The 144179-nt window shown below is 44.1% G+C and overlaps 1 protein-coding gene across 1 annotated transcript; it reads right to left on the bottom strand.

The window, feature by feature from the left end:
• Positions 1-56520: 56520 nt before the first annotated feature.
• On the bottom strand, positions 56521-100121 carry LOC124721705 (nascent polypeptide-associated complex subunit alpha, muscle-specific form-like). The gene is made up of 8 exons (XM_047246791.1): positions 100000-100121; positions 86091-86289; positions 69635-70228; positions 67893-68102; positions 65580-65719; positions 63436-63592; positions 61047-61218; positions 56521-57248 (listed from the first exon to the last, which is right to left on the bottom strand). The coding sequence occupies exons 2-8, from the start codon at positions 86191-86193 to the stop codon at positions 57245-57247; spliced, it is 1380 nt and encodes a 459-aa protein (XP_047102747.1). The 5' UTR covers positions 86194-86289; positions 100000-100121; the 3' UTR covers positions 56521-57244.
• Between the last annotated feature and the right edge of the window lie 44058 nt (positions 100122-144179).

The following is a 144179-nucleotide window of genomic DNA, read 5'->3' as shown; positions in this document are numbered from 1 at the left end:
TTACATGTATCAAGCAGAATCAAGGCGAGCTTCTAGCATGATAAAATACTGGCGGCCACAGCCAGGAATATCACACAGACGCAATGATTCCAATTTTAAGCAAATACTCGAAGACGGAAAGCAGCAGCAAACCAAAACAAAAGGATTTTATGAACTAGTTTGAGCCTTCTGGAGCACTTCAGAAGAATGGAGAATATACAGAGCTGCATTCGATATAACGGGCATTTTTTCTCTGAGTTCTGAAGACGTTCCCGATGAAGCACTCACAACAGTTCCAAATGTCTCAACTCCTTTGCGGAAGAAACATGTAGGTATATGGGTGATCATAAGAGGCCGTCCATTTCAGCAACAAGCCTCATATCATTTGGCGGGTGCTAGGGTTAGTTTGACCTGAGAGGATAACACCTCATCTGATAGTAAACAGAAAAGAAAAAAGCCGAAGTCGAAGAATAAGAAAATCAATTATACCTACACCACCTCTAATGATAGCTACGGCTGTGGAAAGAAAACTACTGGGACTCAGTGTTATTTCCGTCTGAATGGTTCCATGAAAGTTGTCAGTCGATCGTTTCACCTGATTCTACTGTATTTATGTGCAACATTTATGCATATATTAGTACCAAGGACGTCGATGCTGTAAATGAGTGACATATATGTTAAGTGAACTGCAACAATGCAAAGGAAAGTTGTATCGGACGTCAGCAAGTAATCACGAAGTTAATACAACGAAATTAGGTAGCATGCATTCATTCACTGAACTGTATAACTTCAACACTTCTGCGTTTATTGAATGTTCTTCGTCATGGATTAGTAGGATAATGTATTGGTATCTTATACAGAGAATGTAAAATTTCTGTATTGGGTAACTGCTTTGGTTTTTCATTTACAGCTGCTTTATGCCATGAAGTTAGGTAGGCTTACTCTGTATTGTGGTCATAATTTTTTTATAGCGTAGATATAGTAGATATGCTACTTGTATCTTATATAACGATATTATCAACTGTATCCATGATGCAAACTAGCATTTCAGATATCAACTAAGCTTAATGAGAGGGTCACGTCCAACAATTCAAAAGTTAGCTACGTTTGGTGGTTGACTGTCGTTTTCTATTCATTTTAGATGTACGTCAGTAGTTTACATACATTGAAGCTGCGCTAATTCGCATTTGTTTACGAGTTATACAGGTTTCCTTTCATCAATCACACAGTATAGGTTAAGTTCAAGGAGTGTTCTATAAACGTATATTTAAAAGTCTTTTCACATTTCCTGTTTTTATCATGAATGACTTTCAAATATTCCTCAAGCACGCTGTACACTCATCTGCATCTACATTCCTCTACAAAACGTGTGTTATTCATGACGCGTTGGGCAGGTGACGGCTAGTTCTGACATTCCGTGTAATACTGGTAATCGACGCTTATGTAGTAATCTCTCACAAGACGGACGTTATCTCTTTCCCGTGTTTCATGTTAGGGCTTCCTGTACTTTTGTGACTAAACAGGTCGGTTGAAAAATGAGCAGCCTGTTGCGAAATGAGGTTGATATTCATTACTAGTTGGTGTTTATAGGGATACACACTCCAGAGCAGTGTTCAGGGTATGGTTACACATTGTGATCACTTTCCTTATAAGACAACGTCTGCTTTCACAGACTTCATTTCGGACTCGGGCATAAACAGTGACACAATTTAAAAATGCAGTAATTGAGAATAATAGACTTACAGAATTCTATAAAACGTATACTGAAATAATATAAGTTTTCTTTAAATTTCCACTAAGTGTTTTTGGCAGAAAATTCCATTATATTCTATACAACAGTAATAAGGACATGCAGTTTTGTTCTCGTCGAATGTGAGGTGTTATTAGGCAATTATTAATTAGTTCTTTGATTTGTGTCACTTTTCGTGCTTTTCCAAAAACTTTTGTTTTTGTTATGACCCGTCATGTGATAATTTTGCCACTTTTTCACCCCAAATAACATAGTTTTTTGACTTGCTGTAACATAATACGATATTCGAATATTCATCAAGCAAAATTAGTACTTGGGTTGGAATAAAAAATGAAAAACAATTTGGAACTCTTATATTAAAAAAATACAAAATGCAAAATTATAATGAACGAAAATCAATACAACTTAACATGGAACATCTGTTGGGTACAGTATAAGAACCACAATTTACGAAAATGGGCTTATACAATTAGGATACTTTTCGCTGAGAAAAGGGAGTCGATATGAACTTTCTTCATAGCAGAAATTTCCATAGCTTTGTTGTACGCTGCAACGCAAGTAATTTCGCAATATTTTCAGCAGATATAATTGTCAAAACAGTTTCTGTTCCTTCAGACATGCATGGACGTCTGAAGGAGACTGTAATGCAAGATACAGCCACTATATAAGAACGGAACTTGTAATAATTAACGATATTAAAAATTACATTCAACTTACCTTATACATGAAGGGTCACAACTCGAAACGTGCCGTTCTTCTTTAATGGCCCATGCACACTCGTCAGCAGCAACGATGAAGCGAGACTGTTCTTGCCGTGGCGAGTCATGACGTAGCCTACAACAAAACTGACACAACTGCCCTGAAGTTGACAAATTACGAAATAGAGATGTCTCGCACTTTGGGGAACTTCACACGTATTTTTCAGAGAAGTAACCTTTAAAACTGCCGGTTTTGACATGTGTCACTTTTCTTGCAGGTTTGCGATTTGTCGCTGACTTCCTCACAGTAACAAGGTTATTTTTGTCTTGACCTCATTTCATGTTACATAGCTTATCTGTTTTGTCAGTTATTTGGCTGCAGTGCCCCTTACGAATAGCGTATCACTGACACAACAGTGTACCTTCATTTCTGTTTACCGTTGTCTCTGTACTTCTTACTAGCTTAAAGGTATGCAGCTGCTCCTCAGATCTGACTCAAGTCATTTTCCTAATTCATTCTGTATATTGTTCATTTTTTTCGATAATTATACTTATGTAACGAAGAAGAGCTTGTGAAATACATGCGTTGGTGACCTATTGTTTGCCTTGTTTCGAAATATACGGACAGAGGTTTTAGTTATTCTCAAATGGAGAGAAGGAGAGAGCATGACAAAGACTCAGTTCAACTGCTGGTAATGAGAATTATAAAGTGACGCTCTTCTTGGGAGTTTTGACAGACGGTAGTTTGGTCAACCAAAATTCCAGATACAATTGCCAACAGGCAACACGTCAAGCAGTGCTCTCGAAAGCCTCTACAATTTTGGAAGTTACATAAATATCATAGGCATAATTCTGTTATAGTGAGGCATAAACCATTTTTGTTTGCAGAGGGTGTAAACTACAACCTGAGACATCTTTGTCCACACAGCAGTAACAATGTATGTATTACAACTTATTTAGCAGAAAAAATTAAAATGAAAGGAAATATGCCATACACTGCAGGAAGCGCGGAATGTATCAAAGTGACTATACTCTGCTCATCATAAGAATAAATCTGATGTAAACATTACTCCAGGTACTCTCTCGTGTTTGTTTCAATCTCATTGGACTTCGTTCCACGTGGAGTGGAAGACAAGCTGTGTCCAGTACAGTCGAGTACGGTCGTAAGAATACGTTTTATGCTGTGTTACAGGCACGTAGACCGGCGCTTTAAACTTGGGCAGCACTGGCCGACCAAATGGTCCAACTAACCTGCAATGATGTGAGCAGTTGCAGTTCAGACGTAAAAATCGACGAGCAAAAAGCAGTATAGATCGAATGTCATTTAATTTTTAGAGAGAATGAAATAATATTCGGCGAAACTCCAGCACCACACCACGGTTGTTAGGTGACCATGCGGAAAGCGTAAAATGCTCTCGTTCTTACCTAACATACTATTCTAATTACAAACAAGGGTGATGAAAATTTCTAACTTGAACACAGGGTAATTTTTCTGAGCGAGCTACGTATGGCGCAACAGCTTACTGCTGGAATTTCACTGTACCGTTGAATACTGAAGCCACAGTAGATTAATTACAGTCAGTTGTCTGGCAATCTCTTAGCTGCTTCATTATCCGAATCCGAGAAATATGTTTCAGTTCTGGAACTGTCATCTGCTACGTTGATAACGAGTCGATCAACAACAGAATCCACGAAGCCACCCAGGCGGCGCATTTTCTTCTCTTCTTGTATGACGTGCCGTTCTATATTCCGTCAGCGTGCGGCTGTGACATGTGAAAAAGCTGCGTGCGTTAGTCCCAGTACGTTTGGCAGCTTGATAGTACAATTATTTCTCCGGCCAAATCCCTCAACTTGGCTCCAGATCAGTTCTGTTGGGTTCGTACTATAATGGTACAGTGGTAAATGTGAAAATGCAGCTTTTGTATGGTGTTGTGCAAATGATTGTTTTTCATGTTTCTGCGACACTTATCACTCTCGTTCGCGCGAGACTACATCTGTGGGAAAAAACAATGGACATAGCACAAATAAAGAGTGTTTGGTTTTTCATTTTTGCTCTAAAAATTAAATTTTTATGTTTTCTTAATTTGAGCAACCGTTATTAATGATCTTTCACAAAATATCGATAATTAAGAATTTATAATTGAAATGAAAATAGGAATTTAGCGTGCATCACGTAATTAGAAACAAGAAGACATGAATTGTTCATAAAAAAATGATGATGAATTTTACAATTACGAGATATAGGTATTTCAAATTGAAAGAAAAAAAATTAAGGTGAGACTTAAACCAGCAATCCATGAAGTGCACCAAATTATCAATCTATTACGTGACCGACTCCGCTTCACATCCAAGATTAGTTTGTATCTCAACTGTATTAAACACAGTCCTTCAGAAAACTTCAAAGCCGATATTTTTCTGTAAATTTATGAAAAACATTAAGAGCAATCTATTTTTCGACACTTTTTAACCGTGTTACATACACTTGTTTTTACTACGGAACAGGAAGCAGCCTCAGGCATTTTCACACTACGTATTAACAGCACGACAATCAGAGCACAACAGTACGGTCACTGTGGCTGCACTCGATTTTTGAAATAAAAACTACATAGCTTAAGCTTGATTAAGAAAAACGTTGATGACTGTCTATACGTTAGAATATCTTAAAGTTTCATTTAATGTAACTTACAAGGGAACCTCCCCATCGCACCCCCCTCAGATTTAGTTATAAGTTGGCACAGTGGATAGGCCTTGAAAAACTGAACACAGATCAATTGAGAAAACAGGAAGAAGTTGTGTGGAACTGTGAAAAAATAAGCAAAAATATACAAACTGAGTAGTTCATGCGAAGATATACAACATCAAGGAGACTAGGAACGCAGGAGCGCCGTGGTCTCGTGGTGACGTGAGCAGCTGCGGAAGGAAAGGTCCTAGGTTCGAATCTTCCATCGAGTGAAAAGTTTAATTTTTTATTTTCAGTTTATGTGACAAACTCTTATGTTTTAATCACTTTTTTGGGAGTGATTATCACATCCACAAGAAAACCTAAATCGGGCAAGGTAGAAGAATCTTTTTACCCATTCGCCAAGTGTACAAGTTAGGTGGGTCGACATCATATTCCTGTCATGTGACGCACATGCCGTCACCAGTGTCGTATAGAATACATCAGATGTGTTTTCCTGTGCAGGAATCGGTTGACCTATGACCTTGCGATCAAATGTTTTTGGTTCCCATTGGAGAGGCACGTCCTTTCGTCTACTAATCGCACGGTTTTGCGATGCGGGGCTACCACGGGACCACGGAGCGCCTGAGCTCACGTTCTTCTTGATGTTGACTATGTAGCCCATGCACTACTCAGTTTGTATATTTTGCTTATTTTTTCACAGTTCCACACAACTTCTTCCTGTTTTCTCAATTGATCTGTGTTCAGTTTATCAAGGCCAATCCACTGTGCCAACTTATAACTAAATCTGAGGGGGGTGCGATGGGGAGGTTCCCTTGTTAGTAATGATATTAACACATACAGTAAGTAAGACCTATTTCAAGAGCGTAACAACACTAGTGTACCCGTTCTACGACTTCTGACCAATCATGGCATTTGTGTTTGTTTGCGTCAGGTTTATTCTTATGATGAACAGAGTATATATTTTATACTTTTCTCTCTGAGCACTACTTTTTCACTGGCCAGTGTTATGAACCTACACTCTCTCAGTGTTAATATGAGTTTTGCTTCACACGTCTATTCACATATACATCCCGTTTACGCAGTTCTAAATGCTGTTCAAAACATAATAAAGAACCAGTTTTAACTTGACTGAATCTTGCTCTTTTCGAGATGGCCACAAGTCTATTTGTTTATAATAATTATTTTGTGAGTGCTCGACTGTTCAAACCTCATCTCTCTATAGTTTGTTAATACAACTCCTATGGAGCAGATGATGTGGGCTCACTTGCAGTTTTTAGTGGTCTGACAATGAGTAGAAATGCGCCATATTTAACGTAGCCACGCAAATAAAAGTGTTACTGATACATACCTTTTACGCAGATAATACGTCCCACGCAGTGCCCCATAAAACTATAAATAAGACAGGATTCGCCAACAAAAAAGTGAAATCTTGCATCACTTACCTTACCATAGAAAAAAGAAAACAATGAAATGATGATACGGTATTATTGGCCGGAAGACACAATCTAGGCTTGTTCGGCCGCCTAGTACAAGTCTTTTTATTTGACACTACTTCGGCGGCTTGTGAGTCGATGATGATGAAGACAACACAATACCCAATCCCAGAGCAGATAAAATCTCCAACCCGGTCGGGAATCGAAACATTCTTCCCTTTTTTTTTTTTTTTATAACGTATACAAACTTTAAGTAACAAATTTTAACAGCTACCGTGAGTAATTCTTTGATATTCCAAAAGGAAAGAAACAAAATTATCGTTTTGTGTGATCCATGTAGATCTCAGTTGACAAAGTAATTTATTTGTCGGTTGCCTTCACTTGTTTTCTTTTCTTTAAATTCATTAGTCATTTTTGCTTGTGGGGTTCGTTACTTCAACTGAAATATTACTGAAAAAGAAACATTAAGACTTTAGATTATTCCATAAAAACACGGGAGAACTGCCGTAAGTCAGTAACATCTTGCCACGATATTTCGGCACAAAGTCTTTTGGCCATCTTCAGGTGAGTACAGCTGTAGAAGTACTGGCGAATACTGATGCTGCTGCTGCTGCCTGACAGGGACAGATGAGCCCCTGTGGGTCGGTGGAGTCTAAGCCGGAAGGCTATTCCTCCAAACTGACGGAGCGTGTGATGTGGCCTGACTTCGTGTTTGATGTCCTGTCAGTCTGCTGGGACGGTGTTCTGGACGTGCTGGCAACTCAGTGGTCGCGAAGCAGGTGGGACCATCTGGTTGCGTTAAGACGCTGCACCCGGTGGCCCAGTGCTCAGAGGAGCGGATTTTCGGACCGCGCGTTCTTATCGTAAAAGAGCCGTTCAGCCTGACGAAACCTGTCTCGAATAGTAGGGATGTTGGAGACTCGGTTAAGGTCGTCCGACGGGAAGTCCCGAGGGAGGTGCAATGGCAGACGTAGAATCCGGTTCTGAAGTCGCTGGAGTCGGTCGACGAGGGTCGCTACAGTATTGCCCCAAACCACAGCAGCGTAGTCGATAAGCGGGCGTATGAGCGTAAGATAGAGCGCAACACCCAATTCTGGCGGGAGTGCAGGTGTCGGATTTAGAAAGGGGTAGAGTTGAGTCATTCCACCCCTGACCTTTTTGACGATGTCGTCGATATGGTGTCTCCATGTGAGCCCTCTATCCAGCGTCACACCCAGGTACTTAGCGGTATTGCCCCAAGGTACGGCGGTTCCCCTGATGGTGATCCGCGGTAGGTCGGCTGGGATATGCTTCTTGGTGATGAGGAGGGCTTGCGTCTTAGCCCCATTGAAACTGAGGCGCCACCTCCTGGCCCACTGACTAAGTGTGTCAGCTGCTGCCTGCATGCGTCGTCCGAGCAGAGCTGCATTCATGCTGCGCGTGTACATCGACGTATCATCCGCGTAGAGGGCGAGGTGGACCCTGTCCACTCGCGGCATGTCTGCGGTATACAGGATATACTTTTTTTTTTTTTCATTTATTGAATTTCAATTCCCCCCGAAGGGGGGCGGGCTGGCAGCAGCTTAGTACGCCGCTCTTCAGCCGACAGATTTTGTGACGAAGAGCAAGAGAACAAATAAGAAAAACAACAGGCGATAAAATCGGAGACTTAGAGAGTAACAAGGCGAAAAGAAATCGTGGAACTTAAAACAACAACACAGGGATGATGACGCTAATAAAAATACATACGAAGTAGACAGGGAAAACAATAGACAATTAAAAAACACGGCGACAGTCTGGATTCTGTTCGCAAAGGAAATAAAATTCACACCGAGCGACAGCATGGTTTCTGTTCGCAACACGAGAAAGACAAACAACACTGAATAGTCACTGGAACACTGCACTAAAAAGTTGGCAAATGTGACACCACAGTCGAGAGCAGGTGGGGGGAAACTGGACAGAAGATGGGAAAACGAAAAAAGGGGGGAAAGGAGAGTAAAAGCGAAGGGGGGAGCCGGGAAAGGAGCTGAAGGAGGATGAGGACCCAGAAGAGGGGTGGGGGCAGACGCGACAGGGAGTGGGGTAGGCAGAGGAGGGGAATACAAAAGGACTGGGGGGGGAGAAGGGAGGTAGGGAGAGGTTTAGTGGGGGAAAGAACAGGACAGAAGTGGGGGGGGAGAGGGAGCCCAGGGAAAGGACAGAGGAAAGGAGGGGGATGGAGGATCAGAGTTGATAGGAAGGATAAATGGAGGGAGAGAGGGCATCATCCGGGAGGGGGAGTTGACGGAAGCCACCTCGGGAAAGGAGATGGAGGGTGTAGAGATGGAGGGTAGGGGGGACACAAAGGTGAAGACGTGGCAGGGGGAGGGGATGGGAGAGGAGAGGAGCAACCAGGGGGTGAGGGGGTTCAAGACGGCGGGAGGTGTAGAGGATACGGATATGTTCGAGGAATAGGAGCAGATGGGGGAAAGGAATGAGATCATAGAGGATCCGCGTGGGGGACGGGAGGCGTATACGGAAGGCGAGGCGGAGTGCATGACGCTCAAGGATCTGGAGGGACTGATAGAATTTGGGGGGGCAGATATCCAGGCAGGACTGGCATAACAGAGGATGGGACGGATTAAGGATTTGTAGGTGTGGAGGATGGTATACAGGATATACGCGCTGAGCTCTGCTACTTAAAGCCAAAGGGGGCTGCATTGCGCATGCGCTGCGCATGTACTGTTTAGCGTGCGCGTTCACAACTCTGTGCGCTGCGCCTGGCGCCCTCCGCGGTGGAAACTTGGAATTTCGATATCAGATCGATCTTCATCTTTATACCGATAACTACGTTGACTACGAAGTTTCTCTACAACAGGATTCCAAGCGGAATTTAACTGGTAACCGCTATCTCGATTGATAAGAGTCTCGCTGTCTGACAATTTTATTTCTATAGGTTCATTTATAATTGAACTCCAGAAAATTGGTGTTTGAGCCACAATTTTTGTATCATTGTAATTCATAGAGTGGCCAGTAGAAATACAATGTTCAGCGATTGCGGACATGGTGGGTTGGAGAAGGCGAGTACGCCGCTGGTGTTCCACAATACGTTCCTGCACCGTTCTTGTTGTCTGCCCTATATATGACTTGCCGCAATCACACGGAATCTTGTAGACACTTGATTTATGTAGGCCCAGGTCATGCTTAGCGGATCCCACCAGTGACGATATTTTAGGAGGAGGGCGAAAGATTATTCTAACTTGATGCTTCCTCAATATTCTACCTATCTGTGACGAGATGCTTCCAATAAAAGGTAGATAAACCGTTGACCTGAGGACCTCTTCTTCTTCCTTGTTGCGTCGTTTGTAGGACTGCATAGCTCTGTTCACTTGCTTAGTTGAAAATCCATTCATCAGGAATACTTTTTGCAGGTGTTTCAGTTCCGCTTGAAGACTGTCGACGTCAGAAATAGTATGGGCACGGTGGATTAAAGTTTTAAGGACACCCATTGTTTGTGTTGGATGGTGGCAACTGGTAGCTTGCAGATACAAATCAGTATGGGTCGGTTTCCTATTCACCGAATCACCAAGTGTGCCATCATTTTTGCGCCGTACCAGAACATCTAAAAATGGCAAACAACCATCTTTTTCAGTTTCCATAGTGAACTTAATATTTTCATGTATGGAATTCGTATGTTGCAAAAATTCCTGGAGACGGTCCACGCCATGAGGCCATACTATAAAGGTGTCATCCACGTAACGCCAAAACACTGTCGGTTTAAAAGTGGCAGAGTTGAGAGCTCTCTCTTCAAAATCTTCCATAAAAAGATTTGCCACCAGGCGAGACAAAGGACTCCCCATGGCGACATCGTCAGATTGTTCATAAAATTTATTGTTGAATGTAAAATATGTAGAAGAGAGAGTATGCTCAAACAACGTTGTAATATCTGCATCAAACATATTACCGGTCAGGTGTAATGAATCTACAAGAGGCACCTTGGTAAAGAGAGAAACCACGTCAAGGCTTTTCCTGCTACGCCGCCAGCAGTTCGGTTGGTTAAGCACCCCTGTTGCCATGTCATGGATAAACAGTACCACGTGGAGTCCCGCATTAGAGGCACCTAACTTCATCAGCTCTCGCAGTAAAGTGATATTTTCTGGCGTTGAATTGTTCTACAGTCGCCAGGTATTGTGAACGAGTGTTTCGTGTTGGCGTTTCACTAACAACAGCACTGCAGCACGTATGAACACGATATTCGCAATTAAAGGGGTCGTCCAAGAACACGTGCACCGGCTGTAAATATAATGTTTTGTTGCAAAATATTCCTCCGAATTCGATAATGAATGAATGAATGGCGTGTGACGAGGGCCTCCCGTCAGGTAGACCGCCCGCCTGGTGCAAGTCTTTCGATTTGACGGCACTTCGGCGACTTGCGTATCGATGGGGATGAAATGATGATGATTAGGACAACACAACACCCAGTCCCTGAGCGAACCCGGGCCCTTAGGATTGACAGTCTGTCGCGCTGACCACTCAGCTACCGGGGCCGGACAATTCGACAATAGTAACGGATAACGCGCAATACCACTCGGTTGTGATATATAAAGCTCCGACGATGCAGCGGAGGAATACGGCTGTTTTTCTCTGGGTACAAAGAAATGATTGTCTGGATAAAGTCGAACCTAGGGTGTGTAAGGCGAAGTTAATGGAACTTGTAGTACTGTACAAGCTAAAACCTCCACGCTACCAGATCGTCGAAATGGCTAACGCTAAAGAGCGTAGGTAAATCAGACTTCCTCCGTATCATGCTCCTTCAAATCCGACAGAGAATATATAGGCCTAGGCGAAAAGTAATGTGGCAAAAAACAACAAGAAATTTACACTCAGTGAGGTTGAAATGCTGAGAAAAGAAGTCATTGCAAATGTTATATCATAGGACTGGTCTCAAGTTGTCAGCCATACCAAGAATGTAGCTGAGGAGACATGGATTCATAAAGGACTGTGTCGCGTTTTGAGTAATGCGCTACATCTCTTGTCGCTGTGTTAACATCGTTTCTTTTGCCTAAACACAGCAGAGTTTACAAGTATTTTTCTCACTAACATTCTAATGCAATTGAAATTGTGACAGAATCCTAAAACAACGCATGTTTAAACTAGAGACTGAGAGCGGGACATATGAATAGTTATGAGGAAATGAGGAAATTCATTTTCAGTATAAACATAAATATGCAGGTTCTTCACTTATATTCTTGCAAAAGCCACAGCAATTCTCGTTTCACAGGCTGTTGACGCTCCTTCAAAACTACATTACTTCATTAAAAAAAATCTGCAGTGGCTTGAATATTGAGGTAGATATGGAAGTTTCACATATACCGTACATCAAAAGACAAAATACTCTTCTCTTTGCGAACTATCATTTTCCAAAATCTTGTTTCGATATCTCAGACCGTTTGTGAGATACGAGGAATTTACACTCCTGGAAATGGAAAAAAGAACACATTGACACCGGTGTGTCACACCCACCATACTTGCTCCGGACACTGCGAGAGGGCTGTACAAGCAATGATCACACGCACGGCACAGCGGACACACCAGGAACCGCGGTGTTGGCCGTCGAATGGCGCTAGCTGCGCAGCATTTGTGCACCGCCGCCGTCAGTGTCAGCCAGTTTGCCGTGGCATACGGAGCTCCATCGCAGTCTTTAACACCAGTTGCAAAGTATCGCCTATAGGCATGGCGTCTGGTGTCCACGAATATGCCGTCATGTCACCGAGCCAGAAGATCGCTGCAATTGACGAGCTATTAAATGACATTGGGGCGGAATTAAAGGCCAAACACGTATCGAGTAGCGTACTGAATACGATAAGGAATAAAATATTCCCTTTGGCTTTCCAACTCACGTCAGCAGAAGCAAAGGTCGAGCTGCTGCAAGAGCAGAACAAAGATCTACTGCGCGAGCTTCAGCACTCAGCTGACCCAGTTAAGGACCTTAGAATTGAGTCTCTCACAGAACAGGTCAACAAACTCGAGGAAGACAATACAAAACTCGCTGAAATAAACCAAGAGCTCAGGGACCAAATTAGGGATCTGACAGGAAAGGTTACTGAACAGGCACAGCAACAGGCCAAGACACTAACATACGCTGCGGCACTCTCCACCGCACCCAAAGAACATAAACGCATTGAGGTGGCAAAAGCCAAGCAGGCAACCACTCTCTTCATAAAGTCTACCAACAACCAAGACACGAAAACAATAAAACAAACGTTGACAAAAAACATCAACCCAAGACGAGACAACCTACACATTAAGTCAATAAGAAACACGAAGACAGCTGTGATTGTCGAAGCAGCAACACAGGAGGACTGTAGGAAAATAATAGAAAAGACGAAAGATATTGAGAATATCGCGTGTGAGGGGCCCAGAAAGCGGCAACCTTTGGTGATAGTCTATCGAGTGACAGACACTATCTCGGATAGAGAATTTCTTGAGTGTTTATACGACCAAAATCTCAGTGACGACTTCACAAAAGAGGAATTCGACAATGACGTGAAAATCAGATTCCGCACAGGGCCCAAAGGAAAGGGATACAACCACCAAGTGTTGGAAGTCACACCAAGAATTTATTGTTACCTCACCAAAAAAGGAAGGGTGTACATAGACTTCCAATCCATATCTGTCAAAGACTATACGTCAGTGAGCCAGTGTTACAACTGTTGTGACCTTGGCCATACAACCAAAGCCTGCGCAGACACAGGTACGACCTGTTCAAGGTGTGGCAAAAAGGGCCACAAACGCGCGGACTGTCGAGCATCAGCGCCCATCGATTGCATCCCTTGCAGGAACAGAAACCGAATTTGCAATAAGAGCAGGGGTGGCGTCTGCCAGACCTACAAACAGCTGCTTGATATACTAATTGACAGTACTGACTATGGCAACTGAACACCCCCCTGAGTCAAACAACATGCTCCATAAATCAACCCCTGAAAAAATAAGATCATACAAGTCACCATCCACCAGGCACAGAAACCATCTACGTGCAATACTCTGGCGTAAGAGGCAAAAACTATTACCTGACGACTACCCCAACAATGGTCACATTCCAGGCTTGATACACAATACAAACCTGGAGGACAGCCATCATGCAATCACTGAATACATAGACGACCTAACACTCACAGGACAAATGTCACCAGAAGCCGCCAAACTAATCAAAAGACAAATAATGTACTGGATGACATTCCAGACGACCCTTATGAACAGGATAGACGAACTCGAAGACGAACTACTGAGAATAGACATGATAACCCCAAATCCTGATACCGACAGACCAGAAAACCATACCACACATGACCAACCAAAGCAACTGCACAAAACAGCGTTGCTAACGACTCAAGATCACCCATCCACTCCAGCACAACGACGCACATACGACACTACAAAATGCGAAGGACGTATCAAACCAATCAAATTCATACAAGGCGAGACCTTGAACCCAACGGTGCTAAACACAACCGTAACGCAAGCAAGCACAACTGGAGTCCAAACGGAAAACATGAACAAATCAGACACCTCAGACTGTAATCAAATCAAACGCAAAATAACTCTCTCTGACTCACTGACAGAGGAAGAAGACGACGTCTATTATTGCCCTTACGCCAGAGATTGTAGTGTTCATAATAATGATATTCGAAACAGTAATACCGACCTTGAACAGGCCACAGCGCCGGCAGACATCACGAATGCCACACAAAAAGCCGCAGCAACAACCGCAACAAAAGTCTGCGGAGGGTCTGGCAACAGAGGCGACAGTGCGCATATCATACCAAAAGCTGTTATGTCTGTCACAGGTAGCGCAGACGAGCAGTCAAGTGGGAACCCAATCACGTCAAATCAATGCAGAATGGAGGCACAAACAACCAACACATCTGATACACATCAAGACTGCACAAACGAAGCACACACAAAAAACAAACGAATCATCGCAACCTTTAGGAAACTAAAACCGCATAGGAAACCCAAACAGCCTAAGAGAGTCCCGAAAGTGAAAGTGTGTGACGACCAATCGCGGCAATCGCAGGCTGCCTCAAAACCTAGTGATACGAAAGTGCATACCCCTGATGATACCAACACCTTCGCAGCCTCCCAACCAACAACCTCAATGCCGACGCCCAAGGAAACCCCCACAACAACCAACGAGGAAGTCAATCCAGCGCCCCCCGCAGAGGTGCACAACAACGGCACTACACCATCACGACACGTCACGGCTGCAGAGACGCCAACACACGCCATCGACACCGATAGTTTTAGTTACGACAAGCTAGATATAAATGTAAAATTAAGTCGGCTAGAAAAAAGAGACATCTTAGAGACGGCACAGCGGATGCTCATCCGCACCCTACACCCGTACGGCCAATCTGTTTGTTTCCGTACATCAGAGCAAACCGATAGACTGATTCTCAAAACGGAGAATATTCCAACAGATCCAGACAGCCTACTAGACCTGCTCATGCAGGTGTGCGCCCGCAGGGAGGAACCATTCGATATGGACAAGCTTTACAAGGATCACGTAAGGGCTCATGGGAGAACATACTTCGATTACAGTCAAACTGGCAGCAAGTGCTACGCCACAGTTAAACACCCAAACTGCTAATAGCACAGCTTAATGCTATGCGGAGTATACTTGTAAATTCGGAGCTCCCACGGGTCCTACGTGAACTAAAAAGTGACATTCTGTGCATACAGGAGCCCTACACTAGACAAGGGCATATCCCCAACTTTCCTCCAAGTGCGGTGACAGTTGCGGAGGGGACAGGCTGCATGGCATCTGTCATAATCCTAAACAAAGAAATACATCCAGTCAAAATTACAGAACTCTGTTCCGAGCACCTAGTTACAGTTGAAGTCACACACAAGGGGGATACTTGGATCATCGCGTCGCTGTACGCCCAATTCTGTCATTGCATCAAACCATACGCAGACCTCATCAGAGATGTTGCGCAATACGCTGGCAACAAAAAACTTCTCATCTGTGCAGACATAAATGCCAGATCAACCCTGTGGCATTCAGACAGAACTGACGACAGAGGTAGAATAATAAATGACATCATCCAAGAAAACAGACTACACGTACTCAACAAGGAAGGACATCACCCGACTCACATCGGACACAACGGTCATTCATCAAACATAGACATCACCCTCGTTAATAATGCCGCCATCAACCACGTACGAGACTGGACCGTACATGACCAGATCACTGCTAGCGACCACAACATCATCACACTAACCTTAAGTGGCACACCAAACGTCAACACAGAAACACTACCAAAAAGACTATTATTTGACAAAACAGACTGGGACAGGGTCAGACAAAAAATACATGAGCACATACCGCAAGACATCACCGGCAGTGTTGATTACAGAGCACACATGCTGACAGATATCATTACACACACACAGAACACCTGCATACCACACAAAGAATGACAAAACACCAAAATATTCCCTGGACTACACAATTAACACGACTCAAACAAGACTCAAAACGTAAACGTAAACTTTACCAACGAGCAATTTCAGATAGAGAAAGACAATTACGACTACACGACTACCGGCTTGCCAAGGATAAATATAAACTTGAGCTGAATAAGACCAGGAAAGACCATTGGAACAGCCATGTAGCAGCACAAACACAACTAAACATTTGGGGGGAACCATACAAAATCGTGACAGAGAAAATTAAGAGCCCACTGGTTCTGGGAACGCTGCGACAGGAGGATGGTGAGATGACTAAGGGCTGGAGACGCACAGCGGAGTTCCTGCTGAGCAAACTCCTGCCCGACGACATCGCAGACACAGACACACCACAACATGCAGCACTGAGACGCGAAGTAGACACAGTATACACCACACCAAACGTCACCTGTCCATTTGCGCAGGAAGAAGTGGCGACAGCGATCTCAGAACTCAAAAACCAAAAGCCGCCTGGACCGGATGGTATCCACTCTGAGGTACTGAAACAAATTGCACCGCAGATCACCCCGTTTCTCACAACGTTGTTAAACAATGCATTAAGGCTGGGCCGTGTGCCTGCAGTGTGGAAGACCTCGAAGGCGGTTATCATCAAAAAGGCTCCAGACAAAGACCCATCAGACCCCAAGTCATACAGACCAATTTGCCTTATCAATACACTCGGTAAAGTACAAGAAAAACTACTCTGCAAAAGACTACAAGCACACCGAACACTACAGGGACTGACACCACACCAATACGGCTTCAGGGAAGGGAAATCTATAGACGACGCAATTAACAGAGCACTCCAAATAGTACACGACACACCCTCCAAATACACACTTGCAATTATGATAGACATTTCAGGTGCCTTCGACAACCTCTGGTGGCCGGCCTTGTTCAAGAGGCTCAGACACCTGCAGGTACCGGAGTCTCTGTATAATAGTTTCATGGACTACTGCAGAGACAGAACGGTCGTTTGGCAAATGGACAACCAGAAAGTGATTAAACGAATTACAAAAGGCTGTCCACAAGGGTCGATCTGCGGCCCCATCTTCTGGGACATAGTTATAGAACCGCTCCTACAGTTACTAGAGGAGCACATCTTGACAGATGGAGCTGTCGCTTATGCTGATGATCTACTCGTCGTAGTTTCAGCAAATAACCGTGCCCAGTTAGAAGAAAGAGCCAATGGAACACTTAGGACAATAACCCAATGGTGCACAGATAATAAATTAAAGATAGCAGGAAACAAAACAACTTATACATTGCTAAAGGGTATCCTGCGCAGGAACCCAATAGTCAAAATTGGGGACACAAACATAAAAAGACTAGCAGTCACACGTTATCTAGGAGTATACATTGATGAACGATTGAACTTCCACGAACACATGCGAATATGCACAAACAAAGCAGAAAAGATACTACACACACTGGCTAGGCTACATTCGGAACAATTCAGACTACCCCTGTCAGTGACACGAACATACCATTGCGCTCTCTTCGAGTCAGTACTATGCTTTGCTGCCAGTACGTGGGCCCACAGGTTAAATCTCTCAACCAACAGAACCATTGTACGTCGAGGCCAAAGAAGTGTTCTACTTCGACTAACAGGGGCATTCAACACAACATCAAATGACGCACTATGTGTCGTCATGGGAATTTTCCCCATAGATATCACCATCAGGTACCGCGCAGCAATGTACTGGCTTAGGATGGGGAGAATAGACCAGGTTCGGCAGATCACTGGTGTACCGATTGAGACAACACGCCAACTCAGAGCATGGCGAGTGGATACCTGGCAGAGCGAGTGGGCCAACAGCGATAAGGGCCGCCGTGTCTACAACTTCTTCCCTGACATCCGGGAAAGACTAAAACTAAAACATATTGATCCCAGCCGCGGTATGGTACATTTCATCACAGGACATGGCCCTTATCCCACGCACCTGTACCGCGTGAGTCTGCAGCAGACTAATAGATGCACATGCGGGGAAGAAGGTTCCCCTGAACATACTGTCTTCTTCTGCGGACAACGCACGAACATAAGACACACAGTACACATAAATCGCCTGAACACACAGAACGAACTACATGCCATAATACGCGACCCGGAAAGGTGGACTGAACTCAACAAACTAACGGACGAAATCTCGAAGATCCAACAAATAGAATACTTGCGCAACAGACCCTACTGAAGGCAAGTCGGTCAAAACAGACGTCACGATGCCCAGGGGGATACAGATATGATTAGCACCACGAGTGATGAAGAAGAAACAGATACAGACCAGGGCACCAACACAGATATTGAAGCGTCCAGCGCGGATGATCCATAGTGTCAACCAAGTCAAATTCAAAGAACAGAGTGGAACAACCGACAAGAGGTGCACAAGTCACACACAATCCTAAAAACAGATTGCACCGTATATATAAATAGTTTACAGCATCTCCATGTCCAATAAGAGCTTAAAGCTAGGTACCTCTTCAAGGGACCTACACCTTCCGTTAAGAGGCAGCGCACAGTCTGTATGGAAGGATCTTAATTGTGGTCCCTCTCTTTTGAGCCCAACCCGACGGATACCTATGGTAGATCGGGGAAAACCACCGCTCAGGCTGTGTTGCTGGCGGGGCCGGAAGGTGCTAACTGCCACACCACGTATCATTGTAAGTCTCATTGGCTCAGTGTGAACTGTTTGTACAACCAACCTACACAGCCTATACCTCAACCTCCACTATACTAAGAACCTCTCATCTGAAACTTAAAGTTGGGCACCTCTTCAAGGGACCTACGCCCCCCTGGTAAGAGGCGGCGCACGTCCTGGATGGAAGGATCTTAATTGTGGTTCCTCTCTTTTGAGCCCAACCCGACGGATACCTATGGTAGATCGGGGAAAACCACCGTTCAGGTCGTGTTGTCGGCGGGGCCGGGAGGTGCTTGCGCCTGATGTACTCTACTAGGAGCCTTGCAGGCTCAACACAAACCGTTAGCGTCATTACCTTATTACTTTTACCACGAGTACCCTTTCATTAGCAACTTTGAGCCAAGCACAAAATCAGTTACCTCTCTATTGTATATCGTAAATAGTTAAGCAGGCTGGACATGGAGGTCTTAGTCTTAGTTTCCAGCTTTAACGTACCCTAATCTCTTCTAGTTAAGGTAGTTTTTAGGATGGTAGATGTTAAAGGCATGGTGAGCAACGGCCAGCGTCTTGAGGGTCATTCCAAGACCCGGGCCGCCGCCCACAACCAGGTGACGGGCCATATTATACCTATAACTTCTCTATTCAGTTCTCTTCCTTCCTTCTTTCTAAATATTTAATTTCGTTTTGTTTATTAATATCTTACTTGATTTTGTATTAGTTATAAGTTTTTCTAATGCTGCACAAAAAAAAAGATAACAAATGGATCTAAACAGAGCCCGCCTCCACGTGGCGGGACACGGGCAACGGTGTGAGTGGGGACGGGAGCCGGTGTGGTGTTACTTTCAGTCACTGCGGACCCCGGACCCAGTCACAGCGGCTAAGTGGCAATATACGACCCACCATAAGAAATTAGACGGTGGGTCATAAAATATAAGCAGCTAGTGAAAAAAAAAAAAAAAGTCTTTAACAATGGTAGCATGCCGCGACAGCGTGGACGTGAACCGTATGTGCAGTTGACGGACTTTGAGCGAGGGCGTATAGTGGGCATGCGGGAGGCCGGGTGGACGTACCGCCGAATTGCTCAACACGTGGGGCGTGAGGTCTCCACAGTACATCGATGTTGTCGCCAGTGGTCGGCGGAAGGTGCACGTGCCCGTCGACCTGGGACCGGACCGCAGCGACGCACGGATGCACGCCAAGACCGTAGGATCCTACGCAGTGCCGTAGGGGACCGTACCGCCACTTCCCAGCAAATTAGGGACACTGTTGCTCCTGGGGTATCGGCGAGGACCATTCGCAACCGTCTCCATGAAGCTGGGCTACGGTCCCGCACACCGTTAGGCCGTCTTCCGCTCACGCCCCAACATCGTGCAGCCCGCCTCCAGTGGTGTCGCGACAGGCGTGAATGGAGGGACGAATGGAGACGTGTCGTCTTCAGCGATGAGAGTCGCTTCTGCCTTGGTGCCAATGATGGTCGTATGCGTGTTTGGCGCCGTGCAGGTGAGCGCCACAATTAGGACTGCATACGACCGAGGCACACAGGGCCAACATCCGGCATCATGGTGTGGGGAGCGATCTCCTACACTGGCCGTACACCACTGGTGATCGTCGAGGGGACACTGAATAGTGCACGGTACATCCAAACCGTCATCGAACCCATCGTTCTACCATTCCTAGACCGGCAAGGGAATTTGCTGTTCCAACAGGACAATGCACGTCCGCATGTATCCCGTGCCACCCAACGTGCTCTAGAAGGTGTAAGTCAACTACCCTGGCCAGCAAGATCTCCGGATCTGTCCCCCATTGAGCATGTTTGGGACTGGATGAAGCGTCGTCTCACGCGGTCTGCACGTCCAGCACGAACGCTGGTCCAAGTGAGGCGCCAGGTGGAAATGGCATGGCAAGCCGTTCCACAGGACTACATCCAGCATCTCTACGATCGTCTCCATGGGAGAATAGCAGCCTGCATTGCTGCGAAAGGTGGATATACACTGTACTAGTGCCGACATTGTGCATGCTCTGTTGCCTGTGTCTATGTGCCTGTGGTTCTGTCAGTGTGATCATGTGATGTATCTGACCCCAGGAATGTGTCAATAAAGTTTCCCCTTCCTGGGACAATGAATTCACGGTGTTCTTATTTCAATTTCCAGGAGTGTATGAATGTCTCATTTTGGCTTTTTCACTGGCAAGTGCGTTCGTGACGGAGCCCTTAACATACATTCCATTTTCTCAACATTGGAGGCAGGTAGCTATATCCTTAGAGTTTTAAACAAAAATTTGATTGTTCAAATGGCTCTGAGCACCATGGGACTTAACATCTGCGGTCATCAGTCCCCTAGAACTTAGAACTATTTAAACCTAACTAATCTAAGGACATCACACACATCCATGCCCGAGGCAGGATTCGAACTTGCGACCGTAGCGGTCACGTGGTTCCAGACTGAAGCGCCTAGAACCACACGGCCACACAGGCAGGCTACAAAAATTTAGTATGTTATCTAAATTTCATATGGAGCAACATACGACTTAACACGCATTAAACGCAGATTCATGGCGACCACTATTTTACACTGCGAACTTTAAGAATTTCCTGCAGTAGTTTAGCAAAAACCGAAATATCACAAAAATGACCATTAATGAAATAACGGGTAATTCACCATGAAACTGACGAATAAAGGTATAAGATGTGTGAGACTCAGAGTTTATTACCGTATAGTTTCTTTAAAATCGATTGAGAAAGATTGCAGATCGCCCAGCTTGCGCAACTGACAGGTTGCGCCCCGAGCAGGCCTGGCGTTACAGTCGGGTGCTGACGCGTTCACCACACTCTGGCAACTATACTACCCTCGACTCGTTCCGCACTGAACTGTCAAAAGTTGCAACTAATTTTAAGCGCACTATAATGAGCATAGCAAGCAGAGCCGGCACGGTAGCTCAGTGTGTACGCCGGCAAGGTAGCTCAGCGTGCTCGGCTAGAGTGTTAGTTGCATTCTGTAATAAAAAAGCTGAGTTAATGGATCAACGCTGAACTTTAACAAGTGTCATAGGACGTCCGCCCCGAACAAGAACAACGATCAGTTACGAGCAAAATGCCGGCACAGTGACTCAGCGTGTTCGGTCAGAGGGTTAGCTACCCTCTGTAATAAAAAACCTGAGTGAACGGATCAACGAAGAGCCTGAACGAGTGTCATCGGACGTCCGCCCCGAACGAATTCAACAAACAATGTAGAACAAAAGAGATAAAAAAGTATGTTCGGTCAGAGGATTAGCTGTCCTCTGTAATAAATGAGCTGAGTGAATGGATCAATGTTGAAATTTAATGTGTGTCAGAGGACTTCCACCCTGAGTCAATGTAACGAACAAAATGAGATAAAAAGAGTAAGCAGGAAATCTTGGCTTCAAATCCCGATCCGGTACACATTTTCACTCATCGCTGCTGATTCCAAGTAATGTCCCGATGCAACTGACATCAGTAATGCCTTTCCTACCCCCCTCCCTCCCTCTACCGTAAATTTACAAATAATGATTACACATTTATACAAAGAAAAATTTAAATACAGCTAATACTTTGCAATCATGATAAGTGATCTTTGTTTCTTCGTACGTTTTGTTTTCACATGGAAAGAGATACAAAACACTTCAGAACACGAGTTACACTTTGAACTGAAGAGAGATCTGACACTTTCACTGTTCACTAATATGGATCGCTTTGTTCGGTGTTGGAGCGATGGGAGGAGTCGGTACAGCGACGATGGGGCGTAGGTGTTCTGAGTAGGCGGCGGCGGTCACGGGTTGCGGACTACGTCTCTGAAGGCGGCGGTCAGTGGGATCCCCAGGGTGTTCTAGAAGGTCTCGTCCAAGCTGTTGCGTTGTTTTGCCCTCTTGTGCTCTTCCTATAAGTCCGTAAGGAACTGTACTTTGTCAGTTTGTCTTTCTGCGATGACTGCATGACGCGTCCTAGGTAGTGCTCACCTCGTGGCAATGAGCTTTCGTCCTGGAATGAATTTCGTATTAGAGATGGCGAGTTCCGGAATTGAAACTCTCTTGCATGTAGCCCATATTTAGTTGCTTCCTCTGCATGGAATCCGGTGTCCTACAGTGTCTTTTTTGCTATAGATTTCGCAGTCTGGCGATTCTCGCATGTTGATCTTGGCCAGTCTATCATCTATTGGTACAGTTTCGTGTACAACTTTGTACTACGTATGTTTAGCATGTGCACTGGTACAGCCCATTGTGAGATGTTCTTCCAGACCTGTGGCCGGTCGCGGTCCTGAAGTTTCATCTCTATTTTCGTTCAGTTCCTATTCCCTCTTAGCACACCGTAAATTTTCCTAGCCGTCTTGTGTTGTGGATTAGCCATAGTGGGGATTGCGTAGCTCTTGTCTAGCGTTATCTGTTTGTGGTGCCGTAACTTGAAAGGAATGTGGCTGGTGTCGACCCGGTTTGCAGCTACTTATTCGGTTGGTCGTAATGCTGCCCACATTTCGGTTTTCCATTCTGAGTTCTCTGTGGAGCGACAGAAACGCACACTTTGTGTTGATGGCTACTGAACCCAGCCCGCCTTCTTCCCTCGTCAGCGAGCACGTTACCAGCGAAACTTTGAAACTTTGAAGATTTACCACCTCTCATGGCAGTGAGCCGCGTTAACCACTCAGCTACCGAGGGGGACTTCCATTATGGTAAGTTAACAGAAAACCATTGAGGGTTCATTACAACTCTTTCTTGCTACCGTTTTAGTTTCAATAATTTAAAACAAATCAGTACTATTTGTGCCACTTTCCTTCCGTCGATTGGGCTTAACTTGTAGTCGCTTTTAACTTCTTTTTCGTATTAGTGTTCTAAGGTTATGGCATGGGCTTGTATGACCTCCGTTGGTTTTGCGCCCTAAAACAAAACAATACGAACTATGGCAGTAACAGGCATTTCACAGTTCCGTCTGGGAACCCGTTACGCACAGTCAATTCCGCGCTCCCAGGATTATCGTGTCTGGTGCTTATTCAGTCCCTTCGGAAGCAGTTATCAGGAGCTCGCCACTCAGCAGTTGTTCGATCGCGCGAGCAGGCTGTTCAACATTTTCGTCCCGCAAGCCGTAATTAATTTACAGCTCCGAATGTGTTGTCTTGCATGCTCTTGTCAACAGTCCTGTTCTGGCGTAATGGTCAAGCGTGACATTTTTAGGTGTTGTAGAGCGCGAAGCACGTAGAAGAGATAATAGTTTAGAATATGAAAAATTTATTTGTCGAAAGAAATTGGTTTATTATTCTACATTTTAAGCCAAAATTCAAAACGATTTATTTAACCACATAAAAAAATAAAAAAAGTGAACTACCGCGTATCTTCCATTGTGAGAAACGTTGTGATTCCTACCAGCGCATGTAAGTTAACTTAACGCTCACATTATTTACAGTTAAAGGATGTAGAATGAGCCCTTGCTTTCATTTTTCCATTGTTTCAGTTTATTCTTTGGGTCTTGTAATGAGCGCTCATAGTTCTCGCAAAGGTACGGCCAAACTTTCAGGAAACATTCCTCACACACAAATAAAGAAAAGATGTTATGTGAGCATGTGTCCGGAAACGCTTAATTTACATGTTAGAGCTCATTTTAGTTTCGTCAGTATGTACTGTACTTCCTCGATTTTCACAATCAACATGTGTGGGCTGACGAGAATCCGCACGCAATTGTGCAATCACGTCATCAACACAGATTTTCTGTGAACCTTTGGGCAGGCATTGTTGGTGATGTCTTGATTGGGCCCCATGTTCTTCCACCTACGCTCAATGGAGCACGTTATCATGATTTCATACGGGAGACTCTACCTGTGCTGCTAGAACATGTGCCTTTACAAGTACGACACAACGTGTGGTTCATGCACGATGGGGCTCCTGCAAATTTCAGTCGAAGTGTTCGTACGCTTCTCAACAACAGATTCGGTGACCGATGGATTGGTAGAGGCGGACCAATTCCATGGTCTCCACGCTCTCCTGACCTCAACCCTCTTGACTTTCATTTATAGGGGCATTTGAAAGCTCTTGTCTACGCGACCCCGGTAGCAAATGTAGAGACTCTTCGTGCTCGTATTGTGGACGGCTGTGATACAATACGCCATTCTCCAGGGCTGCATCAGCGCATCAGGGATTCCATGCGACGGAGGGTGGATGCATGTATCCTCGCTAATGGAGGACATTTTGAACATTTCCTGTAACAAAGCGTTTGAAGTCACGCTGGTACGTTCTGTTGCTGTGTGTTTCCATTCCATGATTAATGTGATTTGAAGAGAAGCAATAAAATGAGCTCTAACATGGAATGTAAGCGTTTCCGGACACAGGTCCACATAACATATTTTCTTTCTTTGTGTGTGAGGAATGTTTCCTGAAAGTTTGGCCGTACCTTTTTGTAACACCCTGTATATATATTCATTTTATGTATTTTATTTTATATTTCTGTGTTTATTACTTCCTATTATACGGGAAGACTATTGTTCATTTCAGACTTCTTTGGCCAATGAGCATATTATCTTTACACCAACAGAAGATAAGTAGACACACACACACGCACATATCCGCTTGCGCATTTCGAGTAGGCATCATTAATGCTTAACAGATTTCACGGTGACGCGTGAGTTACTTAGTTCCACGTTAATGACGTCATTATTCAGTTCCTCTGATTCGCGAGTGGGCGTTAGCTTCATGAATCAAGTCCACAGGTTTTCGCAAAGCTGCTCATACAGTACCAAGTGCGTACCGGTAACGTATTGCATGTCTGATTGACATCATCTTTATATAACATAACCCACGCAATTTGAGCGAGATACTTAGGGGTGAAGATTTTCATTTTGTTTTACCAGTTTCCTGAGGCCCACTCTCAAGTGTTTAATATGTTATCAGAGTAAGCATTTCCCATATTTATGGTTGTAATTCTTTTCCATAAAAGTACATATCCTTCATATTTACTTTTTCATTTCTGTGATCATGAGACGTTTTAAACTGGGAAAATCTGGAGATATTGTATCTGTTCTGTATGTAGATAATCCCTACCCCAATCATTCGATAATTTCTGTAAAAACGGAACTCACGGTTCATTCTGTCCTATGAGTTGCATGAAATTTTTATATTACGTATCTGAACTGATGGGGAGCGTTTTGATTCCGGAAAGTCCAGACGTGATCAGGCATTAAACAGACAAGGTTAAGTCGAGGCTCACAACTATCACCTTGCGCATTTAACCTAAAAGAGCGGCTATGAAACATTGCGTACCTGAGCACCCACTGTTTATAGTCCAATAAATAATTATTTTTTATTTATTCGTACGCCACTGAAGATACCTAAGAAAGAATGGGTGAAAAAGGTTTCGTTAACAGCAATAATAATAATAATTTAGTTACAAAACACGAGTTAAAGTTACTCATATCTACAAGATAAACAGGCTTAAAGAGCAACTGAGGAAGAATGATTAACGATATTAACATTATAAAGATAAGGATTATCTAAAGAAAAGTTATCTACAAATTTCAAGAACCGGTTTATGACTAGGGAGTCCAGGAATAGCCCGAGGCCGTCTGTGCATCGCTACTCTGCTCACGTTGCGGCCATAAATATAAGATTACATTAATTACAGCTTGCACGGAAGCATGCATGTAAGCGGCTATTTATTTCGCCTCCAGTCACGGATGAAACAGGAAGAGCTCATAAAATACGTGCAATGAAAAGCACCCTGTGACACTTACAGTTTAGTGATTTAGACATTGCACTGTTCACATTAGTTGCTGACGACATAGTCTTCCCACCCTCACGGCCCTTTCTGTCATACCATACACACACACTGAAGCAGAATGTAAGTTTTGATACAAAATTTATTAAATTTTAGACCAATTTTTGCTTGTCATTTAGGACTACAATTTGTTTTAGGCATTATAAGTTCATGGAAGTTTCGAGATATAGAACTGTGTCGAGGAAAAACGTGAACTTTCTTCAAACATATCACATGAAGTGAAGGGTTGTTGAGAACTAGTCCTAGTGATCTGAAAGTAAAACAACCTCCTTAAAGCAATTGATTGTTTACTTTCTGCCAATTTTTTCTTATATTCGAAGACAGTTAGGGTTTACATTTTGTCAGTTGCTTCTTGTATTCGTTGTTTACTGCAATAATATAGGTTACTTTCTGGAAAAATTTTAAAATTATGCTTGTATTCATATTTTTGGCGCTCAAAGAGTTAAAATGCAACTAGTTGTAGAGCTATCCTCACCGACACAAAAAAAGAGCTAAACTGCATTAAGTAGGGTAATTAAGCAAAACTTTTACCCACATATTTACTCGTCTGATCAGTGGAACCATATCAGAAAAAAAACACAGGTCAGAATGATTACATTTAACACTACAGGGATTAAATAAAAACATGGAAACATCGCGAGAAGTACATGATAGAAAAACGCAGATGACAGCCAATCCTGCAGGTTGCGTTGTTGTTTTTCACAACGAACGGCACCCGTACAACGTCCTAACTACACTGCAAGTATCAGTCATGGCCAGAACAGTGTTTTGCGAGCCGTGAATGTGTGAGTGCGTCATGTCGGAGTCAAGTGAATTCGATCGTGGGCAAATTGTTGGTGATCATATGGTGAGTGGTTCCGTAACCGGGGTACGCGATGTGTTTAGTGTTTCTAGAGAAACCGTAACGAAGATTCGTACCCCATACAGGGTAAACGGAAAAACATCATCAGCTGAATGATAACGCGGACGAAAGTGTGTGTTGAGTGATCGTGACACAAGGCCATTGAAGATGACTCTGACGAAAAATAAGAGGACGATAGCTGCAAAAGTCACTGCAGAAGCACATGTCGCACTGACTAACCGTGTCATCATGAAAACAACACGAAAGGAGCTACATAATCAGGGAACAGAACCATTCGTCAGTGATGCAAATGTCCGTAACAGAGAAACGTGGTTCCGAAGCTATAAAACCTGGTCTTTGAAGCAATGGGAGAAATTCATTTGGTCTGATTCAACTTCCGGCTGAGGTTTCGTCCCTAGAGTGAAACCTAGTTGATTTGGGCAGGCATATTTTGGCTGTCGGGTCCATCCTATGGTACAGTTCTTGTTCCACAGTGATGATGCTGTGTTCCAAGACCTGAGGGCCCCTGTTCACACAGATCAAATCGTCCAGGACTGGTTTTCTGAGCGCGAAGGTGAATTGTCGCATCTACCCCGGACACCGCAGTCAGCTTATATCAATCTTTGTGGCCTACTTTGGAAAAATGGCTGCGTCATCGCTATCCACATACTCAATCATTACCGCAGGAAGTACGGTATAAGATTCCTTCTGAAATCATGCAGGACCTATATTGATCCATTCCCCGACAACTGCAAGCTGTTTTGAATGCCAGTGGGTTTCTTACACCGTATTAGGCATGATAAGGCGTTTTGTTTTTGGTGTTTCCGTATTTTTGTCCATTCACTGTATATCCTCTAAGCAACATAATTCTGGGAAAATAATTAAACCTTTGAACACCTGCTTACAATACAGTGGTATGAGAAAAACACACTCATGACACATTTAATACAATAATCTGAGCAACTATATGTTATATTTAGAAACTTAGGTATAATGCGAAATTGAACGCTGTATTTTTTACAAAATTCACAGATGTCCCTGGTTTCATTAATTCTTTTTTTCAGTTTCAGTTGTCACACTTGTTTCTGCAGACATGTGTACTGTCACGAAGTTACCATTATAATTTAACTAAGTAACTTTTCCGCTTTCCAGTGGGTGAAGAAAATTTTTGTAAAATTTAACTTTTCTACAGAATGGTCAGCAAATGTATCTCATTTATATTAGCTTACTTTCAGCTAGTCAACTCTTCAATTTATCGGTTTTAACAGAAAGTTTCCAAGAAATCAACAAACACGTTCCTCCACCTGCAAACAAAATGGCTCTGTAACCAGCTCAAGTGTAATGCAGGTACTTGTAGCTTCCATAGCTAATGGCAACACTGTGTAAGGACACACCGCAGCAGAACTATATGATGAATATAGGTACGAATTACAGCATTTAAATATTGCAGTATTTTTGGCGCCCATCTCCTTTCCAACAATAATTGATCTGCGTGCCTGTCTCTTTCTCGTTCTCTGTCCTTAATGTATTTGCGAGAATTATAATTTCGTTCCCATTGGTGTTTTCGTCTTCAGATTGCACATGGGCTATTGAATAGCTAGAACAGCTAATCTTATTCTTTTTTATTAAAAAAAAACTTAAAGCTAATCAACGAACTTGTTATTGAATTAGCGATGTTACTGCCCACACTATGGGTTCGATATTCAACGCAACTACGTCCAGTCACATAGATACAACATTGGTTTTTTCACCGAACCATTTGTTTGTTTTCCTATTTTATGTTGAAACGTGTCAATCGCGAGGAATTGTTTCCGAGCGACGTACGCTGATTGCGGTGCAAAATTTTGCAGAATATAGAAATGCACGGGTTAACTTTAGTGGTGTTTCTGTGAAATAGAAATGTTAAGAAGTACTAAACCAAGTTTTCCCTCGGATAGGCCCAAGAAATTAATTGCTAGTTGCTACGGAACTCTATAGAATATTCTATGAAATAAAAGCTGGAACTTCTTCTGCACCTCAGAGGTCAGCGGCAGAATGATCGTTCGAAAGGGATCAATACTTTGTTTTCACTATAATTCTTATGACCAGAAGCCACTGACCACAACAACGAGTATGGCACATCCCGTGTGCTCGACAGTTGTCCTGTTGAAAAATGGTACCACGATAAAATATGAGAGGTAAAACATACGAACACATGATGTCTGTGACTTATTGTTGTGCCTTCAGAGTTCAGTCAGTCACCACCAACCGTGACCTGAAGTCATACCCGATGGGTCCCCACACTATGACGCTAGGAGTAACACCGCTGTGCCACTAAAACATTGGAAAAGTGGGACCTCCCGCCAGGTCTCCACCAACCTCGTCGATTACGGTCATCTAGGATAGTGCCGAACCGTGATTCATCGCTGAACACAGTGCGACTCCATTAATCAGCAGTCCATGCTTCCCGGTCACGGCACCACTCCAAACGCAGCCGTTTGTGTTGTGGTGTTGACGGCAACTTAGTATGGAACGGTGCCCGACAGGATAGCCGAGCGGTCTAAGGCACGGCTTTCCGGATTGGGAAGGAGCGCCTGGTCCCCGGCACGAATCCGCCCGGCGGACTTGTGTCGATGTCCGGTGAGCCGGCCAGTCTGTGGATGGTTTTTAGGCGGTTTCCACCTGCCTCGGCGAATGCGGGCTGGTTCCCCTTATTCCGCCTCAGCTGCACTATGTCGGCGATTGCTGCGCAAACAAGTTCGCCACATACGCGTCACCATTAGTCTACCACGCAAACATAGGGGTTACTCTCGTCTGGTGTGAGACTTTCCCTGGGTGGTCCGCCGGGGGCCGAACCGCACAATAACCCTGAAAGAGTGGTTCGGGGTGGGGCGGCGGAGGCTTGAAGTGGACTGCGATAGTCGTCGTGGGGTTGTGGACCACTGCGGCTGCGGCGGGGACGGAGCCTCTCCGTCGTTTCTAGGCCCCCAGTTAACGTACAATATAATACAATGGTATGGAATGGTAATTACCCTGTAGGTCTGCTGCTAATCCCCGACCAATGGTGTGGGATGAAACAGAATGTCGCGTGGAGTCCATTACCTGCTCTCGGATGGCAGGTGCAGCTGAGAAGGGGCTACCATGTCCTTGGTGCACAATACGGCGAACATCCCTTGTGGTGGTCAGACTTGGTCAACCGGAATCTTTCTGAGTATAGCTGCCTTCATGTTCGCATACAGCCGCCGGCCGCGGTGGCCGAGCGGTTCTAGGCGCTTCAGTTCGGAACCGCGTGACTGCTACGGTCGCAGGTTCGAATCCTGCCTCGGGCATGGATGTGTGTGATGTCCTTAGGTTAGTTACGTTTAAGTAGTTCTAAGTTCAAGTGGCCGATGACCTCTGATGTTAAGTCCTATAGCGCTCAGAGCCATTTGAACCATTTCTCATACAGCCCAACATCGGGGCACTATAACATCTGAACGCCCCAGAAATCTGGATATCGCGCTATTCAACCAGCCGTCCAAATGGTTACCCACGATGAATTCCCTCTCAAAACCTAACAGGTGCCCAATAAATCTGTCTCGCACGACTATGCGGTATCTCCCTGTCCATCTGACACTGTTAACGCCCCTGTACGTCCTACCAGCCCTGGTAACATCACTAAACTCGAATAACACTAATTTACATAACCGCCAGTGGTGTATATGTGTACGATGTTGCACTGACATCCGATTGTGTCTTGTCGGTGCTTCACTTTCTTTGCCTGGTAGTGTAAACAGTGCGTCGGTGTATTTGCCTGGGTCTTCATAGATAGGCTGGTGTGATGCGGCTGTCTATTCCTATTGCCTGCTATAATCTTCATCTCAGCATAACTGCTGCATCCCACATCACTTACGACCTTCCTTACGCAGTCATGTGTTGTACGTCCCCTGCCATTCTCTTCTTCAGCTACATATTAAACACTAGGAATAATTTCATTTTTGCTTTGCCCATTGTTCCCGTTTCGCATCAATACATAGCTTATCATAAATATTTTCTGGTCTCAAGGTAAATATGTTTGTATGCAAGCAGCTATTTTCTTTTATAGAAACAGTTTTTGCTTTGTGCAATTCTTGGTGCAAGGGGATTGCGAGAAGTAAATGACACATGTCATCCCACGCTGAGACCATTACGTAACAAGAGTGTCGTATTGTCAGCAGAGAGAAGGTTCTCCTGGTTTTCTGCAGACACAGATCTGCTGTGGTACGGATAATAGATGATTCACAGGTTTCGTATGAAATCACACAGCAACTGGAAATGTAGTCCAAACTTAAAGTACGAGGGACAGTACGATTCTTGTAGGGAAAACGTCTAAATGGTATAGAATTTCATCCTGAAATTCTGGCGGTGTATGAACCAAATGCAGGGCTGAGTCCAGCCGTACTGGAATGGTGTCAACAATTTGACCAATGCCACAAGGACGTGGCTGATGCTGATCGCGAAAGAAGGCCGTCGAACACAGACGACAAGGCCCAGGCAATCCAGGAACCGATGGACAGTAATTCCAAGTTTTCCGACGATGAGGACGCTCTTACAGAGGACCTCGAATGGCTCTGGATCAAGGAGCGGATTTCTACACTGTCTGGACCGGTAACAAGCCTAAATAACAACCTTTTACGGCGCGGTCCGCCACGAGACGTGGAGCCAGCCGATTCCAGTGTCGTGGCCAGCTGCGCTAGATTTCTCGGTTGGGGATCCGTAGCCCGAACAGCCCGATCGAGGTGGTGCCACACATTCTCGATTGGATTTAAATTAGGGATGTTTGGTGGTCAGGGGAATATGTTAAAGTCGTGCTGGTGCTCTTCAAACCACACATGTACACTGCGACCTGTACTGTAGGTTGCACTGTCTCTCTGGTAGTTGCCATTGTGTGAGGAAAAGCACACTGTATGTAAGTGTGGACGTAGTTCCCAAGGATAGATGCTTACATTTGTTGATCCATTGTGCCCTACAGAAATCACCTGGAGAATGCCATGAAAACATTTCCCAGAGCATAACGCTTCCTCCTTCGGCCTGGATAAAACATGGTTCAGATGGCTCTGAGCACTATGGGACTTAACATCTGAGGTCATCAGTCCCCTAGAACCTAGAAATACTTAAACCTAACTAAGCTAGGGACATCACACACATCCATGCCCGAGACAGGATTCGAACCTGCGACCGTAGCGGTCGCGCGGTTCCAGACTGAAGCGCCTAGAACCGCTCGGTCACAGAGGCCGGCTCGACCTGGATCTTTCCGACGATTGATGCAGGGTGTTAGCCATCTGTACGTTGGAGTATAAAAAACGATTCATTAGAAAAGGCCACCAGTCGCTACTAAGCAGACGTCCAGTTGCGGTATGGACGCGCAAATTTCAACTTTCCTCGCCGATGAGCGGTAGTCGGCATGGGTGCATGAACCAGACGCCTGCTGTGGAGGTCCATACGCAGCAACATTTGCTGAACGGTTTTTGAGGAGACACTGATGTCAGCCCCTATGTTCACCTGGACTCTCAGTTGTTCAAGAGTTGCACGTCTATTCGCCTGCACACATCTCCGTAGCTGTCGTTCATCCCTGTTATCTACGGGCCGTGGTTCACTGCAGTTACCTCGGCAATGGTTTCGGATAGCACTATTTTGCTATGCACGGTATACTTTAACCACGCTAGCACGTTAACAGTTAAAAATCTTAAGCCATTTCTGAAATGCTTCTTCCATCCTCGGGTCTAAAGACTATGATCATGCCCTTTCTGACGTAAGGGAAATCGTTTCGTTTCCGCGTTATAACGACTGTACTGTTTTTCACGGCTCCCTGACACTCTTTATATACCCTCGACTGCTAGTGCTGCTACCTGCCATCTGTTAGTGGTTATCCCACGTTGTCGTCCAGCATAGGCTGTGGCCACGTTAATCTTACTGAACCATGTATCGTCGAAGAACTTAACTATTGACAAAACTCTCCGACAACTGTTTACAGAGATTTTGCTGAAAAATAGTATCACATATCCGTGTTACTTTGAAGTATAGTGCAGCATTCAATAAAAATAACTTGGCCTCACTTAATAGTGTGTAACTTGCTTTTCGAAGTCCCATTGTACCACGTTTTTCTAGCATTTTTCATCTTTATCTCTTCTACTTCCCAGATAGCGAAATGGAACCATCTATTCTAGTGTCTCTTGTCTAAAGTTAATATTTGTCTATTCGGCATATATACCAGCTGCGCATACCATTACGTTAGTTTTCTTTTTCTTTACGTGTATGTTACAGGCATTAGGTACCACTCGTTCCGTTTAGTTAAACACTCAACTGACTCAACTGACAAGGAGAACACGGCAAGTACCATAACCCGATTTCCCAGGAATTTCATCCAAGGGAAGAGGGTCCAAAATACGGTGTCAAGGCTTTTCCGTAGATACTCGACAGTTTCTGAGAAAATTACGGTCAAAGTTTTCCAAGCAATTTAGATGCATTTTATCGCGCTGTAAGTTTAACTGAGTCGTTGGTACAGTGGGTACCGTCGTGGCTTTTGTGCTCCGTGTTCGGATTTCTATTATTGTTTTCCTATTTTCCTTTTTAATTTATTTAGCCATGTCCTAGGAGGTTATAAACTTAGGGGATAAAATGGCGTTATATAAATTTTAAAATTGCAAATCGATTTCGCAACAAGTGCTATACATTTGTTATATATGTGTGTACGGCACATTGCTGTGTGTTCGCTTTGGGAACTAGTTAGGAAACGATGTGTCTCCCTTACTGATTCCCCTCAAGAGGTCAAAACCAGCTCGCCAGGTCAGAATTGCTTGAGTACAAGACTCATCTTACTGGCTGCAGGAATAAATGGGTATACTTGCTGGTCGACCGAAATGCTATTTCCGGGAAATGTATGCACCACCAATATTATTGACAAGATACACAACAGGAATTTCACTGAAAACTATTTTAAGATTTCCTCATTCATTTATTTTTAACACATTCTTAAATAATCTTCTACGGACATTGCTAGGTAAATAACAGAATGAAATAAAATAAAATAATAGCAATAATCGGATTTCAAACATGGGGTGCAAAAGTTTGAAAGCGCGACGCTAGCCCCTCTGCCGCCAGTTCGACGGAGCATACCAGCTGCTAACAGGCACACAAGGTGCATACAAATCTTTGACAATCGTTTTCTCAGAAACGGTCAAGTGTTTACGGATAAGCCGACACATGTGTTCGCTTATTTTGATCCCTCCACTTGCCGTGTTCTTCTCGTGAGTGACTGTTTTCTTCCGGCGACTACTGCTATGTTATCAGCGAATAGTACCATCCTGATTTTCTGTCTGTGACAGACCATAACCATTCTCACATCGAGGTAGTCCTGCACCACATAAACTGGCCAAAGTCACATAAACAGCTGGTCATCGTGCTGTGAATAACAGGAACTAGTTTTGTTTCTGATGTATAAGAATGTGGTGAAAAGCCTTCCCCGAAGAGAAAGGAGAATCTACACGCTTCTTGTTACACGACTGGGATCACTTAACGAACGAGAGTGAGTTTCTGAAACGTTGACGTCATAGTGCACATACATGGACGAAGTACGTAGTCACGAAGCTGTCCAGTGTGCTCTTGTTAGTATAATTTCCATTCTTGTCATATGTAATCAGAGACAGACGTCCTTTACTTAGGAGTAGTGAACTAAACGAACCACGCATAGGACGAGCGTAAAGGTGCTAGCTTTTCGTATATGCTAGCTAAGCTACGTAGTTAGTTGGATTCGTAAATTATTTGAATATGCGTCAATTCATAGCATATATCTTTCTAGTAGGGTGTACCAAAACTACTGTTCGGTAATTTTCGTACAGTACATAATTTAAGTAGTAAACGGTAGGATTACCGGTAGTATTGGTAGAATTGGTAGTGAAAAAAACACAAGGGAATGTGTGAGAGAGAAACTAGGAACCGATGACTTCTATCTGGTTTTTATTTGCTTGTTTTGCACATAATTAGAACCATGTATTGTTCAATTTAGTCCATTGTGTATTTTATATCCTTACAAAATATAAATTACAATTTTTAAATAGTTGATCGCGTAACTTATGCGCTTTCATGTAATAAAGAAAACTGCCTTTGATTCAGGTACAGTTTACATGTACAAATGTTTTAAAAAAATCTGTATAATTATCTTGTTGTTTCGTACCCAATAGAACGTTCTTCATTATGTTCAAGGGCAAGAATTTCCTGTTATTATTGATATGTGTTAAAGTTGTATATGAATAACAGAAACATGTTTTATGTGAACTTGAAGAAGTATTGAAGCGAAGTTTGACATATTTTTCTTTTGCGGTTTTTTTAATTTTACGTTTTTCAGTAAATTATTTTTTCTAGCGCTGTATGATAAATAAGCACTGTACCTTTTATTTTGGCTACAACATCCTTCTGCTTCACGTTAAAAATCAACAATTTTCGAATAAAACGTGAATTAAAAATTGAAAATTCTAGGTTTGCTATAAATACTGTTTATTTTCAAGTAACAGACAGGAGGATAACTATGTAAAATGAAAATGTTCCATAGGTTATGTTGCCTTTTATATATCCTCACTCAGTTCCCAGGCGGTTTCTAGGGAAATCTAGTGAGCCACTGATCGCATATGCTGACAAAACAATCGAAATGAGGTAACGCCTAATAGGTATGAAAGACATTTAAGGCAAAAGTAACGAGGTTGGAATGCTACCAGGGAAACTATCTAGTCTACGCTTACTTATGATAGTCTACAGATGGCTAAGATAGTTTTACAACTGTAGTAAGGAAAACCTCGAACAAATTATCAGACACTCTGTTGAACCCTGTGATGGATTGCTATACAGACAGGAAATAGAAAAGGCACCGTTAGTCGCTGAAGGCAAACGAAGGTGAAAGGTGTATGAGAAACTAAATGTTCCTTTCCTTTATGCAGTAAACAAAGTCTAACTGTGTGCTGCGGTTTAGTAGATCTTCGTTAACTCAAATACGTTTCACACTTATTTCATCAACATCTACAGTGGTGTTACAAAAACGTTGCACTTCCATGGTGTTTAACTTTAAAAAAAATTGTTTATGTATTTGAAACAGCTTCTCTCTATTATTCAACTTAAGCTGAAATTAATCAAACTGAGTTTTCTTCCACATGTTACGCCGAACTTCACTACACTGCTGACCGTTAAAACTGCAGCACGATGAAGGCGTCACACCACAAACGTGAAACTGGCATGACGTGTCTCACATTCTTGGACGTGCAAATGATTAGCATTTCAGCGCGCCGGCCGTTGTGGCCGAGTGTTTCTAGACGCTTCAGTCCGGAACCGCGCTGCTGCTACGGTCGCAGGTTCGAATCCTGCCTCGGCAATGGATGTGTGTGATGCCTTTAGGTTAGGGACTGATGACCTCATATGTTAAGTCCCATAGCGCTCAGAGCCATTTGAACCATTTTTTGAACCATTTCAACGCAACCGCGCACGGTAGGTAAGAGTAACTCTATCTACATACTGTCTACAGCGTGCTCAAAAATTCGGTGCCCTAACGAACAGGAATGATAAGGGAGACAAAAACAAATACATTTCGTAAAGCAATTACGTGCCGGAAACCCATATTGCGTGAGCGCTGAGCATGCGTAGGTAACGCACGAGTGGAGCAGATAGAAGTCGCTGTGTCTAGCGTTGTTACACCAAATATTGTTCTGAGTTATGTGGTACATTGTGAAGTTATGCCCTTCGACACTGAGTCAGTAAACATGGGGTAGCGCTAGTTACAGTGTCAGCATGAAACGCTGCACATAGGGAGGACTGCGAGACATGCACTTCGTTTACAGTGTGGCTCAAGGAAACAGACGAGGATGTGATTTCAGCATAATTGGACCCCAACGCACTTTGCAGAACTAGTCTGAGCAGTAATAATCAGTACTTTTGCAATCGATGGGTCGGCCGGGGAGAAGCGGTACTTTGGCCTGCAAGATCACCGCACCTCATCCCATTGGACTTCATTATCTGGGACTACATGAAAGCCGAGGTGTATTGTAGCCCCGTTGACTCGGAGGTGGACTTGGTTGCAAGAATTCTTGCAGCAGCCCTACAAATGCAGAGCACACCACGCATTTTTCAGCGGACACGGGACTCCCTGTTACGTCCATACCGGTCCTGCAATGAGGTTAATGGTGATTATTTTGAACATTAATTGCAATGTAATAGCAATCAGAACAATAGAGCAATTAAAAACATTTAACGCGGTTTTAGACTGGGGAGACAAAAATCATGAGATAGCCATGTGCACGTATACACATGGCGGTAATATCGCGTGCACAAGCAGTGCACTGGCAGAGCTGTCACTTTCGCTCAGGTTCAAATGGTTCAAATGGCTCTGAGCACTATGGGACTTAACTTCTGAGGTCATCAGTCCCCTAGAACTTAGAACTGCTTAAACCTAAGCACATCACACACATCCATGCCCGAGGCAGGATTCGAACCTGCGACTGTAGCGGTCGCGCGGTTCCAGACTGTAGCGCCTAGAACCGCTCGGCCACCCCGGCCGGCTATGCTCAGGTGATTCATGTGAAAATGTTCCCGACGTGGTTATGGCAGCATCACTGGGATTAACGCAGTCCGAACGCGGGATGGTAGCTGAAGCTAGACACATGGGACATTCCATTTTGAAAATAATTGGGGAATTCAATATTCCGAGACCCACAGTGTCAAGAGCGTGGCGAGAACACCAAAAGTTCAGACATTACCTCTCACCGCTATCTCTCAGTAGCCGACTGCCTTCACGTAACGACACAGTGTTGCGGCATTTGCGTGGAGGTGTCAGTGATAACAGAAAAGCAACACTGCCTGAAATAACTACAAAAATTAAAGTGGGACGTACAAATAAGGTATCCGTCGGGACACTGAGGCGAAATTTGGCGTTAATGGGCTATGGCAGCAGACGCCTGACACGAGTACCTTTGCTAACAGCATGATATCACCTGCAACGTCTCTCCTATGCTCGTGACCATATCGGTTGGACCCTAGACGACTGCAAAACGGTGACCTGATCAGATGAGTCCCGATTTCAAATGCCAAGAGCTGATGGTAGGGTTCGAGTAGCGCAGACTACACAAAACCATGGACCCAAGTTGTCAACAAGGCACTGTGCAAGCCGGTGGCGGCTCCGTAATGGTGTGGGCTCTGCTTACATGAAATAGACTGGGTCCTCTGGTCCAACTGAACCAATCATTGACTGGAAATGATTATGTTCTGCTAGATGGTTTGTTGATTTTGTGTGAGGGGACCAAACAGCGAGGTCACCGTTCCCATCATATTAGGGAAGGATGGGGAAGGAAGTCGGGCGTTACCTTTCAAGGGAACCATCCCGACATTTGCCTGAAGTGATTTAGGGAAATCACGGAAAACTTAAATCAAGGTGGCCGGACACGCGTTTGAACTGTCGTCCCCCGAATGGTAGTCTAGTGTGCTAACCACTGCGCCACCTCGCTCAGTATTTGTTCGGCTACTTAGAGATCATTTGCAGCAGTTGATGGACTTCATGTTCGCAAACAACGTTGACATTTTTAAGGATGAGAATGCGCCTTGTCACCGGGCCACAGTTGTTCCAGATTGGTTTGAACATTCTGGACAGTTCCAACAAATAATTTGGCCACTCAGATCGACCGACGTGGTTCACAACTGTGAGGCCATTTCGTGCACAGAATCATGTACTGGTAACAATTACGCAATTATGGACGGCTATAGAGACAACATGGCTCAATATTTCTTCAGGGGACTTCCAACGACTTGTTGCGTCCATGCCACGTCGAGTTGCTGCACTAAACCGGGCAAAAGAGGCCCGACACCTTATTGGGAGGCATTCCATGACTTTCGTCACCTCAGTGTAGAATCAATAACACACAATAACCTCCTGCACACTCAGTACGTCAACAATATGCGTTTCCAACACATTGTTGCTTTACGAAAAGCATTTTTTTGGTCTTCTGTATCGTCCCTCTTTCTTTGGGTACTGAATTTTTGAGCACCCTGTATAAAGAGCAATTCGGTCGGTCGCGCACCATCGTGCAGCCATTAAATTGGAAGTGTTTGCAGCACAAGTATCTACATGGAGAGTATGGCGATGTCAGAAGCAATCAGCAGGGGGATTGTTGATGCGGTTTCCTTCGATGCAGCAGCAGAGGGAGCCGCGCTGAGAATCGTGCTCCCATCGGCAACACTCGATACGGAAGCGGGACCACCTCGTCATGTCAGACGAGGCTCAGCTCTGTGGACAGTATCACGAAGGACGCAACCGTGTGTGAAGGCTGCGAGGGGAACGGCTATTATAAATGAATCATTCGTTTTCAAAGTTCTACATTTTCTAAAGTATTACGAGGGACGTTCGGAAAGTAAGTATCGCCGTTGTTTTCGAAAGAGGAGGTGGTACACCTGGTGACATAAAGAAACTCCATACGAATCCACTCCCGTTCCTAGTTCAACGGCGGAAGGGGCGTCAGCGGAGGAGGAAAGACGCATGCGCTGAGCGCCAAAGAAGAGAGAGTAGCAGCAGACTGGCGTGCCCGAGATTATTCGACTAGGCATCACGATGGCAGACGTGTAATGACAACGTGGTCTCCAATGGAAGTGCGTGCTGTTGTTCGGTATGGATGGGCACGTGGGACTAGTGAGTCCGCCATTCATGAACGATTACAGACTGTGTACGGTGAAGAGGTCATTTCTTGTCAAATGGTTGGTCGCTGATGTTGCATGTTCAGAGACGGAAGACAGAGTGTGGAGGATGAAGGTAGAAATGGGCGTCCCTCCACATCACTTCGAACCAATGCTGAAGTGGAGCACGCTGTGCGACAGTTTCTTGCATCGCAGGGCACCGAGCCTTACCAGAGTCGTCTCTTCAAACTGATTCACGCTGTGACAAACGTCTCAATGCCGGTGGCGACTATGTTGGAAAATAGTGCATAGTGTATAGTTCATGGTGCCATGATAAAGATAGTGACGGAACTTGCTTTCGGAATGTCCCTCGTACTTGCACAAGTATGATTGTTGCGAGAACAGAACCATAAACTCACCGAGTTTTCACTGTGCCCACCTGCTGGCGTTACGAGTGCAGCACCTTGAAAAACTGACAACAAAGCAAGAAAAGAGGTAAAAAAAATCTTCAGTTGTGCATCACACTGCAGGAAGCACTTTAGAATGAACACTTCGTCTCTAAGCTGATATTCAGCGACGAAACAACTTCTCATCTGTCTGGAAAGGATAATCACCACAATGTGAGAGTGTGGCGCATTTATGAAATTTGACGAAGGTTAATGCATTCTGCACAATGTCACAGACGAAGATGTATGGGCCGTTTTTCTTCTCTGAGAAGACTGTGACGTGTACCTATTACCTTCATATGTTGCAGCTGAGGTTGTTTCCACAACCGAACGCTGATTCCGAGAATTTCGTCTTCCAACAAGACGGGGCATCGACTCACTGGTGCATCGATGTTCATTGGTACCTAAACGACGAACTTCCGCAATGCTGGACTGGGCGTAGAGGTGAAGATGATGTGGCTCTTTTCCCTTGGCCTCCAGGTCGCCTGACATGTATAACGACTTGTGACTTTTTCCTTTGGTGCTACATTAAACGCTGTGTTCGCGTAATCTCACTGCGAAGATCACTGGAATAGCTCAAAGAACGCATCAGTGCTGCTGTGACCACCATTAATAGGAATTTGCTATATAAGGTACTGGCGGGTATGATTGCAACTTGGACGTGTGCCATCTGCCCAGAGGGATGAACATTTGCAGACTGCAGAATTGGTTAGTTTACGGCTTTGTTCATACATTAGTCATATTTTTACATGTAATACTTTAGAAAATACGTATATCTGAAAACGAATTTTAGTAGCACCGTATCTGTCGTCGTCATTGGGTCCCAGCACGTGGCTTGGTGGTAGTGGGTGCCATTGGGCATGCGAGACAATCATCTCTACTTCGCACAGTAATTTGGACAGCAGACGTTACACATATCAACAATTTAATTACATGACAAGTATTCGCATTTGCGAATACGGAGAACCATCAGCTGTGTAATGGAATAACGACAATGAAAATTTTTGGCAGACTGGGACTAGAACCCGGATTTCCCACTTATCGCAAGCGGTCGTCTTACCATAGGCTATCCGTGCACGCTTCATAGCCAGACCCAAACTTCCATGTGTCGTCAACCGTGTGTCTACAACCTGCACTCGTACATCCATAAGCAAGACATTATGACCACTGTCCACCGAGCCATAGGATGCCACATGGTGGCGTTGTGGGCACGTGACGCTGTAACAAAAGTATCTAAGCGGAGCAGACACGGGCGGGGGATCATCCCAGCTAAGATAAGGACTGAAAATGGGGAAATCCATTAAAATAAGCGCCTTTGACAAAGAGTAGATTATTATTACGCAGAGCCTGTGGACGAGTATCTTGAAAACGGCGGAGCTGGTCTAATTTTCAAGTGCTACTTTCGTGTTCATCTACGAAAAGAGGTAGAAGGACACTGAAACTGCCACTGGGCGCTAAATGGTTGGACGTTCACGACTCTTCGCAGAACAAGGGGTTCAGTGGCTTGTCTGCTCTATAAAATAGGACAGATTGTGATCTGTGGCATCTCTGCCGAAAGAGCACAATGCTCGTGAACGCACAAGTGTTTGGGCGCACACCGTTTATCGTAGATTGTTGAACATGGAGCTCCGCGGCAGATCATAACTAGGCATTCACATTTTGGACTAACGACATCGTCAGTTACGATTGCAGTGGACACGGGACCATTAGGATTCGACCATCGATCGATGAAAACGTGTCAGGTCTTCGAGTGAATCACATTTATGCTACTCTGTGTCAATGGTCGTCTTCACAAACGCCGTCGTCGAGGTGAGCGGATGTTCGAAACGTGCAGCGCGCCACGGACGCAGTCTGGTGGGAGCAGTATTACCATATGGGAGACATTCTTTTACACTTGCGTGGGGCCTGTGGTAGTAATCTGACAGCTGCGAACCACCTGCATCCCTCTATGCTAGATGTCTTTCCCGAGAGCGATGTCATCTTTCAACGGTGTAATTGTCCGTGTCTTAGAGGCAGAACCGTGCTACAGTAGACTGAGGAACAATATAGTGAACTCACGTTGATGTTCAGGCCGGTCGGTGTGGCCGTGCGGTTAAAGGCGCTTCAGTCTGGCACCGCGTGACCGCTACGGTCGCAGGTTCGAATCCTGCTTCGGGCATGGATGTGTGTGATGTCCTTAGGTTAGTTAGGTTTAAGTAGTTCTAAGTTCTAGGGGACTGATGACCACAGAAGTTAAGTCCCATAGTGCTCAGAGCCATTTGAACCATTGATGTTCGGCGACCAAATTCGTCTGATGTAAATCCTATTGAACGCATCTGGGTCACTATCAGGCGCCTTCACAGCGTACGAAAATCAGCTGTCAGTTATTTACGCGAATTACATGAACTTTGTGGAGACATCTGATGCCACACATCTCCACAAACCTACCAACAAACTGCCGGGTACCTGATACACAGAATCAGTGATGTATTTCGTTTTAAAAACGGACAAAGAAGCTATTAAGCAGGTGGACATAATGTTTTGGCTCGTCAATGTACACTCCTGGAAACTGAAATAAGAACACCGTGAATTCATTGTCCCAGGAAGGGGAAACTTTATTGACACATTCCTGGGGTCAGATAAATCACATGATCACACTGACAGAACCACAGGCACATAGACACAGGCAACAGAGCATGCACAATGTCGACACTAGTACAGTGTATATCCACCTTTCGCAGCAATGCAGGCTGCTATTCTCCCATGGAGACGATCGTAGAGATGCTGGATGTAGTCCTGTGGAACGGCTTGCCATGCCATTTCCACCTGGCGCCTCAGTTGGACCAGCATTCGTGCTGGACGTGCAGACCGCGTGAGACGACGCTTCATCCAGTCCCAAACATGCTCAATCGGGGACAGATCCGGAGATCTTGCTGGCCAGGGTAGTTGACTTACACCTTCTAGAGCACGTTGGGTGGCACGGGATACATGCGGACGTGCATTGTCCTGTTGGAACAGCAAGTTCCCTTGCCGGTCTAGGAATGGTATAACGATGGGTTCGATGACGGTTTGGATGTACCGTGCACTATTCAGTGTCCCCTCGACGATCACCAGTGGTGTACGGCCAGTGTAGGAGATCGCTCCCCACACCATGATGCCGGGTGTTGGCCCTGTGTGCCTCGGTCGTATGCAGTCCTGATTGTGGCGCTCACCTGCACGGCGCCAAACACGCATACGACCATCATTGGCACCAAGGCAGAAGCGACTCTCATCGCTGAAGACGACACGTCCCCATTCGTCCCTCCATTCACGCCTGTCGCGACACCACTGGAGGTGGGCTGCACGATGTTGGGGCGTGAGCGGAAGACGGCCTAACGGTGTGCGGGACCGTAGCCCAGCTTCATGGAGACGGTTGCGAATGGTCCTCGCCGATACCCCAGGAGCAACAGTGTCCCTAATTTGCTGGGAAGTGGCGGTGCGGTCCCCTACGGCACTGTGTAGGATCCTACGGTCTTGGCGTGCATCCGTGCGTCGCTGCGGTTCGGTCCCAGGTCGACGGGCACGTGCACCTTCCGCCGACCACTGGCGACAACATCGATGTACTGTGGAGACCTCACGCCCCACGTGTTGAGCAATTCGGCGGTACGTCCACCCGGCCTCCCGCATGCCCACTATACGCCCTCGCTCAAAGTCCGTCAACTGCACATACGGTTCACGTCCACGCTGTCGCGGCATGCTACCAGTGTTAAAGACTGCGATGGAGCTCCGTATGCCACGGCAAACTGGCTGACACTGACGGCGGCGGTGCACAAATGCTGCGCAGCTAGCGCCATTCGACGGCCAACACCGCGGTTCCTGGTGTGTCCGCTGTGCCGTGCGTGTGATCATTGCTTGTACAGCCCTCTCGCAGTGTCCGGAGCAAGTATGGTGGGTCTGACACACCGGTGTCAATGTGTTCTTTTTTCCATTTCCAGGAGTGTATATTCCCGTACAGGATGGACATTTTCATTGAAAGTTGCCGACACTGGGCGAGAGTCTTTGAATTAAAATGCGTTGAGATGATGTTTTATACGTACCTCAGGATTTAAACATATATTTTCGTCAACATATCGAGGGTAAATTGAAGTCACCACCGACTATAATTGTATGAGTCAGGTACGAGTTTGAAATTGGAGCCAAGTTTTCTTTGAACCTTTCAACAATTTTATCATCTGAGCTGTGAGGCCAGTAAAAGGATCCAGTTATTATTTCATTCCGGTTTCCAAGAATGACATCTATCCATACTAACTCACAGGAACTATCTGCTACAATTTCTCTACAAGATAAACTACTTCTATCAGGAACAAACACGTCACCGCCGACTATATTTTGCCTGTCCTTTCTGAACATCGTTAGGTCCTTTGCAAAAAAATTCGGCATAACCCATATCCGGCTATAGCCAGCTTTCAGTGTCTATAGTGATTTGAGCATAAGTGCTTTCTATTAGCGTTTGGAAGTCTGGTACCTGGCCACCACAGCTAAGACAATTTATTACAGCTGTTATAGCGATGTTTCCTACCGGACCGCGCCAGCACATAGGACAAACGCTAAGGAAGAAGAAGAAGAAGATAGCAATGGTTCCTAGAGCTACGTTCCTCCTGTGTTCAATCTACACCCTTTGAGACTTAAGCCCTTTCTGTGTTTTCCCGAGGCCCCCTAACATAAAAAGTCGCCCAGTCCACGCAACGCAGCCCCCGCTACCCGTGTAGCTGCCTCTTGCGTGTAACGGACTCCTCTGTTTTCAGGTTATTCACTGTTCACTTGTTTGTGAGAGCGTTGTCAGTATCTCAGGATTTTGCTTTTTATGAACCTGTTTTTTTGTTTTCTGTTCTTTCTCTTTCTATATTTATCTATCCCTCTTTCCGCGAAGTGCAAAAAATTGTATGAATTTCTTTGACACCTATCAACGTCGTCTAATGTCAGTTTGTTTCTGAAAATATACGGGGTGATTCAGTTGCCCCTACCGATTTCCTTTTATGCAGCTCATAATGTTATATTTGACCATCAAAAACCACACGCGAGATTTTCATATCATCTCACTCACTGCGCGCAAGGTATTGGTCCTACAGAATAAGTGAGCAGGATTTTTGTAGGGACTTTACTGCAGTTAAATTTTATACTGGGATACGTTTTCGCTGGATGCCACGTTTTGTCGAGTTATTCAAGAAAAACGTAAAAAAATGACCTTCAAACGCACGCCACCCCCACATTCTCCCTCACAAATCAGGAATTGTAATAAATTGCTCGTGAGACTCCCTCTTACCACTGTACAAAAATTTCCGACTACACGAACTATTCCCGTATTCGACATTTTTTGGTCTCTATTGACTGGGCCATTACGCCAAGAGCATAGTTGCCTATTTCGTTAACATTATTAGTTTAAACGTGCCCATGAGGGTATGAAAGAAAAAGACCTTTTTAAACGTTACGGCAAAACTAATTACGTTGACTTAACCCTTAAAATCACAGTGGTTTCGTAGTTAGAAGGCCTATCGAATACAGTTATGTAACTGTTTATTTTCTGCTGTTAAAATTCACAAAATTATCAGTTTAAGTTTACAAAAACGTCAATTTTTACAATTTGTATGTGCTCGACTAAGCCAGTGGCGTAATGAGGCCAGTCAATGAACACCAAAAACAGTCGACTGTGGGAAATAATTCGTGGAGTCGCAAATATTTGCACAGCGGTAGGAGGCAGTGCCATGAACAACGTATTAGAAATTCTGACCGATGGCCGGCCGCGGTGGCCGAACGGTTCTAGGTGCTTCAGTCCGGAACCGCGCTGCTGCTACGGTCGCAGGTTCGAATCCTGCCTCGGGCATGGATGTCCTTAGGCTAGTTAGGTTTAAGTAGTTCTAAGTCTAGGGGACTGATGACCTCAGATGTTTAAGTCCCATAGTGCTTAGAACCATTTGAACCATTTGTACCTGACCGATGGGGACTGAGTGTGGGAGTGGGATGCGTTTTAAGGACACTGTTGCACGTCTGTCTTGAATAACTCGAATACGAAAGCCTCTAGCGAAAATGTATCCCGATACAAAATTTAACTACGTTAAATTTCCTGCAAAAAGATCATGTTCTTTTTATGTAGGGCTAATAGTTTGTGGGTAGCAAAGGAGAGAATATGAAAATCTCCCGCGTGCTTTTTGAAGGCCAGATATAACATTGCGGGGTGCGTAAAACGACGGCGGTAGGTGCAGTTGAATCACCCCTACCGTACACACTGGAGGATGCAGACATTGTTTCTTTTCAGATCTATTCCCGTACTAAGCGTCTAATTCTATGCTGCAATACAAGTTTTTTTTATTCGTGTCAGAAGCACCATGGATACAGGAATATAAAAAAAATGAATAGCACACAGAAAAAAAATTAATTACGGGCATATGAAAATATATGTAAAATATATATACAAATATGTGTGCACAGAAACAAAATGTTATAGGCACTTGGCCCATAAGCGGGCTACGTCGACAGCATTGGGGGTTGCCAACATCAGATCCTCTAAAGTGCAGTGTGAAGGACATTCAGGGCAGTTATACATGTGCTGGGTCGTCTGCACCTCTCCACAGTCGCAGAGATTAGATGTAGTAGAATATCCCCACTTCAGAAGGTTATCTCTTGACCGTGCAGTGTTGGTGCGTAGCCTGTTTAGTGATCTCCAGACCACCCAATCCTCATCGTAGCCTGGTGCCAATTCTTCCTTTGGTTCCATCCAGTGCCCTTCTCCCGACCGCTTCCATCTCTCCACCCTAGATCCACGTTGGTCGCTAAAATCTTCGGTTGCTCTGAGAAAACTGCGTCTAGATTTCAAGCGTTTGGTGGCTGGCTGAGTTTTGTGGAGGGGGTGGCTCTCTGCCATCTCAGCCCTCGCGCTTTCACTATAGGCTGCCGCTTCTCTTCGCACTGCAGGAGGTGCAATCCCAGCAAGATGGTAGAGCTTGTCTGTTGGCGTCGGTTTCAGACATCCAGTGACGAGCCTGCAGGTCTCGTTCAGAGCAATGTCGACCTGTTTAGCGTGGGTAGAGTTGTACCAGACACTGCTTGCATATTCGCCTGCTGGGAAGCAAACTGCTAGTGCTGTGGTCCTCACTACCTCTGGCTTTGCGCCCCAGGAGGAGTTCGTTATTTCCCGAAGAATATTATTTCTGCCGCTCACCTTCATTTTGGTGTTAATACAGTGCTGTTTATACGTCAGAGCCCTGTCTAGGGTTACTCCTAGGTATTTGGGGTTAACGCAGTGTTCGAGGAGTGTGTCCTTCCAGAAGACACGCAGCTTACGGGATGCCTGCTTGTTACGGAGATGGAAGGCGCAAACTTGTGTTTTGCTAGGGTTCGGCTTGAGTTGATTGTCGGCGTAGTACTGACAGAGCATGTCTAGCGCATCCGTGAGCTTTGTCTCATCATCTTCAAAGGAGTCACCCTGTACGGCCATAGCACGGTCATCGGCGTAGATATAGTTTTCCGTACCAGCTGGCAGTGGTTGATCGTTGGTGTATATGTTAAAAAGTAAGGGTGCCAGTACGCTGCCCTGAGGGAGACCATTTTTCTGGGTCCGCCACCTGCTATGCATCCCTTGGAATTCCACAGAGAGCCTACGGTTCTCTAACAGACTTCTAACTGTGAATATGAATTTAAAGTCCCTGGTAATGGCATACAGCTTCTTCATTAGCAGACGTAAGTTGACGGTATCATATGCGGCTATCAAGTCTATAAAGGCGACACCGGTTACTTTCCGGTTCTCATAGCCGTCTTCAATCAGCTGCGTGAGGTTAATTATCTGAGATGTAGTGCTTTTCCCTGGGCGGAAACCTGCTTGTTGGGGGATTAGGTAGGGTTCTATGGCACTGGAGAGGCGATCCTGGAGTATTCTTTCAAAGATTTTAAAGATATGGCAGAGAAGTGATACGGGTCGGAAATTTCTGGGGTCATCAGCATTTTTGCCTGGTTTTAAAATGGCAATAACTTTAGCCTTCCTCCAGATTGTGGGAATCTGACCTGTTTCCATGCAATTGTTAAACAGTTTCAGTAGCCATTGTTTAACGTTGGGACCAAAGTGTTTAATCTGATCAACAAAAATCCCGTCCAGGCCCGGGGCCTTCCTTAGCTTGCATTTCGCTACGGATTTGTCAGATCTGCCATTGTGAGAGGGGTAGCCAGAGTTGAATTTTCTTGGTGTTCGATCCTGTCTATTTTGGTCTCCGACTTCCTGATTTTGGTGTCGGGTTTCCCATTCTTGAGAAGCAGGTGGGCTATTTGGTCGGCTGTGACGGGAGCATGTCCTGGAGAGAAAGTCGGGTCATTGTTGAGACGTTTAAGGAGTGTCCAGGCTTTCTGACTGCTCCTTTTCATGTCCAATTCCGCTATTGTCCTCAGCCATTTCCCTCTCCTGGTTTTAGCTAGTGACTCGGTTAGCTGCTCGCCCGCAGTGATAGTTTCCGCGGATAGAGGGTTTGCGTCAAACAGTGTCAGGTATTGCTGCAACTGATCCTCTGATTCTGGCGTAAGGCCTTCAACATGATTGCTTCTGCATCCTCTAGGGATCGATTGCTTGGAACACCACTGCACAGCCTTCACGAAATTGTCATAGAATCTTGGTTCAGGTGGTAGGTTGTTTACAGAATCTTCCATGAGGTTTTGAAAGGTTGACCATTCTGCTTTCTTAAAATTGTACCTACGGGGAAAAGGTACGCTATGGGGTTTAACAACAGATGTGATCTGGCACATTATTGGACGGTGCTGGGTGTTTGGTCTTGGTGAGCAAACTCCTTTTGAGCATTGGGACGTTACTTGATGGCTAACGAAATTGAGGTCCGGGTTATAACCTCTCCCCCATCTGCCACTGTTGTAGAAAGCAGGCAGTTTATTGTCATGTATCAGTTTTAGGTTGTTTAGCTCGGCCCAGCTGATCACAGCCGTGCCATTGTCGTCGTCTTCTTGGTAGCCCCACTGCGTACTGTGGCTGTTGAAATCAACGATTACAAAATTAATTCTGTCTTTATTAAAATTGTTTACGTTGGAGCTGGAAAAGTCCACAGTTGGTGGTTTGTACACTGATGTAACAGTGCAGTCACTAAGTTCAATGGTTAGCACTTCAGTATCATTGATGTCGTTTATACTGCTTGAAAGGATCTGTATGTTTGGCCTGGTAAAGATTGCGCTGCCATACGGTCGGTGTGGCCTTTCAGCTACTAGTCGCATGCCGTTTATCTTGGGTCTTTTGAGTGTGCTATCTCCGTGAGTTTCTTGTAGACACAGGACGTCACATTTCTCTTTCTGACAGAGGTCTTGTAGTAGATGTTCTTTGCATGCAGACAGGCCTTCAATATTTACAGAGATAATCGTCAGTGCTGGGCCTGATGAGGTCCTTTTCTGTAGGATTGTCATGTTGCTTCTGGAGTGAAAGGATCAGCCGGTATACAACCGCCCAGCCGGTATACAAGTTGGCAGGCTATTATACAGATAGAGCCTAACCTGATGATTTGGGTGAACTGGAGGGAAGCAGGTAATGGGAGCAGTGGGAAAGTTACACTGGCATGGAAGGGGGAGTGTGTAGTGTAGTAATATTATATAATCACCTGACGCGTTGTTGTGAAACACCATGCGTACACTGACAAACTTGATTACATGGTCACGTAGTGACAAAATAAATGGACTCTGCTGCTCTAGGCATCACAGATGATAACAACTCTAAAAATTTACGAGGGCTATCCACAAAGTACATTACGTTTTGGAATTAAAAATAAATAAAGTATTGGAAATTTTTTTATTATATACAGATGAAAGCCACACTTAAATACTACTTTTCTACATAGTTGCCATTTAAATTAAGGCACTTATCGTAGCGATGGACGAGCTTGGAAATTCCTTCGTCGTAAAATTCGGCCGCCTGCGCCTTCAACCACGTGGCGACTGTCTTTTGGGACAGAAAAGGTGTGATTTTTGTGGATTTCCTGGAAAGAGGCACTACAGTAAACTGTCAAAGGTATTGCCAAACTCTGCACAACCTCAGAAGAGCAATACAAAACAAGCGCAGGGGAAAGTTGGGCTCAAAGATCTTGCTGATTCACGACAACCCCCGGGCCCACACGGCAAATGCCACTCGTGAAGTTCTCGAATCTTTTAAGTGGGAGTTGTTTCCTCATCCACCGTACAGTCCCGACCTGGCACCGAGCGACTTCCACTTATTCCCAGCAATGAAGAAGTGGTTGGCTATGCAGCGTTTTGATGACGACGCACAGCTTCAAGAAGAGATAACCACGTGGTTGAAGGCGCAGGCGGCCGAATTTTACGACGAAGGAATTTCCAAGCTCGTCCATCGTTACGATAAGTGCCTTAATTTAAATGGCAACTATGTAGAAAAGTAGTATTTAAGTGTGGCTTTCATCTGTATATAATAAAAAAATTTCCAATACTTTATTTATTTTTAATTCCAAAACGTAATGTACTTTGTGGATAGACCTCGTACAAACCCACTGCTGGCACGTATGTGTACTGAATTGCGTCAGCATCGGGCCATTCCTGCTAGGTGTGCCTTGAGCATACTGTACGTTCCACGTTAATTAGTGACGCATGCTATAAGCAATATATAAAATATCTCTGTGGGTGATGCGTTGTAATTTAACTGCAGTATGTCCTGCGTGTAGTACCACGACGATCCATATTTCCTCAGAAGTGATTTAATAACACAGAAAGGGCCAAAATAAAACTGATATGAAATGTCTTTTATGAACATTGTGACACTGCAATCTAAACAGGAAAGAGCTAATTAGGAATCGGAAATTTACGGATGTCCTCAGCAAGATGTACACTACTGGCCATTAAAATTGCTACACCAAGAAGAAATGCAGATGATAAACGGGTATTCATTGGACAAATATATTATACTAGAACTGACATGTGATTACATTTTCACGCAATTTGGGTGCATAGATCCTGAGAAATCAGTACCCAGAACAACCACCTCTGGCCGTAATAACGGCCTTGATACGCCTGGGCATTAAGTCAAACAAAGCTTGGATGACGTGTACAGGTACAGCTGCCCATGCAGCTTCAACACGATATCACAGTTCATCAAGAGTAGTGACTGGCGTATTGTGACGAGCCAGTTGCTCGGCCACCATTGAGCAGACGTTTTCAATTGGTGAGAGATCTGGAGAATGTGCTGGCCACGGCAGCAGTCGAACATTTTCTGTATCCAGAAAAACCCGTACAGGACCTGCAACATGCGGTCGTGCATTATCCTGCTGAAATGTAGGGTTTCGCAGGGGTCGAATGAAGGGTAGAGCGACGGGTCGTAACACATCTGAAATGTAACGTCCACTGTTCAAAGTGCCGTCAATGCGTACAAGAGAGATCCCTTATCATTTAGCTACAAAATAGCAGGTCAGCAACTGGAAGCAGTTAATTCCATAAATTATCTGGGAGTATGCATTCCATTTAAAATGGAATGATCATATAAAGTTGATCGTTGGTAAAGGAGATGCCAGACTGAGATTCATTGGAAGAATCCGAAAGAAATGCAATCCGAAAACAAAGGAAGTAGGTTACAGTACGCTTGTTCACCCACTCCTTGAATACTGCTCAGCAGTGGGGGATCCGTACCAGATAGGGCTGATACAAGAGATATAGAAGATCCAACGGAGAGCAGCGCGCTCCGTTTCAGGATCATTTAGTAATATCGAAAGCGTTACGGAGATGATAGATAAACTCCAGTGGAAGACTCTGCAGGAGAGACGCTCAGTAGCTCGGTACGGGCTTTTGTTGAAGTTTCGAAAACATACCTTCACCGAAGAGTCAAGCAGTATATTGCTCCCACCTACGTATATCTCGCGAAGAGACCATGAGGATAAAATCAAAGAGATTAGGGCCCACACAGAAGCATACCGACAATCCATCTTTCCACGGACAATACGAGACTGGAATAGAATGGAGAACCGATAGAGGTACTCAATGTACCAAAATGGCTCTGAGCACTATGGGACTTAATATCTGAGGTCATCAGTCCCCTAGCACTTAGAACTACTTAAACCTAACTAGCCTAAGGACATCACACACATCCATGCCCGAGGCAGGATTCGAACCTGCGGCCGCAGCGGTCGCGCGATTCCAGACTGAAGCGCCTAGAACCGCTTGGCTACCCCGGCCGGCGTACTCAATGTACCCTCCGCCACACACCGTCAGGTGGCTTGCGGAGTATGGATGTAGATGTAGAAGAGGTGACCAAGACGTGTAACCAATGGCACCCCATACCATCACGCCGGGTGATACGCCAGTATGGCGATGACGAATACACGCTTCCAATGTGCGTTCACCGCGATGTCGCCAAACATGGATGCGACCATCATGATGCTGTAAACAGAACCTGGATTCATCCGAAAAAATGACGTTTTGCCATTCGTGCACCCAGGTTCGTCGTTGAGTTCACCATCGCAGGCGCTCCTGTCTGTGATGCAGCGTCAAGGGTAACCGCAGCCATGGTCTCCGAGCTGATAGTCCATACTGCTGCAAACGTCGTCGAACTATTCGTGCAGATGGTTGTTGTCTTGCAAACGTCCCCATCTGTTGACTCAGGGATCGAGACGTGGCTGCACGATCCGTTACAGCCATGCGGATAAGATGCCTGTCATCTCGACTGTTAGTGATACGAGACCGTTGGGATCCATTACGGCGTTCCGCATTACCCTCCTGAACCCACTGATTCCATATTCTGCTAACAGTCATTGGATCTCGACCAACGCGAGCACCAATGTCGCGATACAATAAACCGCAATCGCGATAGGCTACAATCCGATCTTTATCAAAGTCGGAAACGCGATGGTACGCATCACAACAACGTCTGAGCAGGCAACGCCCGTCAATTGCTGTTGGTGTATGAGAAATCAGTTGGAAACTTTCCCCGTGTCACCACGTTGTAGGTGTCGCCACCGGCACCAACCTTGTGTGAATGGACTGAAAAGCTAATCATTTGCATATCACAGCATCTTCTTCCTGTCGGTTAAATTTCGCGTCTGTAGCACGTCATCTTCGTGGTGTAGCAATTTTAATGGCCTGTAGTGTAGCAACAGCACACGTCTCACATGGAAATGGAAATGAGCGTTTGGTGTCATTGGCCGGGAGGCCCCTTGCGGTGCATGTCCGGCCGCCTTGGTGCGGGTCTTATTAGATTCGACGTCATATTGGGCAATCTGCGCCCCCGATGGAGATGAAATGATGATGAAGACAACACAACACCCAGTCTCTGGGCGGAGAAAATCCCCGAGCCAGCCGGGAATCGAACCCGCGCCCGTTGGACGGCAATCCGTCACGCTGACCACCCAGCTATCGGGGCGGACACGTCTCACATGTAACAGTGCCACGATGCATAAGGTGCTATGTAAGTATAGGGCGGTCAGGAAAGCCTCATGGCCTCCGAGATCGGCTCATCTCTCACCTTGTGACTTTTATTTGTGCAGCAAGTTGAAGGGTGAGGTATATCAAATAATCACCACACACTGAAAGATCTACAGTAAGACACTGAAAACGCCAGTGCTGCCACTCGTTAGGCAGAGTTGCTAAGCCTGTCTCACGATTTGATAAATCGCTCACTGAGCTGCATTTGATATGAACGGTACCTATTTCCAGTATCTACCGTGTAAAGTAGTTCTTTTTTCATTTTGTGTCGGACTTAAAAAATTTGTCATACTATCCGTACTTGAAAAAAGTTCATTTTGACCTTTTTCGTACATACTCTACTGTTCACTTACGATAGTGAGTACGCTAGTATTCAAAAGTTAAGCATAAGCACAAAAATACGAAAATGGAAAGAAAAGATGAGCAATCAGTTAACGTCTCCGTAAATATTTACCTACGAACTCTATTTATTCGTCTGTATAGGAAGGGAGTACCCCGCACTGTGAATAGCGGCGTAACCGAACGATAGACATCAGCAGTCCATGAGATCGCTTATCTCTGTCTTGTTTGTCCATTCATAGTGAGCAAAGTGTAGTCTCTTGGTGAAGTTGACAACGTAGTAGCACAACGACGCCATTTTTGTAACCTCTTTTGCAGGGTAGAATACTCGGCCGCCTGTAAGTAGGTCAGAGACACTATCCTTAGATGTTTCACAAAGTGTCATTTCGAGGGTTTGGCGGCGATTTGAGGCACAGTAGATGTTTGTCGTAGGGGACTACAACGTCGACCAAGAATAACTGCCCCACACCAGGACCGATATCTGGCCGTAACTGCCCAACGAAATCGGAGTACACCTGCAACAAAACTGGCTGAGGGCTTGCAGCTGCCCCAGGAGTTGCCGTTCCCCGACGAACTGTGTATCTGAGGCTCAGAGCAGAAGGGTTGTTTGCCAAACGTCCGGCCTTGTGTATTCCGGTCACTCCACCTCAGAGAGGGGACCGTGTACTGTGGAGTCGGCAGCATCAAAGTTAGACCACGAATGACTGGAGGAATGTGCTCTCAACAGATGAATTCCGTATCAGTTTACAAAGTGATTCTCGTCGCACATTGCTCTGGAGAGATCCTGGTAGCTGATACAACCCCAGGAACAATGTGGAAAGGACCGGTTTGGTGGCAATGGCGCCATGGTGTGGGGAGGCATCATGTTGAATGGTTGTATGGAGCTGCATATCTTCACTGTTGATCGGAGGAATACTGTAAATTCTCAGAGGTACAGGGATGAGGTACTTCTACACACATTTTCGCCTTTTGAGAGGCGCAGTTAGTCCAGACTTCCTCTTTACGGACAATATCGCCAGTCGAGCTGCTCTGGTGGATGAATTTCTTGAAGGTGAATATGTCTGTCGAATGGACTGGCGGTCAAGGTCCCCGGATCTGAATCGTATAGAACATGCCTGGAATGCACTAGGGAGGGAAATTCCATCCCGCCAGTCTCCACCAACGACACTTCCAGACTTTCGCACCGCCCCTGCCGAAGAATGGGGTCGACTGCCGAGAGAGCTCCTGAATCATCTCATAGAGGGCATGTCACGTCGCTGTGCAGCATGTGAGGCTATTAGGGGTGACCATATCCCCTATTAACAGTCTCTTTTGTTGTAGAGGAGATTTCCTAGTTGTGCTATTTTCTTACAGATGTGTGTCTTAGCTATCAGAACATTTCCAATACTACGTTTCGGGAACTGTTGAATGTCACATGTCTAGTGATTAAGCTGTGGCTTGTTCAGTAATCGGACCGTGCGTAGTGGCCGCGCGGTTAGAGGCGCCATGTCACTGGCCACGCGGCTACTCCCGTCGGAAGGGGAGTCCTTCCTCGGGCATGTGTGTGTGTGTTGTTCTTAGCATAAGTCAGTTTAAGTAGTGTGTAAGTCTAGGGACCGATGACCCCAGCAGTTTGGTCCCTTAGAAATTCACACACATTTGGACATTTGTTCAGTAATCCTTCCGACATGTGATTAAGGTGGCTTGTTCAGTAATCCTTTCGTCATCCTAATAAGGCAATGTGTCCTCTTCTTGTGATTATGGTTAGCTTTACCTAATGATTGTCTTGCAGTCTGAAGGCCGATATGCACCATCCTCTGGTAGGGGCCTTGAGGGAATGCCTGCCCCTGCTACATTCTGGTGCAGCCATTGGCTAAGAAGTGAAATGGAGTATCGACAATGAGGTAGATGTCGAAACCAGTTCAGCCATTGTTCAAATGTTCAAATCTTATGGGACTTAACTGCTAAGGTCATCAGTCCCTTAGCTTACACACTACTTAAACTAAAGTATCCTAAGGACAAACACACACACCCATGCCCGAGGGAGGACTTGAACCTCCGCCGGGACCAGCCGCACAGTCCATGACTGTAGCGCCCGACACCGCTCGGCTAATCCCGCGCGGCATTGATCTCTGTAGTCAAATTTAGTATGCTCACTATGTTCTAAGCCAACAACATGCCAGATATGAACATAAAATAACTAAATAAAAACAGAAGACTTACATTTTTTCCATTCTTAAGGAGGAATGGAACAATTACTTTGGAAAATGAAGTTATATGTTCAAGAAATTGATCATAGGAGAGTATTTTCAACATAATAATTTAAATAACGCTGTAAGACGTTAATTGTTAGTAATATGATTGCATGGTGTCTTTCCTTACTCACTCAAATTAATGTGGTGGATTTGTGGAGGTCATTACGAACAATGAAAGCTTTTACAAGTATGAGAATCAAATAAATAAACTTTATTGCTGTTCTGCAGTACAATTTTCTGCAAATTCGCAGACAGTTACTAGTACATGGTAGCATCAAACTTCAAAGTGCAATACATACAAAAGGAAACATTTCATCAAGTAAGGCACTTATTTCGTGATGTACTCCAGTTCAGCTTAGAATGCTACTGAAAAATATTGTCGAATTCATAGTCGCTCCTCTACACTCAAAAGAAAACCCATGAAACCAGTAAATCTAAGCTGTCTGAGATAAACATTCTGCAAGATGCTACAAATTTATGAAAACTGCTCAACTACTAGAAAGTGCTTCTTCGGAGGAGCTGTTAAGAAAACGACAAATTCTTTCTTCAGTAGGTGTAAAGGAGAAATATGGCACGAATTCTGAAGCAGCTAGTCGCATTTAAGTATTGTTATCAGGTCAAAGAGTTCTCTCGTCCTCACAGCGCACTGTTTGACACAATAATGCCTCAGAATCACATCTCTGATTATAGAAATAAATCGAAAAATGTGCGTGCGGACGTTGCCGACCTTTGTCGTTGGCAATTATCCGTAAATGCGAAATGAACTTCAGATATCAATTACTGGATTAATAAACGAGCATATCTGCCTTTAAATAAATAAGTGTTACGGTGGCACAGATGTTTCTCCTTCAGGCCATGATGTGAATGTTAGATAAAAGCCGTTTGTGTTACTCCTCTTCCTAGCGCCGACTGTCGTGAAGAGCTCAGCTGAAACAAAAACAAAGCAATTGTACGCGTTGGTATAGGAACGTTTTTCTTACATGCATTAACAATACTTATTTTTAGCATAAATATTTTGTTATCATATTTTAACCTTTACAGCTTTTCAAAATTTGGAGTCAGTTTTCTGTGAATCCAGTTTTGGTTCATCTCATGACTAATTAGTTTTGGCTCACATTATTCATGGAACCCGAGAAAGAGTAAATTAAAGTGAGAGAGCGTCTCCCACCCTTTAGAGCTGAATTGCGACATGTAAAGTCGCATGGAAAGAAAATTGTGTTGCTTGTGGCTATAGACAGAAAATACGAGGTGTTTATTTACAAGAGATAAGAAGCGTGGATAGTCGCCACATGTGCGGTTACATGTGGAAACCAGCGTTCCTTTCCTAGATTAAACAGAGAGTTTCGCTTTTCTTTATGGGAGACGGCTGCATAATAGTCTTACTCAGATTGGACTAAGCACTTAATCATGAGGCGGTAAGATGAGCAAGACACGAATCGAATTCTCACGCTGTGTGGGCGGGACACTTTTAAACAATTTTTTAAATTTATTTGCCTGTCGACGTGCGGTGGAATTGTATTCACTTAAGGCAAAATCCGATTTCTTTCAATAGGATATGGCTGATTTCCTTCCACAATTCGAGCATTTGCTCCGTCTGTAAAGACCTCGTTTGGATGGGACTTGAAACCCTACCCTTCGTTCCGTTAGCAATTTGTTCTTCTCGCATCCCTCAACCTCTGCACGTCGCCCCTCCTGTAATCCCTCCCCAAACTTCGCCAAACAACCCAAATATCACTACTGGAAAATTACTTATATTCGCCGGTATCTGTTTTTCCAAGCACAACCTATTATTCTCTGTGACCCGATGGGTACCAGACAGCGAAGTTAATAGTTCCCTTTCCTGTGTCCGTCCGGAGGGAGTAAAAATTCTATTTATGTTTCCTAGTAATACCACTGAGGACCGCGAACGGTTCGAATATTTCACAACGGTGGTAATTTTTTCATATTTTTAGTGCTCTCGGTGATACAAAAATTAATATATTGCTGTTTGTACCGAACAGGGACAGTACGCGTCAACAATCCGACTGTAATTAGAGAATATACTGTTGCAGATGACATTAAGAATGGAGGGATAAGGTGAAACCAAGAGCTGGTACGTAACCTGCCTAATGACGTTACGATATTATTGACATAAGTAATTATCGATACGTTTGTTTCGGTACATGTAGTGCAGATATCTGTACCAATCAAGAGATAGTTTGTTAACATCGAAAAAATAACTGAATATCGGTATCGGAGGTAGCGAATGGTGTGGAATCTGTCACTAGTAGTTTAATGAGACTTACACAGTCCCACTGAGGTAAACAAGGCCCGAAAGTGCAGCATTAAAAATAAAATACTGTGTGGAACTATAATCAACATATCAGACTTTAGCAGCATATACCAGTAATACTAAGGACGTACCCACTACCTCGTAAAAATGGTTCGAGCATTCAGATGTATGTGAGGTAAATATTGTTCAAGGAGGGCGTTAATAACGTAACAAAACTCTATTTTCAAGCACTTTTTTCTGCTGTGGATTGTTAAAGTATTGTGAATCAGGTAATCGACATTCTATAGTCGCCAGCTGTTGAGCAACCCTGCTCCCCAGTAACGGTCACCCAGCAGTTCGACTCATCTCAAGGGGAGTTGCAGCATTTCGCAAATCCTGTAATCTGAGAAAGTCTACACGGGTTGGACTGAGCATAAGTGAATTTGTTTTGTTGAGTGAATCTGATGAGTGTTCGGAATATTTATCCCTTACTGCATACGTCTATAGTTGGTTATTCCAAACATAACAAAATTTCCACAGTTTTACTTGTATGTTAAACAGGTCCTATGGGGTTAAGGACAGCAAAAATATATAAAAATGCGAATTCAATACCTTGAAATGCTGTCGACATACAAACTTTAGTTCCGATATTGCCGAAGTTGTTATTGATGTGGTCTTCAGTCCGAAGGCTGGTTTGATGCAGCTGTCCACGCAACCCTAGCTCGTGGAAGACCTTTTATCTTCGAATAACTACTGCAACCTGCTTCCATTTGAACCTGCCCCCTTACTTCACTCCAGTACTAAGCTGGGTCCTTGATGTCTCAGAATGTGTCCTATCCACAGATCCCTTCTTTTAGTCAAGTTGTGCCACAAATTTTTTTTCTTCACAGTTCTGTTCAGTACTGCCCCATTACTTACGCGATCAACCAATCTAATCTTCAGCATTGTTCTGTAGCAGCACATATCATTTGCTTCTATTCTCTTCTTGTCCGAACTGTTTATCGTCCACGTTTCATTTGCATATAAGGCTGCACTCCAGGCAAATACTTTCATATGAGACATCCTAACACTAAAATTATATCCGACATTAATACACTTTACAGCTTCAGAAACGCTTTTCTTACCATTGCTGGTCTACATTTTATATCCTCTGTACCTCGGCCATCACCAGTTATTTTACTGCCTAAATAGCAAAGCCCATCTACTATTATTAGTGTTTCATTACTTAATCTAATACCCTCAGTATCGTCCGATTTAATTTGACTGCATTTCATTAACCTTGTTTTGCTATTGCTGAAGTTCTCCTTTCAAGGCACAGTCTTTCCCGTTCAGCTGCTGTCTGTGACGGAATTGCAATGTCATCAGCAAACCTCAAATTTTTTATTTCGTTTCACCGAACATTAGGCCCTTATCGACACGATTTCAGATATTGGTATCGATACTAAATCGAACTTAATGTTGGGGCATTTCTATGTGTGCACCTTTCAAACAGCTCCAAGCAGGCCGCAGAGTTTGACATCCCCATCCGACTGACTAATCATCAACAGTTTTGCACCACGAGGTTTGCAGTTCACCTCAGCACAATGATGCAAAATCAGGTGATCAGGAACTATACGCCAACATCTCTACTCCCCTTGCCGGCCAAATAACTCTCGCCGTCCGGAGAGGCCTCGGAAGGCCCGACTGTGCCGACCGACCACCGTGTCATCCTCAACGCTAGGCCTCACTGGATGCTGATGTGGAGGGGCATGTGTTCAGCATACCGCTCTCCCGGCCGTTGTCATGTTTCATTACCGGAGCCGCTACTTCTCAATCAATAGCTTCTCAACTGGCGTCGCAAGGGCGGAGTGCATCCCGCTCGTCAGCAGCGCTCGGCATACCCAGGCGGTCATCCGTATAAGTGCTAGCCAAGACCGACAGAGCTTAACTTCGTTGATCTGAAGGGAACCAATGTTACTACTGCGGGAAGACCGTTGGCTGCCGGCCAAATACTAGCAATGAAACTGTCTTGTGCTGTTGGGATTCGGGGCTACGGAGGTGGGTGAGTGTTTTGGCACTGGTGATGTACTCTTGAATTTCAAGGGCCTTGCCGCAGTGATAACACCGGTTATCGTCAGATCACCGAAGTTAAGCGCTGTCGGGCTGGGCTAGCACTTGTATGGGTGACCATCCAGTATGTCGATCGCTGTTGGCAAGCGGGGTGCACTCAGCCTTTGTGAGGCAAATTGAGGAGCTACTTGACTGAGAAATAGCGGCTCCGGTCTCGTAAACTGACATACGGCCGGGAGAGCGGTGTGCTGACCACATGCCCCTCCATATCCGCATCCAGTGACGCCTGTGGGCTGAGGATGACACGGCGGCAGGTCGGTAACGCTAGGCCTTGCGAGGCCTGTTCGGACGGAGTTTAGTTTAGTTTTAGATGTACTTTTGAAAGGGTAAGTTAGTTGAGAGGAGAAGGGAGAGAGAAGACTTACCAGCGAGCCCTGTAGGCGGGCAGGCAGGCGCCGGAGTAGGCGTCGTAGGCGGAGCCGGGTGCGCAGTTGACGATGGCGGTGCGGCCGGCGCGGCACACCGACACGGAGCTGCAGCTCGCCGTCAGCCGGAACACTGCGTTGTGGCTGCACGACGAGCCCGCCGTCAGGATGCCTGCCAAACACACACGCCTCACCACCAACTGACTATCTTGAAAAACACCTATATTCCGTTCTGATGGGGGCTGCCCAGACAGCATGCGGCATAAAGCATCGGAGGACGGCCACGGTGAAAACGTCCGGTCGCAACGACTATGGCTGCTGCCTCCAGCTCAAACGGCTGGAAACGCAGCACGCAGTGAGTAGAAGTTTTCGGGCGTCATGTCGTACAACTGTATTTCGAAGCACGTGGTGTTTCTGGAGTGGTTGCAAAACCAGGCCAAATGTAATCAACCAAAGATAGGAAGTCTGAATTGTCTTATAAGCAAAGGAAATATTCCAGAAAAAAATCATTCACTCTGCAGTGTACGCTGTTTTGAAACTTTGTGGCAGAGTAAAACACTGTGCCGAGCCCTGAAGCTCTCAGGGCGGGTTGTGAGTCATGCCTCAATAGTGCATTTCCCACGAAAGGTAAGCTGCGGGGTCCCGCACACAATTTTACTCCAGCCACGAAGCTTCAGTGGAACAGTTGTGTGGAGTAACATTTCGGATTTTTTTATGGTGTAAGTAGGCCCTAAAACCATTTCTTTATTACTGTAAGACTACTATGTTCGGAAAACAGCCTTCACTCCTTATGAGACATCCTAAGTACATTATACTGGATGGTCAGAAACAGTCCGTTATAAAGGTGTGCAGCGTAGGTTCTGTTGAGGAACAAGTAAGAAAAAAATCGATACGTTGCGCCGTTTCCGAGTTAATTAGCATTGAAGTTAGCCAATCAGGCCCTTCCGCGGTGTCGTCAAGTGTGATTTTCGTTTGGTTTCCAGAAACCGAGCAAGAGAGCGAGATAAAAATCGGCCATGGGACTGCAGTAAGGACTGAAACCTAACCAAAGGCTGAGCAGTCTCGTGCGCTATCATCTACAGTACACATCTACAGTACACTAATTGTAACTGGCGGGCCGCTTGAATTTGCGCACGCAAAGGCCTGATTGGCGGACTTCGGCGCTAATTAACTCTAAAATGGTGCAACGTATCGAATTTTTTCTTAACAGTTCTTAAAAGTTATTGCTTTTCAGATTGCTTCTGACCACATAGCATTGATTTCGACAAATGTAACGTTTCTCTGTTTTGGCTTTCACGCACATTGTTTTCCGTTTTGAAAGTATTTCTATACACGCACATAGGGGCTTCAGAAAGTTAGTTACACATGTCGTCCCACGATAAGACTGTTAGGCAAGATGAGTGGCACTTTGTCACACGGCAGCAGATATTCCGTGTTTACTGCACACACACAGTTCTACTGTGGTAAGAGTAACAGGTGCATGGCAGTGTGCGCTTGAAGTAGCGTGGCAACTGGGAACGTACTCCAAAGTTGTAGGACGCGGTACACTACGCTTCTTCCTGGGAAAAGGTCTAAACTGCATACAGATTCACCATGAAACTCTGCTGGTGTACAGACCGAATGCATCTTCATGTCCAGCTGTAGTTAAATAGCGCTAACAGTTTGACGAGGAACGCAATAAGAAGGATGACACTGATCAGGAAGCCCAGATCTTGCACCATGTTATTTCCATCTTTTCGTCAAGATGAAAGGACACTTGGGGGGAAAGAGATTTCCGAACGACGAGAACGCTCACACAGCTGTTCTGGAATGGCGCTGTAGCTAAAGAGCGGATTTCTGTCGTCGAGAAAGTGAACGATTGGTAGAACTTTTCGACGGTTGTTTACAGCGACTTGGTGACTGTGTTGAAAAATAGTCTCATATATGTGGTTCACACTGAAGCGTAGAGCAGCATTCAGCAGAAGTGACTTGGCCTGTCATATGAATGTGTAACTTACTATTTGAAGTCCCCTTGTATTTATAGTAAGTCACAGTTACGTCCAAACATGACCTATATTTGCTGTAGATTGGACAGTAATGTGCAGTTATTCAGTTTCGGTACCTAATACTATACTACATTGCACGGAAGATATTTTATGTGTGAAAGTAATAGTATCTACCATTCTGGTTCAGTCCAACTGCATCCATGCCCCTATATTTTTCAAAAGTGTGTGTCAGTTCCTTTAGAGCTTTATAGTTGACCTCCAAATCTGCGCAACTGGCTACCACAAGAAAGGCCCACATTCGATCCCCTTCACCGAATGGGAATTTTTCTTTTTTAAGGACAATGAAGGAGTTATTAGAAGGAGAAGCCATCATCAAAGGTCTGGAGGCAGGCGTGCCAACTTACCAGGAGGCAGGCGCTTGCCGTAGAAACCGCCCTCGGCCGGCGGCGCTGGAGCTCCGTCGGGCCCAGGAGCGGGTGCGGGGGCGGCAGCGGGGGCGTCACCGGCAGAGGCGAGGCCGCGGCAGTCCACGCGGTACGGGTAGTCGCACACGCCCAGCTCCTGCCCAACAGCACGCGCAAACAACAGGTCAGCCAACTGTCTCCATCATCGCCCATATTCTTGGCGGCATACGTCGACACTGTACTCAGCCCATCGTAAGGTCAATACAGAAGTCAACATTGCGCTACGTGTTCCTCCGCATCGCTCAGTTCTCTTTCCCCCGAAATGTAAATGGCGAGCCGGCCGAAGTGGCCGTGCGGTTAAAGGCGCTGCAGTCTGGAACCGCAAGACCGCTACGGTCGCAGGTTCGAATCCTGCCTCCGGCATGGATGTTTGTGATGTCCTTAGGTTACTTAGGTTTAACTGGTTCTAAGTTCTAGGGGACTAATGACCTCAGCAGTTGAGTCCCATAGTGCTCAGAGCCATTTGAACCATTTTTTTGTAAATGGCGCTCTGTCGAGAATAGTCACCTAGGATTATAAGGATACCTTTATGCTACAGTCTCGTAACTAGTGCCTATTTGTAGCGTGTGGATATCTCTATGAACTACCTAATGTACAACGGTCCATGGGTACAGATAATATATTTTGCTACCAGTCCTTCTTTCCTATATTTTCCTTCGTGAACCTTTGGGCTCTGAAAGCGTGTTTGGCGTTTTTTGTTACTTCGTACATCGAAGTTTTTCAATTAGGTGTTCGTGTTTGGCGCTAAAGGGCTTATATGTGCTGGATACATCATTATGCTTCTACCTCACCCCTCCCCATGAGTGAAACTACGTCCAGCAGAAGTAATATGTACTATAAAAACGCAGGAGTACAGGAGAGACAAATAGTTACAAGCAATAATACGAGCGTATATCCAAGAAGTCAACTTAGAAATCATTTAAGTATCACAGAAAGACAACGGTCTGATAGTACAGTGTTTTATTTCCACCAGATTCGTGGGATGAAACTCAAGACTAAATCAATGGTTGACGTAGTTTCAGTAAACGTAAGCGCATTCTCTAAAGTTCTCACTCAAATTTATGTAAAATGTAGAAGAAATCAGATGGTTTCCAAAATGAGCCTTTCACTCCGCAGCGGAGTGCGCGCGGTATAGGACGAAGTCCGTATCTTCGCTTTTCGTTTATTTCGAATCGTGTAGCTAGCACCGCGGGTATCTGTCGTTATCACACACACACACACACACACACACAACGCGGGGTGTCTGAAAACCCTGGGATCAAAGTTATACAGCCTGTTGAGAATCCCAAACTGTGTATTTTGAGATAAGAAACCAGTGATCGGAAATATATATTTTAGGCAGCCTTGAATGAGCTATGCGTGTGAGGCACGTTTTTATGAACTACTAATGTCGCACAAATGCTGCGTGCGGCATATATTTGTTCATTCGAAATGCGCCGCCACATTTGTTGTAGACTGTAGGCCTGCCTTCTGTTGTCTGCTTGAGGATAGTATTTGAGCACGGCAGTACCCCTTCTCATTTTGGTATTAATGTCCGTGAGTACTTGAGCAATAGGTACTCTCATTCTCAATTGAAAGGGGATATCTTGTCACATGGCCAGTACGACTGGTGCATGTCACTCGTAAAAAAATTTTCACATAAGGTTACATGAAGCTGCTGCTGTAGAACCCGAGTAGAAACTGGAGACAAAATGTTTTCAGGGTCCTATCTATCTGTCTCATTGTACAAAAGACAACAGGGATATCTGAGAGAGCGCTGCAACATTTTATGGGCTGATGTAAAGCGTGCACTGAGTCCGGTTGTCCTTACTGAGAACAATCTCTATTAGCGTAAGTCATTGCTATAAGATGTAGGATATTATGGGAACAAAGCTTAATATTCATTTTGACGATTAGTTCCTTATCTCCAAGCGTTCATTTAGGATACGCTGCAATATGTACGATTTGATTCATAGCTGTTTGGGACACTACGTAGATACAATAAACGTGACTGAGAGAGAGAGAGAAGCTGAGATACAACACGTTGTCCTATGTGTCTTTAGGCGATGTGCTGCATATTACTGTTAGATAGTATGTGGACTTACGTCATTAAAGTCGAGGCCCTCGGGGCAGTTGAAGAGGTACGGAGTGGCGGCTACGCAGACGACGAAGGCGCTGCAGTTCTTGTCGCTCCGGTAGGTGCCGTACGGCGTAGGGCACGACGCGTCACCCAGCGGCGCTGGCTCTGCAACGGACATACATTGCTGTTGGACGTGCTACAGTCCACGTCTGCTGCTTTCCACTTCACCCTCCGGGGCGTACGGTGGCTGTGATACCCTTACTTACATAGCGTTTCTCGCAGTTCACACTTACCTAGCCACTCTCACGGAGCATTAAGTAATTACAGGATTACGCAACGAGTTAGCCTTATCAATATGTGTGGACAGTGTTAATCGACGAATTTTCAGGTATTGGCATGTCAGGAACAGTGATGAGAAAGAGGTCGAAAGTGTTCTTATTTAATCTAATCAACATCTACCTCTCTGTGTGGGGGATACTTACGATTTCCATACCTCGACGTCTGCAGTCGCAGTTACTGTTCTCTCGCCTTCAGCCATTTCTCTTGCGGCGCTTCTTCTGTTTCCTTCTCCCATATCTTATTGACTGTTCTCTTCCTCTCTCCCTATCTTCCCCCACCCCCTTCGCAGGCGACCTTTCGATATTCGCTGGACTTGACCATGCAACTCCATTTGTGGCTCTTGGATAGTCTTCTCTAGAGTTTTTCTGTTTAATTTTTTGTGAGTGGATGTACTTCGGATCCTATCTCTCCTACACCTTTTTTTCTGTTTTATGGCGGTATTTAATTTCTGTTGCTTGGATCTGAGGTTTTTCTTCGCACGGTCACTACCCAAGATTCGCAACCATATATCAATGTCTGGATGTAGAAAATTCTATACCAAGCTATGTTTGTCTCTTTGATGTCTCTCGGCTTTTTCAGGAAGTTTCGTCTGACTATATTAAACACCCTGTCGCTCGTAATCTTTCCCTAATTTTTTCTTCTCATCTACCACTGATGATAGAGCGCAAGTCCTGAAATATGCAAACCTGTTCTTGAACCTTTTTTCAGCTTTGATGTTAGACCATTCTTTTCTTTGGTTTACAATCATATTTTTTGTTTTCTCGACATTTAAATCAATTCCCTATTTCTTCAACTCTTCTCACGAGACATTGATAGCATGTTGGAAGTTTTCTTCACTAGCGGCTACTGTCACGAAGCTGTCGGCTAAAGCCAAATCTTGTCATTTGAACAGATTTCATGTGATAGTTTCCAATGATAAGCTTTTTAACTTTGCAGCTATGTGCCTTCATTGCTCTTTCCAGTTACATTACTAAAAGCAGGAGACTAAGCCTACAATCTTGCCGGGATCCTTACCTTGCAATGAATCCAACAGATCTCTCCTTTCCATTTCTCAGGTAGTTCTTACAGTTTGTGTGCTGCTGTACTTTTATACTCCCGATCTCACGTTGAAACATTCTCAGTGTTGGGTAGTCAGTGTATATGGAACAAATTTTAAATGTCGTATCCTGATACTATTTTACTGTCATAGTTTATTTCATCTGAAAATATCTGTAAACGTTGATTTGTTTCGATCGCAGGAACCTGGGTAGGAAAGAACGTCACGTTAATGAACTGTCCGTAGCCTCTTTGACATTGATCCTTGGTTACCACGTTTTTGAGAGGTTTTCAAGTTTAGTCGAACAGCTATGTCGTGTGGTTTAAATGTCATTTATCATTCAAAATTTTCGATTATGGAAGTTATAATCTTTTATATGGCGCTGATGATGTCGGTTGATCATACTAACGATAAGCGAGGGAAATTTTGAGTTCCATTCTTTATGCTACTGTGGTTCCTCTGGTTCATCTCCCGTAAAAGTCAGATTGGTTCCCAATGGCAGAGTTGTCGACTCATCGATACTGAGCAATCAGAAACAATCTTACATGCTACTTCTCAGTTCTGAAGAAAATCTTGTGAGTTCTTCAGAGAAATGATATCAGGTTACGTACAGTTAACACAGGTCATTTATATATCAAGCTACATTGCTGTAGCGATGCAGTTGATCTATTCAGACCTATTCTATCGGTTTTATTCGAACTGAATCAATACGGTGATTAGGACCACATGAACAAATTACAAATGTGTAGCAATTAAGATTATTTTTCCGCATTATTTCAGTTGAGAAGAGGTGAATTACATCTTGAAGTACATAAAGATCAAAATCTATAGTTATTGTGCCACACTGAGTTGAATGAGAATCCATCAAGGGAATTATATAATTTTCCTTAAATGGTAGACATAAACATAAAGGGTCAACATTATTAAGGCTATAATTATGCCAAGGTACTGAGGTTGACTTACTATCTGTAGTACGGGAGCCACAATCCACGTTGTAAGGGTAGTCGCAGAAACCTTCCTCACTGAAGGCCAGCCCGGCAGGGCACTCCTGCTCGATGACGACGTCGTCCCAGCAGTTGACGAACTTGTGGCAGTCCTTGGTGGGGAACTGTCCGCGGGGAGCTTTGCAGCTCTTGCGAAGCTCTGCCAACTCGGGGCTCTCCGTCGCTGGCTCTGTGCGCAGAATATCAAACAATACACATCTCTGGGAGTGTGAGCCTAGATTCCAACTTATAGTTCTTGACACAGTTAATCATTAGACTTTAACTACTACGTTACCTTCCAGTTTTCTCATATTGCATACTGAATAAAATATCTTTAAATTTTCATTTGTTTGCCAGTGTGACATGTTATTTCCTTACAAGTATTTAAACTGTTTCATCCTTCTCACATGGAAATACTAGGCACTTTCCAGTGTAGGTGCAGATTACCTGTCTAACTGGCTTGATCCAGATTTTCTTTAGGGAGAACAGACACATTACCATAATTTATGTGCAGCGGACTTGTGCTCCAGGAGATATTTTGGGGCTCACCTTCGCACGAGATTATTGGCGACCTACGTTTTGATGTATTAATTTGGTTGTTGGTATGCAAGCTCCGCATGATTTAAAATGTGTTAGTAGATTTTAGCCATCAAATGAATTTTAATGGAGAAAATAGATGTGAAGCTAACAACTGGCACTTAGATGATTGTAATTAATGTCTCAAAAGTAATCTTGTAGGGACCAGAAGTGAGGTGACGGTGTGAAGGAATTTCACTACTATATAAACAGTGTATGTGTATTATTATGGATGTAATTTAGTGCACTATTGGATTGTATTTGTGCTACAGGCGCACATGAAAGCGATGTGTGCCTTTACGTATGACCTTCCTATTTATTCAAATGTGATGTGAAAACTGAGGCTTGTGATAAGTGCTTGAAAATGACTTGCCGCGCGGAGTGGCCGCGTTGTTTGAGGCACCATGTCACGGATTGCGCTGCCCCTCCCACCCGGAGGTTCGAGTCCTCCCTCGGACATAGGTGTGTGTGTTGTCCTTATTATAAGTTAGTTTAAGTAGTGTGTAAGTCTAGGGACCGATGACCTCAGCAGTTTGGTCCCTTAGCACTTCACACACATTTGAACATTTTTGAAAATGACTATCAGTTGAAATGTGCTAACAACACAGACAATAAATATATTACAGGCTGTTTGAACCATGTTTTCTTTCTTAAAACATAGTGAGGTTGTGGACCCCCACAAGAAAAAAACTTGTAAAATGTATCATTCCATGGATAAAAACTGGATTCAATATATCACTCAGAATAGGTTTAATATTATAAGATCAGAAAAGGGTGAAGTAGTAACTAGCCGTGTTTCAAAAATACACTATCTCTAAGAAAAATTATTGATCATTCTCATAGTTATTTACTTTATGATCTAAGACCATAGTCTAAAGGTTGCTGCCACAAGACAGTTCAAGAATAAAATCTGGATATCACTACAGATACTTAATGATGTTATGATTCCTGATGGTACTGAATTCTTATTCAAATGGTTGGTCTCAGAAAGTTCAGTGAATTTTACTCTTTATCTGGCTACCCTGGATAAATCTAGTACGTCGAATGAAGCTTGAAGAAGTGAATGTGTAGCCACAATGTCACAGTCAGTGACAACCAATGTAATGTGAGAATATTGTTCAATATGGATACAATTTGGAATCTTACCAGGCTGAGGCTGTGGCTGGGGTTGTGGCTGTGGCTGGGGTTGTGGCTGCGGCTGTGGCTGCTCAGGAATGCCTCCTGGTTGCTGTGGCTGACCACCTGGCTGCTGTGGGAAACCACCAGGCTGCTGAGGGTAGCCACCTGGCTGTTGAGGGTAGCCACCTGGCTGTTGAGGGTAGCCACCTGGCTGTTGTGGGTAGCCACCTGGCTGCTGAGGGTAGCCACCTGGCTGCTGAGGATAGCCACCAGGCTGCTGAGGAAAGCCACCAGGCTGTTGAGGGTAGCCACCTGGCTGTTGAGGGTAGCCACCTGGCTGCTGTGGGTAGCCACCTGGTTGCTGTGGGTAGCCACCTGGCTGTTGAGGGTAGCCGCCAGGCTGCTGAGGATAACCACCTGGCTGTTGAGGATATCCACCTGGCTGCTGTGGGTAGCCACCACCTGGCTGCTGTGGGTAGCCACCGCCTGGCTGCTGAGGCACCTGAATCCACACATTTCCGGGCTGTGGTGGAGGGGGTGCTGATGGGCCTACTCCCTGCTGCACGACGGCGATCTGTACTTGGCGTTGCTGATCTTCATCTGACACTGATGCGGGAGCTCCTGCGACAACAATATTATTTTAGACTATGCTATAAATCACAGTCTTATAGCTGTTATTCTGTATGTTTTCATTTAGGCTACTGTGGAACTTCAGCTATGTTATCTGAGGGTATGTACTTGATAGCACTGGCAACCACTAGGCGAATTGGAGGAAGAGGATTTTGGAATCTTCATTTTTTCCTCGTATCAGGAAATAAATCTAAGTATAAGATAGTAGGGACGCAATTAAAAGTGTATCTATGGTCTGTTGTTTATAGATACAGAATCCAGTACTGTCTGGTATCAGAGGTGCATATATCTGGCCTATGGCATGCGGCTTGATAAAGACTATCTTGGAAGCTTGTGCTTAAAGGACTGGACGATTCTCACCATCGTAGAATTTTAAAATAAAAATTTCTTGGTGACAAAGCCTCAGGATCTCTTGTGTGGTTGTAGCAATACTGGAGGTCGATAATTAACGCAGCGGGTCCGTCTCCTTCGCTGGAGAGGTCTTCCTGGGATAAGTTTTAGAGATTTTCAGTGGAATTAATATACAAATTTAAAAACTCCAATTTAATTGCGCTAAACTGACTTATTTTTGGACGAATATGAAGAAGTTATGAAAATGTATAAGACCTGAAGTAGATGACTTGCTCTGCGTAAACATGAGTTGGCTGCTGTTATGGTTAGTAACACAGTGTTGCCTAAACTTCACTCCATTTTCTTTTTGTATCATAATATGAAATAAAACTTTCAAATGTTGGAAAAAGCTGCTATTTCTTTTGCTTTTCATTTTTATCATATCACATTATGTATTTACCAGTTAGTAAATGAATCTATGAATAGAGTGGTTTATTGATAAATATAAAAGTATTATTAAGGTTTGAGGACTGCAAGTGTGAAATAGACTATGGTGGGCTGTATTATGCTGTGCATTCAACAACTGTGATTAGAGTGCATTGGCAGACAAATGGTTTATTGATAAATATAAAAGTATTATTAAGGTTTGAGGACTGCAAGTGTGAAATAGACTATGGTGGGCTGTATTATGCTGTGCATTCAACAACTGTGATTAGAGTGCATTGGCAGACAAATGCTTAAGGTTGAATCCCTGCAACATCTCTGGTGAGACTGTAGTCACTACGAGAAAGTGTGATACTGCTACCTACATTTTGATCTTGAAAATAAATGCAGCTTTTGTCATTTTTTGCATCAGATTACAACGCCAAAGAGTGATAGTTTGATTTCAAGGCGCAAGTACTTGACACACCTGACATGTCTTTTGTCTATAACTAACAGTCAAATGAAAACGAGTAAGTTTATTGTTTCAAAAGTAATCGCCATAACTGTTAATACATTACCCTCCTATGAGACAAGACGCTTAGTGCCTTCATGGAAAAATCTTTACGGTTACCTACGGAGTCACGGTTGTATCCAGGCACGCTCCTCTTCGTCAGGAGCAAATCGATGGTCAATCTTGTCTTTATACAGGGCACAAAAATATGGAACTCGCATGGAAAGACATCGGGAATGTCTGGAGGATGTGTAAAGGCGTCCCAGCGAAACTTCTTCACCTTCGTTTCGACTACGCTGCAGAACTTTTGCTGGGAAACCCTTACACATCCTCTACGCAGTCCCGATCTCTCCTCATGCGATTTTCATATTTTTGGAGCCCTGAAGAAAGACATTCGTGGCGGTCGATTTGTTTCGGACGAAGAAGTTCACGCCTGGTTACAATCATGGTTCTTCAAACATGCGGCACTGACCTTCTTATCTCACAGTCGGGTAAATGTGTTAACAGCTGTGGCGGTTATTTTTGATATAATAAACAGTTTACTTACTTTTTTCCGTATGTCTCGTTTTCGTTTGACTGCCCTTATATGTTAGTCTTGTGCGTATAACAAATATGCTATGATGCACAACATTCGTATTCCATGTTTAGTGACAGATCCTCCTATAAAAGTATTTTTAAGCTGTTCTTGGACCACGATAAGGCAAGAGTATATCATCTCCAGTGCGTCCATGCTTAGTAAATACTGCGGTTTCGAACCTACTTTAGAGTTCATGCGTGCTTCACTTTCCGTTGCTAATAGTGAAATGGTAAGATTTATGATTTGCAAACAAAAATTAAAAATTTTCCAAAAATCATATTATTGTAAACTAGTGTTACAGGACGAGGGTGTAGGACAGCTACAATTGCATCAGTTTTAGTAACCATGCTAATCAAGTGATACCTAGTGCCATAGTCATATATTAGTTTCAACAGAACAAATTTATGCTCTACTTGCTGTATATGGTTTGTGTTTCGCATTTTGATGATCTCAAGATGTTCATTTGTACAAGTGACAAGCACTGGTAAGAACAGAGAAAGATAATATTTGCAAAAGTTATCTTGTGCGCGTCAAGGGATAGGTACTTCATTTTCATTTTGAGGTCCAGTGAACAGACTGTGAGTCTGAGATGCAAGAACGAAGCTAGATCACAGTTGTGCCGTTGTTTGGCGATACAGTTGGCTTCCTCGGGTGGCCGCTTCGCCCAGGAAAGCCGGCGTCACGGCCCACCTGCTTCCCATTGTCTAAAGGCCGGCAGCCAAAAACACTTCTCTCTAGCCATCTGCATGCGACTAATCGAAACTCGTCTTCGCTCCATCAGACAGAGTTGTTCACTGGTGATTCTCTACCTAGCTTAATACCTCCCCATTCAGTTTCTGTGCTTAAGGTACATGCGGTTGTATCGCTGACACTTAAGGCCACCCTTTACGACTTTCTTCTGTATGCAATATTAACAATAAAATACTAATAATGACAACAAACTTTGTTGAATTTAGTACAACCATCGCTTTAAGACAGCACCCATCTTGGTCCGCCAGCTGTCTGATATACTACGAATATAGACTGACACGAATAATATCTGCCTACTGGCCCATAGTACCGAAAGGAGATTGATGTTTAACATGTCATCAACTTTAAGGCCTTTAGAGAAGGAGCACTAGCTCAGTTGTATAACGGTTGCAAAAGAAATTGAACCTCCTGCACATACCATTCAGCATTAAAAAAAAAAAAAGGTTCAAATGGCTCTGAGCACTATGGGACTCAACTGCTGAGGTCATTAGTCCCCTAGAACTTAGAACTAGTTAAACCTAACTAACCTAAGGACATCACAAACATCCATGCCCGAGGCAGGATTCGAACCTGCGACCGCAGCGGTCTTGCGGTTCCAGACTGCAGCGCCTTTAACCGCACGGCCACTTCGGCCGGCTTCAGCAATTTACTGAATTAGTTAGGATTTATCAAGGACAGTCGTGAATGTTGATGGTCGGCCTGGGATTTGAACTTCGAACCACCCAAATGTGAGTCTATTGTCTTAATATCGTAAACCATGAGGTTTACGTGTAGGTAAGTTTGAGCAGAACTTCACACAGGTCCTCTTTGAAGGGACACAAGTTAGAGGAGAATAAAGCTTTTCTGTATTGTAAGGCACACTTGTGGAAGTATAGCTGTCATTCGTTGTCAGAACACGTGGGTAAACACTGAGTTTTAGCTTTTGCGTCTTTAATGTCCCGTCTGGGAATCAAGCTAGACTCTGGCATTTGCGATCGTTCGGACCAAGTATTCTCGAACTGTTCGGGGAAACAGATGTAGGAGTATGAGCTATCACAGCAGATCATAAGAGATGCTAGAATAGAACACTGTGTGTGGATGCGAGATATCTGGGATCGAGTCATAGGTCTGTTATGTAGTGTAGGGATCGGATTCGTAAAAATTTGTGTCTCTTTTAGGAACAGTCATTAGTAACTGGTTCGGTATCTTCAGACCACAGCACTACAAACATTGCAACTACAGGTAGTGAACTTTGTTACGAGTCGCATAGATTTAGTTCCGTGGCTGATGTCCAAATGAATATATTTTGGTCAGAGTTGCACTCAGGGAAAGACTTTTGATCTTCTTCGAGGATCCACATCAGAAGACGTTGTGGTGTATGGTTAAATGCATTACTAAGGAAGATAGTGAAGGGACGAGTTTGTCCACTGGTAAAGCCACTGAAATAACGACCGGGAAGAGACGAATTCCAATACTAGTCCAGTCATCTCGGTTAAAGTTTTTCGTGAATTTCCTAAATAAACTTCTGATGGATATCGAGTTAGTTCTTTCATAAGCGGTGTCCGACTACATCAACCAACACAAGTGGCATCGTTTCTGTCGTGCCGTACGTCAGAGTCAAAGGGAATTATGATATAGAGCGAAAGATAAAACATACATGAGATAATGGAAGTTTTAAGATAGAAAGAACTGGGTTTGTCGTCCCGTGAGCGACGAGGTCCTTAAACACAGGAACACAGGGTGGAATGAATGAGGATGGGGAAGGAACTTCACAATCAAAGAAACTACCTCGGCATTTGCTTTGTGTGACTCGGGAAAACCACGGAAACCTAAATATAGGTGCCCGGACGGGGCTCTGAATCCTGCTTCTGCCGAATGAGAGTCAAGTGTCTTACTATTGCGCCATCTCGCTCCGTTCGAGGATTGGAATTCTATTCTAGGGATATAAGAAATTTTAACCCTTTAATTGATGGTCTTGTTCTCAAGAAGCACTTGTTTACAGTACCCACTGTACGAGCACTAAAGGATCCAACTTCATTTTAACTGGCATTGTTGCTCATAGTGACCCACTGATTACGCACAATTGGTAGTGCCTACCTGTGCAGCGCAATAATTTGTCACAAGCTGGCACATATTAAGTGATCTGCAGGACGGCAAGTGCTTCATACTTGTTTGTTTCATTGCAAACGAGGGAAAAGTTTTCCGCAGGATTTGTCAATTCACTTGAATAAAATTTATACAAGTACGTTCAGCTGATTCACAGAAAAATAGAGTAATGCTTTAGGCACTGTAGTCTTTCTTTCTTTCTTTCTTTCACTGGTGCCATGTCCCTCGCTGACGCAGGGTCGGCATTGTTAGGAACGGATTTGTCAAGGCTAGTGGAAAGGGGCGGCCGGATGCCCTTCCTGCTGCCACCCCGTACCCCCCAGGACGGAATTAGTGTACCCCTGCTGTCTGCGTCGAGTGTAATTAATGGAATAGTGAGAGCATGTTCAGATGTCTGCGAGTCGTGTAACTGAGGCGGAACGTGGGGACCAGCCCGGTATTTCACGTAGCGGGATGTGGAAAACCGCCTAAAAACCACATCCAGGCCGGCCGGCACACCGACCGACGACGGTAATCCGCCGGGCGGATTCGATCCGGGTCCGGCGCGCCTTACCCGAGTCCAGGAAGCAGCGCATTAGCGCTCTCGGCTAACCTGGCGGGTACTTCAGGCACTATAGTATTTTTGTAAAATAAATTAAAGCGTGTTTATATAAATAGTTCATTAAATTTGTGACGTTAACTCAGACCAGAGCCCCTGGAAGTCCCGTCAGTGCCGACCGACTACCGTATCATCCTCTGCCAATGGTGTTATTGGGTGCAGCATGGAGGGCAGGGAGTCGACACACTGCTCTCTCGGCCGCTGTCAAGTTTCGTGACCTCTAGGCCTTGCCACTCGGTCAAGTAGCTCCTCAGCTGGTACCACGAGGCTGAGTGTACCCGTTCCAGTCTCCCGACCGAGGAAAGGTACCTGGCAGTATCGGGAATCGAATCCGGCTCCACTGTGTGGCAGTCAGACACGGCGACAAATCAGCTACGTAGACGGATGCAATGACTTCCCAGGGTCCTTATTTACTACAGAAAAATACACAACAATAATTTGTTTATAAAACTTTTGAACCAGTGCCAAATAACATCATGTACATGAATCCCATGCTCTTTTTCAGTAGTGCGATAACGAAGCGGTTATCGCAGAATTAAGGCGTATCGCCTCTTTATCTGAGGCTGTTGGAGATGGCAAGATACACTCGTTCTTGAATAAGAATATTGGAATAATTTAAATTGTCCTCTTGCCCACATATATCAGGAAACGAAATGCCAAGTTAGCGGTTGCCTCAGTTTAGTGTTCCACGAAACGCGATGTCATAAGTCCTGCACAAGCTGTAGGTGGTGACTAAGACTGGAGCGGCGGAATGCCAAGAAAAGCGGTGAAGAAGCGGCGCAGTACGGTAGCAGAGGCAGTTGGCTGTTGGTATGCAGCGGGCGCCACAACGTATCGCGAGGCCCATCGTGTGCTGGCGCGGCCTCTCTGCACCTCCGCCGCCTGCCCAAATATATGACTGCCTCGCGGAGGTGGCCGGGTCGAGGCAGCGGGCTTTGTTTTCTTTCTTTTCCGTTTTCCTTGGCCAACGACTGCGCTCCAGCTAATCGTAAAGCAACGGCCGACGTGGCGATTTCCTGTTATGCGTGCGGGCTAGGCCGTTGGCCTCCGGCCACCTTGTTTAGCTTTAGATCGGGCACGCCTTCCGTATCGGCTATCTCCCTTTTATGGTGAAGTAGTTTACAAAGTTGTAGCGCGTCAACGTGGATACGATCGCATCGATAATGGACATAGTTCGCCTGCAGATCACGAACTCGTCGTAAAGCTTCGCTTCTCTGCAGTTGTTGCGATAATAGTACAATTTTCATAATGCGCTCGTCGTTATCAGTGCTCCAGCATTAGTCACGCTATTACGGGATTGGTCCAGCATCCGGTATTCGGAACCGATTTTCGCTTCAGGTCGCATCTTTATACTTCGCAAGCCACTGTATTGTGCATTCGTTAGCAGGACTCGAACCTGACACTGAGCGATGTTGTTAAGACGCTGGACTCGTATTCTGAAGGACGGCTGTTCAAATCCTTGTCCAGCTACCGACATTCAGGTTTTGTATGTAACCCAGAATTGGTTAAGGGAAATGATGGTATGGCTCCTTTGCAAATGATAGTGGTTTTTCCTTCCCCAGTACAAACTTATGCTCCGTATCTAATCGATACCTACATCTAGATATGCAGTGTGTAAATGATACTGTATTCAAAGCACCACAGTGGTATAGGTGAAGTCGAGACTGAAAAATTGGTAGCCGGCCGGTGTGGCTGAGCGGTACTAGGCGCTTCAGTCTGGAGCCGCGCGACCGCGACGGTCGCAGGTTCGAATCCTGCCTCTGGCATGGATGTGTGTGATGTCCTTAGGTTAGTTAGGTTTAAGTAGTTCTAAGTTCTAGGGGACTGATGACCTCAGATGTTAAGTCCCATAGTGCTCAGAGCCATTTGAACCATTTGGTATAGGACACTTGCGGTCCATCAAGCTGGGGAAAAGCCTCAAATTGGCCCTCAAAATCCACCTGAGCTGAAGCGCAAGCACGCCACGCAGATGCTGGCTAAAATCGTCTTTGAATATTAACAGCCTCTTGTTCTGGCACTCAGAAAATGTAAAATTGACATGTGTAAATTCTGCCTCCAAGTATTGTGAATCTAAACACCAAAAATTTAACATTAAAAATTAACATTAAAAATTAACATGTAAACCTTCTTACTACGAAACTCTTGTGCTTATGAGGGTTAAGCTGAGATTGTATTGTAAACGTAATTAGTTATTGCTTTTGCTATACAAACGCCTTTTTCTTTCATTATCCTCACGGGAAAGTTCAAATTAATAATGCCAACGAAATAGTTGACTAAGATAGTGGCGCAAGAGAGCAAGACGTTATTGAAAATTTCGCGCGGCACGTAGCTTAGGTGGGTTTTGCAGGCCATTTTGAACTTTATTCCTGGCTTGATACAGCGCAAGTGTTCTATATCAAACTGTTCGTCAGACCACGGTGGTACACTGTAAAACGTTATCGTTTACACCCCGCGTAGTCCGCAAACCATGCATGGTAGAGCATCTTTCGTGTTAATATTAGCATTTGTCTGTTATATTCCATTCACGAACCGAACAAGGGAAAACGAGTCTTGCTAGGTGCTCTTGTCTGTCTAGTATTCTCACGTCCTTGTGCGAAATACACGATAGAGGCAGCAGAATTGTCGAAAATTCTTTCCGAATACCGGTTCTCTAAATTTACCCTACGCTTCCGTGAGAACTAAGCCGTTCTTCGTCGAGAGGTTCCCCTTAAAGATCCCCGAGAATCTATTTTACCCTTTCGTGTGGGCTACACCCACCTGTTACGCTACCAGCAGACCTTCTCTGAATTCGGTCTATTTCTGCTATCACCCTTGCTTCATAAATACGCCAAACTCTGCAGTGCTCTACAACTGGTTTTGTATGTAATTTCCTTCACAGATACACTTTCGCAGAAACCTTGCAACAAATCGAAGTCTTCTATTAGTCTTTGTTACTCTTGATCTTAGTGTCCCTGCGGTTGGGTATCGTTTGTTATTGTTACCACTACACATTTACAGGAAGCAGCGTGCTCCTGATTTTACCCACTATTCATTTAATTGAAGACTGTTTACTTCTTTCTTTTTCCCAAACTCAGAAAACGGGCTATGGAGACAGATTAAGGGATCTCTCGTTGGCGCCCGTAGCAAGTTCTTCGTGAAGTAGGTTTTCCGTTGCCTTCCTCAAACGTGATAAGAATTTCAAGCGCGTACCTGTTCATGTGAATGACTGTGATAGTGCTTGTACAGCTTAGCGTTGTGTTTTTAAAGGTTTGGGGAATGGAGAGGGTGAAAGCCGGAGCCTGCACTAGCCTATTCCCTCGGATACCACAATGTCGGCAGCCGACTTTAACGTCCTACCCGAAGGATGGTTTACTATTAACATTATCACTTGCCATCATTCCATTAGACACCGCAGAAAGATTTGGAGTCCCATACAGTGGTGGAAAGTCTAGTGATCAGGAATTTGGCGCCTTCAGATACTAGCGGTGACCATTTCCACCTCCACATTGACTCTAATCGACTATCTCCGAAGGAAGGTAGGATTATTGGGGTTTAATAACCCGTCGACATCAAGATCATTAGTGACGGTACTACCTAAGAGTAGAGCGCCATCGTACATACGTGTCAGCGACCTAGGCTACGGAAGCGGGCAGTATACTTATACCATACGATAACGTATTTATGAAGTTTTTGTTACGTTTCGAAAGTCATACAGTAGCTTTGCTTTATGGAGATCCTAGCAAATAGAGGATACACTACACTTCGATACCGCACAATGTTAAGTTTTAAGAAATGTCCTAGCTACTGCAACAATCTGAACGAATTGGGTCACTTTAAACTATTGAACTCGTGTATTGTGGGAGTGAACTGCAAACTTACAATCTGAGATTTTGACTGATCTTTTCAGTGGTTTCAGTGGATCATGTCAGGCGAGGATAAGCCATTGAAGAACGCTATGTTCAAATTCTTGCTCCATTCCTGTCAGAACGAACACGTGCTAATATTTAGATGTCCATAGGACTATAAACACTAACAGTCTATCCTTGTTTTACATTTAAGTGGCCAACAAATCATCGTAGGGCTAGTAGTTTAGTTGTTCATTTATTTAAGCGTCGGTATCAACGATAAATAAGAGATAATTAGTACAACCATTCACCGAACGACGCAGCTGAAAATTCATCACAGATATCTATCTGTAGGATCACTGTTGCAAAATCAAAGGCGGTTTCATTAATTCACTTGAGGCAAATACTGGGATGGTTCCTTTGCAAGAGACAAGGCCTATTTCCTTTCCCATCCTTTCCCTTTTTGAACTTGTGCTCCATCTCTAATGACTTCCTCATCGACGGGACGTTAAACTGTGATCATCCTTCCGTCTTTGAATATGGCCTTCGCTACATCAATTTCGAGACCACGAAGAAGTTCGAATGTCAAGCCCGTAAATGTACTGGTCCTCCGCTACGAAACCCAGAACTGCAGACCGTAGGTCGTAAGGCTTCCCGGAAGCGTGAGAAGGCAGGCGGTGGCAGTGCGTCGGCCTAACGCGGGACGCGTTGGCTGGACACGCACGCGGGAGCCGGTCGCACGAGTTGGCATTCCGGAGGGACGGCGACAGCGTACCTGCTGGCTCCACCTACGAGGACGAAATTGCGGGTGCGCTTATAACGGGAGCACCCACGCCGGCCATCGGCCTCGCCCTCTCGGGTTACGCCGCGCTCCACTTCCAGCTGCCCTCCGAGACCGGACGCTGGCCGCATCTTCTCAGTCCCAAGTCGACTCGCCTGTTGAAAGACTAGGGTCGTTAATCAATAGAATTAACAGTTCAGGCAGTAGCAACTCTTTAACGAACAACGCTTGTGAGGCGCGGTTTTATAGTAACAAATAGCTGCCTGCCGCATTTAAGTTGGTCATTCGAGACGTGCTGTCACTGCTGTCGGAGACTGTACCTCTCGCTGTCCGAGAAGACGCTGTGGTTTCGAAACACCTTCCCACTTCGAGATCGATGTCCACGAGCATCTGAACATAGATTCTCTCGTCGCTGCTTTGGAAGGAGAAGGGAGAGGTAGTTCCGTTTCTACATCTGCATTTAAATTTGCGTATATACTCCGCAAGCCACTACACAGCGCATAGTGGAGGCTACTTCGTTTCAATATTACCAATTTTCTCTATTATTCCAATCGTGTATTGAGCGAGAACAAATAAAACTGACTATATGCCTCTGTGTGTACCCCAATGTCGCTATTCTTATTCTCATGAGTCCTATGCGAGATTATCGCTGGCGGTCATGCAATCTCCCTCTCATGCTGGTACTCTGAATTTGCTCAACGGCGAGAACAGCGTCGTCTCTCCTCCAAAGATCTCCGTTTAAGATCTCCGAACATCTCTACTAGACTTTCCTGAGGGCTCTGCCGACATGATAACAATCTAGCAGTGCAAATGTTCAAATGGCTCTGAGCACTATGGGACTTAACACCTGAGGCCATCAGTCCCCTAGAACTTAGAACTACTTAAACCTAACTAACCTAAGGACATCACACACATCCATGCCCGTGGCAGGATTCGAACGTGCGACCGGAGCGGTCGCGCGGTTCCAGACTGAAGCGCCTCGAACCGCTCGGCCACCACGGCCGGCAATCTAGCAGTGCATCTCTGAATTCGTTCCATGTCCACTATCACGTGTACTTGGTTAGGACTCAGGTTGCAGTCTTGTCTTGTATCGGATTTTCTTTAAACATGAATTCCACTTTCCCAGAACATTACCCAAAGCCTACCATTCGCCTTCCGTAGCACTGGATTTATGTTCCTTTTTACACTTAAGGAAGAAAGTAATTTTCACATGATGTGTCACTACCTAGTAACACAGCGCTGTGAAAACTGGACCATTCATAGAAAGAACTGCTACAGTATAAAAGATAACCGAAAGTAATACGCAAGGCAACGAATGGAAATGTCACTTTTATTCAAAGACAATAGTTACACTGTAGTAACCGTTATCATGATTGTCCCCTGGACATTCAGAAAGGTGGGGCATGGTTCTTAATAGAGTGCGTGATCACCACAGACGACGATGTACGCTCTGCAACGTGTTCCCATCCTTTCCTCAAGGTTGGTTAAGAGTTCTTATGGTGGAGCGTTCCATTCCTCCACCAGTGAGGTTGACAGTTGCTGAATGGTCATTGGTTCGTGTAGATCTGCTGCGATACGTCTCCCCAATGCATCCCATAAGTGCTCGAAAGGATTTAAGTGGGGCGAACGGGCAGGTCAGTCCATTCGACAAATATCCTGAAGTTCCAGGAGCCCCTCTGCCTACGCTGTTTCGATGCAGTCGTGGATTGTTATTCATAAAAATGAAGTTAGCGCTGAATGAAGCCCTGAAAAGACGTACACGAGGAAGGAGCAGACTGTCACAGTATCGTTGGCCGGTGACTGCAGAGTGTTCACAGATTTACAAGTCAGTCCACCAATGCACTATTATGCCTTTCCACGCCATAACTCCTGGACCACCTAAACGATAAAGTTGACAGTGTCCCTGGCTGCATTACGTGTTTCCCCCTCTCGCCATATGAGGGTAAGTTCAGAACTGTCGAACACGATCGTTTTGCTGGTCCAGGTGTTGTGGAGTGGGGAGGCATAATATTGCACTGGCGTACTGATCTCCAGATCTTTGAACACGGTACATTTAATGTACTCCTTCCCCATGTGCGTCTTTTCTGCGGTGCATTCGGCCTTGACTTCATTTTTATGGATGACAAAGTGCGACCATATCGAACTGCGCAGGTGGAGGAGCTCTTGGAATGATGGGATATTTGGTGAATGGACTGGCCTACTCGTTCTCCGACTTAAATCCCATCGAACACGTATGAGACACATTGGGAAGACATATTTAAGCACTCTCACATGAACCAACGTCCATCCGGCAATTGTCAGCCGCGCTGGTGACGGAAAGAAACCCCTTACGGTCAGAACTCCTTACTGAACTTGTGGGCAGCATGATGGGAGCACATTGCAGAGCGTGCAGTGCCGTCCTTGGTGATCACACATCCTACTAAGAACCACGTCTCGCCATTTGTAATGTCCAGAGGACCATCATGAATCGCTGAGACTTCAATGTAGTTATTTGAATAGAAGTGGCATTTCTGTTCGTCTCATTGCGTTGTCCTTCCCGTTACATTCTGTATTATACTGTATCAGTTCTTTGCACGTGTGGGCTACGTCTAATACGATACTTGACTTTGACACATCATGCGAAAGTTACTTGCGTGCTTATATTTTTTTTTTGCACACCAGTGTATGTATATCGCTTGCTAGAACTGTGCCTAGATATTTATACAATGTGACCTGCGCCGGATGTTCGCCAGGATTTCGCATGGACGTTAACTGTCCTTTCCTAATAAACGGGCCGGAGTGGCCGAGGGGTTCTAGGCGCTACAGTCTGGAACCGCGCGACCGCTACGGTCGCAGGTTCGAATCCTGCCTCGGGCATGGATGTGTGTGATGTCCTTAGGTTAGTTAGGTTTAAGTAGTTCTAAGTTTTAGGGGACTGATTACCTTAGAAGTTAAGTCCCATAGTGCTCAGAACCATTTGAACCTAATAAACGATACACAATTGCCTGTGATGTATCCACGCTGTATATTTCCCTGTAGGGGTTGCGTGAAGTTATTGGTGTATAAACTCTCAATAGAAACAGAAGAGGAACTGCTTTTTAGGATCTTAACTATCTGTTTCTATGTACGACAAACAACACACAGATCTGAGATTATGACAAAATGTTATGCACCGTTATAATGAAAGATTTCAAACTGGCGGTTGAACATAGCTGTGGGCTTAAGTTGTTGCTACGAACAGTAAGTTGCTTATAATTGATAAAGAACTAAAGATTCATTCTCCTTATCTCGAATAATTCAATTTATGACGCTCTATGATCGGCGTAATTTTGACCCTAAAGGCTTGGGACACGTCATCTGTACCAACTGGTTCGTCGCAGCATCCTTAGATTGAATGTTCAAATGAGGGGCAGTCAGTAGCTTTCGAAGCCTGCATCCATTGTCTTCTTTTAGAACAAGCAACATATTCAGGAGGATGGAATGGGATTTACATTCTTCTGGGGCAAGGTCCTCACGACCAAAGAATATGTTCACATTGGCGTCTCAGATACAGGGCAGTTTGGGCCACATTTCACTCGCATTCGGTAGGAGCAGGGTTCTAATCACCGTCCGGAATTCTAGATTTAGATTACCCGTGATTTTCCTAAATTAAGTTACATGAATTCTCGTATTTTTCCTTGGGAAGAGTCATAGCACATCCTCTCGTTTAGTGTTCCCTCTCTAATCACTTCGTTGTCAATAAGGCGTTAAAATCTGCCATTTCTTTAACCATTCGATCATGTCCGAAAGCAAACTATAAAGCGTAATCATCTGTGATATGCTTCTAGTGGTCGATTTTAAACACTACTGGGCGAGTGGACACTGTATCTATTGTAGCTCTTAGTGACGTTATTACGGGGTGTAAAAGACAAATCATATAGATTGGATTGCTAGCTCCTGAATAGGTCGAAAGAAACAATTGTCAAACGAAAGTTTGGAATAGAATTTTATTCAGATTAGAATGTACAAGTAAACTAAAATATTTATTGGAAATACGTAAGTGTTAGAGTTTTCATTACGTATGTTGTAATCGAGCAGCAACCACGTCACTATTTGGCAGACAAACAGAGACGTGTTCGCGAATCTTGGAAGCTGAGTCTCGAATCATTCTCAAAGCAACTTTATCTTGGTCACGTTACTCAGAAAGTTGGTATGACCCGCCGGCGGAAGCGGCTCAGTGCTTCCAGGAATATGCAAGCACAGGGCAAGGCCGCAGGAATCTACCTCCAGTCGTTTTCCAGGAGAAGTCAACCGCAAAGTTAGGGAACAGTCTTGCTAACAGTTTGAGCAATCAACAGCTCACTTTCCAGTTCACGTCATTGTATTCGAGTACTGTTCCTATGCTTTTCTGTTATGCCGTAAGCGCAGACACCTTCAGAACCCTAATAGGCTAAAAATTAGCGCTTTACGCTCTTTGAAAACACTCAGTGTGAGACGCAGAAAACTGAAAAGCAATTTATCCTGCAGTACGTTACTAGTGTTTCTTTATCTGCACCAAACAGTTGGTAGGTTCTCCTGTGCTAAATAAAGGCATTCTCTAGGTTTAGAGCGGGCAGGGTGAGCGAGTTCAACTCGACTGATTAACAGCTTACTACTAATTTTTCCATTCTTCTAGTCAAGTGCAGCGCGAGTTCACAAGACACACAACACTGATTACTTATCAATCTAACATACGTGGCACACCTTCTGGTGACGTCACACTGTTAATCTTTTACAATATTAAGTGAGACATTAACTAGACACATGTAATGGCAGTTTAATTCACTAATTTCTGTTGCTTTCGCTGTCGACAAGGTATTAAAAATCAAAAGAAAATTGACGAAAATTAAGGAGGAGCGTTAGCCTACACCTAAGGATTAGAGCAGTGCTATTACATAGGGCTGTTATGATACCGTCCGATGGTTAAATATATTGCCTTGCAGCTGAAGTGAAGGCAAAGTCCGTTACCGTATCACAGGAATTGCTTCCTTTTCTTTGCAGGCCATCTCGATCAAATTCGTGGGTCGTGCATAGAACGAATGAGAGGTTAAGTTATCGCTTTTCAAATAAGCAACCAGTACGACGACGACTGTAATAAAGATTGCGGCCGTGACAGGGCGTAATATTTCGTGGTCGGTAAGGTGGTCGTTTGCGCCGACGAGGTTCTTGTTTTGTTACAGCAATCAGCGGTTGCTCCTCCTTCCCTTAGCTGACTACTTGGAGCCTATCCCGTAGCGTCTGCAGCAGGCCCGTGTTACAGGGAACAGTCCCAAAACGATACCAGTTCCAGCTACCGAAACTACAACAAATGGTACTCAAAAGTCGAAATAATGAAACCTAGAAAATTTTAGTAGATAGGTAACTTTTAAACCACTTTTCATAAGACTACCAGAACAAAACTATCCAAATGTAGATGAAATAGTGTTCTAACAGATCAACCAAGTACCTTATATATTTTACTTGGTTGTTGTTAGGAGCAAAATATTCTAGTTTTCTATTATTTGGAGACTGCAAGCCTATCACTGTTGAACCCTTCATACGGGAGCCATTGGGGGATGCTCGATTTCAATGCGTGTGTTCATGTTATCGTTTGAGAAAGTTAACTAAGAAACAATTTCTTGAAGTTTGCGTAGTTAAATGTTTCCCTTTTATGTCGAAAATAGCCAGCACTGCATTTAGCTTACAACTTTTAAGTTTCTGCTGTCTAATTTTCAGGGGCTACTGATGCCGTTCTTTATACATTGCAGTGAGAAATACACTCTAGGTGCTCCTTCGTAACAGAACTCTCTTGTGATACGAAATATTATATGTCAAGTTGCATTAGGATGTTCACAAATTATTTATCTTCACGTGAGTTTAATCACCCGATCATCTCGGGAGGAGTAGTGTTAGCAAGGAAGTGTTTGTACTTGGTAGATGTTGCGTTAGAGACTTGGAGCAGGCTGGCTCTGGAGCGCATGCGGCCTCGGTCCCTTACCTTGGTTGGCGGCGTCGGTCCTGTGGTAGGGCGGGTACGCAGCAGTGGCCGCAGAGACCACCGCCAGCACCAGGAGGAAACACATCTGCACACGCCGGCTCATGACGTTACCTTGCAATGTCACGGCCGCGCGCTACCGCCTTATATACGCGGGTGCGTCAACCCCGGACCCCCTGCGCGCAAAAAGACGACCGCCTGGCTAGAATGAGAGAGGAAGAGAATTAGAAAAGGAAGAAGAGAGCGAGACGATTTTTGCAAAAGGACTGTGCCTCCCCTTCCCCGAGCAGCGCATTGACCGCGCCTTCCGCCCGTCCGCAGATTCGCGCGTCCCCATTGGACGGCCGCTCTGCGGCTGGCCAATCCGGGCCGGCCGGGGTGGCTCTCGGCATTCGCGAATCAGCATGTTTCAACATAGTTCTGCGCCACCACTAATATGCGCGCCGGTATCTCCTTATTCTGCTTCCATCCAATGTCCGCGCCAACATAGAGAAACGGTCTTTGTAATTTTCAACGCAAATTTCCAGCTGTGTTCTCCTTTTAGGACATCCGCGACCTATCGCATTATACGGAACATTTAATGTCCCCACGCCGAACATTAAACATTTTGGCAAGATCTATTGTCGGTTTATTACCGTATTGCTGTTTGGCGACCAGGGTACTGACTCAGGTGGGATAGTACTCGTGTTAACGTCTTTATTGCAACAGATTAAACCAGATAAGCACCAAATGCTTTTAGTGTAACGATACCCAGTCATTTCACAGTCTTCTTTAGTTTCAAGTCTCCGAATAAAGCGATGTTAAATGCAAAAAAATTGTTCAAATGGCTCTGAGCACTATGGGACTTAACTGCTGAGGTTATCAGTCCCCTAGAACTAAGAACTACTTAAACCTAACTAACCTAGGACATCATACACATCGATGCCCGAAGCAGGATTCGAACCTGCGACCGTAGCGGTCGCGCGGTTCCAGACTGTAGCGCCTAGAACCGCTCGACCACTCCGGCCGGCATGTTAAATGCAACAGCCTGATTAGTCGATCATTATTCCTAAGTAGTACGATAAAGTCGCATACGCCTTTGTGTGTTCTATTCACTCCATAATCGTGCAGTATTATAAGAAAATGAGTATGGTACGTCCTATTCACTATTAGTAGCAAAACGTGGCAGTCATAGATATATACCAGAGTGGATCAAAACGTAAAGCCTCCTGTGTCATATAAAATTAATAATGAACACATAACAGCGATATTCGTATAGATCATAACCTAACTGTCGTCTGCCCGACACTGCCGTTCAAAATACAGTAGCCACAATACATTTGTACACATCTGCACCATCGTTGAACCCAGGCAAGAAAACCAACTTGGAAAAATTCAGAGTTTTGTTTCTTGACTCATTTGCCTCACAATGATTTTAAAGCAATCACAATCATGAACTCTAACACCTCTTTAGCCTCGAATCACTTCATCACCAAGTCCTCCATTGGTATCTGTGACAGATGTCGGCCGGTGTCTGCGCGGCTTACTTGCAACACCCATTTCTCCGTTACTAATTTTTTTCACCCAACTTCGCAAATTGCTTATGTCCATTACAACACCTCATACGCTTTATTCATGGATGTGGTTAAACTAGCTTTAAAATTGTGGATCAAAAAGTAGGCCCCTAAATTATTCCAAACTGGTTTTGATACCTGGGTTCAATAATGGCCAAAATGTGTACAAATGCATGGTGACTATGCTGATGGCTAGTGTTGTGTAGAGTACATTTCAGACTATGAGCCTTACTAATTCCGCTGTTGTACGTTCATTATTAAAGTTTTATGACACAGTAGGAATTATTTTTTGATCCACCCTCGTGCTACGTTTCTGACGCTGACCTCTTGACATCCACAAAACAATACAAACAATTGACTTAGGTGACAAAAGTCATGGGATAACAATATGCACATATACAGATGGAAGTAGTATAGCGTACACAAGGTACAAAAGGGCAGTGCTTTGGCGGAACTATCATTCATGTGAAAAGCATTCCGGCGTAATTATGACCACACGGCGGAAATTAACCGACTTTACACGCGAAATGGTAGTTGGAGCTAGATGCATGGGACATTCTATTTCTGCCGGCCGGAGTGGCCATGCGGTTCTAGGCGCTACAGTCTGGAACCGAGCGACCGCTACGGTCGCAGGTTCAAATCCTGCCTCGGGCATCGATGTGTGTGATGTCCTTAGGTTAGTTAGGTTTAATTAGTTCTAAGTTCTAGGCGACTGATGACCTAGAAGTTAAGTCGCATAGTGCTCAGAGCCATTTGAACCATTCTATTTCTGAAATCGTTAGGGAATTCAAAATTCTGAGATTCAAAATGTGAAGAGTGTGTCGAGAATACCAAATTTCAGACGTTACCTCTCACCACGGACACCGCAGTGGCCGACGGCCTTCGCTTAACGACCGAGAGCAGTGGCGTTTGCATAGAGTTGTCAGTACTAATAGACAAGTAACACTGCTTGAAATAACCTCGGAAACAATGTGGAACCTACGATGAACGTATCCGTTAGGAAAGCGAGGCGAAATTTGGCGTTAATGGACAGTGACAGCAGACGAACCTCCCCTGGGTTCATGACCGTATCAGTTGGACCCTAGATGACTGGAAACTGTGCTCTGGTGGGACGAGTCCCGAATTCAATTGGTAAGAGCTGATGGTAGCGTTCGAATGTGGTGCAGGCCCCACGAACCCACGAAGCCATGGACCCTAGTTATCAACGAGCACTGTGCAAGTTGGTGGTGGCTCCATAATGGTGTGGGTTGTGTTTACATGGAATGGACTGGGTCCTCTGGTCAAACTGAACCGATCAATGACTAGACATAGTTACGTTCGGCTACTTGGAAACCATTTGCAGCCATTCATGGACGTCACGTTCGCAAACAACGATGGAATTTTTATGGATGACGATGCCCGTTGTCAACGGGCCACTTGGCCACCCAGACTGCCCGACATGAATCCCATCGAACATTATTGATCATAAACGAGGGGTCAGTTCGTGCACAAAATCCTGCACCGGTAACACTTTCGCAGTTACGGACGGCTATGGACGCAGTATGGCCCAATATCTCTACAGGGGTCGGCTTGTTGAGTCCATGCACACGTCGAGTTGCTGCACTTCGCCGGGAAAAAGGAGGTCCGACACGGTATTAGGAGGTATGCCATTACTTTTGTCACCCAGTGTACTGTCATCACGATAGCATTCAACTTGCCGTTCACGTTATTTGCAAAAATGAATTTGCAAGCAGAATTCTTGATGCTGCCATGTGAGGTATTAATGAAAACGTTGAATGGTACCGTATGCTGAAAACGAGCGAGGAATCAAAGCGGTTAAGCCACTAGGGTCGCATTCGGGAAGAGTAGGGTTCAAAACAACTTCTGGTTATCCACATTTATCATTTCCGTAGTTTTCATAAATCGATAAAGACGAATACCAGGATGGTTCCTTTGAGGCGGTCACAGCCGATTTTCTTCGTCATACTTGTTTATACCACATACCCTCCATGTCTAATGACCTCGTCGTCGACGGGGCGTAAACGATAGTTTACTTTGAATGCGAAAGACTGCGTAGGAGACACACGGAGATCGTTACGGAGGTGGTGTCGTTAAGTTCACGATCATCATACTTAATGCCCACGTCAAGTATAAAATTACAAACCTCTTCGCAGTGTCTCACGAAGGGAGGGCATGTGATTCTGCTGATCCGATTACTTCTATTCGTGAAGAGCAAGATACATGCTGGCACAGGGTGTCACCATCTCTCTTCTCTCAATATCCTACAACTCAAACATGACACCGCACTGTACACACACTTATTACAGCCACCCACACTCAGCAGATACACCGGAGACACAACGGTTATACACCACGTGGAAAGAGGCCCTTGTGTGAGGAGGAAGAAAACCCTTCCCGAATTGACGGTTGAACAACCTCTTGGGATCTCCCAGCTATAAATGCTCTGCAACTCTTTATGATGATGATGATGATGTTTGATTTGTGGGGCGCTCAACTGCGTGGTTATCAGCGCCCGTACAATTATCCAATCTTTGCTCAGTCCAATTTCGCCACTTTCCTGGATGATGATGAAATGATGAGGACAACACAAACACCCAGTCATCTCGAGGCAGGTGAAAATCCCTGACCCCGCCGGGAATCGAACCCGGGACCCCGTGCTCGGGAAGCGAGAACGCTACCGCGAGACTAACTCTTTATGTATTTCTGAGATTGCAACAGATTGCTTACCGTCTGTTAACTCCCAGATATCGATAGTGATGTAGGTCGCAGACAGCGTTTACTGGTCAAGAGGTGTTGAATGGTTGAATTATACATTTATTAGCACTTCAGTAGGCTATTTCGATTAGTGACCAGTAAGGGTCTAATTTCATCCATAATTCACAACTGCATATGGTTCAAATGGCTCTGAGCACTATGGGACTTAACATCTGAGGTCATCAGTCCCCTATAACTTAGAACTACTTAAACCTAACTAACCTAAGGACATCACACACATCCATGCCCTAGGCAGGATTAGAACCTGCGACTGTAGCGGTAGCGCGGTTTCAGACTGAAGCGCCTAGAACCGCTCGGCCACATCGGCCGGCTTCACAGCTGCTGCTGTGTCTATATAGAATTTGTTGGAATTATAATAACCTACGCTTTCAGCCACAAATACGAATATAGGTGCTTTACTATCGTACAGAATGCATTTCTGTCATTGTGGGTCCATCGGCACCTGTATATGATTTTTATATCAGTTCACTTGCTCGTAAGCGAGCCTACGACATAGAAATGTCGGTTCTTATTACAGAGAGTTGCGTCGAAATTTAATGTGTTATTTATTAATGATATACGAAACAGTGTAACAGTCAAATGGTTCAAATGGCTCTGAGCACTATGGGACTTAACTTCTGAGGTCATCAGTCCCCTAGAAATTAGAACTACTTAAACCTAACTAACCTAAGGACATCACACACATCCATGCCCGAGGCAGGATTCGAACCTGCGACCGTAGTGGTCGCGCGGTTCCAGACTGTAGCGCCTAGAACCACGTGTAACAGTCCAGTAGTAAGAACATGCAGGAAGAAATATAATTCCACAAAACAAGAGCCCCAAAAAGTAGTACACTGGTCTGCTAAATTTAAAGGCAAGGCAAATAAATTAAAGTAACACATTAACAAGTCTGTGGAAATATATGAAAGTGCGGGAGCATGTTGCCAGACTCTCCCAATCGTGCACAGAAAGCTGGACGTCACATGGCGTGACCATATCGCCAAATGGAGCTGGCCCCAGAACACGATGCAGTTGAAGGAATGGGCAAAGACACTGTGTGTCAGTCGGCGACAAGATACTGTACACTATGATGTTTTCCGTTGTAGCATGCTCCCACAGGGGAAGAATCAACAGAAAACTGGAAAAATGATGAAGTGTGACGAATGTAGACCAGGAGATTGGTATTGTCCACCGAATTGTTTCACTTGCATGGGGAGCGTTTTTAAAGGCACTGCAGGCCGAAGGAGAGGACGTAGTCGACCATAGTCAACTACAGCAGCGGGTCACAGTTACGTCGTGAATCAGGAAATAAGGGACCCAAGCCAAACAGCGACTGGAATTACAGCCAAATTTAAAGGGAATGTTGAGCGCACAATTTCTCGTTCCACAGTGGCACAGTGACTGCGTGGGAGTTGTCTCTCTGTCAGGCGCCCACAACATTGTGTTCCGTTGACACACGCACATAGGTGGCACTGTTTGGAATGCTGCCAACAGAATAGGGACTAGACCAACGAGGAGTGAGGTCACGTGCTCTCCTGGGATGAGAGCAGATTCAGTTTGAGTAGTGATTTTGGACGTATCTTCATATGACGAGAGATGGGAAGGCAAGGAACACTGTCAAACGTAATCGTTTCGGCGATCCAGGTGTTAATGGTGTGGGGAGGCACGGGGAGGCGTACCGAACTCCAAATCTTTGAACATGGTACATTCACCAATCAACTTAATTGTGACACTGTACTCTTCCATGTGCGTCTTTTCATGGGTACATTCGGCCCTACTTTTTTTTTTATGGATAGCAATGCGCGATCGCAGTGAACAGTGCAAGTGGAGGAACTCTTGGAAAGAGAAGATATTCGGCTCATGGATTGGTTTACCCGTTCCCCCGACTTAAATCTCATCGAATACATTTGGGAAGCGTTGGGGAGGCCAACTGCAGTCCGTCCACAGGCACCAGCGACCATACAGCAGTTGTCAAGCGTGCTAATGGAACAATGGAACGCTCCACCACGAAAACACTTTGCCAACTTTGTGGCAAGCATGGAAGCACGTTTAACACTTTTGTCGTCCGTGATACATAGCAGGTCTGCCGTCGCTGTCTACTGAGACACCGTGGATGAGAAGACTGGTGTGCGGCCAGCTCTCCTCCGCATGTGAACTCACCCTCAATATAAGCCCCGCATTCTGCTCACAGTGTGGCCCCATTTCCACCGATAACAACTCTTATTTGCTAATTTCATTAAATTTTGTAACCACTCAGAGAGAATCTTATACGGTATCTTCTCAATCCGACAAGTTTCATTTAGTTTTACCGTCCCCTTACGCATTGTTCACTTTTTTGCAAGGCATTTTATTAGTGAATGTGAAAAATGCTAAGTTGCAGTGCAGTTTGGAATCTGTGTTAAACTGTAGATCCCCCTGTAAATGGGTGGGTAAGTCAGTTGAGTGATTGGAGGGAGGCGAGGGAATAGCACTTACAGTAGGACCATGACTAGAAAAGCACTACAGAATTTAAACCTGCATTAATTTGACAACAGATTTGAAAAGAATGTAAATCTGGGTGGTCATTTAGCATGCCAAATCATACTCCTTTTGATACAGAAACCGTTTTAAAGTTATCCTAAATCATCTTCCATTTGTCTAGTTTGATACTTAACCACGTTGTCGACAGAATATTAAATCTTAACAGTCTTTCCTTCTTTCTCATTAAGGGTGATAAGTTGTAACTATGTAGAGCAACGGCTCTCGACCCTAAGTGCCAGTATTTTATGGATAGCTCTGACCCATTCAGCAGACCAACTCAAACCTTCCTTCTACTCATCCCAAATACCACAGAGGCACTCATATTATGCTGGGCGACTAACACTAACAGGGAGTGGATATATTGGAGACTGATTTGACAGTTGCAGAGTTTGAGACGTGGGAGTGATCTACTGAATAACTGACCGTACTCTTTTCCTAATGGTTAAGTTACATAACCGAGTCAGAAGCGTAAGCGCAGAAATGATAGTAGAACATATTATTAGTACGCGCTCTGCTTAATTTAATGTTTATTGATGAAAACGCCATTTAATCCTACCTTTAGATCGGTAGATGTTTGAATTTTAATTGAGCACTTGTCTCAGAATTCGCTGGATTGTATGATTGCCACTTCTGACCATCGGAACGCTGAGGGCCGCCAAGCGTCTGGTAAAAATGTAAGTCACCCATGGGGGAGCTGGAACAAAGGATTAGGAGGGACCTAGAGTCTTCGAGCAGGGATACTACCGGAAAATCTCAAGTGAGATGCAGTTTATAGGGGCAGATACCCATCAAAAATAGATGGTGGGACCTGTCTCGGGCCATTAATGGTGGAAGATGCAAAAATAGTCCATCCAGAAAAATACTTTTTTGAGGAGATAGTATGATCGTAAGTTATTTCAGTCATTATTGCTAGAGGGCTTGTACTGTAGGAACTCGTGTGTAGCATAATCCCATCAAAACTGTGTGTATCAAGGGAAATTACGGTATTAGGGGACGTGTTGTGTCTAACGTCACGATCAGCTAAAAATGATAAGTAGGGATTGCAGGCCCTTGCTCAGGGCAGAATGCGACATATGTTGACTTATAGCTGATCGTAGTTATACCTCAGTGGTGCAAATAGCTTTTTTATTGTCCATATTATGTTGGAAAAGTCAGACTATGAACAGTCTATGTAGTAAGCGACTTTAATTGGTTGTTTGAAGTTATATTTTTGACTGTGGCAATATCTACAGCCATAGATTAAACGAGCGTATTTTATGTCGCGTCGTTATGTCACGTTTCACCTTGTTGATAGTAAGTACAACGATGACGGTGGTGAACTTTCTCAGTGTTGTGTTGAAAGGTCGCTGACAATAATTTTGGTCAGGACCGTGTGTGTGTCTACTTTCATCGTCCTGGAGAATATGGGTGGGTTTCAATACCAAGCAGATTCAGAACTACCCTGGTGTTTCAATTCAATAGTCCCCCGTGGCAGCAATGTTATTGTGGTCTCAGATCCGAGTCACTAGTGAGTTAAGTTTAAAAGTGGTTCTTGTTAACTGGTATTAGCAGCTACCGTATAGGTTCTGGGGATTACACTGTGTGGCAATTGTACCTTTGCGTTTGTCTTCTTACTACTGTACGCCAAACTAATCAGAGAGTATAGGGCTGCAATAATAAAGTTCGTTTTTATCAAAGAAGTGTGTTATTTATTTGCTGGTATACGACCCCCTCCCTGAGTTGTGTCGAGTTAATGCAGGGAGTAACTATGCAACACAAGTTCGAGCGCAGTACGACTGCTGAACAGGTACCCGCAGATAGGCTTTAACAGGTGGAGGATGTGTGGATGGACACAGAACCAGAAGGTAGGTCAATGTTATCAAATATCACAAAACACTGTTATTTCTTCACTTGCGGCCTTAGACAGCCTGTTGTAACATACTTGCCGGTATTTGTTTTGTAAATTTCTCCTATCCGTTCTAAATCGATGCAGTAATTATTTACGGAACTTCCTGGCAGATTAAAAATGAGTGCCGGACCGAGATTCGAACTCGGGACCTTTGCCTTTCGCGGGAAAGTGCTCTACCAGGTTCGGAGGAGAGCTTCTGTAACGTTTGGAAGGTAGGAGACGAGGTACTGGCAGAACTAAAGCTGTGAGGACGGGGCGTGAGTCGTGCTTGGGAAGCTAAGTTGGTAGAGCACTTGCCCGCGAAAGGCAAAGGTCCCGAGTTCGAATCTCGGTCTGGCACACAGTTTTAATCTACCAGGAAGTTTCATATCAGCGCACACTCCGCTGCAGAGTGAAAATCTCATTCTGTAATTATTTATGGCTATACGGCCTGAGACGTTTTAAAGTAGTGCAGTTCTAAATCAGTGCACTAAATAATAATGGAGAAGGAGCTTTGATGTTGCTAGTTGTCATTGACAATCTTCTTGTAGTCACCCTTCCGGAGACAGTAACTAGACTATATTATGTAACAGCTTCTAAGTAAATCTAAATTATCCATGCTCTGAGAATAATTGTTGAGTGCATGCAAGACGATACTTTTTACTGTGCCACTTCTTCTAGTTACAATCACGAATGGAGCGTCTGAAGAATGACTGCATGTGGGAACTGTTATTTTCATTTTTTAATCTGCGCAATCTCGATGGGATAGGTAGGTAGGGTGCTGACGGATATTCGTAGTTTCTGCCCGGGAAGGCAGTTCTTTGGGTTTTCTAAGCAAGTTCTCACAAGATGTAAGACTTCTTTCTTCGAGTGTCTCCAAGTTAAATTTTTTACTTCTCCGTTACATTCTCTCGCCAGTCAGGCTAGCTTGCGGCCATTCACAACACCCTGTCTTGTATACTCTTGATGTCTGCTGGTAATTCGCGACTGATGACCTCAGAAGTTAAGTCGCATAGTGCTCAGAGCCATTTGAAACATTTTTTGCTGGTAATTCGACGTGATATGAATCTAAAAAAATCAGCAGTTATCACATATATTCCGCACAAATGTACTATATGCTATCTCTTTTGCAGACAAGCTGTAGTTTCCGAGAATGAATCATACCTGGCATTTACTTTATACAGGGTGAGAAAAATGAAACTAGCCCGGAAAATCCATTGCTTGAAACACAATGAGACGCACTCAGAAGACACGGTCAACTGTCAATGTAATTTCGTACTTGCAGTCGGCGGGAATGTAAATGATTAGATTTGCAGTTCTCTACGACAGGTAGCTCGGTCACCTGAGTGCATTAATGTTGTTCGAGTTTAGCGATGTTACCAGGTCTGGTGGAGGTACAATGGGGGTTAACGGCGTCAGATATTGAGAGATCACTATGAATGCACTGAGATGCCATGTTATCGTGTGAGACAGCGTTGTTGTTGTTTTTGTTGTGGTCTTCAGTCCTGAGACTGGTTTGATGCAGCTCTCCATGCTACTCTATCCTGTGCAAGCTTCTTCATCTCCCAGTACTTACTGCAACCTACATCCATCTGAATCTGCTTAGTGTATTCATCTCTTGGTCTCCCTCTACGATTTTTACCTTCCACGCTGCCCTCAAATGCTAAATTGGTGATCTCTTGATACCTCAGAACATGTACTACCATCCTACCAACCGGTCCCTTCTTCTTGTCAAGTTGTGCGCAAACTCCTCTTCTCCCCAATTCTATTCAATACCCCGTCATTAGTTATGTGATCTACCCATCTAATCTACAGCATTCTTCTGTAGCACCACATTTCGAAAGCTTCTATTCTATTCTTGTCCAAACTATTTATCGTCCATGTTTCACTTCCATGTATGGCTACACTCCATACAAATACTTTCAGAAATAACTTCCTGACACTTAAATCTATACTCGATGTTAACAAATTTCTCTTCTTCAGAAACGCTTTCTTTGCCATTGCCAGTCTACATTTTATATCCTCTCTACTTCCACCGTCATCAGTTATTTTGCTCCACAAATAGCAAAACTTCTTTACTACTTTAAGTGTCTCATTTCCTAATCTAATTCCTCCAGCACACCCGACTTAATTAGACTACATTCCATTATCCTCGTTTTGCTTTTGTTGATGTTCATCTTATATCCACCTTTCAAGACACTGTTCATTCCGTTCAACTACTCTTCCAAGTCCTTTGCTGTCTCTGACAGAATTACAATGTTATCGGCAAACCTCAAAGTTTTTATTTCTTTTCCATGGATTTTAATACCTACTCCGAATTTTTCTTTTGTTTCCTTTACTGCTTGCTCAATATAAAGATTGAATAACATCGGGGAGAGGCTACAACCCTGTCTCACTCCCTTCCCAACCGCTGCTTCCCTTTCGTGCCCCTCGACTCTTATAACTGGCATCTGGTTTCTGTACAAATAGTAAATAGCCTTTCGCTCCCTGTATTTTACCCCTGCCACCTTTAGAATTTGAAAGAGACTATTCCAGTCAACATTGTCAAAAACTTTCTCTAAGTCTACAAATGCTAGAAATGTATTTTGCAGCTGTGACTTATTAAACTGATAGTTCGGTAATTTTCACATCTGTCAACACCTGCTTTCTCTGGGATTGGAATTGTTATATTCTTCTTGAAGTCTGAGGGTATTTCGCCTGTCTGATACATCTTGCTCACCAGATGGTAGAGTTTTGTCAGGACTGGCTCTCCCAGGGCCGTCAGTAGTTCCAATGGAATATTGTCTACTGCCGGGGCCTTGTTTCGACTCAGATCTTTCAGTGCCCTGTCAAACTCTTCACGCAGTATCGTAACTCCCATTTCAGCTTCATCTACATCCTCTTCCATATCCATAATATTGTCCTCAAGTACATCGCCCATGTATTGACCCTCTATATACTCCTTTCACCTTTCTGCTTTCCCTTCTTTGCTTAGAACTGAGTTTCCATCTGAGCTCTTGATATTCATACAAGTGGCTCTCTTTTCTCCAAAGGTCTCTTTAATTTTCCTGTAGGCAGTATCTATCCTACCCCTAGTGAGATAAGCCTCTACAGCGTTATCAGCTTCTAACAGTTTGGAAGGGGTCTCATTGTGGATATGGTCGAATCGTGCAATATGCCGCTTTCTAGGGGCATGCCGCTTTCAAGGGGCATTTGGGTGCAACAGTGGCCCAATGTTGGGCTGCATGCCGACATGAGAGCAGCTACATTTGTCGTCAAACTTCCTGTCGACCACGTCTGACCACCACAAGAAAGGATCGCCATATTACATTGTAACCCCTTCACATCTATGTCTGTCATCCGAGAACAAATAATGTATTTTCTTCATCATTCCGTGTCATCGTGACCATTGGTCGGAGACTAGCAACAGCCAGACTAGAGAATTACCATCCCACGCGTAGGCTACCGATAACACCACAACACAAACATCTGCGTTTCGAATTGTGCCGTGAATGGGAAGCATGGACTGCTGATCAATAGTGTCGTGTTGAGTTCAAGACTACTACGGATGACCACTGTCTGCGAGTATGGAGGCGACCTGGGGAAAGGCCTCTTTCTACCAATATTTTGAAGCGGCATAACGATGTCATTTTTGGCGTCATGGTATAGGAAGTCATCGGGTATGTGTCAGCATTGAATCATAACTGTCACAGAGTAATATGTATCTCTCTTTTCTCCCTACAAGGTAACGGCGAAATGTCCGATGCTTTAAATCACGGAAACCGTGACGGCTAGGGCAATGTGCGAATCTCGATTACCCTCATGAGTAAAGGTCTTAAGTAGCGGAGGTCTGTTATTGCTTTCCTTCGACCTATTGGCGACTAAGGACACATGCCCAACTGTATTGTATGACTAACTGTGATTTTTAGTTTTGTTGTGCAATGTCCTGTTAATGTGACAACGGATCAGGTCGCAGTGGAACACGGGGAAAGAATCAAAGAGTCAAATGTTGTGTTAGAACAAAGTATACACTTTGCGAAAGAAACAAAATGAGCCATCGACCTCAACATCCCTAACCAATCTGCTGAATAACATCAACATTACGTTATCCTCTCTCACAATAAGGGATTGCAGAATGGTTTAAAATTATAGCGTGGATATCGAGCGCACACCTTGGTACTCAATACATGTAACGAGAAATGTCGTCCCCCATATCACCGAAAATATCGTTTGACGATTCGAACTGATTATTTAGGTATCGAGAACCACCACTTCAACAAATTTGAAAGATATTCGCCACGAATATAGTCATTTTTTACTGTAAAATTTGTGTATTATATTTCCAATTTAAGTAAAACTCACACAGTACTTTCCTAAGTGTAATAATAAATTTACGAAGTAATAATGAAAAAACATCGCTCTCCTATTGCACGCCAATATGTCCATGATACCGTAACATCACAATCTACAGTTTTACGTTCAATAAGACCAAGAAGGAAGCACAGATGTTTTATTTCACCGCTTGGTAAAAACAATAGGTACGCTCCGTTCTGCGTGCCGCCTCAGGTTAGCATTATATGTATATCAAATCAATATGCATTCAGACGCGTGGAGCTAGGTACAAGCGGAGACTACTTATTGAATACAACAGAAAAAGAAACAGATAACCAAGAGCAGCTGGTTGAATTTCTTTTCGTTTTTATAGTAACGGTTCGTGAGGAACAAAGCACTCTCCTTAACGATAACCTGTACTGAATGGTAGCCTAAGGGCGAACACTTGTAATGGTCTCAACAACGAAATCTCCTATTTAAGCCTCATGCAGGTAACGAAACCAGGTTCATCACAGCTTTTGAAGACGTGTTGTTTGTGTAAGCATTATCAACTTCGATGTTGTGGAATGTGAAATGAAGCTTAAGGTAAAATATGAGCAACAATGCGAAACACAAATATGTGTATACACTTCTTCACAGGTTTCCTTAAGGAACTTGATTACGGACGTATTCTGGCTCATTAAAAAGCCTAGGAATAAAGAAACTATTAAACGTTGTGAGAATTTTTATTCCGAAGCTTCGAAATTTCAAACACTATAGCAGGCTGTGTAAATCTTCACTGATCGCCTTTGGTATTGTACTTTTTACGCTAAATCTGGAGGCCGGATCAGTAGGAATTATCACTCAATTTTTATTACCTATAATATCAACAGGAGAATTAACTATGCACTATATTTCTAGGCATTACCTTTGCTTCTCGGTGCACCTGCCAGCGTTGTGCAGCTTTCTGTACACTTTCGACTGAGGTGCAGTCCACGCTTGTAGTGTTCCTTTCACGTCTTGGTCAGAGCTGAACCAACAGCCTCTAAGGGCGCTTTTAAGAGGATAAAAACTGTGGTATCGCGAAAGAATGGGACCGGAATTATTCACAGGATGCTCCGTATCTCAAAACCACGATTTCTCAAGAGCGGACACTACAATGCGGTCGCTCTTTGTCATAGTGCACAGAAGCTTTTTTCAGAAAAAGTCCCTGACGTGTGAAGCTTGAGTTTATTCGGCGTACAAAATGTTCAAACAATTTATGAGAATTTAGCCGGGTGACGTCTTCGACAACCGCCGATATTTCGACAGGTGTACACCCTGTCGCCGGCCAGTGTGGCCGAGCGTTTCTAGGCGCTACAGTCTGGAACCGCGCGACCGCTACGGTCGCACGTTCGAATCCTGCCTCGGGAATGGATGTGTGTGGTGTCCTTAGGTTAGTTAGCACTTCTATAAACAGACAGGTGGAGCTCCGATGGGGTGCCCTTTTCCACCTGTTGTTGCCAATCTGTTTATGGAAAATTTCGAGGAATAAGCACTATAGATAGCGGCATTGAAACCTGCGTTCAGATATGTAGACGGCACTTTTATTATTTGGCCTCACTGAAGTGTGAACTTAAACACCTTTTTAGAACACCTGCGCCGGCCGCTGTGGCGGAGCGGTTCTAGGCGCTTCAGTCCGGAACCGTGCTGCTGCTGCTGCGGTCGCAGGTTCGAATCCTGCCTCGGGCATGGATGTGTGTGACGTCCTTAGGTTAGTTATGTTTAAGTAGGTCTAGTCTAGGGGACTGATGACCTCAGATGTTAAGTCCCATAGTGCTTAGAGCCATTTTAGAACACCTGAATTCAATCGACTCGAATATTCGCTTCACTATGGAGGTGGTAAAAGATGGTTGCCTTCCATTTCTTTATGTGTTGGTCAGGAGGAAGGTTGATGGTGAGTTGGGACATGCTGTTTGTAGAAAGCGAACTCATACTGACTTATATGTACAGGCTGATAGTTGCCACCATACTGTGCCGCCTGAAGGGGTACCTCATACCTTGGTTCACAGGGCCCACATCGTATTAGACGCTGAGAGTTTGTTATCTGAGCTAACTCGTCTTGAGTATGTTTATAGTGAAAGACAGATCAGATGTTTCTCTGCCTCGTGATGGCTGGGTGTTGTGTGATGTCCTTAGGTTAGTTAGGTTTAAGTAGTTCTAAGTTCTAGGGGACTGATGACCATAGATGTTAAGTCCCATAGTGCTCAGAGCCATTTGAACCGTTTGAACAGATCAGATGTGCGTTGCGCTATCGGCCAACCGTGCACCAGGTGAGTGATGATACTACCGAGGTGGCATCAAAGTCTAAGGCCATTTTGCCTTACGTAGGGAGTGTTTTCGTCAAGATTTGTCGTATTTTGCTAAAGTACGATGTGAAATGTGTTCTTAGACCACCATCTTTAGGTTTCGTAAAGGATGGTCTTGGTTTGTGTAAGGTGGGTGTCTATCTTTGCAGTTGTGGCATTTCATATATTGGTCAGGCTGTCACGAGCGTGGTGGATCTGTGGGCTGAGCATAAACATCACACGCTTACAGCAGCTTAGTAAATCTGCTATTGCAGAACATTACTTTGGCACCGGTCATGCAATTGAAAATAAAAACTTGGAGATTCTGGCGTACACTTCCGGCTATTGGTATCTTATTAATAAGGAAGCAGTTGAGATTATATTAGCGAGTGACTTTATAAGTAGGGATGGAGATTTTTGCTTAAATTCTGATTGGAATCTTGCTCTCTTCATAGCCAAACAACAGAGGAACAGAGTTAATGCTGTTTGAACCGTAATTTCTATTCGTTATCGACAATTTCTGATGTTGATCGTCTTTGGTTGTGTGGTGTCACTTGTATTTACAGTGTGTGTGTGAGAGAGAGAGTGTGTGTTGTGCGTGTGTTGTCTTTCGGCATATCAAATTTCTATTTATTAAATTTCCTTGTACAGCGCTCTCTCGTTGTATTTGTGCGTTGGAAATGGCACGGTGTGCACCTCTCGAACTATCGGCGGCTGTCGAAGTCTTCACCCGTCGGAATACGAGTAAGTTGTTTGAACAGATTTTGACGTGATATTCGAAATACGGACTTCATCTTGATGTAATGTACAGTTATCTATTTTTTGTGGAAAACTGCGACTACAATGTGTATGGCATGTGAACTTCATATAAACAGTAGCCATGTCACGGATTGCGCTGCCCTTCCCGTCGGAGGTTCGATTCCTCCCTCGGGCATGGGTGTGTGTGTGTTGTTCTTAGCATCAGTTAGTTTAACTAGTGTGTAAGTCTAGGGACCGAAGACCTCAGCAGTTTGGTCCCTTAGGAATTCACACACATTTGAACATTTTTTTTATAAATCGCAGGATTGGAAATAGTATATTTTGAGAAAACTTTGAATTCTATTTCGACAAAATATGTTCTAATAATCCTTTAAAAAAAGACGTTAGTGTAACAGACAGTTATTAATACAACAGCTTCCATTAGACTCCACCGAGATAGCGGCAAATCAAAAGAGGTGTCAGGTAAGTAGATTCCACTACCAAACCCATTCCCAGCAACCAAAGAAGACTTTTTCAAATTCTTAAAACGAGAAAACAACGATAGAATATACGTGCTGAAATGGTTCAAATGGCTCTGAGCACTATGGGACTTAACATCTGAGGTCATCAGTCCTCTAGAACTTAGAACTACTTAAACCTAACTGACCTAAGAACATCACACACATCCATGCCCGAGGCAGGATTCGAACCTGCGACCGTAGCGGTCACGCGGTTCCAGACTGAAGCGCCTAGAACCGCTCGGCCACAGCGGCCGGCTTACGTGTCGATGAAACACATCTATAGTACCTAGCTTTCGCTGATGTTACTATATATTGTTTGTCTTTAGTGCACACCAAATTTGGTAACAAATTGAGGAACTTAATAGTTCTGTGTTTAGGGTAACGGAAGCCAGCGACTGAACGGACAGCAGAATAAATAAACAGAAGAGTAATTATGGCCTGGAATTCTTTCGATAATCTAGCGTTTCCAGACTAAACTTACAGCCTGTCTGAGACGGTAAGTTCACAATCAGACATGAGTCGGGAAACGCTTCATTTCCATATTAGAGCTCAGCTTCGACAACTCTTCAACACATTAATCATGTACTGTGAAACGAAGCATCATCCCTGAACAATAAATTTGAACTACAGTGAGGGTTGACACATTGATGACTGAAACATTCACAGAAGTGTACCCGTGCCGGAAAATCAGCTGCTCATAGCGCCTGCGCATGATGTACGTGGCCGGCCGGAGTGGCCGAGCGGTTCTAGGCGCTACAATCCGGAACCGCGCGACCGCTACGGTCGCAGGTTCGAATCCTGACTCGGGCATGGATGTGTGTGATGTTCTTAGGTTAGTTAGGTTTAAGTAGTTCTAAGTTCTAGGGGACTGATGACCTCAGAAGTTGAGTCCCATAGTGCTCAGAGCCATTTGAACCATTTGAGCCATGATGTACGTGCTACGTGTACAGCAGTTTCTCAGTCTCCAGACAGTCATGTTCGACATTACTTGTTTCCACTGTCTTACGCTGACAGTAGGACTATCGTCAACTTTACGAAGAAGTTCCTCCTCCAATTGAGGTGCGCTCGTCCTTCTAGGCCTTCCCCAATCGGGAGTAGAAGGCTTAAACGCCCCATGCTTCCTAAGACGACGATCAATTGCTTCAAACGTTCTCTTGTCGGGGCACCGGTGTTCTGGAAATCTCTCCCGATACAAACGTAGAGCACCTACGCCATTACCATCCGATAATTCTTAAGCAAACGGGCAGCTGCCAAGTCCGCATCTGAGTACACTTTCATTGCACCGTACCGGAAACCGAGTGAGTGTTGAAATCTAAACAGCTGATGCTACGTGCTTGATGCTAGTAGAACACTGTAGTTAGCTGCATGTCAATACAAGCAATAAAGTGAGTAATTTGTTAACATTACCTTGGTTGAATTGGAACAGCAAATACTGGCAGTGAACTTAAGAATTATGCTTACTACATTTGCTGACCAGTCGTAACCAAGAGGATATTTTGAAAATGTTATGAAAGAAAACGTTTCGTGTAATGCTCGTTCGTTCTGTTTCTGTTTGTTTCCCATGATAAATGGGATTCTGAAAACAAGTACAAAATGAGTTCCAGCATGGGATTAAGGAGTCTCCAGGCCCATTTCGATATACACTCCTGGAAATGGAAAAAAGAACACATTGACACCGGTGTGTCAGACCCACCATACTTGCTCCGGACACTGCGAGAGGGCTGTACAAGCAATGATCACACGCACGGCACAGCGGAGACACCAGGAACCGCGGTGTTGGCCGTCGAATGGCGCTAGCTGCACAGCATTTGTGCACCGCCGCCGTCAGTGTCAGCCAGTTTGCCGTGGCATACGGAGCTCCATCGCAGTCTTTAACACTGGTAGCATGCCGCGACAGCGTGGACGTGAACCGTATGTGCAGTTGACGGACTTTGAGCGAGGGCGTATAGTGGGCATGCGGGAGGCCGGGTGGACGTACCGCCGAATTGCTCAACACGTGGGGCGTGAGGTCTCCACAGTACATCGATGTTGTCGCCAGTGGTCGGCGGAAGGTGCACATGCCCGTCGACCTGGGACCGGACCGCAGCGACGCACGGATGCACGCCAAGACCGTAGGATCCTACGCAGTGCCGTAGGGGACCGCACCGCCACTTCCCAGCAAATTAGGGACACTGTTGCTCCTGGGGTATCGGCGAGGACCATTCGCAACCGTCTCCATGAAGCTGGGCTACGGTCCCGCACACCGTTAGGCCGTCTTCCGCTCACGCCCCAACATCGTGCAGCCCGCCTCCAGTGGTGTCGCGACAGGCGTGAATGGAGGGACGAATGGAGACGTGTCGTCTTCAGCGATGAGAGTCGCTTCTGCCTGGGTGCCAATGATGGTCGTATGCGAGTTTGACGCCGTGCAGGTGAGCGCCACAATCAGGACTGTATACGACCGAGGCACACAGGGCCAACACCCGGCATCATTGTGTGGGGAGCGATCTCCTACACTGGCCGTACACCACTGGTGATCGTCGAGGGGACACTGAATAGTGCACGGTACATCCAAACCGTCATCGAACCCATCGTTCTACCATTCCTAGACCGGCAAGGGAACTTGCTGTTCCAACAGGACAATGCACGTCCGCATGTATCCCGTGCCACCCAACGTGCTCTAGAAGGTGTAAGTCAACTACCCTGGCCAGCAAGATCTCCGGATCTGTCCCCCATTGAGCATGTTTGGGACTGGATGAAGCGTCGTCTCACGCGGTCTGCACGTCCAGCACGAACGCTGGTCCAACTGAGGCGCCAGGTGGAAATGGCATGGCAAGCCGTTCCACAGGACTACATCCAGCATCTCTACGATCGTCTCCAGGGGAGAATAGCAGCCTGCATTGCTGCGAAAGGTGGATATACACTGTACTAGTGCCGACATTGTACATGCTCTGTTGCCTGTGTCTATGTGCCTGTGGTTCTGTCAGTGTGATTATGTGATGTATCTGACCCCAGGAATGTGTCAATAAAGTTTCCCCTTCCTGGGACAATGAATTCACGGTGTTCTTATTTCAATTTCCAGGAGTGTATTTTATTCCTCTGGTCATACATTTCGTTACATTCTGTATAACCAAGTTTGGCTTACGGCAGTGAGACATGGAAATTGGGCGCGAAAACAATGGACAAATGCACATTGGGAATAAAAGATGAGAGGCGAAAAGTCAAACAAATGTATCAGGGAGCAGCCCGCAGTGGAAGGCGTAATTGTCATTGTAATGAAAATGAAATGGTGATTTGCGGGACATATAGGAAGGTGGACGGATGGTAGATGGATCAAGGAAATTCTTAGTTGGGATCCAAGAGATAATAAAAGACTGGGACTTACACTTGATGGGTGATGTGTAGAGGACATGAAAAAACATGAGAGCGCGCATCGTTGAAGTCTGTAATGCATTAAAAGATCTAAAAGAGACTTTTATCCCGTAGTGGTTGTCAAATGTCTGATAATGATTATGTTCACACCCGCCCGCTCCTAAGAATCGTGTTAAGAAACTGTTCAACGTTTGGTGATAGTAACGGCTTTCTTCCTATTTCACGTCTGCCTTACAGCTTTGAAGTTCATTTGTATCCCTCTTTTCCGTAATGCAAAACTGTCCACAAAATGTGCTAAAACCATATGAAACAGCGTGTTGTTCTTTCGAACAAGTGAACAGGTGGGGAGTGACGCAAAAATCACCTGAATAAGAGAACATTTCACATGCGGAAACAGTAGTGCCATCTGCGTGTTGACACGCAAATAGCAATAATGACTATGCACAAAAACACATTAAAATTGAGGACACTTCTTAATTTCCATTCTGAGATATTTTAAAATATTCGAACAGTTAAAAATTGTTCAAATTACTCTGAGCACTATGGGACTTAACTTCTGAGGTCATCAGTCCCCTAGAACTTAGAACTACTTAAACCTAACTAACCTAAGGACATCACACACATCCATGTCCAAGGCAGGATACGAACCTGCGACCGTAGCGGTCGCGCGGCTCCAGGCTGTAGCGCCTAGAACCGCTCGGCTACTCCGGCCGGCTATTCGAACAGTTATTACACTTTTGAGAAACTATAAGAAAAAATTGTGATGTACTTACTAAAATAATAAACGCACCGCTGTTCTGTTACAGAAATTATTCACCACGCTCAGCTCATGGATTTCGCAGCACTAGTGGAATGTCGGTGGAGTCACCGCAAAGATCAAATGTGGTGGGTATTAAATGATAACGGAACAACTTCGCATTGCGCCCGTAGATTGGATCATTAGAGCTGCAAATAGTAAGTAGATGACACGAGGCAAAATTGCTGAGGTGAAGCCTTAAGATTGAAAACGATGATACAGAGCAGTGTGCAGTGTGCCTCTTTGCACTAAAATGACGCTGTGGTCAACATACTTGGGTCCGTTATCACCAGAAAGTCCCCTCTCTGGCCATGCTTAAGTAGGGTATGTACCATTTCTCAAACTACGACGAGCGTTCATACGAAACGCAACACTTTTTTTTTCTCGGTCAGTTTCGGTTGAAAAAATTGTGGACTTTATTATAGTACGACATGGAATATTCCCGCTTCAGCTACTATGGTTTCATGAAGTTCTGAGAGGTGGCGGCGCTATCTGTACCATTAAAAATGGCGTCTATAACAGAAGCGTATTCCAAGCAGAGAGCTGTCATTGAATTTCTTTTGGCGGAAAACCAGAGCATCTCAAATATTCACAGGCGTTTGCAGAATGTCTTTGGACACCTGGCACTGTACAAAAGCACGGTGAGTTGTTGCGCGAGGCGTCTATCAACATCGCAACAAGGTTTCGCAAACCTGTCCGATCTCCCCCTGCCGGCCAGCCGCAAGCAACTGTGACTCCTGTATTGTAGGAACGTGCGGACACTCTCATTCGAGGTGCTCGACGGATGCAACCGAGCTTCTCCCTCGCCATGACAAGGCAAGGCTTCACGCAAGTCTGCGCTCCCGAGCGGAGCTCACGAAACTCCACTGGACTGTTCTTCCTCATCCGCCCCAAAACCCGGATCTCGTACCTCCCGACTTCCATCTGTTTGGCCCAATGAAGGACGCACTATGCGAGAAACAGTAACTGGATGATGGGGAGGTTATTGATGACGCAAGACGTTGGCTCCGACGTCGACCAGTGCGGGCATACGGGCCCTTCCAGTATGGTGGCGTAAGGCCGTCGCGAAAACGGAGATTATGTTGAAAACTAGGGTTTTGTAGGCAAAAGAGTGGGGAGTAATATGGTTTGTTGGAATACTGAATATACTACTGGCCATTAAAATTGCTACACCAAGAAGAAATGCAGATGATAAACGGGTATTCATTGGACAAAATGTAGGGTTTCGCAGCGATCGAATGAAGGGTAGAGCCACGGGTCGTAACACATCTGAGATGTAACGTCCACTGTTCAAAGTGCCGTCAATGCGAACAAGAGGTGACCGAGACGAGTAACGAATGGCGCCCCATACCATAACGCCGGGTGATACGCCAGTATGGCGATGACGAATACACGCTTCCAATGTGCGTTCACCGCGATGTCGCCAAACACAGATGCGACCATCATGATGCTGTAAACAGAACCTGGATTCATCCGAAAAAATGACGTTTTGCCATTCGTGCACCCAGGTTCGACGTTGAGTACACCATCGCAGGCGCTCCTGTCTGTGATGCAGCGTCAAGGGTAACCGCAGCCATGGTTTCCGAGCTGATTGTCCATACTGCTGCAAACGTCGTCGAACTGTTCGTGCAGATGGTTGTTGGCTTGCAAACGTCCCCATCTGTTGACTCAGGGATCGAGACGTGGCTGCACGATCCCTTACAGCCATGCGGATAAGATGCCTGTTATCTCGACTGCTAGTGATACGAGGCCGTTGGGATCCACCGATTCCATATTCTTCTAACAGTCATTGGACCTCGACCAACGCGAGCAGCAATGTCGTGATAGGATAAACCACAATCGCGATAGGCTACAATCCGACCTTTATCAAAGTCGGAAACGTGATGGTACGCATTTCTTCTACTTACACGAGGCGTCATAACAACGTTTCACCAGGCAACGCCGGTCAACTGCTGTTTGTGTATGAGAAATTGGTTGGAAAGTTTCCTCATGTCAGCACGTTGTAGGTGTCGCCACCGGCGCCAAACTTGTGTGAATGCTCTCAAAAGCTAATCAAATGGTTCAAATGGCTCTGAGCACTACGGGACTTAACATCTGGGGTCATCAGTCCCATAGAACTTAGAACTACTTAAACCTAACTAACCTAGGGACAGCACACAACACCCAGTCATCACGAGGGAAAGCTAATCATTTGCATATCACAGCATCTTCTTCCGGTCGGTTAAATTTCGCGTCTGTAGCTCGTCATCTTCGTGGTGTAGCAATTTTAATGGCCAGTAGTGTAAAAGCAACCTGCTTTCAGAAAAAAAGTGTTAAGCTACTTAGTGGACGCCTCTCGTAATTTAAGTGAATGTCGCGACGATTCTCTGTTCTGTCCTTCTTCAAATGAGCCAGTGTTCTCTCTCTCTCTCTCTCCCTCCCTTCACCCTCTCACTCACACACACTACGTCAACAAGAGGCTAAACTCTAACATTACTTTCGTCTTTAGCGTCAGAAAGAATGAACCACATGGAACAGTTAGGCAGGCGATATTTACACAGTTGGATTATGCCAAGATAAAACGAAAATTTGTTTTTAGTGGGACGCATGCAGTAGTATCTCTGATACTTCATAATGACCCACCTATTCAGGAAATAGATTTCTGATAGTGTTTGGCTCATAATCTGAGCACCTCAGCAATATTTTCCATGTCAAGAAAGTCTTAATCAGAACTGATAGATTATCGTTCCGAACTTCGAATTCTTTTTTAAAAAAAATGTATTTATCGGTGCCTTATTGCCCAAATAACTATCTTATACAGTACACCGGGAAGAAAGCTTAATCAAACGATCTACCATTTATTAACGTTAATCATATCATGTCAGCCTTACAAAGCTCGGCATTGTAGAGCACACTATGTCCCAAATGGTTCAAATGGCTCTGAGCACTATGGGACTTAACATCTATGGTCATCAGTCCCCTAGAACTTAGAACTACTTAAACCTAACTAACCTAAGGACAGCACACAACACCCAGTCATTACGAGGCAGAGAAAATCCCTGACCCCGCCGGGAATCGAACCCGGGAACCCGGGCGCGGGAAGCGAGAACGCTACCGCACGACCACGAGCTGCGGACACACTATGTCCCATTCTGACACTATCCAATTATTTCTGAATGATTTTGAAAGCGAGAGTAATTTAACTCCGCTCACCGACTTTACTTTGTCCCTTATAATCTGTGGTTTCAAAGACAGTTAAATGTTAAAGAATTAATTGAAAATGCGAATAATGGTCCACGCTTATATAAAACTACAATATTTTCTTGTGTCAGGCAATCCAGACTTCATGTCTGGTGAAACATAGTACGAGTAAAAAATTCTAATTAGAGCTGTAGCTCAGGTTCTAGGTACATTTTTAGTTCCGCCAGTAATGAGCTTGTAGACTTAGAATTCGTGGCATAGCATGGCGAGAGCATATTACTTTTCAGTAATACCATACCTGGTGAAGTTCTCACACTACAAACCAACTTTAGAATTAGCGACTCGTTTCTTTTTTAATCCGGTTCTCTACACTGCATACCTTTAAATATGTTAGTGCATCTATTTTGCGTAAAGAAGGTAGTCAACGAAGGGTCTAAATGGTGAGAGTGTTTCTCACACTTAACAGTTTTGCATTTTTACTCTTACTCAATAATGTCATAATTTTGTGGGGTAACTCTTCTTTTAGGTAGATAGCCATTTTGGAAGCGCCTCCTCAAGGAATTAGACCCTGTAACCAAACCTTCAAAATGCAGGCAAACGTTAATGAAACCCATAACAAATGATTCAATACAGTTTGAAGAGAATAATACTGTCTACATTTGTTACATTAGAAGAAACCAAATTGTTCATCACTGATTACTAAGTCAATGGATCAGAAAAGAGTTCTATGTGGAGTCCAAATATATTTGATTACCTACCCAATAACCTACACTATCTGACAGGTATCAAAGCAAATTTTAAATTGAATTTCAAAGCTATGTATGTGGCTGCATACGCGTGCAGTCATGCCGATCACGGCCTGTTGAGCGTATGTGTGTTTCCTCTCGTATCTCGCATGCGTGAGTATATGCTTGTGTGCTTTCGTAACTGCGTGACCTTTCAATGGCTGTTTTGCGAGTATCGCGAGGGCGGGGTCGCTCTCTGCGACTAAGCACCAGCATTACCTCCATGTGGCCAGCCTGTTATCACAGACTCTCTTGCCCTCCGGCAAACAAATGACTTCCAGGACGAGGTTCCTCGGCCAGATTACCTGCTGTAGTCCATAAACAGCATGGTCTGAGAAGTCGGCATTCTACACATATTGTTTCGTCACATACGAAACAACCACTGAAGGCGAAGGGAGGATCAAATTTCAACAGCTCGAGGATTCTTAAAGTGACTACAGCTACTGCACTAAACACAGGGGGACAGATCCAAAAGTCCCATACAGAAAATGCCTTCGAGAATCACAGTTCTCTCAGTGTATAGAGGAAACAGTCTGCTGAATCACGTCCGAGTCAGGTCTCTGGTAGGAAAAACGAAAAATGTTGAGGCGCACACTGGACTGAGACAAGATATTACTTAATTTCCTCTTAAGGATTATAAAGAATTTACTAGAACTGATCCCAGAGGAATCCTAGTACAGGAAATAACAATTAATAAACTCGCATATGCGGGTAGTGTAGCGTTGACAAGCAATTACACGATGAAATTAGTGTTATTGGTGAACGGACAAAAATCCGGAAGTAAATAAAATAACGGAACTGATGCAAACTTTGTTGTTAACAGATTAATCTTCAAGGGAGCTGAATATTTCAATTTTTCATGGTGTCTCTTCAGAAAGAACGCTAGAACATGTTTAGAAGTGCAAGATATGATGAAAAGAAAAACCTTTTATAACACTGCAACTGCATTTACGTAGCTTGTGCAATTAAATACAAAATTTGGTTTACTACGGAGTATGCCCCAACAGAACAAATAGTCCTGTCGCGAAAAAGCCACGTATAACACTACCGTCTGCTATGCCATAACCTTAAAGTTGGAGGCAGGTCGTGAAATAAAACTATCTGGTTAAAGCAATTATGGTATAAAGCAACAAAGCAGTGTTACCCTCTGAGAGGAATTTCGTTATGTTGACCGTGTTGTACCTAACGGAGGTGGCTTATCGGAAGTGAAAGTCAGAATTACGTAAATATTTAAACGGTAACAAACAATATTTTACCTATCTACACTGTTCAAAGAATAAAGAAAACGGTCGCCAGCCTAATTAGGCCAGAGAATGATTGACACTCTTGTTCAAGAAAATAGATATGAGTAACTTTAACGAACAGACACAACCTATACTTTGCCACACGCGAGTGCAATGAACTCTGACACCTGCATATGTTAACGTTGAGGTTGGAGCTGACAGCTAGAGCAGAACAAACTATTTGCATAAATATAACAGATAACAAAACACACTATTACCTTGAGGACTTAGTCAAACTGAATGGTCTCAGTAACGTTACTATTAATATTCACTGTAGAATCGTAAATCGAACATAGGTTTAGTATCACTTTTCAGGCAAATTCTTATCTGGCATAAAATATGGATATGGTTCACAGCAAATTTAGTTACTGCCCATAGATTAATTCTCTCACTACCAAACACCTTTCTACTTAGAATGAAAATTAAATGGAGTTCACTAACAAATTACTTCTCACTGTCTTTTTAATAAAGAAGTTACTGTTTTCATAGATAGTGGTTTTTCTGTTACTTGTTACCTAGCGTAAGCACAATAGACAAACTGTGGATCCTGTTACACAATTAATATGCACTTTCAATACACAAGAGAGACAAGCACTTAACAAACATGAGTATATAACTTTCCACAAATGCAGTTCATGACTTTTACTGCAGTGAGACACAATATTGACATATGTGTAAAAAACGGACTCACCTTTTACAATTTACGACAGGCAGCACTATGATCAATCACTAAACAAAACTTTATAAGCCACAGTTTTGAGAACATTCACTTTAGGAGTTGGCAACAAATATTAATACGCAGTTTTAATAGAAAATTATGTTCAACAAGCATTATTTACTATATTACTCAATTCTGCTACATAAACTTTAACTTTCTTTTTACTTTGTTCAAGTGGCATTAATTAGTAAAACACTGGGATTTCCTATTTTCACAACATGGACACTCGGTAAGCAATTTTGACATGGGAAGGACCCTAAGTGGTTGTGTGACTAGGGATAAAAAATAAAGGTACGTATAAGAGTTCGAGTATAAGTTACCTTATATTTGCGCACACTAAAACATCCAATGAGCTGATCCTTCACCATACATTTCTACTATTCCTTTTCAGTGATTGCATAATGTGGTGGCGATTGCATGTTGGTAGATGGATTTGCGTATAGAACTGCTGGACTCTGTCATTTTTTGGTGGCGATGATAGATATCAATTCCAGAATAGTTCCAGCTCTATAACCATCCATCCGATGCATTGGAAAGCGGCACGGAAAGCCTCTCTAGGCAGCAGCACAATATGTAGCTTTTACATGAGCAGTTGACAGTTTGGTAGCTCGTCCCCGATTGACTCTTTGTTCCACCTTTCTATCCATGCCAATCACATTTTGCGCGCGCTACACAGTTCCGTTCCCGAGGGGAACCACACCGCCTTTTACATACAAAATAACTAAGAACCCTAAGTAAAGATCAGCAGTTTACATAACAGCAATCAAACATATTAAATAAAACAGTACATTTGCACATATTGACATTTCTACAAAAAATTATTCACTCAAATTCCAAACACATACAGTAAGTTTTGTCTCCCTCCAAATGAGATAAAGAATTTAGATGATAGATACACTACATTGCATAGAATCAAACCATGACATCAAAGTTTTTGCAAAGGAAAGAGCGAACACTTTTGTGCTATTAATGTAATCAAACAATATTTACAACATCTTAATTATAGAAAGTAGAACAGACAAAAACAGAAAAATTTATGTCAGTAGATCTATGGAGCTCTGGTATTACACTCTGATTTTTTATGTAAAAACTCTTAGAGCTTTTTAAATAAAACAAACCTTATTAACAGTCTACGTCTCTGTTCTTCATATCTACATATTTGCAGCTCTCTGACGCTAGAGGGTCCCAAATTGTAACCTATAACATGGCAGCGTGTAACTTAAATATGTCGCTGGATGAGAAACAGCACGCTGTAATCGAGTTTCGAATTTGAAGAGTTCGTTCACTCATGGAGCACCCTCTCCTGCAGCATAACAATGCCTGACCACACAAGAGAACTGCGACATCTGCAACAATCTGACGCCTTGGGTTCACTCTCATCCATCATCCGACGCACACATTTCTCCCAACAAAAGACCAATTTGACTTGAAGTACTCGAAGCTGTTCGTTAAGTTTTAGAAACAGGTGCAAATCGGATGGTGCCAAGTCGGGATTCGTATGGAGTGTGATAGATGACACGATACCAAGGCGTCAGATTGATGCAGATGTGGCACCGCTCGTTTGCTGTATGACATTGTGGTGCTGAAGGAGAGGGTGTTCCATGCGACACCAGCTCTTCGAATTCGAAACTCGATTGCAGCGCGCTGTTTCTCATGTTACGTTACAAAGTGCCATGGTACACGCTACAATTCGGAACTCTCTAGTGGCAGAGGGCTATAAATACGTATACGTGAACAATAAAGATGTAGAATGTTAATGACGTTTTTTATTGAAAAAACAGTAAGAATTTTTACGTAAAAAATTCGGAGGCATTACTTTTTAGCACGCTCTCGTAAATAATTGCTTGACAGCTGTCAAAGAAACACTTTACAGTTTTACCAAAATCCTGAATGAAAAGAAATCCAGAATTCGAATATATTAGTCTACGCTAATACTGGTAATCTTATATGGATGTGGAGCTTTAGCTTTTAGGAAAAGAGATGGGGAAAAGCGTTTACATTCGGATGTAAAATACAAAGAAAACTTTTTAGGATTTTTAATCGATGCAGATAACAGGGAAAGGAGTACAGTGTCACAGTAACATTGCCTGGTGCCGCGCGGGATTAGACGAGCGCCGGCCGCTGTGGTCTAGCGGTTCTAGGCGCGCAGTCCGGAGCCGCGCGACTGCTACGGTCGCAGGTTCGAATCCTGCCTCGGGCATGGATGTTTGTGATGTCCTTAGGTTAGTTAGGTTTAAGTAGTTCTAAGTTCTAGGGGACTGATGACCACAGATGTTAAGTCCCATAGTGCTCAGAGCCATTTGAACCATTTGATTAGCGAGCGGTCTAAAGGCGCTGCAGTCATGGACTGTGCGGCTGGTTCCGGCGGAGGTTCGAGTCCTCCCTCGGGCGTGGGAGGGTGTGTTTGTCCTTAGGATAATTTAGGTTAAGTAGTCTGTAAGCTTAGGGACTGATGACCTTAGCAGTTAAGTCCCATAAGATTTCACACACGCATTGAATGGTGATTGTTTCGTGTTTAAAGATGGTTAAAGATTTGGAAGTCATTACGCTCATACAACGTTATACCTTCACAAGCTGTAACACCTGGACCAGCAAAACGATCGTGTTCGGATATGATGGACGTACCATCACATGGTGAGGATGGTGGTGGGAGACATAATGTTGCACGGGCGTACTGACTTCCAAATCTTTGAACACGTTACACTCACCAGTCGACATTATTGTGTCACTCTGCTCCTTCCCCATGTACTTCTTTCCCGAAGTGCATCCGTCCTTGATGTCATTTTTATGGATGGCATTGCGCGACCGCATCGAACAGCGCAGGTGGAGGAGCTCTCGGAACTGGAGTATATTCGGCGAATAGATTGGCATGCCTGTTTCCCTGACTTAAATCCCATGGAGCACGTGTGGGAAGCGTTGGGGACACGTATTACGAGACAGAATATCAATCAAACACCTTTCAGCCGTCTAATTTTCAAAGTGTTACTTTATTGGGCTACGAGTTTCGGCGATATATTACATACAGAGACGTATTACAGGACGTCCACATGCACCAAAGACCATCAAGCTGTTGTCAATTACGATGGTGGAGAAATGGAAATCCCCCGCCGGCCGGAGTGGCCGAGCGGTTCTAGGGGCTACAGTCTGGAACCGCGCGACCGCTACGGTCGCAGGTTCGAATCCTGCCTCGGGCATGGATGTGTGTGATGTCCTTAGGTTAGTTAGGTTTAAGTAGTTCTGAGTTCTAGGGGACTGATGACCTCAGAAGTTAAGTCCCATAGTGCTCAGAGACATTTGGAAAGCCCCACCACAAGAACTCCTTACCTACCCTGTGGCCGGCGTGGGAGGGCTGGGCACAGCATGCATACCGTTCTGGTGCTCACGTATCCTATTAAGAACCATGTCTCGCCTTTTCTAATGTCCAGGGAACCATCACGAATCGTCGTGACTTTGTAATTCTTGTCTATACATAGAATTGTTAATTGTTTCCGTTTTATCACATGCTTATTTCAATCACCTTTCGCACCGTACTATATTTCAGCAGTTCTTTCTATGTATGATCCAGGTTTAATTGATCTGTGTTACTTGGCAGTGGCACATCATGTGAAAATTTGTTTTGTCCTTAAGGTTTGGACACAAGTGTAGACAGACTGATTCCCTAGGAAGGTTTGTGAATATAATTTATTACCGCTATGCCAGATAAGTCTAGTGGATACGAAGTCGGTCACATCGCTAGTCCCTGATAAGTTAGACAAATCAAACAATATATTCAAGTCAACAATTTTGGAAGCTTTTTCTAAATATACAAATTCTATAAGTGCAGATTAGTCTTTCTTAAACCTACCTTCTACGATAATTTCTAGAGTCAGCATTGCCTTGCTTGTTCCTACGTTTCCCTGGAATACAAACTAATTTTCCCATGGGTCGGCTTGTACCAGTCGTTCTCTTCTTCTGTAGATAATTTGAATTGATATTTTGCAACTATGAATTATTAAACTGATATTTCGGTAATATTCACATATGTCGTCGTCACATTCATAAACTTCACCAAAGTTACCGTCTAGGGAGAGCTGATATACTTTTCATAGATTTAATTTTACAGTACTGTTGTTTCGAATGTGTCACACGTCTAGACGGGTCTATTTGAACACGCGATATAATACAGATATTACTAAGCTCATCTGTGTGTCCATGTGAGTTTTGGAGAGTTCTGTGAATGCATACGGAGAGGTGATCTGATACCTGGAAATCGAGTCGTCGTTTCCCTGATTGACTTCAGGCAAATGTCGAGTTGTTTTGTTCAACAAGGCTACGGTCCAGTTCCTTCCCCACACTGTGCAACTGGGTTTTTCGTCTGAAATGACTTCGATGTCCAGGGCGCATCCACTATTTAAGATCTTATGTTTTTGATGAAATTATGGCCGTAAAATGTGGTCGTTTTACTAATTGTCTGTCTCACCAGGCAATAGTGGTATGAACGCACAAAACTGAATCTGTAAACGGAATAATTAAATGTAATTATTTGTTCGTTGAGGACAATAGGAAAAATTAAAATCTGTCATATTCTTCATGGACCACATCAAATTCCGTCTTCCTTAAGCATACTTAAAACTGTATGTTTCCCTAGCTGTCTAACCAGTATCAGATACAGTACAATCGATGTTTCAGATCATTGCGTTTTATCATGATCATCACCATCATCACCAGTCCTTCGACATCTTCTGCTGGATAACGGCCTTCTATAATCAGCTGAAGGCACTCATATTGCTCCTTAATGTTTCCTAATGACATCTATCTACGTTTGATTACGTTTTGTCCTTGGTCTTCCTCATCCATTGAAGTCAAGAGAGCGTTTACATGGTCCATCTACCATCTATAAGGGACAGCCAAATGTAAACGAGAAAGGTGGAAAAAAATAAGTGAACTATTTATTTTAAAAGTAATCACCTTCACGGGCCCGCATGCTGCCAAGGTTGCATTGAGTACGCTGCAGAAGTTTCGCTGGGAAGCCTTACACATCCTCCATACAGTCTCGATCTCTCCCCCATTCGATTTCCATATTTTTGGAGCTCTGAGGAAAGACATTCTGGCCGTCGATTAGATTGCGTACAATCATGGTTCCGTAGGCAAGCGCAAACATTTTTCCATGAAAGCATTGACGGTCTTGTCTCACAGTGTGATAAATATATTAACAGTTATGGTGATTACTTTTGAAGTTATAAGCAGTTTACTCATTTTTTTCCATCTGCCTTATTTTCATTTGACTGCACCTTATATTTTTCTGTTCCACTCACTCCTATTTGATTTTAATTACAGCTATAATACGTCTCCCGTTGGAATCTATTCCCTGAGCCATTGGTTTGTTTTCCTGCCTCCTTTAATAATTCCCGTCGTACATCACTCCATTACTCACTGACTTAATTTTTGCAATGGTTTTCCCACAGAACGTCTGTGTCTGACTGCTACAAGTCATAACTGGTAATGCACTTCCCATTCCAAACACACTGTAATCTAAGTTTCAAATTTACGTCCGATCATCCAGTAGTAGGTGAATGCCGCGATGGTTTCCATCAAAGGGCAACGCCGATTTCCTTTCCGATTCCTTCGTTTTATATAGTTTTCAAAACTACACGGTGCAGTCACATTAATGTGGGTGCCTCACGTGTTCGAAGTCAACGTGCAATAACCAATGACAGACGGCAGGTGGCAGCACTAGCAGTGTAGGGGTGTGTAAAACGGGCCCAGGAGACGCGGAAAACAGTGCAGGTGTTGTCGGAATCTGGAAAAGAAGCGATTTATCTGACGTCCAAAACGGCATGATCACTGGCTTGCGGGCCAAGAATGGAAGCATTTCTGAAACGTCTAAGTAAGTAAACCGTTCGCCTGCCGCCCTAGTTAAATTACACCATGCATGGCAAAATAGCACTATCCAGAACCAACGCCGAACCATCTGTGATGCACCACGGACCATATATGACAGGGGTGAATAATACCTGTGAAAATGTGTACTGGCGAACAGACGTTCAACTGTTGAGCAACTGACAACCCAGATGAATCAAGGGCCTACGAATAGTGTCACCTCAACGACCGTTCAGCGAACGTTGCAGGCGCCTGGTTCATGCACCTATGCTAACAACTGTTCATCAGCGACGATGGCTGCAATTTGCACGCCAATACCCCAACTGGACGTCCACTGAGTGTTGACAGGTGGCCCTGTCAGATGAATCACGTTCTATGCTCCATCGGGCAGATGGCCGTTGGCTTTCATGGCCGTGTAACAAGTGTTCAGGCCGGAGGAGGGAGCGTTGCGTCTGGGAAATGTTTTCGAGGCATTCCCTGAGTGATCTTGTCATTCTGGAAGGCACACTGGATCAAAACAAGTATGCATCTTTCACTGAGGACCGTGTCCATCCCTACAGGCAGTTGGTTTTCTCCTCGGCACGATGGCATCTACCAGCAGGACAATGCAACGTGTCAGCTGGAAATGTACTTGCGTGGTTCGAAGAGCACCAGTATGAGTTTACTGTACTCCCCTGGCGGCTAAACTCCCTGGATTTAAACTCAATCTATGGTACAACCTCGATCGGGCTGTTCGCGCTAAGGATCCTCAACCGAGAAAAGTAGCGCAGCTGGCCGCGGCTTTGGAGTCGACATGTCTCCCCATTCATGTCTGTACCTTCCAGAACGCCACTGACTTCCTTCCTACACGTTGACACTGCAAAGGGTAGTTATTAAGGGATCTGACAGGTGGTAAAAAAAAAAATGGCTCTGAGCGCTATGGGACTTAACTTCTGAGGTCATCAGTCCCCTAGAACTTAGAACTACTTAAACCTAACTAAGCTAAGGACATCACACACATCCATGCCCGAGGCAGGATTCGAACCTGCGACCGTAGCGGTCGCACGGCTCCAAACTGTAGCGCCTAGAACCTCTCAGCCACTCCGTCCGGCCTCAGGTGGTCACTTTAATGTGACTAGAGCTTGTATATTTAGTTTTTCATATGCATACCAGGTCATTTTTACTGTTAATTATTTTTTTGACGTGTTCATTGTAAATTATTTTATTTCAGTTGTAACTGATTTAGGTCAGTGCCACCCACAAAAGGAATGTGTTTCAGATATGTTCCACGTACACGCATTTCTCTTTACATCTATGATTCTACACAAGATGGGAAAAGTCTCCAAACTGGAGAATTATCGGTAGGTTTTAGCGTAGTAGAAACAGAATGGAAAGCACAGTCTTCGACAGTAGTTAGTATGCCTTGCATGTAGATGTTTTCTCTTCGACATGCTCATTGTTAATTATTTTAGTTTCATTATAACTGATACTGTTCAGTGTCTTCTGCACATCTGCAGATCCTATTAACACGCATCCCTTTTTCATAACAAAACTTAAATGTCTTTGTTTTCATGTAAGATCTTTCAGACAAGATGGAAAAACTCCTCCAACTCAAATATCTTTAACTTGAAAACTTTTGGGTAAGGTAGTATTTACCCTAGTAGAAATAGAACGATGTACAAATTCTTCGATTGTAGGTGCTATGCCTTGAATTTAGATATTTTCTCTTCGACGTGTTAATTCTAAATTATTTTAGTCTTGTTATAACTGGCCCAGTTTAATGACTTCCTCAAAACGAATGTGGTTCAAATTTGGTCCATTACCACGCAATCCTTCCTTGCGTCCAAATTGGAATACCTCTGTTTTCATGCAGGATTCTACGAATGACATGGAATAATATCTCCTGCTTGCAAATATCTAGATAATGTCACCCCCAACAGAAATCCAATGCTGCACAGATTCTTCTAGAGTAGTTAATATACCTGAAATTTAAGGTAAATACTTGCACATCAAATGCTGCAAATACGACTCAGATCCAATCGTTTGTGACGCAATAGGACATAAGTTGCCGCTGGTCATCGCATGTCGTCATTTCCCAAACCGTGTTCTCTGCGGGAAGTGAATAAATGCTCCGCGGAAAGATGTTAATAACATGGCGGTTTCTTCGACTTTTTGACGATACTGTTTTTTAAAATTTTTCTATGTTTCCTGTCTTATTATTTATTATTTAGAATTGATGTAAGCACCGAATAAAATAAGTTCTTCTCATTTTTAAAAATTTTATTAACCTTCAAAGTAAATAGGGTGTTCCATCAGCGTACCAAGTTTCTCAGAATCCCGTCAGAGGAAAAATTTGGGAAACCCTGGTCTAGGTACGTATAACGCCCGTCGCGAAGAGTCAGGGTGAAGGCAGGAATGCCTCGTGCTGCAGGATGCTTCTGGGTTTTCAACGGCCACGTTCTCCTGGCTTGCTTTGATCTCACCGTCACGCTGTCCTGGACAGCGCTCGCCTGCATCTGCTGCAATATTTCACACCCATCGGAGCAGCAACAGCCAAGGAGTGAGAAGCAGCACCTGTGGAAACAGCCTAGCTGCTGAACGCCGTGTAACGCCACTGGAATATACGACCTGCACTTCGAGTGCTGTTGCAGCGGCGGGAGAATACAGCTTATTTTTCTTCGCTTGATAATTGCATCAACGGGAAATAAACACAGTACCGTAATAGAAAAAGTAAGTTAATCATCAAATTTAAATTACTTATAAAATTTAGGAATGTAAGACCACTCAAAGGCAATCTCGATTCCGAAAACTGGATGTCGTTTCTGAATAATATTCGCAGGAGAAAGTTTATATTAATTTCTTGTGTTAGTCCACAGTCTCAATGTAATTTCTGAATGATGAAACAGTTTTGAAAAACCAGCGTAGGCTGTCAGTTTTATTATGCAATATGCCTTACGGTACACTATACATGGTGCTAAACTATAATAGATGCCTTTATTGCACTATGTATATATACATAGCGCAATAAAGGCATCATGCGTAACAAAACTGACAGCCTATGGTGCTTTTTAAAATGGTTTCGTTATTTAGAAGTTAATTTTAATTTTGTTAAACGTGTTATTTGAACACTATCTTGCAGAGTCTTAGTTTCACATTGCACACTATTTTATTTCCTGTTCTTTCTTCCACATTGCACAAGAAAATTTGGACCGATCGATACTGAGAACTTCTAGAGTAGTTGCAAGCAATAAAATAAATGCAGAGTACAGAAGCATCACGCTGGGTGGTTGGTTGGCTGGTTAGGAGGGGACCAAACAGGGAGGTTAGCGGTCCCATCGGATTAGGGAGGGATGGGGAAGGAAATCGATCGTGCCAGTTCAAGGGAACCATCCCGGCATTTGCCTGAAGCCGGTTGAGGAAATCAGGGGAAATCTGAATCAGGATGGCCGGACGCAGGTCTGAACCGTCTTCCTCCCGAATGCGAGTCCAGTGTGCGTCACCTCGCTCGGTAGACATTATGCAATACTGGAGATTAGTGTGCACTTTGAATTGATACTGACAAACAAGTAAAGTACTAGATATATGGAAAACAGGAAAAGGTAATATACACTACTGGCCATTAAAATTGCTAAACCAAGAAGAAACGCAGATGATAAATGGGTATTCATTGGACAAATATATTACACTACAACTAAAATGTGATTACATTTTCACCCAATTTGGGTGCATAGATCCTAAGAAATCAGTGCCCAGAACAACCACCTGATACGCCTGGGCATTGAGTCAAACAGAGCTTGGATGGCGTGTACAGGTACAGCTGCCCATGCAGCTTCAACATGATACCACAGTTCATCAAGAGTAGTGACTGGCGTATTGTGACGAGCCAGTTGCTCGGCCACCATTGACCAGACGTTTTCAGTTGGTGAGAGATCTGGAGAGTGTGCTGGCCAGGGCAGCAGTCGAACATTTTCTGTATCCAGAAAGGCCCTTACAGGACCTGCAACATGCGGTCGTGCATTATCCTACTCAAATGTAGGGTTTCGCAGGGATCGAATGAAGGGTAGAGCGAGGGGTCGTAACACATCTGAAAGTTAACGTCCACTGTTCAAAGTGCCGTCAATGCGAACAAGAGGTGACCGAGACGTGTAACCAATGGCATCCCATACCACCACGCCGGGTGATACGCCAGTATGGCAATGACGAATACACGCTTCCAATATGCGTTCACCGCGATGTCGCCAAACATCGATGCGACCATCATGATGCTGTAAACAGAACCTGGATTCATCCGAAAAAATGACGTTTTGCCATTCGTGCACACAGGTTCGTCGTTGAGTACACCATCGCAGACGCTCCTGTTTGTGATGCAGCGTCAAGTGTAACCGCAGCCATGGTCTCCGAGCTGATAGTCCACGCTGCTGCAAACGTCGTCGAACTGTTCGTGCAGATGGTTGTTGTCTTGCAAACGTCCCCATCTGTTGACTCAGGGATCAAGACGTGGCTGCACGATCCGTTACAGCCATGCGGATAAGATGCCTGTCATGTTGACTGCTAGTGAAACATGGCCGTTGGGATCCAGCACGCCGTTCCATATTACCCTCCTGAACCCACCCATTCCATATTCTTCTAACAGTCATCGGATCTCGACCAACGCGAGCAGCAATGTCGCGATACGATACACCGCAATCGCGATAGGCTACAATCCGACCTTTATCAAAGTCGGAAACGTGATGGTCCGCATTTCTCCTCCTCACACGAGGCATCACAACAACGTTTCACCAGGCAACGCCGGTCAACTGCTGTTTGTGTATGAGAAATCAGTTGGAAAGTTTCCTCGTGTCAGCACGTTGTAGGTGTCGCTACCGGCGCCAACCTTGTGTAAATGGTCTGACAAGCTAATCAATTGCATATCACAGCATCTTCTTCCTGTCGGTTAAATTTCGCGTCTGTAGCACGTCATCTTCGTGGTGTAGCAATTTTAATGGCCAGTAGTGTATTTAAGATATTTTCTAATGTTACGCTGCAAAGCTTGTATATATTGTACAAAAATAATTTTAATGCGTATATTTCAAGGCTTTCACCTGTCTAGCGTAGGCAAGTCATAAAGGGGCTGTGCTCATAGAGAGTAGCGGCAGACCGTGTTGATTTAAGGTAGTAAGAAATGCAGGAAGCTAGTGTGGCTTTGGCTCCAATGTGTAGCAGTTAATTCTTTTTACGAGGGTAATCCCAAAAGTATGGTCTCCTATTTTTTTTATAAGTACATAGTCCTGTTTATTTGTAAAATGGTTTACATCAGTTTACAGCTTGAACATTTAGCTATTTTTCGACATAATCACCATTGCTGGCGATGAATTTTTGTAGACGCTGTGGCAGTTTTTGTATGCCCATGTCATACCAGCTCGCCGCCATGCTATTCAGAAAGTTATGAGCCTATTCTTTCACCTCGTCGTTGGGGCTGAATCGCTTTCCGGCCAAATGTTCTTTTAACCTAAGGAATCCTAAGGAACAGGTGATAGTCATGACTATAGGGTGGGTGGGTGATTATGTTCCACTGAAACTGTTGCAGGAGAGCAACGGTTTGCCGGGCGATGTGTGGGCGAGCGTTGTCATGGAGAATGTGTACGCCCTTGCTCAACATTCCTCTTCTCCGGTTCTGAATTGCCCGTTTGAGTTTTTTCAGAGTCTCATAGTACCTGTCAGCGTTAATCGTGGTCTTCACGCATGCTTTGCTCAACCTATCCCGCTCCTTTGTTCGTCGTGAATTTCGGTCCGACCAGCTGCAAACTCTCTAAACCACTTACGAACATTTTTGATATCCATGCACGACTCACCATACACTTCCGTCAATTGGCGATGGATTTCAATCGACGCAGTGCCCTTTGCGTTCAAAAACCGAATAACTGCGCGCAATTCGCACTTGGCAGTAACATCCAATGGTAGCCCCATTCTCAACGGCTGCCAAGCCAAGACTGAGCGCCTCAGCGCGGCGTGCGCATGTTTACACACAGCGCGTGAAGCACTCTTCATAACAATATGATCAACTGCCACGCAAACAGAGTTCTGTACTTATAAAAAAAATAGGAGACCTATCTTTCGGGATTACCCTCGTAAGTTGCTAGCCCCGACAGAGAGGTAACTACCGGGGAGACGTCATCATGTTTGGGTCGCTAAGCTGTCGTTAAGAGGGAAGGAAGGAACCTAACCCTTGTCCCGTCGACGAGGTCTTTGGTCTTTAGAGACTGCTTGGCAGTCGGATGGCTGTAAAAACAGTTTGAAACTAAGATCAGATAAATATTTGTTGAATAACGTAAACTGAGTTTAAAACTGTGTGAGACAATTGTTTTATTTCGAGCAACAACTTAGTCGCCAGAAAAAAATTCACTTACTGTGCTGCTTGCTCTTGTGAAGAGTATTCGTCATGAGAAAATGTACGTTCCAATTTTACTTTTAATTATAGGCACGAAAAACATTACAAAAGGGAGCAATTAATAGTGTTTTGAAGTATCTTGCACTCTGCAGCAAAATGGCGCATTTAAATGAAAACGATTTGCCCCCTTCGAAGGTCAACGCCAGATAGTACTGGAAGCAACTGCTGAATCGTAACGGAGCGATTGTGAGCGACCTTGAAACAGTATCAGTAGGATAAATAGTTTGACTGTCCGACAGGTGTCAGCAGAGCTGGCGTTTGCATGCTCATCAACCAGCAACGCTGGAAATTTTCACCAGAACACCGATTTTCCACCAGAAGCTTTCTCTATTATTTTATCACAGGACAATTAGTTACAATGGATGACGCCTCATTTTGCCGGCATGTTGGTATGTGGTATGCGTTGCTCGATATGTTACTCCTGTTGGCAGAGATAGTTATCAGAGGTTAGCAGTATATGATAGCCACACGACCAATGTTATTTTCCCCAGATGTGGTTCCATTCCATATTTCTGTGTGCCCGAGAACCTGATTGGTCACAGACATAAAATTAACGTTACGGCCCAAGCCTCCAGATGCCGCCGTTTCAAAATATTTGTTGGCAGGAGTATAACTTGCAAGTGCGCGCAAATTTAATTCTGGATTAAATACAGAGTTTGTTCAGTTCCACACCTTATCGTATCAACGTCGGAGGTATGTAAGCGTGTGGCTGCCAGCCGGGGTTATGGAGACGTCTTACACTGCGCCGGAAATGGAGGACAGGTTGAGGTCTTGTTCGCAAGCAGTATTTCGCGTAACACCAACGGATATTTCTTTCCACAGGAATTTTTGTGCCAATAAGATAAAATACTTAACTAAGTGGAAAAAACATTAACAGCGACGTTTATCATAGAGCTTCTGGATGTTCTGCGATGTATTCTACATAATCTAATACATGCCAACAGCTTACAGCTTAAAGACAGCTCCAAGTCGAACTTTTTTTTCTTGGGATCTGATTGAATACAAAACACACAGGTGAAAGAACTAATCAACGCATCGTGTAAAATGCGTTGATCATGATGACAACGAACCTAGGTATTTTTTGTGGTGATTTCGCCATAGATTTGTTCAGTCAGTGTGAGAGTATGAAGAAAATACTCAGCAAACTGCAGTGTGCCGTGTTACATGAGAGACGGCGTGTATCGCAGGGAGACCTACAAATTTCGAGAGCCCACATTCTAAAACAACATCAGGAGCACACTGCCTTCTCCAGCATACATTTCTCGTGATCATCACAACGATAAGATTCCAGCAATTTGGGCTCACTGCCTTCTCCAGCATACATTTCTCGTGATCATCACAACGATAAGATTCCAGCAATTTGGGCTCATATTAAAGGCTCTCGACAGTGTTTGTTCTCGCGTACTGCCCGTGAATGAATGGGGAGACGAAAATCACTCTGTACCCCCCGTCACACAATAGATGGCTTGAGGGCTAAATTGGCCATCCCGATTTACAGAACGCAACACACATTAGTGAAGGAGCGCCGGTCACGGATCTAATCTGCCCGGCGGATTAATGACGAGGGACGGTGTGCTGGCTAGCCTGAATGTTGTAATGTGATGTTTCCCACATCTAACTAGGTGAATATGTAGCTGGTACACACTTTCCGCGTCAGTTACACGATTCACAAACATTTAAAAACCATTGGCACACTTTCATATGGGATAACACTAAGTGCATACAGTTAAGGCACACAAGCTGTGTCCCAGTGGCGACACGGAGGGTATCTGTGAAATGAAACACCTTTAGCCGCATAAATTCCAAACTATTATTCTATTTGGCTAGCAGTTTCGACGATTTACTACGCCATCTTCAGGCCCCTGTGTACAGAGAACAATGGTAATAGTGTAAAATAGGACACAAAAAGGAGGTGGTGCAAGTCTTATATATAGTGGTAATATGCATACAAGACGTGTACCATCCCACTTTTTGGTGTCTGTTTCATACTGTTACCATTGTCGTCTGTACACAGGGGCCTGATGATGGCGCAATAAATTGTAGAAACTGGTTGCCAAATAAAATAACAGTTTGGAAATTTGAAGGCTGAAAGGCGTTTGATTTGACATTCTGTACTGAACAGCCGAGTCCCTCAACCATCTATGAAAAATGGACATACAGAGGATGGGTATCTAGCCATCCCCTACCACTGACATTACCAAATCCAGTAATTAACATGCCGACTCCGTAAAGATGAAGGCCAGGAAAAAGAAGGAGAAAGCATAAGTTTCCCACTTCCAGGTGATAAAATCTATCCTGACTGTTTTCCTTCCAATCACATCTAACTCACGACCCTCATCAGTTCTCCCTTCCAGTCCTTTCCTTCTCTTCCATATTAATAACGATAGCCTAGAAGCCATCCCACATCTACATCTAAACCTTGCAGATCTCTGTGAAGTGCGTGGCTGATGGTACTTCTTATAATAATACTATATATCTGGTATTCTTCCCGTTCCATTCACATATGGAACAATGGTTTCTTGCACACCTCTATGTGTGCTGTTATTTGCATTATCACTACAAATACTTCCACAGGATGCTGAAAATTAAGCGTAGTTTCTGTCATGAAAAGTGTTCCTTCGAGTTTTCTAGGCAGGTTCTCGTGCAGTGTACGCAGTCATTCATCAGGATGTCTGAAAGTTAAAGTTTTCAACGTATCTGTTACACCCTATCGCCGTTCGAACAAACTCTTAGCATTTCCACCACCCTTCTTTGCATATGTTCAATGTCAACTTTTGGTTCAATCTGATAGGGTCATTATAGTTGAGTAATATTTAAGTAAGTGCAGTAAAAATGTGTCGTATGCTTACGATTTTGTAGACTAATTGCGATTTTCCAGCATCCTACAAGGTGGCCAAATTAAAAAGTGTCCTGGAAATGGTAGCCCAAATAAGACTGTCAAGGAAAACGTTTAGAAACCTGACACAAGAGTTCTCCTTGTTAACGGAGAACTGCTCTTTGCAGAAGGTCAGCAACCTGTACCAACTTCACACATGTAGCATTCAGTATCTATGACCAGACGGTTTGTTTGGATAGGAGCGATTAATTACATTCATAAAACTTCCTGATGAATCAGTCTGTCTATTAATGAAAACCATATCAAAGTCCCTACAGTAGTTCCTGAGATTAGCCTTCACATACGAACAGAAAAAAGGGGCAACGGAGTAGTTATCTTGTGTCGGGCAACTGGAACTGGAAGGATGTCACGAGATTATCTGCCTATAGGCGCGTAGGGTTACTGACTCTGTACAGGTTCATTTAAAAAATTCTCAATGAAGGTGGGCGGGTGCCACCGAGAGCTTTCCCGAACTGGGAGGATGGAGAGGGAACCTTCACCATTTTATTTACTCATGTGTGACTTTCGCAACCCCCCGCCCCCGGCCCCTTTCCCCTGTGATCAAGCTGGAGGAGGACATGAAACAGCAGGGTTAAAAAAGCAGAAGCATCCTTTGCTGCTTCAGATCACATTCATATTTCGTCTAATGGTTTTGAATGGTTCCGAGTGGTTATAACCTGTACACGAGAGCAAAAATCGTGGCCACGCTGCACTCCATACTGGTGTGATAAAGTTCTTACAAAAGGGGTGAAACGTCCAACGGTGTCAGCAGTGTCGAAGTTTGTCGAGAACGACGCCCTGCTGGTCACTGATCTGCGAACTATCGTTTTCAACCGCGAAATGTATGGGAATCAACGCCCAAGGAAGAAGTTGGTTTCATTGACGCTCTTCATGAAACCCCCTGAGGCTTTTCGTGTCTATTGAGAGCGGCGATGTGTTTGAAATGTATTTCTCGGCCACACGGGGGCATCAGAAGAATGGGGTGAAATATGGGTAAGAGAGGCTGTGGCGTTCGTCCCATCGTGTAACACGTCCACGGGGGCTTTGGGCAGAACTGTGGTGAAATTCGGTGCCAATGTGACATTACACGTCACAGAACGTCTGAGATGTGGGCATTTCTTCGCAAATGTCGACCTTGCTATTTGAAACGTCATGGAACCAGGCGGTGAGGTCACAGGGCGCCACGATTTTTTATATTACAGAGGAAGATTTTAGGTACATTTGAGCCAAATTTCAGACTTCTGCATGACAGTGGGAGAGAATTTCAGGGTTTCGGAAAAGAGATCCTTTAATTCTGTTGCGCAGTGTATTTCCGTTGCCGTTCGTCTTACGTAGTTTACATTTCAAACTGTACCTTCTGCAGCTCATGCAACAGTTAAAAAAGGAAGATTATGATCCAAGCCTTCAATTTTACGTAACAATGCAGGAAGCACTTGAGTATGAACATTTCACCTCAAGATGATATTCAGCGACGAAGCAAGCTTCCCGTTACCTGGAATGGTTAACCCTTTCAGACCCTCTGGCTACAATTGTGTACATTAACTTTTACAGTCTGTTAGCTGCAACAAAAGTATTTCTTCCCTGGGTGAACCTGAGCTACACACTTGTAAATGTTCAACCTTTTCATCACGCTCAAGTGCTGCCAACCGTTGGGCATCACTATAAAAATATCAGCAAGTCAATGTAGCAATGCGCAGCAACTCGTGACCACCAGAATACATGGTTCGCTATAGTCCAGTATATAATTGAATATCGTTATTATTATTTTACATGGAAATTATTGAATGATTATTTTACTATTTATTACAATAGAGAATATTTCATAATTAGTTGTTTTGGTCCTTAAAGTGAAGTCAAGTAAACAAAGTATATTTTGGAAACGGGTACCTATTTTTGTATAAATGTTGCTCCTAAAATCATTAAAAAATCACCTAAGACCTCTACCACATAAAGAAAATTTTTCTTCCTCCAGAAAAATTTCGGGTCTGAAAGGGTTAATATCCACAATGTGAGAGTGTGGGGCAGTGAAAAGCCTCATTGATTGTGGCACATTTACGAAATTCACCGGAGTTTAATGTTTTCTGTATAATGTCACTGACGAGGCTTTATGGGCCGTTTTTTTTCTATGAGAAAACTCTGACGGATAACTCTTATCTTGAAATGTCGCAGTTGTGGTTGTTTCAACAACTGACTGCTGATTCCGAGAATTTTGTCTTCCAGAAAGACGGGGCATCATCATTCGAGCATCGATGTTCATTGTTACCTAAAACGCGAATATCCGCATTTATGACCGAGGGAGGTGGCGCAGTGGTTAGCACACTGGACTCGCATTCGGGAGGACGACGGTTCAATCCCGTCTCCAGCCATCCTGATTTAGGTTTTCCGTGATTTCCCTAAATCGTTTCTGGCAAATGCCGGGATGGTTCCTTTGAAAGGGCACGGCCGATTTCCTTCCCAATCCTTCCCTAACCCGAGCTTGCGCTCCGTCTCTAATGACCTCGTTGTCGACGGGACGTTAAACACTAACCACCACCACCATCCGCATCTATGGATTGGGCGTAGAGGTGAAGATTTGGCTCTGTTCCCTCTGCGCCCCAGCTCGCCTGACCTAACACCTTCTGACTTTTTCCTTTTGAGGTGCATGAAGGATCGTGTTTCGGTACAACCACTGCCAAGAACATTGGAACAACTCAGAGAACGCACCAAGCAGTTGTCATGACAAATCGAAACACGACGAAACACAATGCTGCGATATCAATTCAAGGACCCGCCCACTTACTTGGAGTGAGGCGGGGGCCGAAGAACTACTTTTCGTGCTACGATAGCTGCGAATTTCGAGGATCGCATGGTGTTTCACACACACTCGTACGTTACGTAAAAGAGACAACCCTCCTGCGCTGGCCCATGACCACTGACAAAATGTCACTACTTAAGGTATGAAACGAACTTGACGGACTCTTGGACGTGTGTCGTGCACCAGAGGGGCACTCATAGAACACCTGCAAAGCGCAAAACGGAAAACTTGTTGAGTGTACAGTTCTATTTATGCATCAACCATATTTGTACACGTAATAATTTTGAAAATATAGAGGTTTGACATCGAATGTATCATTTATAGTAGTCTTGTATCATGTAAACAACGTGAGGCTCAATAAGAATGAAGATTAGATTTTATAGGCCTGTTACTATCTCAATTAAAAAGAATGATAAAGGAAAACGGTGGTTGACCAACCGAAGAAAGAACCTCAACATTCATTGAAGTGATGTAGGGAAACAGGTAACTCTGGATGGCAGTGGGAACATCTATTATGTTAAGCCAAGGTGTTAACTAGTGCGTCACTTCGTTCCATGTTTGAAGAACTGTACTACTTATTTAAATTCATGGCATCTGGCCGTCCATTTGCTATATACGTCATTCAGAAAAATAAAGAATGGCGTTATTTTAAGGAAGACTGTCAGTGTCTGTTTTGCTTCTTTCGAGGGCAAGGACAACATCTTTATCATGGCGGTGAAAGACAGTTTTTCTTAGGTAAAACATTGAGTTACTTTTTGTATGTAGTCCCCTTTTAGGTCAATGAACTTTTTCTAAATTTTTTTCAGTCAGTAGATTCCATCCCCGGAATGCAGGCCTGGAAGTTCACCAAAATTTCGATCTTTGGCTATCACTACCCCTTCATATGAGTACTGGACACTAAACTCGATTTCGTAATCTTGACAGGTAACGTACACTTCATCAGTGACCTAGAGACACAAGAAATTTTTACCACTTTTATTCGTCCGGTAAGTGTACAAGAATTGGTAGCGTAAGGATCCTGATCACCACAATTCGCGCCAATGCCCCGTGTTAAGCTCCAGCGTGTCATGGAAGGAAAAAATCTTTCCCAGGTAGGCGACTAATTTTTTTCTTCGGGTCTCGCAGTCAGTGCCATGCAAATTAACTTTACTTGTAATTAATGTTTCCTAAAGACTTCTAAGCAGCAATGTTCTTTGAGATGCTGTACATGAAATAATGCTCTACAGTTTGATAAACGTAAGACTCACCATGAAGGAATTATCCGAAAGGGACGGAAATCGGTAGATATGATGTACCTGTACAGACCACATCTACATCAACATGGATACTCTGCAAATCACATTTAAGTGCCTGGCAGAGGGTTCATCGAACCACCTCCACAACTCTCTATTATTCCAATCTCGTATAGCGCGATGAAAGAACGAACACCTATATCTTTCCGTACGAGCTCTGATTTCCCATATTTTATCGTCGTGAGCGTTTCTTCCTATGTAGGTCGGTGTCAACAAAATATTTTCGCATTCGGAGGAGAAAGTTGGTGATTGGAATTTCGTGAGAAGATTCCGTCGCAACGAAAAATGCCTTTGTTTTGATGATGTCCAGCCCAAATCCTGTATCATTTCTGTGACACTCTATTCCATATTTAGCGATAATAGAAAACGTGCTGCCCTTCTTTGAACTTTTCGATGTACTCCGTCAGACCTATCTGGTAAGGATCCACATCGCGCAGCAGTATTCTAAAAGAGGACGGCCAAGCGGAGTGTAGTCAGTCTGCTTAGTAGGTCTGTTACATTTTCTAAGTGTCCTGCCAATAAAACGCAGTCTTTGGTTTGCCTTCGCCACAACCTTTTCTATGTGTTCTTTCCAATTTAAGTTGTTCGTAATTGTAGTACCTAGGTATTTAGTTGATTTTACGGCTGCTTTTAGATTAGACTGATTTATCGTGTAACCGGAGTTTAACGAGTTCCTTAACACTCATGTGGATAACCTCACACTTTTCGTTATTTAGAGTCAACTGCCACTTTTTACACCATTCAGATATCTTTTCTAAATCGTTTTGCAGTTTGTTTTGATCTTCTGATGACTTTATTAGTCGATAAACGTTAGCGTCATCTGCAAACAACCGAAGACGGCTGCTCAGATTGTCTCCCAAATCGTGCTAGTATTGTGCTATGCATAGCTTGGGGGTGACTTTTTCTAGAAAAGGAAAAATGACGGAAAAAACATAGTGTGAAGGTGTTATGTGGAATGTTGGATATTTTATAATCATTATTATTATTTATTTGTATAAATTTTTTTTACCAAACCTCTACTCTGTTTTATCTAAGTAATACTTCAAAGTATAAAATGTATTGCATAACAGGTACTTTTTAGCTGCCTTTTTAAATAAGTGTTCAAAAATGTTCAAATGTGTGTGAAATCCTATGGGACTTAACTGCTAAGGTCATCAGTCCCTAAACTTATACACCACTTAACCTAAATTATCCTAAGCACAAACACACACACACACACACACACACACACACACACCCATGCCCAAGGGAGGACTCGAACCTCCGCCGGTAAATAAGTGTATTTTTGCAATTTATTTACTCTCTTTTGGTAATTTATTGTTCAATTTTATTCCTTGGTAGAAAATGTTTTGAGTTTTATGTTTATTGTTTCTTAGTAAATGTGAGTTGAGTCTAGCTCTTGTTCCATGGTCATGGACAGTGCTGTTCGTGTAGTGATTACCAATGTTATTTTTGATGTGTACTACTGACTGGTAAATGTATTCACACGGAGTAGTTAAAATCCCCAGTGTTTTGAAGAGATTTTTACAATGAGCTCGACTACTATTTTTGGTTATTATTCTTATGGCTCTTTTCTGGTGTTTGAAAATTGTGTTCATATTCTGTGCATTTGTTCCCCAAAAAAGAATACCATAGCTAAGAATTGAGTGTACATATGAATAGTATGTAACTAAAAAACACTGCATGTTACACACTGATGATAGGATTCTAAGGGCATGACATGCTGATTACATTCTGTTTGCAGGTACTTTTGTGAGTTCACACCACTTCAACTGAGAATCAATATTCATTCCCAGAAATTTTACATTTTTGCTACACAATCTATAGAGGTACCATCTATATTTAATTTAACATTGTCATTTTCCCCTCTTGAAACTGAAATTCATGGCATTAGTTTTCTTCATGTTCAATGTCACTTTATTGCTTATTGACCAATCGTAAACTTCCTTAAGAGTTACTTTAGAAACATGAATGAACTTAATATTCACAAAAGCCAATTTCAAATTTTGGATATGTTGCGTAATGAAAAGAAAACTCGTTTCTATGTCGCACAAGTGCTTTTAAACCTTTTCGAGACAAATAAACTCGCCCACCATTTAATGACAATACTGAATTTTCAACTCAGTCACTGTTACCTCGATTTATTCGGCAAACAGACAACAATCAACTACTAAATTTCAATAAAAACTGATTTTACCTAAAATCATGGTCACGGACACTCAATGGTTGGTTGGTTGATTCGGGGGAGGGGACCAAACAGCGGGATCATCGGTCCCATCGGATTAGGGAAGGATGGGGAAGGAAGTTGGCCGTGCCCTTTCTAAGGAACCATCCCGCCAATTACCTGAAGTGATTTAGGGAAATCAGGATTGCCGTACGCGGGTTTGAACCGTTGTCCTCCCGAATGCGCGTCCAGTGTGCTAACCACAGAGACACCTCACTCGCTGACACTGAGTGCAAGACGTAAAACGCCTCATACCCACGGTAACGAACAGGTATGAAATAAATGATTGAAAACTGAATCACTTGGGCAACTTAAATTACTTCTTTTGATCAACTAACAGATGTAACATTAATAAAATAAAGAAAAATTAATACGAAAGCACTGTAGGAATCGGCGCCTTGCTTTAATGTGGCCGACCCTAGTGCGTTTCAGACTGACGTACGATACGCCAAAGGCCTGATAGTGTCCGGAATGAGCAGGTGCGGCCATGCTGTGTTAGGTGTGCGACACCCGTGACACTTTCTGCTTCACTGCCTCGGAGTTCCTCTCTTACTGGACCCTTTTCGATGAAGAAATTCTTGTCTTCGGGAAAAACTAAATTCCTTGTTTTGGTTGCTGACATGTCTTTCCTCTCAGATGGTATATCATTGTGGCAAGATGCTCCTAATTTACTGTCTCGCCGTAATACCTATGGCGTCTCATAAAGCATGAAAGACCGCTCTTAAGTGAAAAGCTGTAGTACATTGACAGCAAGAAGATTGTACCGTAATTATGTTTTCAAGTTGCTCATAGATACACTATGAGACAAAAAAACAATGCACCACACAGGAATTATCAAAATGGGATATAAATTGTAGATGTGATGTACATATACAGACAAACAAATGATTACAACTTCAGATAAGTTGGATGATTAATTCAAGAGAAAGAGTTGCACAGATTGAGCAACTCAATTACGCATTAGTCTGCCCATGACAAGCAGTTATTGCGCTTGACATTGACTGAGCAGCTGTTGGATGTCCTCCTGAGGGAAATCGTGCCAAATTCTGTCCAACTGCCGCGTCAGATTGTCAAAATCCCGATGTGGTTGAAGGGCTCTACCCATAATGATCCAAGCGTTCTCAACTGCGGAGGGATCCGGTGACGTTGCTGGTTAAAGTAGGGTTTGGCAAGCACGAAGACAATCAGTAGAAACTCTCGCCGTGTGCGAGCAGACATTATCTTGTTGAAATGAGAGCTCCGGATAGCTTGCCATGAAGAGTAACAAAGAGGGGCGTAGAATATCGTCGACATACTGCTGTGCTGCAACGGTGACACGGATGACAACTAAAGGAGTCTTGCTGTGAAAAGAAATGGGATTCCAGACCATCACTCCTGGTTGTCAGGCTGTATGCCGGACGACAGTCAGGTTGGTATCCAACCGCTGTCTGGGCCATCTCCAGACACTCTTTGGCCTGGAATGTCATTGACTGGAGTGTAATTGTCTTCAGTGATGAGTCCCGTTTCGAACTGAGTCTCGATGACCAGCGAAGATGTGTCTGGAGACGCACTAGATAATGGTGGGATACCAAGTCAAATAGCTGCTAGCATAAGGGCCAGAGGTGGATCAACGCATTATTCAGTTGCTCAGTTTGTGAAGCTCTTTCTCTTGAATGTACCATACATTTTTTCTGAAACTGTAATCGTTCGTTAGAATACGCGCTATACGAGATTGGAATAATAGAGAATTGCGAAGGTGGTTCGATGAACCCTCTGTCAGGCACTTAAATGTTATTTGCAGAGTATCCATGTAGATGTAGATGTGGATGTAGCACCTCTTCCTTTTTCTGAGCTCAAAATCTCACTCATTATAGAGGAATGCTGACTCAGTTTTTCCGGATAACAAATGGGAAGCTGCGGTACAGAAAATGGCCCAGAGATCATCAGCGTGTGCGTGTGTTTGTGCGTGAAGTGAGTGAAGTGTTATGAAACAATGTGTGTATAGTGTGTGCAGTGATTGTGATAGTTAATTAATATTTGTATCAACAGTGATTCACAAAAGTCGCTACGTCACAACTCTTGCGATATAGCTGAGGCCAGCCAATGTGCGCTGTGTGTGTGTGTGTGTGTGTGTGTGTGTGTGTGTGTGTGTTCTGCGTACGAGCGCGAGCTCAGGCAGAAGGGGATGTGGCTTTTATAGCGCTCACCAGATAATAGAAGCTTCACATTTGTCACATCTGGTTGCTTAGAAGAATGGATGAGGCTATCAGAGGAACAGTAACTGCGCTGTTACCACGTGGAGAACACAGGCCTCACAATGCTGGGAAAATAACACACGCGTTTTATTTGGGGAGAGACTGGGACTTTAACGTTTAAAGGTTCGATTTTTTCGGTCAGCAGCATAAAGAAGCACATTTTAGGAGACACGGAGTAAGTGGCTTCCTTTGTGCAACGCTCGGCTGCTTTGAACTCACAGTCGTAGGATTTTACGCCGCAGTCCATTGTAGCCACCTCAGTTGACAGCTGTAAGCTTAATTCAATCTCTAAAACTATTAAAATCTGCCCAGTAGCTGAAAGTGTTTTCTACTTCTAACGTACTGAAAATTATCGGTTTCAATTTCACCCAAATTTCTGCCCTTGTAGCTTAATATTTGTCAGAATAATTTTGTTAGTTTCCTAACTTTTCGTTGAGCGTTCAGACTGTGCGTTACTAGTTCCGGGAGAACCGTTGAACCCACTTGATCTTTTGAACAGAGCTTCTTCTTAATACTACCGAAAAATTACTTGTTTGACTATTTATAGGGACACGAAACATTAGCATGATTTTCAGCAGCCTAGTTTCCTACCGAAGTTTAAATTTCTCATATATTTCTCATTGCGAAGTAAGTCCTATAAAGGTAGTTATCGTTTCCCTTCGAAGGCCATACAGTCCAGAATCGATATGCCAATCAGACAAAATAGCCATGAACACTTAAGCAATCATCCCACCGGCGTAACTTCCGCGTTAAGACGATTGCCATATGGGGACGTGAGTTGTCACGAGGCAGCATCATCCCTTGTCACGCACCATGTCGCAACAGTGGCTTTTGACAGACATACTGCCTTATACATATTTTTCACTATCCGATGAATGTCTACCGGTGTTTATCTTTCGCCAGCCAAGAAATGAATAATAGCAGCCGTGCGGATTGAGGCGCGGTTAGAGGCGCCATGTCCCGGATTGCGCGGCCCCTTCCGCCGGAGGTTCGAGTCCTCCGTCGGGCATAGGTGTGTGTGTTGTTCTTAGCATAAGTTAGTTTAAGTAGTGTGTTAAATCTAGGGACCGATGACCTCAGCAGTTCCTCCCTTAGGAATTCACACATTTGAAAAATAGCACACTGGTCGTGTTTGGACACATTCGGTAATAACGTCCGCATTTACCGCACGCATTTCGGAAAGGCACGAATGGGGCACTAATCCATTTCCTACATGTCGGTGCTTATATACCCGCATCGGAGTCGTACTAAGTTGCATATACGCTGCAGCAACGCCCTCAAACGAAAACGTTTTGATCGCCCATTATAGAAGAACAGAGTTTTCGCACGCCATTTTTTCTGAGGTAAGGATACATTTTGTTTCAACGTTGTTTTTCTTCTATAAAAGGTAATGACACATTTTTCGGTATATTGTTAGATGACAGAATGTTATGTTTACTTGTAACTTTAAACTGTTATGAGACCTTAAACATCTTTCTACAATCAAGGATAAGTAAATGCTGTTTTACATTTTCTGTGCCAAGCGAAGAAACTGTTGTGTTGCGGTTGCGCACGTGCTACACTGAGCCTCCTTCGGAGAATGCTAAGTAAATGTAATTCATTCACGAAATAGGTTTACAAATCCGTCATCCGGCGGATTGTTGAGTGTTCTTTGTCTAGGAACCTTACCTGATAGCATAATTATAGAAGATAGAGATGATCCAGAAAGAGCAACAGGTTTCATTTAATGAGCTTGAAAACGTGCGAAGGAGCCATCCAATTTCAACGGCAGAGAGATTTACTGTTAAAATTCCGAGAGTGCACGTTCCAAAACGGACAAAGCAGCAAATTATTTTCTCTCACGTTTAACTCACGAAATGACAATCACGGTAGAGTAGGAGATAATCAAGGTCACACAAAGGCTTACCGATAGTCGTCCCTCTCACGCACCATTTGCGAATGGCTCAGTGACAGAGGGAATACATACGGCAGGCGTTCGCAGATGTTTATCCAATACGGGGAAAGTTTTTAAATTTGTCATTTATAAAATACCAGATTCGTTGAGTCTTAAGACTTATCATGCCCCAAGAACTGAATTTGACAGGATGTACGGCCGGCCGCTGTGGCCTAGCGGTTCTAGGCGCTTCAGTCTGGAACCGCGCGACCGCTACGGTCGCAGGTTCGAATCCTGCCTCGGGCATGGATGTGTGTGGTGTCCTTATGTTAGTTAGGTTCAAGTAGTTCTAAGTTCTAGGGGACTGATGACCTCAGAAGTTAAGTCCCATAGTGTTCAGAGCCATTTGAACCCATTTGACAGGATGTACACTATACTTATTGTACAGGGACAGGAAAAATATATGGAGACATCAAAAACACAACATATTATCATGCTTAATACGGTGTAGGAAGCCTGTTGGCATTAAAAACAGGTTCCGGTCGTCTAGAAATGGGTAAATACAGTTTCTGTATGATTTTCAAGGGATCTTATGCCATTCTTCCAGCAAAATAGTGTCAAGATCAGGTAACGGTGATGGAGGTGGATAGCAATACGCACCCTTCTCTTCAAAATAGACCACAAAATGGTTCAAATGGCTCTGAGCACTATGGGACTCAACTGCTGAGGTCATTACTCCCCTAGAACTTAGAACTAGTTAAACCTAACTAACCTAAGGACATCACAAACATCCATGCCCGAGGCAGGATTCGAACCTGCGACCGTAGCAGTAGCGCGGTTCCGGACTCAAGCGCCTAGAACCGCTCGGCTATCGGAGCCGGCCGTATTGGAACACATCATCACCATTGGGGAACAAACATTGTACCTTGCGATGGCCCTGATCAGTCAAAATTGTCACATAATCCTTGGCAGTAATTAAGCCTTGAAAATCAATCATTGGGCCCAAGGAATACCACCATATGACTTCCCGAATCATCACCGAACCCTCGCCATGTTTCACTCTTGGGACGTAAACGCGAACAGAAGTTGAAAATAGTATGCAATAAGAATCATCCTACCAAATAACTATCTTCCATCGCTTCGTAGTCCAGTTTTTATGACTTCGGCATCACGCTGCCGTGTTACGGGCTTGTGCGCCACTGATGAGTGGTTTCGGAATTCCAGCTCGCCAGGCAATTCACTGCTTGTGAAGCTCCCTCTATGTGACAGGTTCCTGAGTACAACATTCACTTCTGCAGTGACTTTTGCAGCTGTCGTCCTTTTATTTTTCGTCCCAATCCTCTTCAATGACCGTCTGTCACGATCACTCAACACACACTTTCGTCCGCGTTGTGACTTACGTTATGATGTTTTTTTCCGTTTTCCCTGTATGCAGCATAAATAGTTATAAGGCATCAACAATTTTCCTATGTCCCAGTTCACTTAGCACCGACATAATGCTCTAATAAATACACAAAAAACTTTCTGACCACCACTGACACTTGAAGGGTCAGGGGAAAGAGTCAAGTAAGTCAATTTTTTGAAAGTAAGTAAATTTTTATAAAACTCGAGCAAAACCGATTTTAATGTTTGGACTGTGAGTACATCAATATATACGAGCATACAACCCTTCTTATTTAATAAACTTAACATCTTGCGTGCACTGAATGTTGAAATAGCGTTATTGGCATTCAGAGTATTGCCAGAATGAAGTAATTTCCGAAAATGTAGTGAAACGTCTCTCTGTAAGGGGAAAGAAAGAGGAAAGTCAAGTCAAACACACCAAATACACACATAAAAAAAAGTTTTGCATCACCTCGGTCCCGAGGGTTCCGGAACTTGTACAGATAATTGGAATAGAGATCAACATAAACAACAGTTCTGCCCTTTTTATTGCTAATGAAAATCACACATTGCATGTCGTACCACCATAACAGCGAGACCTTCAGAGGTGGTGGTCCAGATTTATGTACACACCGGTACCTCTAATACCCAGTAGCACGTCCTCTAGCATTGATGCATGCCAGTATTCATCGTGGCATACTATCCACAAGTTCAGCCGCGCACGGTAGTCGTGCGGTCTCAGGCACCTTGTCACGGTTCGCGCGGTCCCCCTCCCCGTCGGAGGTTCGAGTCCTCCGTCGGGCATGAGTGTGTGTGGTGTGTGTTGTGTGTTGCGTTTAGTGTAAGTTAGTTTAAGTTATATTACGTAGTGCGTAAGCCTAGGGACCGATGACTTCAGCAGTTTGGTCCTTTAGTCCTTACCACAAATTAATCCACAAGTTCTTCAAGGCACTGTTGGTCCAGATTGTCCCACTCTTCAACAGCGACTCGGCGTAGGTGCCTCAGAGCGGTTGGTGGGTCACGTCGTCCATAAAAAGCCCTTTTCAATCTATTTCAGGCATGTTCGATAGGGTTCATGTCTGGAGAACATGCTGGCCACTGTAGTCGAGCTATATCGTTATCCTGAAAGAAGTCATTCACAATGGGGGTGCCAATTCTCGTCCATGAAGACGTATGCCTCGCTAATATGCTGCCGATATGGTTGCACTATCGGTTGGAGGATGGCATTCACATATCGTACAGCCGTTACGGCGCCTTCTATGACGAGCAGCGGCCTACGTCGGCCCGACATAATGCCACCCCAAAACAGCAGGGAACCTCACCTTGCTGCACTCGCTGGTCAGTGTGTCTAAGGCGTTCAGACTGATCCGGTTGTCTCCAAACTCGTCTCTGACGATTGTCTGGTTGAGGGCATATGCGACACCCAATGGTGAACATAACGTGATACCAATCCTGAGCGGTCCATTCGGCTTGTTGTTGGGCCCATCTGTGCCGCGCTGCATGGTGTCGTAGTTACAAAGATGGACCTCGCTATGGACATCGGGTGTGAAGTTGCGCATCATGCAGCAAATTGCGCACAGATTGAGCCGTAACACTATACGTCCTGTGGCTGCACGAAAAGCATTATTCAACATGGTGGCGTACCTGTCAGGCTTCCTCCGAGCCATAATTCGTAGGTAGCGGTCATCCACTGCAGTGGTATCACTTGGACAGCCTGAGCGAGGCATGTCATCGATAGTTTCTGTCTCTCTTTATCTCATCCATGTCCGAAGAACATCGCTTTGGTTCACTCTGAGACGCCTGGACATTTCCCTTGTTGGGAGCCCTTCCTGGCACAAAGTAACAATGCGGACGCGATCGAACCGCGGTATTGACTGTCTTGGCATGGTTGAACTACAGACAACACGAGCCGTGTACGTCTTTTCTAGTGGAATGACTGGAACTAATCGGTTGTTGGACCCCCTCCCTCTAATAGACCCTGCTCATGCATGGTTGTTCACATCTTTGGGCGGGTTTAGTGACACCTCAGAACAGTTAAAGGGACTGTGTCTGTGGTACAATACCTACGGTCAACGTCTATCTTCAGGAGTTCTGGTAACCGGGCTGATGCAACACTTTTCTTGGTGTGTGTAGTTCCGTAACAATCACGACTAAATAAATTTCTGGTTGTGGTAATACAGCGATAGTATTCATATCACATATATTAGCTGTGGGTCAGCTGACTGAAGAACTACACTGCACCAGAATGGAAAAACTTCATCTGGCTTTGCAAATCTTAATACTTTATCATGGGAATTGGAAGGAGGTCTAGAATGAAAGACGGAATTGTTCGTGATAGATTACAGCGAACAGAAGATAAATGGAAAACTACTGTGTAATAGACAAATATAGAATACTAAAGTTAAACATACCGTTATAATTAGGTATGGGCATGTTCCAACAGCTGATTGACAATGTCATATTGTCCCTTTGATGCCTGTTTGCTTTCCTTCATGGTGGGCCGTTTGAATTTCAGCATACGGCAGAGGCTGTATTCAGATGATATTATCTAAATACGTTGAGTTTTGAAAGGGCATTTTGCAAAGTGCTTTAATCCAACACTATTTTCCATTTCTTGATTAACACTTACCACATCAGAGAAGATCTGGATGCTTTCGTGATTTCCATATCATCACGTGCTATACACAGGTAATGTAATTTTTATCTTTTCCAGGCCACTAATATGACTAAGCGTTGCAAGAAAGAATGAAGGGAGAGAAGGTGAAGTTTTTATTTTGACCACCAGCAGAATCACAAAATGTACACGATGTTCCAGGACGAATGGTCGGTATTGAGGGATGTGACAGCAATGATTATTCGAACCAAAAAAATCCAGTAAACATGGACTCTAAAATGCATACCGTAAGAGCTACAAGCACGTCTTCATCTTTGGTACTGTGATCAAATCTCTTCTACTGCAAGCTCTTTGCTTTCCATATTTTGGGAAGGTGTAGTACGGACAAAAAAAAAAAAAAAAAAAAATTGTCTCGTAAACATGGGCTCTAAAGTGCATATCTTTAGAGCCATGAGAACTTGTTCATCTTCGCTATTTGAAACAAACCTCACTACTGAACACGTGCCCACAGTTCTTAACGTATGCATTTGGAGCTCATGTTTACTAGCGATTTTACTTGTTTTTGTCCATATTATTTGTTTCCAAAAATGGAAAAGATAGAGCTTGCGGAAGAACGGGTTTGTTTCACTGTATCAAAGATGAAGAAGTGCTCATAACTCTTAAGGTATGCGTTTTGGAGCCCATGTTTAGTAGACTTTTTTGCTTCGAATGATCATTCCTGTCGTATCCCTGAATATTGACAGTTCCTTCTGGGACTCCCTGTATAGAGCTCTTCAATGTCCTCATCGAAGGTATAGTGTGGCGCAAGATACACGTTAAAAATGTTTGTTTACTGTAGGTTAATCGTATGCCACAAGTGATTCTATTCCTGATATTGTTGTATTTTAGCTTCAAAAATTCTATAGCTAACTCACTAATGTCTCAATTCACATTTCAAAATGGAAGCACTAACATTGGAACAGCAGTACTGTGAACCCATACGTTGAAGCTGCTGCTTCATCCACAAAAGGTCACTGTCTGGTGCGTAATCTTTGCATAGTGCATTACTGGGTCCAATTTTATTGAGAAACATTTCACAGAAAACAAATACGGACAAATCCTGGGACATGAATTTGTACTGGCTGCACGAGAGAATGCTCCGAAAATACTGGTTTACGCGAGATGGAGCACGTCCACACCGTACTGCAGACGTCTTCCATTTTGTTCAGGCAGCATTCAAGACATCGGATCGACGCCCTGGATACCTTAGCATTCATTGGACGGGGTGTAGAATGGCGTCCTTATAGTCACCATATCTACCCTTTTGATTATTTATTATGGGGTTATCTAAAGGACAGAGTCTTCAAAAATGTTCCTGAAACACTAGGATCTTCGTACCGCAATTTCCAGAGAGATTCGTGCAGCCAGAAATTATGTTGTTCAGAAAGTCATCACGGAATTCAGTCCAAGGCTCCATACATTCATTGCTGCAGAGGGAAACCATTTTGAAAACCGCCTGTATTTCATTTTAGGTTTTTCGCTGTAGCATAAATATGATAACAAGAATGTATCACCTGTTATTACGTCTCAGTAGACAAAAACTTCCTAACACCTATTTGGCGCCATGCTTTATGAGTCGTGAAGTAAAAAAGGAATGACGTCACTTCGTTTTTACCTTTTTTCGCAATACATTCAGGATAAACTTAAAAAAAGATTCACCTGTTGCAGGAACATGGATACTAAACGAATACATCTAAATTTGCCGCTTAAAGTAAACGTCATGGCCTGCTTTATTTAACAGGGTACATTTTTTGCAAAGTCTTTGCAGGTAGCCACTTTCGTATTGTTTTTCTTTGTCTACAATTTACTAGGGGGAGCG

Source organism: Schistocerca piceifrons, chromosome X (genome assembly GCF_021461385.2).
Source record: "Schistocerca piceifrons isolate TAMUIC-IGC-003096 chromosome X, iqSchPice1.1, whole genome shotgun sequence".
NCBI classification, from domain to species: Eukaryota; Metazoa; Arthropoda; class Insecta; order Orthoptera; family Acrididae; genus Schistocerca; species Schistocerca piceifrons.
This window is presented reverse-complemented; position numbering and strand designations above follow the sequence as displayed.

Bases quoted from the DNA above. Each gene is read 5' to 3' on its own strand.
- LOC124721705 (XM_047246791.1), bottom strand. From the start codon at position 86,193: ATGAGCCGGCGTGTGCAGATGTGTTTCCTCCTGGTGCTGGCGGTGGTC. The intron at 70,229-86,090 runs GTAAGGGACCGA...TTGTTGTCGCAG, and splicing joins GACCGACGCCGCCAACCAAG to GAGCTCCCGCATCAGTGTCA. The intron at 61,219-63,435 runs GTAAGTTGGCAC...TGTGTTTGGCAG, and splicing joins CGGCAAGCGCCTGCCTCCTG to GCATCCTGACGGCGGGCTCG.